Raw genomic sequence first — 143180 nt, forward strand, 5'->3', positions numbered from 1 at the left:
AAAGAAAGAAAGAAAGAAAGAAAGAAAGAAAGAAAGAAAGAAAGAAAAAGAAAGAAAGAAAAAAGAAAAGAAAGAGAAAAGAAGGAGGGAAGGGAGAAAAAAGGAAGGAAGGAAGAAAGGAAGGGAGAAAACAAACCATGTTAGAAAAGAAAGGGGCGAGCATGTATCATAGAAAAGGTACTTTGGTAAGGACAGACCGTGTTCTGTCATGAATTTTGATACCTATCTTAAGATAGGTTAAATGGCCAGTCAGAATAAAATTAGATGATTGCTCTATCATACCTATTTTTAGATTGTTTTTATCAGAATGAAGAATATTTTAGTAACTATAACCTCTGTGACTTTGAAAAAAGAATGGGATTGTCGGTTTGAAAGGCAGCTTGTGTCCAATGAAATACAGCGTTCATCCTTGGAATGTGCTTTTGGAGGGAGACAGACCTTCTGATCCTAATTGGAGCGAAGCAGGAAACTTCCTGCATTAAGTATTCTCCAGGCATCCCTGCGGTGTGCACTCCAGGCTGCTGATCTGTAGAGCATTTCCTAAGAGACTTGTTTGGTCACTTGCTGAGTTTCAGCCTAGAACTGGCAGCTCTGGGAACTGTCTGTACCTCTGGAAGGTCGGTCTTTGGCACATTCAGAGACAGTGTTTTGAAACCTGCCCTTGGACCTTATGTTCCTGCTTGAGGTGCTCCCAGCGTGCTGCGGATGCCGGCCGGGCTCCCTCGAAGTTCTGTTAGGTGTGCTTTGTTTTTGTCGCTTCCCCACCCCTGCCGGTGGATTCGGTACCACCGCTTCCTCCTGTGTGACTGTGATGGCCAGCTGCTGAAGCCAGGGGTTGAGGACTGCATGCCCGCATCTGTCCTTGAGACGTTTGCCAGCTCCCCAGAGGGGCGACCATCCCCTACTTCCTTCCGTAACACACCTCAAGTTCTTGCGGAAATCGAGGGAACTTCGAGATGGTTTTCTTTCTGATTGAGTTACTAGTTGTAGGTTAAAGAGGTGCGCCAGTATAATCCAAACATTTGAAAACTTTTCAGTCACAATTAATTTAAAATTCGAGTCTACCAAAGCCAAGGTAGCTCTTTCTTAAAGTGACTACAGAATCGGAGCCCATCATTAAATCATTCCTATCCAATCTCTAGTGATGTACCCTCAGCCAGAAAGGGAAAGTCTTTAAAATAGTAATGGGGAAAGGTCAGTATTGACCTTTAAACAACATTCGATACACATTAAAGAATCAAAACTGGTGGCAGCGTAAATACGGAGTTAGCAAGAAGAGGTCTCTGTGTTTACCTCCAGATACATGCTGATATGTTCTGGGAAAATTATGTTTAATATATTCTTATTCTGGGGAATTAGACAGTTTGGGCTTCTTAACATGGGATGAAAAATCATTTTAGGTCATATGCAGTGATATATTTAATAAATTTTCTTTAATTCTCCTTAATAACAAGTAGAGAATATCCTACTGGTTCAGGTTTGTCGGTTTTCTTAGAACAGCTTAGAAAGTCCTCTCCCCCTGTGCCCCCGTTTACATTTGTCTCAGCCCTCCCCACCTCAATAAGCGAGAAGGTCTGACAAACATAGAAGATGGGGGGCCCTGTTTTTGAGACCCTGTTTTGGAGAACCTTTGCTGCCTTATTTATCAGGGTCATAAAATGGCATTTAAAAAAAAAAATCGTAAGACTTTTTTTTAGCGGCGTCAAGAAGGAATCCAAGAGTGTGGGACTTGTTTAATGACATTCCAGTTGGATGCAGTTTCCACACACCCTGAAAGGCGTCGGCGTGGTGTTAGAGACCGCAATCCGGTTCCTCCCGGCTGCTCGGGCCACTGCTGGACGACACGCTTTTCCCCGAGGGAGCACACATAGAAGGAGGCTTTCTGCAGTCAGATTTATGCCCAAACCCTGCCTCTTCGTCTGCCTCTGCTTTCCAGTCATTTCCAGTGGTTTTCCTTTGGGGTATTTGGAAATGTGTCATGACTTGCGGGGGCAGGGGGGAGGTCTGGGGTTACTGAACAGCATGCAGTGCATGGAACAGTCTGGACGATGAAGAATGGTCCCGCCCAAAATGTCAGTAGTGTTTCTTGTGTCCCTTCTTCCCCCCCTCATTGCGTCATAGTGAAAAAGTCACCAGGGCAGGGTCCTCTCCTTCCCAGACCGCCTGCGCGCCTTGCCATTTGCCACCTCCGCTTGGCGGGGGAGCGATCTTCCTCCTGCTTTTCTTCTCAGCTCTTCAGTGTTTTCTGCACCGCTGTCACACAGGCAGCCAACAGTCTGGGCGTGCTTCTGTTTGACACCCCAATAGCTGTAGCCCAGACCAAGCAGAACGTGTGAGGGAGAGTATCCGTGCCGCGAGCCGCCTTTTCATTCTACGCTGTCATTTCTAGACGTGAACGAGCTCTTGTAGCTGACTTTCTCCAGCTGCGAGATGGTCACCTGTTGTGTTCTCATGGCTGATCTTTGCCCTTGAGAAGAAAGGTAGGAGGGAGTGGAGTTCACTTGCAATTTGTTCACCCCCATTGGGATGCCATCAGCAATGTTTCATTTCGGAGAAATGACACATTTGTTTTTAAAAATCAGACGTTTCCCTCTGTTTGCCCTGGCTTGGTAAAGGGTGTCTTGCTCACGTTACGTAAAAACTGCGGAGTGCTGCTTTTTAAGAATATTCTCTTGTGTCTTTTCATTGTCCATTGATTAAGAAACTACCACTTAACCTGGAAACTTCCTCTGTTTCCAAGCTTAATTTGTACCGTTAAGTCTTTGTGTCCTCACATGGACTATTTCCAAACATTTTGTAACCTAATGCCAGCAGCCACTACCGTCTGAAAGTGACAGGGGCCGACTTGAGAGCTGGAGGATTACGTGGTTGTCTAGTAAGGATGAGTAGAGACAGAGTGTGCTAATAAGTAAACCCACGCTCGTCTCTTCCGGTGCTGGTTTTAATGGTTCTGTAGGTATGTAGGTGAGTCTCACTCTTACCAGGTACATTCCTCCCTTAATAACCTGGGTGTACAAGATAAATTTTACCGAATGGAAAAATTTTTAAAACTTCATAGCAACAGAAACTATCAGCAAAGCAAAATGCAAATTATAACCTGGGAGAAGGTATTTCTAGAAGTTATTTCCAAGTCCTTAATAGACTATCCACAGAGAAGAAAAAATATATATACCAATGGCCCTTAAATATATGAAAAGATGCTCAACTTTATTCCTAATAAGAAACATACAAATTAAAATTACACTAAGAATCTGCTTCTCAACTGTCAGATCAATAAAAATTGAGAGCTTGAAAACATGCTCTTGCAGATCTGAGGAAACCAGTAACTCGTGCAGTACTCACAGAGCACTCCCTGGAGGAGGGGATTGGGCAGTAGTTCACGAAAGTGCACGTATATTTACCTTTTTACTCAGCAGTTCCACTACTAATGATTTACCTGGACGTGTCCATCCATACCTGTGACCATAGCAAAATTCTGGAGAGAATAAATTTGGGAATATGTGCACAATGGGATAGTCTAGCAGTAAACTAGAATGAGGGCTGTCTCTGTGAACGGATGTGGAGTGATAGGGGATGGGTAGGTGAACAATGCCAGGGTAAAGGTGTGTGCGGTCTGCTTCTGCACTTGCTTATTTTACAGAAACAACAGCCACGCAGAATAATCCAAGATCTAAAGAACATGATTAGTAAAAGGAGTCATAGGAGGTAGATGGAAAGATGGAGAGAAGCGGGATGGGTGAGACTTCAGTGAATATACCAATATTATATAGTTTCAAGTTCGGAATCACGTAAATGTTGTGCGTACTCAGAAAATACAAGTGACCCTTGAACAGCATGGGGCTTAGGGCTGTCGGCCCCTCATGCAGTTGAAAATCCAAGTATAATTTTTCACTCCCCAGAAACTTTCCTGATAGCCTGCTGTTGCCAGAATCCTTATCAATGACCTAAATAGTCGATTAACACATGCTTTGTATGTTATATGTGTTATATGTGTATTCTTACAATAAAGCAAGCTAAAGAAAGGAAATTAATGTTATTAAGAAAATCATAGGAGATTTTCGTGAAATCATAATTTTGTCAACTCATGAGAGGAAATACATTGGCAGTATGGTGCTGTATTTATTGAAAAAAATTCACCTGTAAGTGGACCCGTGTAGTTCAAACCCATGCTGTTCAAAGGTCAACCACAAAATGAAAACAAGGGTGGAAGAAAAAGCAAACTCTAGAACACAAACCATATGACAAATTGGTAAGAATAGTTCAAATAACTGAAAGCCAGAACTCTCCCGGTGCACCTTAGTGGTTCATGCTGGGGACAAAGAGCCGCAAAGGAATTTGCCCTGGGTGGTGGCACCAGTCCACTCGTTGACAGTGGCACTAGTCATTCTGAAACTGTTTTGTGCATATTATCAGCTGGAACAGGCCAGTAAATGCAATTTAGGGGAACCAGGGTTCCTATTGAGGGAAAAGGGAGATACAGACACGGAATGAGGGGTGCGGAGGAAGAACCCTCCAGGAGTGGATCTGCATTGGAGATACCAGTATAAATTCGTGACTTTTTTCCTTTTTTAATGTGATTTCCTTAATTTTAATGTTATTTCCTTATTTCCTCATATCCTGGTTCTGTATACTGATCTCACACCTAGAAGCAATGACATTTAGATGGCAGTGAACGTTCCTGGCACCCAGATTTGGTTTATAAATTCCATTTCCCAACTAAAAAGAACCAGGGCTCCTTGGACAGTTTATTCCAGGACAGAGGCAAGAAAGTTACAAGATGAGTCTGGGACATTGTGTGTTGCCAGAAACTAAGGAAGGAATTGAAAGACGAATGGGAACCTGTCATAAAGATATAAAAACTAGCATTTAGGGGCTTCCACTACCAAATCTGGGGCCATCTGAACATTGCAAAGAATAACAGCTATATTGATTTTTTTTTTAATCCGTTATTTCCTAGTAATATTCAAAGAGAAAGAGGAACGGGTGTGGGCAAGAAGAGAAGGCTTCTATTTGTAGAAGAATGCTGGTTGATAAATGTAAACAGAATGATGGAACTAGAAAATCACCAATTCCCCTTCCTGATGTATAGTTGGTTCAAGCCAGGGTCATCAGTGGGTGTCAGACCACTGGGTGGAAGGGAATGGGAAATTCGGTCTCACAGTATCTCCCCATGCTGCACCCCACCCGCCATGTTACCTACTAATTGTAAAGAAGAAACTGTGCCTTGACTACGACAGAGCCCATGAGTTCCCCTTAACTAGATGATCAGATTCATTGTTAACAGGAGGCCAGCCGACATGCTCCCTCCAATGGAATGTGGTGGGAAGTATACAACATCCCTTGTATCCCGTTCTTGCCGAAAATGTTTGACCAGAGTTTGAGGCTCAGAAAACACACAAATCACAATGGAGACCAGTTCCTAAGACAGTGAATGGGCCACGACTTTTCCAAAATGAAAACATTGTGTAAGACCAAAAACAAAAAGGTGAGAAGACTGTTCTAGATTAGGGGAGACTCAGGAGACATGAGAAGCCAGTGCAGGCAGGAGCCTTGGATGGATGCTGGGCTTCCGACAAGGAATATACCTGTCAGGATAAGGAAGTAACAGAGGTCCTCTGAATATGGACTGCAGTTTAAGTGATTTTAATGAGTCAATATTAAAACTCTTGGGTTTGAAAAAAAGTAGTATTACAAATATTTCTGACCAGAGGCTCCTGGGTGGCTCAGTTGGTTAAGTGTCCGACTCTTGACTTCGGCTCAGGTCGTGATCTCACAGTTGTGAATCTGAGCCCCGCGTGGGGCTCTACGCAAACAGCATGGAGCCTGCTTGGGATTCTGTCTCCCTCTCCCGTTTGCTCTTTATCTCTCTCTCAAAATAAATAAAAATAAACTTAAAAAAATTTTTATAAAGAAATATTTCTGACCATGTTCTGACTTTGAAAAGTCCACACAAGATATTTTATCTTTGATTTAATTCTTAGCTAACAACATAGAATGAAGTTTTCTAAAGCAGTACTAGTAGAAATGTAATGTGAGCCACATATGTTAGTTTACATTTTCTGGTACCCACTTTAACGAAAGTAAAAAGAAACAGATAAAATTAATTTTAATAAAAATTTTATTTAACCTAGCATATCCAAAATTTTTTCAGCATATAGTCCGTATTAAAAATTACTGATGAGGGGCGCCTGGGTGGCTCGGTCGGTTAAGCGTCCGACTTCGGCTCAGGTCATGATCTCGCGGTCCTTGAGTTCTAGCCCCGCGTCGGGCTCTGTGCTGACCGCTCAGAGCCTGGAGCCTGTTTCCGATTCTGTGTCTCCCTCTCTCTCTGCCCCTCCCCTCTTCATGCTCTGTCTCTCTCTGTCTCAAAAATAAATAAATGTTAAAAAAAAAAAAATTAAAAAAAAAATTACTGATGAGATATTTCACATTTTTGAGTGCTCAGTTTTCAAAATCCAGTATGTATTTTACATTAGAACTTATCTTAATTCAGAGGACAAATTTTCAGCAGAAATACTTAAGCTGTTTTTAGATTCTATAAAATTTACAACTGAAGAAGTGGCCACGAAGCTATTCATCTTCTTCCTAATAGATTTAAAAGTTATCCGATGACCGAATCAAGTATTAGTTTTTAAATTTAAGTTAGTTGAAATTAATTAAGGTTAATTCATTAAAGTTGAAATGAAGTCCCGAAGAACTGTATTCGCTCGAGTGTCCGACCCAGCAGGCTGTGTAAGTTAGCTGCCGCACAGCTGCGTAGACACCGGGCCCTGGGGCTTCTGCTTCTTTAGGCTAGAACGTGCTGAACAACAGGCAAATCTCTGTTGTGTGCTAAGTAAGCCAGCTGTTGCCCGTAGGGGATGCTAGGGCCCGTGGTCTAGGAAGATGATCCTTCTGTTCAAGGGCTGCTCTTACAAGTGAGACCTGAAAATGCCTTTGATCCGAGGTGGCTTTTAGTGACAGGCTCAAGGTTGATGGGCCATGTTGTCTAATAGTCTCAGAAGAGCAAAGATGGCAAATGGTATCTAGATGACACAGGTAAGTACTGTTTTTAGTATTTCAAAATAATGAGGTTTCTTAATGTCGGTTGAGTTTTGTTACATTGAATCTTTTATTCACTTAAGATCAGTGTTTTCATACCATACAAGGACAGTTCCATTTTAAAAGGGGGAAAAAGAGAGATTAATCATTTGAATGAAGAGAATCTCCCGACTCCTAGCCTGCTTGTCTTTAGGCAGTGATTACACTGAGTACCCTCTCTCAGCTGCCACCACGTTTCTACTTTGTTCTCTGTTGACTTCTCTGTAAACTGCTGTAGCTGAAGCTTCGTAGCAGAACTACAAAATTTTATTGAAAGAAATTTTATTATTTTATTTATTGTTATTTATTTTTAATTTTAATTTTTTTTTTTTTTTTTTTTTTTTTTTTGTCTAGAGCCTGTGTGGTGCCCCTATCTCCTTATTCCCAGGGCCTCTCTTGCCTTGAAAGCTTTCTTATTACACCAGCCGTGGAACGGACAGTATTCTCTGGACATTTCTCATGTGTAAGTTTTTACCACGTGCTGTTTTCCTTTCTTAATTTCCTTGGGGTTGAAGGGCACCCTGAAAATCAGTACAGCGGGAGCCTGTAAAGACAAGCTGAGGCAGACACATTGGAACAGTCCCTGATGTGCCTCTCGTCCCCGCCCTCCGGGGGCGTGGGGGGTGCTGGCTACACGAGCAGCTCTCTGGTTGTGGTCCAAATGTGGAGTGTGGGATGTATGAGGAGTGTGAAGATGGCCAATTAGGCCAAGAGGAATTTGAAGCCAGGCTTCAAATCCACTCTAAAAGCAGCAAGAATGGGCTTACTGCAGAGGTATTGTATGTTTTATGAATGTCCCCGCCTGCCTCACTCCAAAAACATACGGTAACTAGTAGTATGGTTATTAGTTAAATCTGCGAGTGTTATTGGACTTCTGCCATGTCGAGTGCACAGGTAGGCAGGGGTTAGGGGAATAAAAAAAAAAAGAACATAATGTGATGGGTATCTATTCTCCAAGAAGTATCTCCTTGGAGAAATGAATGTCCATTTTGCAGAGCAGAAGGAACAAATTCCTTTAGTCATTGCTAGGTTCCTTATTAACATGAATCTAAAATGACTGTTTTTAGAGCCAACTGATAAATTTTCTGGTTTCTTGAAAGCCAATGAGACTTTCTTTACTCATTTTCGTTTGTTTGTTTGTTCTGTTTTAACTAAAACTAAAAGCAGTCACGAAAGGTGGCTGATAGGTTCTTGAGTAGTTGCTGTTTGGTCTGAAACCAGCTTTTTAAACCAGCTACTGCAAAGGGTATTTATTGGCACACCTTTTTTTCTGGTGAAGAAATACATGGTTGTATTACATGTGTAACTGCATGAGCTGACTCACAATCTTTTCTGTACAGTGATTATCCAGAAAATGAAGAAATAAAGAATCTCCTTCAAGAACAGCTGAATTCATTGTCAAAGTAAGCACTCCGGCTACGTTTTATGAAAAGATAAGACTAGGAGAAGGAAAATATTATAATTTCGGCTTTTTGAAGTTAAAGTAAGTTGTGTTTAGAAAATAGTAGCCCCAAGGCGAGACCGTTCTGTTCACAGAGGTTTATCTCCCTTGAGGATCTTTGTTTTGCAGAAACATAGTCAGTAGTTACAGGGACAACATCTACCTTCGCCAAGTCTATAAGTATCAGGTTGCTGTGGTCTCAGGTCAGGGCAGGGTGGAGGCTGCGGCTTGAGCACCTCTGTGGCTCCGCCCACCTCCACCTGCAGTGCCCTGCGAAGCCTCGTGCTAGAGGCCACGCACAGGGTGGTTCTTGTGTGGCAGCTGCCTTTTCTAAAATAAGTTCTCTGTGTCCAGTGCTGCGCGTGTACAACTCTGAGAAACTAATGTGCTCCCTGGAGGGAGGGCATTTAGAAGTACCCTCTAATTGGCATTGGGAATAACATTGCAAAGGAAGTGGAACGGTATGGGTCCGCCAGGAGTTCTTGGTAAAACATGATACATTTTTGCAATCTTAGAATCTATCACATGTAATAAATTTACCATGTTTTATTGACGCCAGATTCAAAGTAATTACTGTTTTCTGCATCCAAAAGTTAACATTTGTGTTTCAGTGGAAAAGATTAGATTTAAAGAACCTCTTTTCCTCCCCTGATTTATGAATATTCTATGTATGGCTATTTTAGAAAAACCAACTTACAAAAACCTGGCTTTTTTTCCTTATGTATTTTTTGGGAACAGTTTCTGAATGTATCTTTCCTAAAGTGTATACTGTTTCTGATGATTAGCAAACCATTTTATCAACAGTGACCTCGTTCCTATTGTTAGACATCTGTTCTTGTTTTCAAAACCATGAGTTGACCTGTTGCCAGGGTGTAAGCCAGAGTCAGAGATCACGCCCTTGTGGTTGACAGGTTCTAGTTCTCTAAGCCCAGACACGCTCTGTGCCTTCTAAAGCATCTGTAACTTCAGTGTCCTGGCAAAGCAACTTCCTTCTAGGCATACTACCTAGTTCAAAAAGAACAAATAATTTAAGGAATAACAAAACTTTAAGTAGATTAACAGTACTGAGTGTATTTCCCCTTTCAAGAGTATAGCGATTTATCTCCTTTATTGTTTGATTCAAAAATTTTACCTTGCCTTTGTCTGGATTTTTGTTTGCAGTGACATAAAGAAACTCTTGCTCGATCCGGAATTCACTCTATTGCAGAGATGCCTGCTTGTTTCAAGGTAACACTGAAACGCTCTGTGTAAGAGACAAGAGTATTTCAGATTAACTCATTTCTCTTATTAAGGGTTTTTATTTCAGACCAAACCTTTTCAGACTATAAAACGGCATATCAGTTCATCCTTTAGATTTGATTTACAATTACCTTTGAAACAAGTAATACAAATAGGAAAAACAATTACATTTTTAACATGAGATCTAGGCCTTCTCTACTGAAAAGATTGCCTCCTATGGACAGCTTTTTAAAATACATGTTTTAGGGGCGCCTGGGTGGCTCGCTCGGTTAAGCGTCCGGCTTTGGCTCAGGTCATGATCTTGTGGTTCACGAGTTCGAGCGCCGTGTCTGAGCTGTCAGCACAGAGCCTGGAGCCTGCTTTCAGATTCTGTGTCTCCCTCTCTCTCTGCCCCTCCCCTGCTCGCGTGCTGTCTCTCTTTCTCAAAAATAAATAAAAAACATGAAAAAAATTTTAAAAAATACATGTTTTAAAGTATCAGGCACAAAGGGTATGTCCTCAAATACGCTGATAAATTGTATTTAGAAGCAGTAACCTGTAACTTCCTTACTGTACCAGAGTTGTCACTTGCACAAAAATACCCTTCCGTCCATTCCCCAGAGAATAAATTGCAACTATTTCCATACCTTATTTAGCCAGTTTTCCCAGAGGAATTTCTTTAATTTCTTTAATGTGAAGCTCTGGTCCAGATTAAAACGTGTGCTAATGGCAAACCGGGTGAACCATTGCCCAGGCTTCGGAACCATGGCGCCGATCTTCCCGCGGCACAGCGGGAGGTTGGGGCACGGAGGGGCCGTGTGTGCAGGCACCTGCGTTGTGGGAGGCCCAGTGACAGGGCTGGACACGGCGCCGCTCCCTCTTTCTCCCCGCCCGGCCCAGGCTGGTGTCCCAGATGGTTTTCCACGTGACGGCGCCAGGCTCCTGGCTCGTCAGGCTACTGGGGGAGCCCCTGGCCACACCCACGTCTGCCGTGTGGGCTCAGCGCGGCTTCGGTGTCCCCCTTCTCAGGCTGTACGGCGACGAGTCGGAGCTGCACTTCTGGACCGTCGCCGCACACTACCTGCACAGCTCGTCCCCGCGCAGCCCAGCCGTTGGAGAGGCCTCCCCTCGGGACAAAGTGAACAACCCGCTGGATATATGTTATGACATACTCTGTGAAAATGCCTATTTCCAGGTATTCTGTTTCGTGTGTTAAACTCTGTGACGCTCTCATCTTGATCGCTTATGTCTTTGCGAGTATCTTGAACTCGAGAAACGTGCCAGCTAAGTTGAAATCGTGTAACAGAAATGTGTCCGTTGGCACCCCTGCCTAAAAAAGGCCTGACTCCGGCCTGGAAAAGCTCATAAATGCTTACAGAGTCTTTAAATACACATTAGAATTTTATAATTAAGCCTTTGTTTTCTTAAAATTGTTCACTTAGAAGACTCTTTTTAATTTCTCTCATTTTATTTTCTATAAATAACAAATATTTCTTTCGCTTGGCTTGAATTTGCCGTGTTGTGTATAAAAAGGTGGTTTCATGATGTTTTCACTGCAGTAGAGTACTTTGGTACTCAGTACTTCAGTACTCAGTACTTCAGAGGGCTTTCACCTAGCTCCACCCGACGCCCGGTTTCTGTAAATGGGCAAACTTGCATACAAATGAGAATTCATGTCAACAATTTTCCTAATCAAATTCTTATTAAATGGTTGGATTTCTATGAAGTTGATTATCTAATAACGTCAGAAGTCAAAATAGGGTTTATAAAATGATTTTTTTTTAAGTACAGTAAAATTTAATTCAAGTCTTATAATCCAGGCTCAATTTTCTTTCTTTTTTTTTTTCTACTCTAGAAATTTCAGCTGGAAAGGGTTAATCTCCAGGAAGTAAAGCGGTCAACTTATGATCATACAAGGAAATGTACAGACCAGCTACTTCTCTTGGGTCAGGTACGTCAACTTTTATAACTCGTTCGTGTTTCAAGGAGCTGCTCTTTGATTAGTATTTCAGAGTATTACGTTAGATCACACGCACACACACAAATGGGTAGATAGATCAGAGTATTTCTCTGAAAGTATACGTGTAAATTTAGGCTGTCTTTCAAAATAAGACCAACAAAACCTGTGAGAAAGCAAAAATCTGTAGTTGACCAGCTTGGAATGTTGACTTCTATAAATGTCCGATGAGACCTAACTGTTTGGGTGTGGTCTGGTTTTGTGTCTCAGAATTGACAGATGCAAAGCTAAAGTAAGCAGTTTCTTGAGCGTTTGCATAAGCCAGACTGTGGTTTTGCCTTTATTTCAAAGAAGCAGTGGGAGACTTTGTTGTTTTTGTGCATAAACACAGCATTGACCAGCCAGTTTTGAAAATAAAAGTCTTCTTTAAGCTGTAAACTTTAGTGTTCCAGATTATAAATTCGGTAAGATGATGTTGGAAGAAAACAGCCTCATAGTTACAAGAACGGTTTCTCTCATTAGACAGACAGAGCTGTGCAGTTGCTATTGGAGACAAGTGCGGATAACCAGCACTATTACTGTGACTCACTGAAAGCCTGTTTGGTCACAACTGTCACCTCGTCAGGCCCCTCCCAGAGCACCATTAAGCTGGTGGCGACCAACATGATTGCCAACGGCAAGTTGGCAGGTAAGGCACACCGTGGGGGTGTGGTGGTCAGTTCCCGAAAATCCAGCCTGTTCCCAGCAGAGCATTGGATTCTGAAGGCAGTTCTTGCTTTTTGATATATGCTGGAGAAAAATAGGCAGTGATTGCTAGCTCTTTATACGATGACCGTGTCTCATAATCATCTGAACCGGAACACGTCTCAGGTGGGAAAGGGGCACCGCTAACACTTCCCGGGACAGCGGTCCGGCCGCCACAGGGGAGGCGAGGGCGGGAGCCCCGCGCTCTCCCCGTTTGCTTCCTGCACTGTGTTGGCACTGGCCGCCCCCCCCCCCCCATCCTCGCGTGGTAACGTTGTAAAACTCCCCGCTAGCATTTTGCATTGAAATGTGAGTGAAGAACGTCTGCAGTGGTATAAAATGCGTGAGACCAGATGAGGTCCAGTGGTGGCTTGTCGGGGACGGGCCGCCGGCTCACCGGGGCGGCTGCCGTTCTGTCTTCCAGAGGGCGTGCAGCTGCTCTGCCTGATCGACAAGGCCGCGGACGCCTGCCGCTACCTGCAGACATACGGCGAGTGGAACCGGGCCGCCTGGCTTGCAAAAGTAGGTCACCCCAGGAGGTGCATTGAGTGTTTGGGATAGAAAGTTCGGCCTTGTCATTTAGAAGCGGTTTTTGGCTGCAGAGCTGCTGTGCGAATGTTTTCTTGCAACTCCCGTGCTCCTATTTAGGAGTATGAATTCCGTGGCTTCTTAATGAAAAATGGATCGCTGTGGTAGCAGTTAAGCGAAAGCAGCTGGCCCCTTTCCCCGCCGGGGTGCGAGCCCAGCCCCCGGCCCCGGGGCCTTGCCGGGCCCTCTGCTCCTCAGGCTGGGCTTCCCACCGCTGTCGATGGCGAGCGGCAGCGTCAGGGCAGCGTGCTGGCAGAGCCGGGCCTCGAGTTTGCTTCCTAGGAACAGATCCCCTTTTGATCACGTGACAGTTTTCTCTACGTAGCGCAGGATGTCTTTGTTTTTCACGTGGGCCTCTTTCTCAGGTCCGTTTAAATTCCGAAGAGTGTGCCGATGTTTTAAAGAGGTGGGTGGACCACCTTTGCTCTCCACAAGTCAACCAGAAGTCAAAGGCCCTCCTGGTCCTCCTCTCCCTGGGCTGCTTCTACAGCGTGGCCGAGACCCTTCACAGGTACACCCAGAGTGCTTTGTGGCAAGTCGGGGTGACCGATTGCTTCGTGCTCTTTTGAGGCTCTGCGGTGTGGGTGGAGCACTCGCCGTGCGGGGTGAAAGGAGAAGCTTACGGGTTAGGTTTATGAACCCCTGCAGGAATGGAACAGTCCATGCTTACCCGTCTTCACTGGGCCTGGGAGCTCTGGGCTCCCGCCAGTATAGTAGCCAGACCTAACAGGTACCATGTAGTTAAAAACAATATAAAAGGGGCGCCTGGGTGGCTCAGTCCGTTAAGCGTCCAACTCCTGATTTCAGCTCAGGTCATGATCTCACGATTCGTGGGTTCGAGTCCCAAGTCGGGCTTTGTGCTGACAGAGCGGAGCCTGCTTGGGATTCAGTCTCTCCTTTCTCTCTGCCGCCACCCACTCATGCATGCAGGCGCTTTCTCTCTCAAAATAAATAAATAAACCGAAAAAAAAAAAAGTAGAACAACATAAAAGAAGTCTTCAGAGAATTCAGCTTTGAATAGTGTAACTAAAATGAAGGGCAGAGAGCAGCAGGAAGGGTGTCAGCGTTGTGGGTGGGAGATGTCCCAAAATAATATCCGAAAATAATATGTATCCCTTCCAGGACATTTAAAATTAAGGGAGGCTGAGGCAAATATGGCCAAAAATTCCTTGTTAAATCTGGTCAGTGGATACGCGGATGCTTGTCTTATCTCTGTAGATTCGTGTGTATTTCAACTATTTCACAGTTTTTGTAAACGTTAATTAAAAAGAGCCTGGGGGTGGGGACACGAGTATTGTCCCCTGCTTTCCTCTATGAGCCAGAGATTGGAAGGTGCTAGTATAACCTACTGGCACTTAGGTTTCCAGGGAGAACAGGCACAACAAGTCTTTGTACGGAAATACACCCTTGGGTGGGTCTGCCCCCAACTGCCCTAAATCCCAAAGCTTGAACTCACTTTGTTCTCTTGAGCAGCATGAGATACTTTGATAGAGCTGCCCTGTTTGTGGAAGCCTGTCTCAAGTATGGTGTGATCCAAGTCACCGAGGACACGGATATCCTTCACTGGGTGGATTATGCTGAGGGGAGGCAAGTGGCTGAGTGGGCTTCTCGAAGGTCCGTACTCAGATCCACCGAAGTCAGGAAGGAGGGAGGATGGGAGGGAAGGGTCAGGAAGAAGGTGGTTGCGTCGCTGGCATCAGCTGTCAGATGGACGGGGAGGCAGGAAGGACTGGAAAGGGACAGGACTCCACATTCTGTGAAGGCTTGTTTGAACTTAAAGGAAATACTTGAGGACAGGTCCAGGAGCCGTGGTGCTACTTTAAAGTAGTGCTGTTGAAAAGAGTGCACTCCATGGAATAAAACGTGTATATTTACCTGGGAATATATATTCTGGAATAGGTAAAAAAGATATTGTTACCCAAGGCGACAGTCTAATGGGAAACCATGATGGCACTTCAGAGATGTGCGTCACGCAGGCAAGTCACGGTGGCCCACGTATTAGCAGGAACTTTTACTTCTGACCTCACACGAGTCACTTGTTTTTCTTTGAAGAGATTGGGCTTGAGCTCGTGTTGGCTGAGCCGTGCTTGCTCTCATCACACCTCCTCTTGAGTTACTACATTGTGGCCTCATTTCTGCCAGATACTTGGTCTTCTGTGTATATATATATGTATATGTTTTTTTTTACAGACAATGAAACTGAACTTGAACTTATTCACTTATCCTATCTCCAGGCACTGGTGAACTTGGCTCTAGTTGGAAGGGGCCATTTGGAATGTCAGAGCGCAATGAAACAGGGCCGTCTGAACGCCCCCCCTCCTCCCGCCCACCCCCTGCCCCAGGTAGCCAGAGCTCCTGCCTCAGGGCGGGCTTTATCATCAGAACCTCTCTCCTAAGCTGGATCTGCCCCCAAACCACCCACCTCTGGGCCTTTCAGATGCCACAGGGTGTACACTTACATCTTACCTTTCTTCTTCTAGTCTTTGGCTGCGTCAGGCTTTGAGGGAGTCTAGGAGGATTTAGTTGGATCTTCCTTAGAAGGAATAGCTTTGTACCCAGACTTCGCCTCCCCCAGGCAGGTGTCTGCACTTGCGCCCTCCTGAGGGCACCCTCGTCCCTTCTGAGCAGCCCCCCATGGAGCTGGTCTTTCTTTCCTGCCCATGGGAGCTTGGTGGAACATAATCACAGCCTTTTCTGCCCTTCTTTTCCTTAACTGTGGTTTACAGAAACTCATCGCTGCTATATATGCAGATTATGCCCGAAGTTTGAAGAACCTCGGTTTCAAACAGGGAGCGGTTCTTTTTGCTTCAAAAGCTGGAGCAGCTGGCAGCGATTTACTGAAGGAGCTGGAATCCCCCAAGCTAGAACGGACTGAAGAGTGACAAGTCCATCTGTGCTGGGGAACCTGACCTCGTAAGCAGGGCGGGGCAGGAGGTTGGTCTGGCCGTGCTCACGGTCACGATCCAGACTGCGGAGGACCCCGTCCCTGCCAGGGTCCCCGGGAGCTGCTCACGTGCACAGCAGCAAATGAGCATGTGTGTTGTTAGGGGCCACTTCCACGTCCCATGTTGATCTCAGAAAAAGATGTGAACGCTTCAGATTTTGAAAGGGTATATAACATTTTATACTTTTGGAGACAGCCTTAAGTATTCCCTGGAAATACTTTTAATTTTTTTAAACTTAAAATTCAAGTGACTGAATTGCTTTTCTCATTGACTAAATGTAAAGATGTCTGGAAAATCTAACAGTGAGAGAAGTTTGTGAGACTTAATTCTCAAATATGTGCTGTGCCTGTGTTTATACACAGTCATTCAAGGGACAGAGCGGAAATATTTAAACAGTAAAGATGACTTTACCAAAGCATTCCTTGTTTCTTACCTTGAGAACATAGAACGGTTGATTCTCTGCTTTAGGCAGTTGCTAAATTTTGTAATTTTAGGCTAATAGGCTCACAGGGAAATTTTAAGCTTTATGTTTTATTCTAGGATGTGGAATCTTGGGTATTTTGAATTTTAACTCCTTCTCTGATGCATGACACTAACCTCCTTTTTGAAGTATCTGTGCTTGAATTTTCTGTCTTTGTGTTTGTCCAATAACTGACATACGTGAGATGTGACAATTATAAATTATTGCTGTCTGTGACTTACAGAAATGATAAATAAAAAAGAGATTGCAGCCAGGCGTTTCCCCGAGCTGCGGTGCACGAGGCCAGGGGCTGTGCTGGGTTCTCGGGCATCAGTCCAGGTGCTTACCCTGCAGAGTCCAGGCTGCGGGCCGAGTCCAGAGAAACTGGAGTAGGAAATCTGGGAGTGTGGTGCAGGGTTGGACCAAGCCCTTGCCCCCTGGGCAGATCTGCTCTGATTTCCGGAGGGAGCAGGGCTCGGCGTGCAGCTCTCGGTGAGGTGAGGAGAGGGGGTGGCATTCCTGTCATCCCTCCTGGATGTCCACATATGGTTTTTAGATAGAATCATGGCCTCTGCCCTCAGAGGTCAACCTGAGCCCCTCCGACAAGGAACTGGAATCCATGGGGAGGACGGGCCTGTCAAAAGGAATGCTTGTTCCGAGACTGGCAGTTTGGCTGAAGGTTCTAGAGGAAATACAGGATCCATCCATTTGTCCTGTAGGCAGGTTACATCTGAATACCTAAAGGCCATGGGCAAACACCACTCTCTGTATATTATTAGTTAAATGATTGCCCCCATATATTGTGTTTATTTGGCCATCAGCTAGCTAAAGGGAAAAAGAATGCTGGCCTTACTAAGCCAAGAGGAAAAATAAGAAATCGTACTCCAGAGTGGGGCATTTTGAAAATTAAATATGCTTTGGATTTGAGGCCAGTGACTAAGTAATGGGGCGCTGCCGGCCTGTGGGGATGGAGGAGAGGACGGCCAGGCACAGCAGCGCAGGGAGAACCCGTTAATCAGGGACGGCCGAGGGCCCGAGGTCTGTCACAGTCCAGCTGGGTAGAATGGCAGTCGTTACTCCTCACAAGACGGAGACCAGGTCTGTCAAGATCCACCTGAAAGTCCCATTCCAGACAGAACCTGGGCTCCCCTTTCCCTGGTGACCCTGTGGGCTGGAAGCTGGCCCTTAGCTACACTCACCTCTGCTGTGCGTTCAGGGTCAAGAGCTGATGAGGAGGAATCACCTTCATCGTCAGCCTGCACTACCGCTTATCTTTTCACGAAGGATCTTCAGGAGCATGGTGTTACTGGGGCCTTACGAGGGAGGCTTCCCAGGATGAAACCCGCAGCCGGAATTGGGACGAGAGCGACAGTGGCTTCGGGGCTGCAGGCGCCTCCCTTTCCCGGGCCCACAGGAGCACTGTCTGGGCCTTGGCCCTCCCCTCGGCCGCCAGGCCGGCGGAGGCGGGAGGAAGGCCCCTGGGTGACCCCTTCCTCCCGGCTGGCCCCTGCAGGGCCCTTGCCTGCCGCTCACCCTTCCCTTCTTCCTGCTCCGTGGCTGATGTTCTGCCGACCGTGGCATGCTGTAGGCCTCCCCGCAGCCTTGCTGCAGGTACGTCCATTGCTTTGCAAGTGGTAGCAGGACATTTCGCTCTTCTGAAATCGACACCAGAGTGGCGTCTGTACGAGCCTCCCGTCCCTCACTGCCGTTCCTGGTCAGAAATCCACAGAATAGACGCTGGTATGAAACCAGTTCCCCTCCCGGCTGGTTACTGCCCGGAAACGCCACCTCTCGTGAGGACAGTGTCCTGTTTCGGGGACTCCTGGGCTCTGTGGTCATCCATGATAGCTCGTTCTTCTCAGTGGCGGTACGTGACCCACGTCAGGCTGAGGCGCGAACTTGTCACCGTGCAGCAGAAGGGGTCCTGCAGGGCAGAGGCACGGCCAGGAGAGGCCTCCAGCCAGCAGGGCTCTGGGTCACATTCTTGTAACTGATTTGATGGACTCCAGACGGTTTGTGAGTGAAAGAACTCTCCAGTAAAATGAAACGGCACTTGAGATTGAGGACCCTTGAAGGTGTTACTGTTTGTTTCTTTTAATGTTTACTTTTGAGAGAGAGACAGAGACAGAACGTGAGCAGAGGAGAGGCAGAGAGAGAGGGGGGAGACACAGAATCCGAACAAAGCAGGCTCCAGGCTCTGACCTGTCAACACGGAGCCTGACGCGGGGCTCAAACTCACGAGCCGTGAGATCATGACCTGAGCTGAAGTCGGCCACTTAACCGACTGAGCCACCCGGACGCCCCGAGGTGTTGCTGTTTTAAAAGAAGGGGAGCGAAGAAGCTGAGTCTTGGGAACGTGCTTCTGGGAGCTGCTGGCAGCTAAGTAGCCAGGCAGGTCTGGAGGACACGTTGGGGAGCAGATTGTCCGCTGTCTTTCCTGTCCTTAGAGGGTCCTTCGGTTTGCTTGCTTTTCATCCATGCAGGACCCACTGAAAATAACCCCATGAAAGCCTCACTTCTGTCTCACTCAGGATTTCCAGTGGTTCTGAAGCTCTCACAGGAGTCCCTTCGGGCACTTTGAAGCATTTACCTTCAGCATTTGGCTCTCTCGCCTGAAAAGGCCAAATAAACACCACCGCAGCCCCCTTCTTTTTTTTAAGGGATATTGAGAAATAAAGACCTAGTCAGACAGGTAAGATAACGGTTCTAAATGTCAGGGAAGGAAAGACATTCTGCATTTTTCAGGTAATTTGGGTTGATTTTTAGCTTTCCCGGCTTCCATATTTATATTTAGCACAGCCAAGTGCAGTTAGGGAAGAGGGCTCTTCAAAACCCTGTGATGTACTGCTTCAGAAAGACGGGCTTCAACTGATAGTGGAGAATTAAGATCGGACAAAAAGACCTTCCTCAGTCACTACCTTCAAAATGTAGCTCAGGTCAGTTTTCTCTTTGCAGTTAACGGTATTCTTAACCCTGCAGGAAAGTGGGCTGATGGTGGAGGCTGGGGGAGGAGGCAGGGTCATCCGGAAGGGGCCTCTCCCTGGAACTGTTCCTCTAGGTTAGGGGTCTGCAGACCAGCCTGCTCACTGCCTGCTTTGTAAATAAAGTTTTATCGGAACACAGTCCTGCCCATCTGTTGTCTGTGGCTGTTTTCATTCAGTGGAGTTGAGTAGATGCTACAGAGACCATATGGCCTGAAAAGCCTAAAATATTTAAATATCTGGCACTTCATGGGCAAAAGTTTGCCCATGCCTACTCAAGGACCCAAGTGCTTCCTTGTGATGAAATTTCAGGTGTCCCACTGCCTTGTTGGGCACGGATCAGTATGAAGCCCTTTGCGATTTTTCTGTGACCGGGTGCACGAGAACCAACCTCTTTACAGAAAGCTGTTTGGGCTCCCTCCCATCTGGCTCCTCTACGGGCCCAGATCTCCATGGTGGCGGATCTGGGAAACTACATACGACATGTACCACCTGGGGTGACCTTAGTTTTACTCCTGACAATTCTGAGACTAAAGGAATCTGTAGATATAAAAGTTTAAATCCAAGAGCCGTTTCCTATCAGCATTTTATTTTTTTTATTTTTATTTTTTTTTTTTAATGTCTATTTATTTTTGAGACAGAGACAGAGCATGAATGGGGGAGGGTCAGAGAGAAGGAGACACAGAATCTGAAACAGGCTCCAGGCTCCGAGCTATCAGCACAGAGCCCAATGCAGGGCTGGAACTCACGGACGGCGAGATCATGACCTGAGCCGAAGTAGGCCGCTTAACTGACTGAGCCACCCAGGCGCCCTGACCTATCAGCATTTCAAAGCAAATCGCAGTTTTACTCCAGATACCTCCCAACGTGTCCTTCCCTAGGAAGACCCTCACTTCACTATAGTCTTTTGACGTTCACCATCATTTTTTAGCCAGAATACTTGAGGCAGGGTAGGAGATGAAAAATACTTCTGTCCTAAGCCAGTGGTAGGTACTGCTGTTGCTGATGTGAATTCATAGGGTGCACACATTTATGAAGATCGTCCTGGGGAGAGAGTCCTGGGTCAGGGGAGTCGCAGTGACTGATGGCTAGGGCTTGCCATCCACGTGGATGAACCGGGAAGTGGGACAGTAACCAGAGTGGAAAATGGACGAGTCTGCAATATAATCAAGTGGAAAGCTCAGGAGGGAATCGGCAAATCGGAATTTGCACAGACACGTTATGGAAGGGAGGGAGGCCCAAGAAATGAGATTTCTCAGGCTGATTTGTGGGGAATGACGGAGAGTTTTCTTGGTAACTACCTGTCCAACAACAACATTCAGTTCTACAGACCGTTTGCTTCCTAGCGGTCTTCCAGCGTGCATGTCAGTGGGGAATTTAATCGAACAACAGGCCCTTTCTCGTCTTAAGTGGCCGGTCTTTGCCAAGAGCAGGCCAAGGACAATGGACTGGGTCCTGTCAAGCAGCTAGGAAGCCGTCCCAGAGGGTAATGTTCTAGCAAGACTCCGAAGTAGGTTAGTTCAGGTGATGGTAAGAATCTAAGTTTGTGCTTTGAGAAATGCCGACACGTTTCAGAGGGCCTGCTGGAGCCACACTCCGGCCGGCAGAGGAACTCTGCCGAACCTCTTTACCTCTGAACCCGCTCGGTGATCGTGCCCAGCACCTGAATGTGGGGGCAAAGGGGGCAGTGGAGCTTGGGACAGCGTGTTCTGCCGGGTAGCTGCCTGAGCTCGCTGAGGATGGATGGCGTGGCTCGCTCTCCCTCACCGTCCAGAGCCCCGCTGCCTGGGCGGGAGCTGGGATTCAGACGGAAAGAAGGAAGGCTGGATTCCCGACTTCGCTCTGCCTTTACCCGCTCTGGCGTTGTGGAAAACTCGTGGGAAGAACTTCGTGTGGCGCCCGCTGGGTTGCCTTCTGTCTCTTGAGGCATCTCTAGAAACCTCTGCCAGCTTCTAGCAGTTGTGAAAATCCACACGCAACAGGTCTGCCTGAGACTCCAAAGCCTCTTCCTACGTCCCCATCCTCTGTTGCTGGCCCTGCCCTGTCCCTCCCCGTGGGAACCGCCACCCTCTGAGTACTGGCACAGCCACCACCGGATACTTCTGGAAAACTAGGTAGGCTGGGCTGGAGGGGGCAGAGAGGTGAAGGGCAGCACTGGGCAGCAGGGCAAGTTCACCCTCACCGGGGAGGGGCTGGACAGAATCCACGGGGAGTGACCATGAAAGGGCACGATGCCGCAACGGAAGACAGAGCAGGGGAGGTGCGCTGCGGGTGCAGAGGGCCCAGGGGTGACGGGGAGCAGGCCGACTCCCTGGAAGCTCCCATGAGGTGGTATCAGCACGGCCCTGAACGGTGGGCAGAATTAGGACCAGCAAGCACGAGCCGGGAGTGCCCAGGCACATAGAACAGCACAGGAAAAGGTGTGGTCGTGAAAATGGCCCTGGAACCAGCACAAGCGGCTGGTTCCATTTTTCAGGAGTGCTGGAATGGGTCCCCCAGGCTGGGTGGGCAGAGTCGGGGCCCAGGGAGCACTGCGGGCATCACTAGCCAGGGACAGAGGGAAAGACGGGCCAGGAGGAAGGGGCAGGACCTCCTGAACCTGCTGGGGTCCTCAGACCGTGGTAGTGGGACCCAGCCAACTGCATGTGAGAAAGAAGTTCAGGTGTGGAGGCGGGAGGCTCAGCAGCCTTGCCAGCTCCCTGCTTCACCGGTAGCCCTGCTTTCTGTTCACAAAGCAGCTAGTGACCCTCTGGACACGTATTCTCAGCATATGCGGCCCTGGCCACATCTCTCCAGGGGCTTCCGCTACCCTTGGGGTGAAATCCAAAGTCCTCACCAGGGCCTGACTCTAAAAGGCGCTGCCTGATCTAGCCCCTGGCTTCCTACCTCTCTGTCCACATCTCTGACCTTGACCGTGCCAATCGGGAATCATGGCCCCGCCTCATCAATTTTGTGCCTTTGTGGTTGCTGTGCCCTTGGCCCAGAGCTGTCTTCCCCAGGCATTTGCATGGCTCTCTGTCTCCTCCTTCCTCTCTCTACTCAAATCACCTCATCATGAGAAAGGCCGACCCTGAGCCAGGTCCTGTAACTAGCACCCCATCTCTCTCTATTCCCTGACGTGCTTCATTTATCTCCAGAAACCCCAGCGTTGTGTGCGTTTGACCCGGCTTGCTCACTGGATCGCAGGCTGAATGAGGGCAAGGCTGGGTTACTCTTGTTCTTTCCTGAGTCCTCAATTCCCAGAAGAGGGTCTAGCACACAGAGAACCATCGATAAATAAATGTTGAATGAATGGATGCATAGTACAGGGAGCCTGGCAGGGAGGTAGAGGAAAAGGAGGTGCTCCTTCGTCCCAGCAGGAGCTGACAGCGCGTGTCTTCTCCTTCCTGTCTAAGGTGCTCTTTGGGTGCCTGCCCTGTGTCCCCTACTCAGGATCCTGTGCTTAGTGGCACCGCATGCCGGGGTCGTAGGGCCTCAGACCAGGAGGGGGCCATGTGAGGTCCATGATCTGTCTCCGCCCATCTGAGTGGGAGCCCTGCCCCCCTTCCTGGGCACGAGGCACTCAGGACCAGGACTGGCCTGCCCTGTCCTGCTCCAGATGAAACCAGGCAGAGGAGCAGGGCCCAGGAGTGGGGGACTGCCACCCCTTGTCGGGATTCTGCCCCTTCTCCAAGCGCTCACTCCGACACTCTTTCTCAGGTGAGTGAGCCTTTAATGAGCATGACAGTATGCTGGGGCCCCACATCCGTCATCCCAGAGAGGACAGATGCAGAGGCTTCCTGGCCCAAGTGCCCTGCGAGCCCGCAAGGGGGACAGGAAGTTCCGAACGCCTGAGGGGATGAGCCCAGGAGCTGCTCTTACATCACGGCAGCAACAGGGAGTTGATCTGGAGGGCTCATTTCCAGCAGTCCCTGACTCGGGGCAGGGCCAAGCCATGGGCTGCTGACAGATGTCACTCCATATCACTCTCAGGTGCTGCTGGGCACCGCAGGCCCACTCACCCTGCCTTTGTCTAGTGACCGCAGGCCCACGTCACCCCGCCTGTGACGTCATCCAGCTGCCCTGGGAGAAGACACATGAAACAGAGATTTTTCTCAGAAATGCCACAGCCTGTGCAATCGGCCCTGACCCCATGACCTCACGAATCTAAAATTAGGAAATCCACTGTATGCTCCATGTGACTGGCTTTTTGGGAAAAGCCAGAGAGGGGACGGCATTGAAGTCCAAGCTGGTGCCAGGCAGAGACAGCCCATGTGATGGGGGGACAGACACACACTAGTCTAGGGGGCAGCCCCCTAGACTCTGCAGAATGTTCGAGAAGGGTTACCGGCAGGTGTGGAGTAATCACATTCCGGAACTTTCCATGTTTCCCGGCACATGCAGCAGGGCTCCTTTTTCTCATCACATTTCATGTCCTTTAGCAAATGCACATGGTGTTTTAATTAAATGCAATTCCCTGAAAACTGACTAACTGGAGTGTTTAGTCTGACGACATCCTCTGGTCAATGAATACAAAACAGAAGCGCTTTCGAGAAAGGAAAATGATGTGTCATTGTTTTGTATTTTCTGAAATCTGTAGGTACCAAGAGGCCACCTCTGTCCTGAAAAGCCAATATTTCAGTTTCTACGGGAATGGGGGGACAGCCTGAACTCTCACCCGCCACCTGGGTCTGCCCTGCCCCCTCTCGGCAGCACCCGCCCTACTCGCCCCCAAGCCCACCCCAGCTCTGAATCCCAGCTCTGCCGTTAGCCAGTCGTGTGACCCCTAAACATGTTAATCTAGCCTTCCTGTGCCTCAGTTTCGTCATCAGCGCAGTGAGCACCGTGACAGCACTTCCCTTGTTGGCACAGAGCTCGGCACGGCGAATGTTGGGTCTCGTTATTGGGTCACATGGGTCGGGGATGGTAAATGTCTGGGCAGCCCTGATGGGTCTGCTTTGGAGAATGAGCGCCTTCCCAGGAGCCCCTGCCTCTCAGCTTCCGGAAGCCAAGTTCCCACCTGCACGCGTGAGCCGAGCCATGCTCCGTCTGAGTCTACGGCTTCACGGTAGACAGTCTCGTCCCATTTCACCGAAGGGCAAACTATGAATCAGAGATGTTGAGGACAACTGGGGTGGCCCTCTGTCTTGGACTGTTCCCCAGTGGGGAATTTTCTGAGACACTGGATTTTGGATGCTAAAGCCAGCATGGTGCAGAATGGGACAGTTTGGTGACCCGACTAGTGAGTGACAGAGCTGGGATGTAAGACACAGGCCTATCTGCTGCCTCAGGCTGCACTGCGTGCACTGGGCCAGCCGAGTGAATGAGGGGATCTTAGAGGGTTCCATCCACAGCTGGGCTGGAATCCTGTACGCTCTCCTCATCTGGGGTCAGGCTGGGTTCAGTTAGCAAACCTGGCAGAGACAGTGCGAGCCAGGGAGGGGCAGAGAGAGAGAGGGAGGGAGAGAGAATCCCAAGCAGTCCCCACACCGTTAGCACAGAGCCCCACACGGGACTTGATCACATGATCTGTAAGATACGACCTGAGCTGAAACCAAGAGTCAGACGCTTAACCGAGCCCCCCAGGCGCCCCTGTGCTAACTCGATTGTAATACAGTGGTTGGGATGGAGGGAAATGGAGGGGCCACGTTTGGGAGGTGAGCAGCCCGTGGCTCTTTGCAAAGTAGTTGCCATGCCTGGAGCCTGGGCAGCCGGCCCCTGGACTCCCGGACCTTCAGACTGTGATTGAACCCAATGGATCCCAGCAGAGAGAGAGCCTGCGGCCATCCTCCCACGCCCGAGCCACACACCAGCCTGCTGGTGGGACCGCCAGCCCTCCTGCAGAGGCTCAATGGTGTCTCCCAAAATTCATGCCTACCTGGAACCTCAGAATGTATCCTTTTTTGGGAACAGGGTCTTTGTAGTCCTTGGTGATTAGATCATCACTCCATGACTGGTGTCTCTGGGAGGGGAGGGGAGGGGAGGGGAGGAGAGGACACAGAAACACAGAGACAGAGACGATGGCCCTGGGAAGAGACTGGACAGACGCAGCTGCCAGTGGAGGGACACCAAGGAGTGCCGGAAGCCACCAGAAGCCAGGGAGCCTCCAGAACTGTGAGAAAACACAATTCTGCTTTCAGCCACCAAGCGTGTGGTGACTTGTTACAGTGGCCCTAGGACATGACTACACTGCCTTCGACCAAGACCGAGGACCCAGAATTCCTCAGGGACTTCACGTCACAGGGCCGGCACACCCTCCTCCCTAGAAAAGTAGGAATTCTGACTCGAGTCTCCTGGCGGAGGGCCTAAAGCTTGCGTGTTTCTCTCGGCGTCTGCTTTCTAAAAAGAAAAGCAATGGCTTTCAGTTGCACCCCTGGACCTAGAAATTTTGTTTTCAGCCAGATCTGCACGGCCAGGCCCTCTGCCTTCTGCGTCCGCCCCCTTGTTTGCAGCAGCTCCCGCCACATGTTGCTGGCTTTTTCTGCTGCCCGCTGCTGATCACAAGGATATGGGCACCAGCGATTCCAAAACCCACAGCCCAGGAAAGTCTGCTTGGCAGTCAAAGCCATCCAGACCCGCGATTATGGCTTGGGGAAGATTCCAGAGGTAGGAATCTCTGTGGTTTTAGCTTTCCAGGCTTCTGGAGTCAAGATTTTTTTTTTTTTTTTTTTTGGTCAATGTATCCCAGTCTGTGTTTTTTTGGAACTGTAATGTCCTGCAAAATATTAATAAACATTTTTAAAAGCATCAGAATGAAGTAAGTTTGGGAAATGCCAAAATGAATATGGTTAAATAAGTTCTTTTTATTGCAGACCTTCTCAGGATCTTCAATATGCCAGCTACAAGTTGTGCTCGTCTAGGCAAAGGATCTGAACTTTGGGATTCCGAATCCTATTTGATCACAGGTTCTTTCCGTGTTCTGCCTGCTGCTAGCTGATTGTGCTCTCCTGCATTTCAGCAGTGAGGACATCCCTCCCTTCCTTCTTTCCTGCCAGGGCTTTCTCTTCCAATTTAAAAAAAAAAACAAAAAAAAAAACACTCTGCCCCTCTTGTCTTCCCCTTAAATCAGTGTTCTATGCTGATTTCCAGCCCAGAACCCTTCACCGGGTCTCTCTCCACAGACTGGTCACTTTCAGATGACATGAAAGGTCCTCCCTAACCCAGGGCCAGGCCACCTCTCCTCTCCAGGGCAGGACCACTCGGCACCTGCCACCTGCACCCGATGACACATTCAACCAGCCTGACGTACTGGTGGCTTCTGACCGTGCAATGCCATCATGGTGTTGCTCTTGCTGTCTCACACGCCTTTCCTGCCTCGCCCGTCTACCTGTCCTGACAGCCAAGGAGGGCCCCCTGCCCCATCTCACACCTCTGAGCTCACCACAAGGCCTGCCACTCTCCCCCGTAACACCCCATTCCTCAGTCTGTCTCCTCCACTGGGCCGTAGGCCCTGGGAAGGCGGGACGGGTCTCCCCCACTCCAGCATCTCCGGCATTTTCTTCAGCGCCAGGCATGTCCAGGTTTCCATACGCCTGCTTCTTCATGATGAATCAGGGCCTGGGACAGGCACAAACCACGTTTCACTAGAGGGTGAGGTTACCGCCATGACAGGCTGTCGGGTGCCTAGCCACTGGGTCTTTGCTCGCCGCTTCTTGCCTCACGGTCCTCCGGGCTTGCTGTTGGCACATCTACGTTGTTTTTCCTTCCCTGGGCCTGTACTGTTTGGTGTTTAGCCTTCTGTGCCTCTACATACACCAGGCATCCCTTCTGAGTACCATGGAGTTGGGTTTTGTTTTCTTTTTTTAAATGTTTATTTATTCTTGAGAGAGAGAATGAGAGAGAGAGAGCGTACGTGCGCACATGAGTGGAGGAGGGGCAGAGAGAGAGGGAGACACGGAATCTGAAGCAGGCTCCAGGCTCTGAGCCGTCAGCCCAGAGCCCGACGCGGGGCTCGAACTCACGAACTGCGAGATCGTGACCTGAGCCGAAGTCAATGCTTAACTAACGGAGCCACCCAGGTGCCCTGGGCTTTGGTTTTTATTTATTCCTTCAGTTGGAGTGTTAGACCACTTACATATCACCCGTTCCTTAATGCAATGCAGTTTAAATCTGTTATCTTGACTCTCTGTTTCCTCTTTTCCCCTACTTGTTTTATATCCCTTCCCCCTCATCCCTGCTCTTTCGGATTAGTATTTTTTTAATATTCCATTTCCCTAGTTCCTTATATATTCTCTTCTTCTCATTTCATTATTATCCGGGGGATTACAGCATTCATCGTGACTCATTATTAAAGTCTAACATAAATGAATGCTTTTACCACCTTCCAGACAGTGAAAAGGACCTTAGAACATTCTAATTCCGTTTATCCCTCTTCCGGCTCGTGAGCTATTGTTATCATGTAGTTTAATTCTATGTATATTTCAAACCTCCTCACGACATAATTATTATTTTATGTGGTCAATATCCATTCAGACTTGCCCACATCGTTATTGCTCCTTCTGAATTGCCAGCTGCCATCTGGGATCCTTTTCACTCTGCCTGAAGAACACTTTCCACTCTTTTCTTTAGTATGTGTCTAATGGTAAGGCAGTCTCTCAGCTTTTGTTTATCTCCATTGTCTTTCATTTTGCTTCCATTTCTTTTCTGGAGAATGTCAAGCCTCCAGAAGTAGAGAAAACAATGAAATAAACCTCTGTGTACCCATAACCCAGCTTAAACAATCATTGCTCAGCTCCATCATTTTAAGGATATTTTTGCCGCAGAGTCTAGCCTGGCAATGATTTTCTGTCAACACTTTGAACATACTCTATCGTCTTCCAGCATCCACTATTTCTACAGAGGAGCCAGTCGTCAGTCTTACTGATGCTCCTTTGAATATACCTGATCATTTTTGGATAGTTTTTTCTTAAAGTTTATTTACTTATTTTGAGAGAGAGGGAGAGAGAGAGCAGGGGAGGGTCAGAGAGAGAGAGAGAGAGAGAGAGAGAGAATCCCAACCAGGCTCTGCGATGACAGCACAGAGCCTGACGCAGGGCTCAAACTCACAAACCGTGAGATCATGACGTGAGCCAAAATCAAGAGTTGGACGCTTAACCCACTGAGCCATCCAGGCGCCCCTGCCTGATAATTTTTGATTGTCGGACATTGTATATAAAAAAACTTCGGTATAACTTGGAGCTGTGGATGGGGCTGTCTTCCTCCGGGGGTTGGTTACTTTTTGCTTTTTTGCAGGCAGTCAGGTGAGACATGCCAGCCAGATTACCTGAACTTAATCCAGTTGGGAAATGAGGTGACCCCAAATTGGGCTTTGAACCTTGGGAGGGCAAGTCTCCTTCTGGTTGACTCTTATTTTTAGGGTGTAGTGAGCCTTTCAGGACCCCCAGCCTGTCCACTGAAACCTCCACTTGGGTTCACAGCCTCTCTGTCACCCCTTTTAAACACAGAAAAAAATTCATTTTGGCCACTTCTTGGAAAAGACGGTGAGACTCCAGTGGCCCTGGTGCCTCCACGGACTGGGCTGCAGGCCACCACGAGCTTGGGCGTAACTGCCAGATAAGGCGCCTTCCTCCTCATTCAGCAAAGAAGCCACGTCCTGGTCAGATCTCCCCTCCGTTCCGTCAATGCTCACCTTCCGCTCCTGAGCAAAGGGACAGGTACGGTGTCTAACGGGGCGCTCGGAAATGACCAATAGTGTTGCGATCCACAACTTTTTCCCTAGAGTTGCTTGTGGTTATCGTATTTGCAAGATGAAAACGTATAGCGTCGCTGACTCAGGGGCTAGAATCAGATGCACAAAGAACCCCTGAACAACTTGATTTATGTTGCTTGATTTTAATACGGAGGAAGTCCAGAGGCACCAAAACATTTTTATTTTACGGGTGACGGGGACCCACAGGCTCTAGAACAAGTCAGAAAGTCAAACGCTGCCCAGGCGGGGCGGTCATGAGTGCGAGGAAGACAGACGGGGTGCAGCGCACGAGCCCACCCTGTGTGCGGGGGGTGCCGGGGCCGCAGGCTCCGGAAAGAAAATCAGTAGCAGCCACTGACGCCAGCTGACTGTTGGTGCAGAAGAACCCCAGCCCTGAGCGTCAGATCTGATCTTTCAGAAGAAGCTGAAAGGCCAAACACTTCATAGAATATCCAGATTTTTAAGTGTTGGCTTGATTTAAAAAAAAAAAAAAAAAAAAAAAAAATCCAAGCCAGACAAAATACGACCCCGGGCCAAAATCAACTCTTGTGCCGACAGTTTTTGACTTTTGTAATCATAAAACCGAGAAAGAACCAGCACCGTGCTTTATTTGGTAGTTTCGCTATGTTCGTAAGCAAAGACGCTCAACTCTTGGGACCACCTTGGTCTCACTGCACGACCTGTGGCCCCACCTGGGCACACGTGGGCCGCCAGCATGCGCCCCAGGTGTTTCTGCCTCATTCCTGGTCGCCTGAAGTGTACGAGCAAGTTGAAAACTAGGCACCAACACACAGAGTCGTGCAGCTGGAGGACCGAGGGGGGGCGCCTGAGCACGTGAGCTGTGCCCAGAGCCCCCAGCCATTTATTTCCCTGTGCGGTCGGGATCGAGCTTACTTTCCTTATCCGTCTCCTATCCCTCCGTTGGAGTGACGGTGGCTGAGAGCCGATGCGCCTGTGACGGCCCCTCCGCACCCCAGCGGCCCTGATGGCCGAGAACGGGCCATCTTGCCACCGTAGGGGTGCGTCCGTCCCTCCACGGCCTTCTCGGCCCGTTCTCCAGACCCATCCCAGGGACAGGGCAAGAGCATGAGATGTGGCATCAGGCGCCCCGAGCGGTGTCCTTCTTGCCCCGCGTTGCCCAGATCCTGCAATTTGCCCCGAGATCTGCATCTCCCCGCGTTCACCGGGCCGGGGAGGCTGCTGCTGGCGACATGCGAATTTCCACAAGCAGCTGGTAGGCCGCGGAGTGAGGTGCACACCCCCAGGCGGGCCTTCTGAGTTTCCTCCTGCCCCCAGGCCTTTCTGTATGTCCTTGCTCTGGCTCCCCAGCAAATGCTCCCACGCGGCTTCCTACAGGCCCTCCCTCGCTCCTGCCCTGCTGTCACCAGAGCCTTGGGGGGAGGCCGTGTCTGGGCCAGGGCACAGGGCTGGCACGTGGCTTCACTGATGACGGGCACAGCCTGCAGAAAGGAGGTTTTGGTCCTTATTCCCAATGACGCCTTAAATGCCCCTCACGGAGGCGACTGGGCCTTGAACGCCGAAACCACCTCTCGGCTCCCCTCCCAGGCTCCAGGCAGCTCTGGTTCTCCCAGTGTGACGCCATCTCCCTGTCCCTCCTCGCCTGGTCTCTGCCCTCCTAGGTCCCAAGTCTGCACTCTCCTGGCCCTCGGGGCATCGTTATCTCTGAAAGTTACCTCTGAAAGTTAAGGATCACGTTCACACAAAAGCCCCAGAACAGGGCCACCGTCTTCTTAAAGTGACTTTTCAGTAAGAAAAGTCCCTTCAGTTTAGGGTATGCTTGGGAGCCGTGGGAGGACGACCTGACAGGTGTCACAGTGAAATGAGCCTTGGAGGCACCTTGCCTGGCCATGTGCTACAGCGTGGTAGTCACAGGTGGACGGAGGGCAGAAAGGAAGAACACCAGGCCACACTGGCCATTTGAAAAGCGAATTACTGGGGCGCCTGGTGGCTCAGCTGGTTACGCGTCCGACTTCGGCCCAGGTCATGATCTCACAGTTCGTGGGGTTCGAGCCCCAAGTTGGGCTCTGAGCTAACAGTGCGGAGCCTGCTTGGGGTTTTCTCTCTCTCCCTCTCTCTCTCTGCCCCTCCCCCCTCACACTTTCCTCCTCCCTCAAAAAATTAAAAAAAAAAAAAGTGAAGTACCAAACAATATATAGCATGATGGCTAGTATAATTAATATAATGCAGTGTAACGTCACATATGTTTACATAAAGTCAAGCTGGGGCACATGGGTGGCTCAGTGGGTTAAGCATCCGGCTTTGGCTCAGGTCACGATTCCAGTTTGTGGGATCGAGCCCCGCAACGGGCTCTGCACTGACAGTGTGGAGCCTCCTTAGGATTCTCTTGTCTTTCTGGCCCTCCTCCACTGGCTCTCTCTCTCTCTCTCTCTCTCTCAAAATAAATAAATAAACTTTAAAAAAAGCCTCTACAACAAACTCTTATCAGTGGTTATGTCTGCATGATGGGATCATTGGTGGTTTAAAATGTTCACCTTCTCAGGGTGCCTGGGTGGCTCAGTCCGTTGAGCGACCGACTTTGGCTCAGGTCATGATCTCATGGTCCATGAGTTTGGGCCCCGTGTCGGGCTCTGTGCTGACAGCTCGGAGCCTGGAGCCTGCTTCAGATTCTGTGTCTCCCCCTCTCTGACCCTCCCCCGTTCATGCTCTGTCTCTGTCTCAAAAATAAACATTGAAAAAAAATAAATAAAATGTTCACCTTCTCTGTATGATCCACATTTTCTAAAGTTTTTAAACAATACAAATTGTCCCATAATGACTAATTAATTCTGATGGGGTAGAAAGATTGAGGCCACCAACCCCCAGCCTCGGCGACGTCTTTTCTCGGGGCACCCCCTGCAGCCCACAGAGGGAAAGGTGGAGGCTGAGGTGTCCTGCGTTCCCTCATAGCGCTGGGGCCACCTCCCTCTGAAAATGTGACATCCCACTGCCTTATAATTCTCCCTGTCACTAGGCGGCGCCCTCGGACTGTCTCCATCACAGTGCTTCGTATAGCTGTGACCAATTAATTTCAGCGACTTCATTCTTCTGTGCTAGTTCTGGTCTTCCCCATGGGACTGCGTCAACAAGGGCAGGAATCAATGCCACACGGCTGGCTCGGTCTTTAGAATCCATGGTTAGTGCTCAATAGTCACTAAACGAGGGAATGAATGCATTCAAATCAGGACTGTCTCTGAAAGTCCATATCCCTGTCGCTGATGATGTCGGGCATCAGATGGGTCTTGCTGAGACCCAGAAATCCTGCTGGACAGCAGAGGCTTTCTGTCACTCACTGCAGTGGCACATGCATCACCCAGATTAGAGAAAACTTCCTACATGCTTGTCCCCCAGGAGTCTCATTCTCTGCAAAAGCTCAGACCGAGCCCGCCTGTGTGATGTGGGGATCCTAATGTTCTCACAGCACTGACCTACCCAAATACAAAATAAAAACAAACTAGTCAAACTACATTTTCATGTCTCATTTTAATTTTGAAGATGCACGATATGAGTACAAAATACACCCAAATACAAAATAAAAACAAACTAGTCAAACTACATTTTCATGTCTCATTTTAATTTTGAAGATGCACGATATGAATACAAAATACATGTAAATATAAATAAATTCATATATACATATACACCCATTCTCCTTTGGGCTTCTGTTTCCAAAGAGAAGCGAAGCTTCTCCTTTAGCGTGTGCATCAGAATCACCTGGAGGAATTTACCAGAATGCTGAGTGCTGAGTCCCGTCCACAGTTTCTGATACACAGGGTCTCGGGGGACACCTGAAAAGCGTTTCTAGCCAGTTCCCAGGTGGTGCTGCAGCCACTGCTGGTCCCGGCACCACCTGCGAAGCCTCCGTGAGCCAGAGGACTCTGCCCGGCTGATGGGGAGGCAGCAGCCCTGGAGGACACCGCTGTCCCTTCCAAGAACCCCTTGGAATGCGGGCTGCCTTGTCAGCATGTCCTAGCCAGCACTGGACAGCAGAGGGCGGCAGAGATCCGGAAATGGCGTTATTTGGGCGGCTCATCCCCTCCACAGAACTCTGAAGTGCCTTCTGTTTGATCAGATCTGTCTGGCCCCTCAGCCCTCCAAAAGCCATTGGCCAAAGAAACCAAAAATGTCCCAATCTATGTGTGCTCTCTTTCGTGACTAGGACCGGGTAAATTGATGCCTTACATGGAAGTTTATTTATTCAAGTCAGATGATATCAAACTGCCTTTATAGTCTTGCACGCAGGGAAACTGAGGCCTGGAGAGGGAGAAAGGGCCACACATTGTGGCAGGCTCAGGATAACGCACAGGCCTATCACTCCATCCCATTGTGAGTTTTACATTCCCTCCTAGAAAAGAACCAGGCCAGGTGGCCTGAGGGCCGGCTTCCTGTCACGGGTCTCTGGGGGGTCCCCAAACATCTATTCGAGACAGCAGATGATCCCAGTCTGGGATCAGACCCCTCCGGCTGGTCTTCAGAGAGCCCCATGCTCCTTTTCCAAGTGTGCATCTGCCGGTGTGGGCCCATGAGGGGCGGTGGCTCTCCCATCCCCAGAGACTTTGAGTCACCAGACCCCATTCCTCCATCGGGCGCGGGCCGACCGCCCCCCCCCCCCGCCAGGTGGCCCTGGAATCTGCATGTTAAACAGGCCCCCACGAGACTCAGGCTGGTCTTCCCCAGCCACACCGGGAGAACCGCTGCGGTGAAACCAGGGTTCAGAGAAGAAAAGAGGCCTGACCAACACTGGCAGTTTCCTGTCTCTGTTCTCAGAATCGCCCAGCCTCCATGAGGAGCATTCCTTGGTTCTGGCAACTTCCTCCAACTGTCTCTGAGCTCCCTGACGTTTGAGATGCCCAGGACAAGAGCAAAAGTGGAGGCCCCGTGCCCTGTGCCTATTACTGACAGGTTATTAAAATAAGCTGTTAGATAAGACATGTGTTAGTCGTCTACCTTGATAAATGAATCTTCCTCCTCATCTGGAAGGCCAGGTTTGACTTTAGGAATCTAAAGGCCCCCCAGGTGGCTCAGTCGGTTAAGCTTCCAACTTCGGCTCAGGTCATGGTCTCGTGGTTCGTGAGTTCGAGCCCCACGTCGGGCTCTGTGCTGACAGCTCGGAGCCTGGAGCCTGCTTCGGATTCTCCCTCTCTCTGCCCCTCCCCTGCTCATGCTCTGTGTCTCTCTGTCAAAAATAAATAAATGTGAAAAAAAAATTTTAAAAAGAATAAACATTTAAAAAATTAAAAAAAAAAAAATCTCAAGAGTTGCCTATCAGAACATGCAGGGCAGAGAGCTGGGCTTCAGCCCAGCCCCAGCTCTTTGTCTCATGTGTGAGATGCACGTCCCACATGTCCAAGCCCTGTCCGTGCCCGCATCCCCACCCCTACACATCCTGGCTCTGTTACCCACGGGAGAACGAACCCAGGGAGAGAGGGCCACACAGACCCGGGGTTGGCTCAGGGCACCAGGTACCCAAGATGAACTCTGGAAGGTCAGGACGAAGGTCCCATCTTGGCCCCAGGGCTCCTTGTCCAGTAGACAGGGGCCTGGCTCCAGAGCAGGTCCCAGCCGCAAACCCCCCGCCCCCGCCCTGGGGCCTCAGGCCAAGACAGCCTCAGGGGTGGCAATGCGGGCTCCTCCTCTCTGGAGGACCCAGTGCTCGGCGCTGATCACCACACCCCACTCCTCAAAGGCCCGGCCTCTCTCCTGCACTCCCAAGGGCCCCCCAGCGTGGCCATGTCCTCATCAGGCCCTGGGCTCCCATGTGCTACCGAAGCTCATTCCCACAGGTGGGATCCTCAGCTCTTTCTGAGAAAAAAATTGATGTGGGGCCCAGGAGGCTCCTCTGGGGGCTTTAGGGCGTCTCTAGGAGGGGTGACAGTTGGGCAGGACAATTGAGTGGCCATCCAGCTCTGCCCCCCACCCTAGGAGGCTTTCAGAGGCCCCTTAAAGAGGCCAGATCTGCTATGAGCCTTGGGTGTGCTCAGGGGTCTTGGCCTCGCTAACAGTGGGACACGGGCCTCACCCCAGGCCGGGCCTGGGTGCCGTGGGCAGGGTGGGAGGTGAAGGCCCTGGGTTATCAAAAGCTTCCGGGACAGGCCTGCTGAAGCTACACTGGTTGGTTTGGGGCACCCACAGCCGTGCAAGGGCTCTCGAATCTCAGGGAGCCTGACGGGACAGAGATGGCAGCAATCCAGGGCTGAGCAGGGGAGGGGGCCGAGGAGGGACTGCAGCTCAGGCCGAAGGCGTGGGCTGTGCCATGGCCACCGGCTGGGCGGGGAGCAGAGCCTCTGGGCAGGCCGGGACCTGCGGCAGCCCGCATCCATCTCCCCAGCCGGAGTGCACAGGACAGGAGGGCCGTTGAGGTGCAGCTTCCTGGGCTCCACACCACCGTTTCTGAATCGGTGGGGCTGGAAATCTGAATTTTAGCAAGTCTTCCAGAAGATTCAAATGTACGCTAAAAGTGTGAGAAGCACAATTTGGAAATATTTTTTCATTCATCCAACCGTCAGGTATTGATTGACAAAGCGTAAATAGGAGACTCTTGTCTCCTGTGGCTGAAAAACAACCAGCTCTCCCCAGGCAGATTCCCTCCCTCCTGGAGCCTCCACTGCAATTTCACCTCCTCATGGGTGCCCTTCCCAAAATGGCTGCCACCTCCAAGCCCTCTCCACCGCATCCCGTCATTTAGCTCCTTCTTGGCCTTTACCACAGGCAGCAACTAGCTCACTTGTGTATTTTACTCATTGCTGTATCTCCCTCTCAGGAATATAAGACCCCCACCCCCAAGGCGAGGGCCTGATGTATCAAGATCACCCCTCTCTCCCCAGTGATGCTGGCATTTAACGGGTTCGATGAATATTTGTGGAATGATGAATGAGGCCACCACGACTCGGTGATTCATTGTCACTTCCCGTAATGAGACAATGGGACGGGTGCCCGCTGGAGAAAGACGGCATTTGAAACGAGGAGAGGTGGAGATGGCAGAAGCCTCGCGTCCTCAAGACCCAGCATGGCTGGCTGCCGGAGCCGCTCTCTGGGGACACGCGGTCATGAAAGGCAGAGAGGAAGAGAGACCGAGAGAGCTCACAAACAGGGCGTCCCCCCTCGCGAGGAAGGATTCAGGGCTCAACACGCTTCCTGGGGTCGGGTCTGTACAGGTAGGAGGAAGAGGCCCCAGTTGGCTCCCAGGCTGGGCCAGCCCAAGGCCTGGCAGGAACCTTCCCTTCAGAGCCTGCCTGTATGTACTTGCTCCTCTGGCACGCCTTGAATTATTTTTTGGCTGCCTTGTTAGAAGATTAAGCTTTCTTTTAAAAAGGCGGAAAACAAGAGAGAGAGAGAGAAGAAAAAACCTCCAGCAAAGGCTTGACTAGAGCTGACCCCTGAGGAGGGGGCGGCAGTAACTGATGGGCGCTACATTTGTCTAATTAATCTTCTTGTCATCAAAGTTGTTCTTTGCTGGTGCCAGCCCCTGACATCACCCCGCAAGCCTGCCACACTGGTTCGTAACCAACTACAAAGGCCGCCTCTGACCTGGCCCCAAGCTCACCAACCACTCCCCAAGACACCGTCTGGCCTGGACCCTGAGGATGAGAACAGAGGTTCCGTACCCGCGAGCTGAGGGGGTTTAAGAATCACAAACCCGGAAGGCTCGGGGGACCTCCAGGCCTTAAGGAGCCTGGTTCCCAAATACAACTCAGATCCTGAGCTTTATCTTCAAGGTTCAGTTCTGAGGGGTTCAATTCCACAGGGCAGATCACTGTTGTCTCACGGCTGGGTTGCCCCGGGGGACAAAGTTGCAAAATCAAGTGCCTTCAGGGCCCAGGCTGGGGTGCGAGTATGACCAGGCTTTAGGAACTGGGGGGCGGGGGTGCAGTGCACTGTGGGCAAAGGTTGGAGACCAGTCCTGCAGGCAAGAGTCAAGTTTGCGGACTGTGTGGGTTATGGGTTAAAGTGCGCCCCCTGGTGGCCATCTCCTGCCACTGTAAGAGCCTCTTCACAGATGTCTTCTCATCTGGGCCTTCCGGGACCATTGCATGTGACATGCACCTACTCCCCCCACCTCAATTTTGTGGCCAGAACCCCCCTCTTGATCTCCTGCAAAGCATTCAGCACCATCCACACCCTGTTTATTTACCTATTATCTGCTCACCCGCCAGCTTCTTAACCAAGCCGCACATGGGTAAAATCCAGGGGCTCCGGGAACTCGGATGAGGAAGCATTTACATCTTTGTTTTCAACTTAACATTTCTTCAATTATGAATACAAGCAATACGTCCCAGCGTATTAGCAGTGCTGGTGACTTTGTCACTAACGGGAATCACAGCTATTTTCTCATCACGTTACAGTTGGTGCAACTGACTTGAAATGTCACTTGTGCTCCTCACTATATGAAATGACGGCCGTTAGCACTCTGGTCTGTAGACCTTGTTACATCATATATTAACAAAGAACACGACTATTTCACAATTAAAAAAAAATACTTTGGTGACTGTGTTTTAGGATAATTGGTTGCTTTGTGATTCTGTGTATCTTTTTTTTTTTTTTCAACGTTTATTTATTTTTGGGACAGAGAGAGACAGAGCATGAACGGGGGAGGGGCAGAGAGAGAGGGAGACACAGAATCGGAAACAGGCTCCAGGCTCTGAGCCATCAGCCCAGAGCCCGATGCGGGGCTCGAACCCACGGACCGCGAGATCGTGACCTGGCTGAAGTCGGACGCTCAACCGACTGCGCCACCCAGGCGCCCCTCTGTGTATCTTTCCTTATGTGTTCTCAAATGTTTTGAGAAGGAGCCCAGGGGCCTCCGCTGGCCGGTAAAGGGCCCGCCACATTCTAAGCCAACCCTGGGGTCCTCTTTTGTACCATCGGCATGCACCTTGGGTCCTGGCACATGGGAAGTGCTCACTTCATTTTTGCTGGCTGACTTAATGAACCGTAAAATGAAGGAATGAATAGTGGTGTGGGCCTTAATATGACCTTGCCCGTTTCGAAAAGCCACATATCCTTGAAAGAGCAGAAGGTTCTCAGGAGCCGTTGCTATCCATGCTCCTTTTTTCAAGAGGAAGAAATCCATTGCCCCACTAGGAGAGGTGGGGGTGACTTGCTCCCCCCACTGAAGGCTTTGGGACCGACCACAGCGTCTCCGCTGAGCAAGACCCCACGGGGCCGTTCCCCCTGCTGTTACAGCCACACAAGCCGCCAGAGCCCACAGCTGCAGACTAGGGGAGGTTCCCAAAAGGATGAAGTGGTCCTTCCCCATCCTGAATCGCCGGACTAACTCATCCTGGTCCTGGAGGTTTGAGCGGGAGGTTCTAGCTGCGCTACCCACTCTGGCCACGCGATGGCGCTGTGCGCCCGGCCGCGGAACATCCGTGCTTCAAGGTCCCGGAGCGTGCTTGCTGCGGACTCCAGACCAAGGATTCCAGGGTAGGGCTTCACGGTTAGGTGTCCGCCTCCGAGCAGCCAAGCCCGTAGACCTCCGGGTCTGGAAAGGGTGCTCGCGAAACCCCTGCTGAGGTTAATCAGCAGCCGGTCAGTTATGCATCAGTTACCCATCAGTTGCTCATCAGATCAGTTACCATCAGTTCCGTGGGGCTGGAGGTCATCCCCAGAGGGTAGGAGGCGTGGGAACTCAGGGCAGCACGCACTGGCCTGGCAGGAGGGGCGAGAGGGGCCTGGTTCTCACTGCCCTCGGGGGTGAAGCCCCAGGAGCTGGGCTTAGAGAGCCTCTAAGTTGCTGTGCACACCCCGGGTCCTCAGAGAGGACCGTCTCGTAGAGGCCTTGGCCCGGTCGTGGGAGCCGGGTGGACTTGAGTTCCAGTTCAGTCCCCCCTCCCCTTTGTCTCCCCTTTCTCTTTTGCAAAGTGAGGGTAATGAGGTCCCCACCAGTTGGTAGGATGTGGGAGGCAATGCTAGGAAAGGCTTACTGGGCAGAGTGCCCTGTGCTGGAGTACAAGGGGGACTGATACCATCATCCCTTTGTGGCCTCGATGTCATCATTCCAAAGAGGTAGAGCCTCCCTGGGTTGTCGAACTGAGTGAAATGCGTGCGGAGAGCTCGCACAGTGGTAATAGGACAGTTAACCCTTACGTTGTTCAAGAAAGAGTACCGTGCGTGGATACGCGGACGTCAAGGCGGCCAAGATGCCTCCTCTGATGAGACAGTCCCCAGGGGCTTAGAAGTCTATGCCAGGGGGATGGGTGCCAGACTGCACCAGGCTCCCCGACTTCTAGCGAGTGCGGGGGCAGTGAGAAAGGAAAACTCAAGAGGGTGGTGACCGTTCATTCCCCAGATCTTTATCAACAGGGAGATTTGTTCTTGGAAAACTGGTTTCTAGCGAGAGGCTCAGCGCAAACCCGAGGTGTTTCAGGAAAGTAGTGAGACAGCCTTGCCCTTGTGGCCGGGACCGGTCCTGAGGCCCGTTTCCCTGGGCCGTGTCCCCAGCACACAAGTCCTCTGGGTCTGTCCCTGTGTGTGTAGTCACTGGGGCGTGCAGGCTTGAGCCCGGCCCTCTCTGAGTCAGCCGGGGCCCAGGGTGTCCATAATTAAGAGACACACGTCAAGAATGTAAATTCCTGTGGTTCCCAGCCTTGAAAGGGTTCATTTGGTGCCTCAGGACAATTACAGGCTGAGAGGGTCTGAAAGAGCCAGTGTTACTGTTTAAAGTGTTATCAGTTTAATGAACTGCTTATGAAGTGTTAATGCACGCAAGCGTAAACACAGCATCTGGGCTTGTATTTTATTTGTAGACTTCAAACCTGGTGCTTGGTGTTTTGAAAATGCCAATTAATGGTGTAGAATCGGAATTTCTAACAGGGAGGAAGGAGATTCTTTTGTGATATCTCCCGAAACGATCTCAAAATCTATGTCACACACAACACACACTCAGCCACTCACACCCAAGCAGTACGGACCCAAAGAACAAAAAGGTTCCTTTTTTTGTGTAACTGAAGAAGCGGGCATTTGCCACTCTGTCGCACGTTGTCGCAGGATTTGGTGCAGTCTTGCTGGAGGAAAGAGTGAAGCATTTTATAAATTTTTTTTTTCAATGTTTTTTATTTATTTTTGGGACAGAGAGAGACAGAGCATGAACGGGGGAGGGGCAGAGAGAGAGGGAGACACAGAATCGGAAACAGGCTCCAGGCTCCGAGCCATCAGCCCAGAGCCTGACGCGGGGCTCGAACTCACGGACCGCGAGATCGTGACCTGGCTGAAGTCGGACGCTTAACCGACTGCGCCACCCAGGCGCCCCGAGCAAAGCATTTTAAAATCAGAAGTACCAGCGGGGCGCCTGGGTGGCTTAGGCGGTGAAGCATCGACTTCGGCTCAGGTCACGATCTCACAGTCTGCGAGTTCGAGCCCTGCGTTAGGCTCTGTGCCGACAGCTCGGAGCCTGTTTCGGGTTCTGTGTCTCCCTCCCTCTCTGGCCCTCCCCCGTTCGCGTCTCTCTCGTCTCAAAAAAATAAATAAACGTTAAAAAAAAGTTTTTTAAATCTAAAGTACCATCAACACAAATTTCCCAGAAGTTGTTCTAGGAAATCTGTCATTTCTACCCCTTTCTTCCAGGCCAGAAAATAAGACAGTCTGCAGTAATATTTACTGCACTTTCATGAGAAGAATTTCCAAACTACCCCTTGAAGCAATGAAGCTGGATTCGGAGCAAATGGAAACATTTTGAAATTGCTTATTTTCTTCCAAAATTTGTATTTTGCTTCCTTATTTCCTGTGAAATCAGTGCCACTCATTAGCCACCATATTTTTACATTCTGCACCGAGCAGAATTTTCTGTCCATGACTGTATTCCAAATTAAACTTGTACGTTTCCAGGAAAAGTGTAACAAATGTTTGAGTCGGTCAGAAGTTACCCTAATGAGAGCGAGAGGGAGAAAACATACGCCCAACTTTCTTCTTCTCCGGCATAGCTGTTGCTTTTTATCTGCTTCCTGCTTTGGGGGCGCTTTTACCCCTTGGGTCTTGAAAGGGCCCGTTCACAAAGTCAGAAGGCTCAGGAAAAACGTGAAGATGTCCGAACTCAGAGCTTGCGGAACGTCCTGACGGATGCGGGCTTCAGGGAAACAAAGGCGGCGAGGTTTGGATGCAGTCGCCTCCAACCGGTTGCACCGCGTTAGAGCTGGAAGGGAGTCCAGTTTGGAACCCTCGTGTTACAGATGGTGGGGCCGAATTCCAGAGCGTGGCAGCGGCGTGCCCAAGATAATTTAGTGACAGAGATGCAGGTGGAACCCGTGCTTCAAAGTATTATATTGTTGAGGGGAAAGAAGAGAACCAAAGATATTCTAAAGCTTCCATGGCCAAATCAAACCATCGGCAGATGGATGGGGATAACAGAGCGTCTCACACGCAGACCCGGATAGAGACACTTGTAGATAAAAAAATCAGCACATGGTTAAGATCCGTGGGGAAAGGGAGGTTCGCCACAAATGATGTTCGGACCAACCATGTGGAAAAAATGAGAGATGATCCCTAGCTCTCCCCATATTTCATTAAAGTAATCTTTTCGTGTTTGTTTTTGAGAGACAGAGAGACAGCATGAGCAGGGAGGGGCAGAGAGAGAGGGAGACACAGAATGCGAAGCAGACTCTGGGCTCCCGGTTTTCAGCACGGAGCCTGATGCGGGGCTCAAACCCACGAACCGTGAGATCATGACCTGAGCCGAAGTCGGATGCCCAACCGACTGAGCCACTCAGGCGCCCCTCTCCCTATATTTCAAAATAAAGTCCACATGCCTTCAAGAGTTATATGCAAGGACAACGTAAGCCTGGAAGACGTAGGTACACTTTGGATCTTGAGGGAGGGACTTTGGAGATACAAAAGCTGAGATGGAAGTTAAAAGTAGGAGATGATTGTGTTTGACCACAGAAACACGAACTCGTGTGGCTCTAAGTAACCCAGTGCAGAGGTGTGTGCTAAATGTCACACCGGATTGTACTTTTACGTGAAAGGCTATTGCAAAACATGACCCAAGCGTTAAGAGGAAAAAGAACACCCGTAAACGGCAAAAATACACACGGTCGACAATCATGCCAAGTGTCTCCAAGCGGTCATCAAAAATGGAAATGAAGCCAATAATGCAAATTCATGCAAACAATGCCACGTGTTCAGCGGGGAGAGTGGGGGACCGGGCACCATGTTAATGTTCTCCTTTCGTGTGTTTTTTTCCCCCAAAATACAAGAGATTAATTTAAGATCGAAAACAAGTTGTTGAAAATAGCAAGACCTTCCCTGTCTGACCCCCTCACTCTGGTGTTGGCTGGGGGGGGGGTGGGTATTTTCCCAGGTAGGGGTGGGGGGCCGTGTTCTCACAAAGCAGGCCCAGCCCCCTCACAGGTTGTTCCTCGCTAGCCACATCCTTCAGGGTGGATTTTCCCAGCCCCCCTAGGGGGGCAGGGCCTTCAAAACCCCAAACAGCGGGTGGCCTAACCCCCCCACAGCCATCTGCATATCTACCCTGGGATCTGATCGGCACCGCATTCTTCTGTCTCAGGGGAAAGATACTGTCACATTAGGGGTCCATTTGGGCTGCTCAGAGGTTTCCGTTATGTTTGTCCACCGTGAACCCAGAGGCTCTCATTCTCCATCTTGGCCAGAGGCAAGTGCAGACAAAGCTCCACAAATGTCAGTCTTCCTGGTTCTGGCTCCCATCCCATAAACGGGAAGGAACTTTAAACACCTTTGGGGCGTCTGCGTGGCTCAGTCCGTTAAGCATCTGACTCTTGATTTCCGCTCGGGTCGTGATCTCACGGTGTGTGGGTTCGAGCCCCGCGTCCGGCTCTGCACTGGAAACATGGAGCCTGCTTGGGATTCTCTCTCTCTCTCTCTTCCTTTCTCTCTGCCCCTCTCTCACTCGCACTCTCTCTCGAAATAAATACACTTTGAAAAAATTTTAAAAATCAATAAAAATGAAACCCATTCAGCAGCACCTGTTGGCCCTGCAGAGCTGACCTGATTCAGGGTTTGCTCCAGCTCTATGGTCAGCACGCCCGCGGTGGGCATCTCTTTTCAACTCTGTATTATTCACTTTGGTAGCTTAAGGTTGGCCATTCTGGGACTATTGACACCACAGAAACGGTCGAGCGCTTACATGGCGATTCCGGGCTCCCGCGAGGGTGTTCGACTCAACGTGGCAGAGCCGAAGTGCCTTCTATGGCCTCACGCTGACGTCAGAGAGTATCACGTGTCTGCATTCTGTTGGTTACAAGTGAGTCAAAAACTCATCTGGTTTTTAGGGGGACAGAGAGTAGACTCCACCTCCTGGTGGGTGAGTAAATCTCTTGAAAGGTATACAGAATGAGAAATGGGATGAGAGATATTGCTTTTGGGAAAATGTAACTCGCCATAGAGTTTTAAAACATTAATTTTTCAATGTTTATTTATTTTTGAGAGGGAGAGAGCGTGAGAGCGAGCAAGCATGAGCAGGGGAGGGGCAGAGAGAGAGGGAGACACAGAATCCAAAGCAGGCTCCGGGCTCTGAGCTGTCGGCACAGAGCCCGACGTGGGACTCGAACTCATGAACTGTGAGATCGTGACCTGAGCCGAAGTCAGATGCTTAACTGACTGAGCCACCCAGGCGCCCCTGCCATGGAGTTTTAAAATGTGACTAGGGATTTGCCTGCAGAGGCTACAGCACATTTTTCTAGATATTCTATTGGCACGGTTACCCTTCCTCTGTTGAGCCACATATTTGATTTCTGAGGATACACAAAAGGTATTGAAAGCCGACTCTAGTAAACTACCTAGTAGATAAGTCTGCTGGATAACAATAGTACCAGAAAAGGAGACGTTACAGTGGTAATGGGGTCAGCTTTCATATGCGTCCTTCCCCGGGGCCTGAAGACAGTTCCGAAAGAGGACACCATGACCTGCTCTCAGTTGTAGGCGTGCAAACTTCTAAAAGGACTCATGTGAAGGGCGAGTTCTTCTGGGCTATTTGTACACATTACAAAAGTGGCATTTTTACTACAAAACCCGTCTTATTGCCTTGTAGCACACCCTACTTTCCTTTTGCAACCATCAAAATATTAGTAGGCATTGTACCAGACCCATGGTAGGGTCAAAGTAAATATCTGGTTGATTCGTGATCCAGAGCCAAACAAGCCCGCCCCTGGTTCAGCTAGGGCCTCAGGTACCAGCTGTAGTGAGCCAACCATAAAAAAGAGAAGCTGACCATTCCTCTTCAGACCTCTAAATATCATTTAATGTGTTTGGGGCGCCTGGGTGGCTCAGTCAGTGAAGCATCTGACTTTGGCTCATGTCATGACCTCCTGATTCATGGGTTCGAGCCCCGCATCGGGTTCTGTGCTGAAAGCTCAGAGCCTGGAACCTGCTTTGGATTCTGTGTCTCCCTCTCTGCCCCTCCCCTGCTCACGCTCTGTCTCTCTCTCTCTCTCTCTCAAAAATAAATAAAACTTAAAAAAAAAATCTAATGTGTTTAGTCCTGGAGAACTCAGGATATAAATAATAACGTACGTTTCTCTTGCTCCATATTCTTGATTTATCTCTTTCCGAAGTCCATAAATCTGTGTCTGTATTTCTTCCCATCCTTACTGGAGGACCATAGTGGGTAGAAGAGTGGGTGAGCACCACAGGTGGTGCTCCAGGTTTCCTCATGGCCTGTAAGACAGAGCCAGATGGACCAATTGACTTATCTCTCCTCAGGCCACGAAGTATCCTGTTTTAATTCTCAGGCACCACTTGTCAATTGCTCTTTAACCATCAGATATTAAAATCCTGACGTATTCTGTCACTAAGGCAGAGAAGCCCATGGAAGTCCTTACGCATCTGCACTTTCTCATTATTTGGAGCTTAGCATGTTTCACCTGTGCCCACCAAAGACTAAGGAAAGAACTCAGAATATGTTTTTAGTAGGACTCAGGATTGTAGACATGTTGATGCTTACATGGGATGGCAGAGACCTTTCCAGCGCCTCATGTATCTATCATGTTCCCTCCTCCAGCCCGTTGTACAGAGGTCAGGTCACGTGACTAGTTCTGCCCAATGGGTTGTGAGAGGAAGTGGCCTGTTACTTCTGGGTTGGAGCATGAAACTGAGGGGGCCGGATTTCCAAGTGGTCTCTTCCCCTTCCATGGTAATCGTGGAGGTCAGATGTTCCAGAGAGTATAGCTGTAGGATACAGGGGGCCACCATTAGCCTGGGTCTTTACATGACTATGTGGAGTACTACCACCCTTGAATATTTCCTGGTCTCTCGCCACCCCACACTGGGAACAGACTAAACCTTTGTTACATTAAGGCGCTCAACTTTTAGGGTTAATTAATTGTCATAGTATAGCCTAACCTAACGAATAGGACTGGGAGCTAGCCACGTTCTCATGAAAGGTTAGCTGAGTGGTCCTTTCTAAGCAGAGGACCACATGGCGTGGGGACAGGGGTACAAGACTGCTCTGCTGGTGGGAAGAATGCCACCTAACTTTTGATTTAGGGAAAATCAGCATGGGACTGCCAGTGGCCTCTAAAGGATGTTTCCTTTGGACACAATAGAAGTACAGCAAATATAGTTTATACTCGACCAGGATATATTTCTGGGCTCAGGATCATGATAAGTGTGTAGAGAGTCTAAAAGCCAATGTCTGATGAGCTAGGTGGACACCTGGCTTTTCACCCTGCAATGGGTATGTATTCTCAGTAGTGCTTGCATGTGCGTGTGTGTGTGTGTGTGTGTGCACGTGTGCCTATACACCTGTAAGTTCACAGGAGAGTTGAGAATATAATCATTAGAGGTATCATTTCTTCATGTTGTAGCTGGCAACCTAGTGGCTCTACTCCAGAAGCTAGTATCAAATAGTAACAGATATTTGTAAACAGTAAATGAAGGAAGTTGGAAAACCAACCCCAAAAGGAAGAAGGCCAGTCATTGATTGAACTATTGGGGAGCCAAGTAGAGTTGCTAAAGCACCAGATTTGAACTCTGACTGCCTGGGCTCGGATTTTCATTTCCTCCCTCATCCAGCATATGGCCTGGGGTTAGTTATATAATCTCTATCTGCCTCAATTGAAAAATGGTGATGTCGTACTGTTGTCATAAGGATTACAAGTAATGGCTCTTAGATGTCTGTATTAGGATTGTGTTGAACTGTAACAGAAAATGGTGGCTTAAAACAAAAGAAAGATCGTTATTTCCTTCCATAGGGGCTGGCACAGGGGGCGGCATGGGCGCCCTGGGAAGCGAGGCAGACCAGGCTGGCATATTGCCCAGTGTCAGGGACACAGGTCCTTCTAACTTGTCGCTCTACCTTCTTCAAAAAGTGGCTTCCACTCCACAACCCGAGATGGTCCACTGGTGCTTCAGAGCCTCACTGCAGCGAGCAGGAAGGAGGAAGAGAGGCAAAGGGCACACTCTGTGCATCTCATGAACCAAAACTTAGTCCTGTGGCCACCCCCAGATGCAAGGGAGGCTTGCAGATATTGTCTCTAAACTGGGAAGCCTTGTGCCTCACTTAAAACCATGGCTTCTAGAATTAAAGGAAAGGGGAAGAGCAGTGTCAAGATGTACAGCCTGCGGTCTCGAGTGTCTCCAGGGCTCCAACCAGTTCCATGGTGCTTCGTGAGCGGACGGGAAATGCAGACTAATACTCTTACCAGAGTGCCACCATATTGGAAGAAGCTGGTCATGCTTTAAGCACATGATAGATCGCACCTTCGTGCTCGGAACCCTTTTGTGCTCAGGTTCAGTATAGGGACTATTCTGTTTTCACAGAGGAGTGACAACAGTTTAAAAGGGAGAAAAGCAAAAGCAAGCATGGGAAAAGACCGAATCTCGTGTTCCTCGTGAGAGGAAATAGCTGCACCCAAAGGGTGTCGAAGGCGCTGGCACAGTGGGTGGTGTGGGTGCCCTGGGAAGTGATTTGAGGTGCAGGCTCCAGGGAAGTGATTCCTCCAGCTAACAGAAGGGTCTCAGACAGACACGTCTGTGGGAAATGCAAATGAGAACTGCCCCGGTCCTTCCCAATGCCACCCAGGGTGACACTGCACCTCACTTCTCTTCCCGCAGCTCCTGGAGAGGGTAGAGGAAGGAGAGGGAGTGGGAAGGAAGACAGAGGAGGCTCGTGGAAGGCGGGGGCCACGGGAGGAGGAACTGCCATCTCTGAAGCCACCCCTCCTTCTCCCATGGCTTTGGCTGCTGGACTGTAAGTAAGCGGCTGGTCGTCTCCCAGCTTTGCAGGATGGAAAGGGGATGGGTTGTCCTAACCTTTTCCGTGTCTGAGACTCTGGTTATCTTTCTGGAAGCGGGGGCAAAGGGGTCCTCTTTGCTCCAGGTCAGTCAGTCCTCTCCTAGAGGCTTCACCCTGCGACTATTATCATATATATGCCCTTGTGTTTCTAAACCAGCAGTTCTCAAAGTGTGGCCTGGGAACCCCTGGGGTTCCCCAAGAAACATTCCGAGGATCCACTATGTCAAAACTATTTTCATAGTAATGCTAAGATGCTATTTGTCTTTTTCGCCCTCATGGTGGAGTTTTCCAGAGGCTATGTGTAATATTGCAATGGAGTGAACACAGAAGCAATGATGAGACTCTACCTGTCTTCTCTTAACCCAGATTTTAAAGAGATTTGCCAATACGTAAAAACTCTGCCACTCTTCTCAGCAGACATTTTTGTTTTGAAAAACATAGTTGTTTGTTCATAAAAATGTTAAGCATGTTAATATGTAATGGGGTTATGGTATTATTGTGAGTTAATGAATTTTTTTAATGTTTCATAGGTTTACTTTCAAATATGGCAAATATTAACACATACAACCCACATTCATCCAAACTTCTTTTAGGTCTTCAGTGATTTTCAAGATTAAAAAGGGTTCTGAGGCCAAGTAATTGGAGAGCAAATCAACCAAAGAGTTTTTGCACCACTGGTGACTGGGTACACACACATATAGACTTCAAAGTACGTTGTGACCAAATATCCTTTCTTACCTGCAGGCCAGAAGTTAGGAAACTTTCCTGTAAGGGCCAGAGAGTAAATATTTTAGCAACTACTCCACTCCGCCGTAATATACCAGAATCTGCCATAGATGATGGGTAACAAATGGGCGTGGCTACGTTCCAATAAAATTATTTATGGACACTGAAATTTGAACTCTGTATAATCTTCATGTGTCACAAAATATTATTCTTCTGCAAATGTTTTTCTTCTTCCACATAGATTTATAAGTCAGAAAACATCCTTGTTTCCCACTCTTTCTTTGGGAAAATATGATTATCCGTGCTACATCACCACTTTTTTCAAGGCCATTGGTGGCCTTCAAATTTAATGAGTGGTGAAAGATCAGGGGTGAGATCTGGAGTTTGCTTTTTTGTGAGGGATGCTTGTGCCTCAGAGAAGTGCCTGTTAAGAACCAGCTAAAGGCAGGACAGGGAGAGAGACTGGTTAAAAAAAAGAAGAAATAGAAAATACAGTGTCCTGGGGCACCTGGATGACTCAGTTAAGCGTCCAACTTCGGCTTCGGTCATGATCTCACAGTTTGTGAGTTCGAGCCCCGCGTTGGGCTCTGTGCTGACAGCTCAGAGCCTGGAGCCTGCTTCAGACCCTGTGTCTCCCTCTCTCTGCCCCTACTCACACTCTGTCCCTCTATCTCTCAAAAATAAATACATGTTAAAAGAGAGGAAAGAAGAAAGAAAGAAAGAAAAAAGAAAGAGAGAAAGAAAGAAAATACAGTATCCTGACCTGGGGTCCAAATTGTATAACAGCCTCTGACTTTTTTCCCACTCATTCAACACGCACTGTCTTTAGAGAGTGTTTGCAATGTACGAGGGGTATTGCAAGTTAAAAGATAAAAAACAATTGAATTGTATTTTCTGTAGAGACTTTCTGGAACAATTCTTGTGAAGTCGCAAACATGGAATCCATGAATAGTGAGGATGGACGCATGTCGATGTATTGGCGACGCCTGAAAAGATGTTAGGAAGAAAACTGGTGTCTCATTCTGGAGGGGAGTCCCACGTGTCCCTAAAATCTTTAACTCTGAGAGTTCATCTTCTGGGAATTATCTAGAGAAAATCATCAGGCAGGTGGGGGGAGGATGCAAGGATGCTTATCGGAGAGCTGTTGTGGTGTAACAGAATACCCTGCAGATGTGAAGAATAATGAATTAGGCGACTACTGTTACTATGAAAAGAAGTTCATGAAATGCCGTAAAGTGAAAGCACAGTCAAACAACACATAGGCCACGGCCCCACTTGTGTGAATAGATATATCCCATTTATGATGTGTGAGATCGACATAACCAGTTTATATTATAGACATACTGGGTTTATGGGTAGAAAAAATTCTGGAAGGATATAGATATATATCCACCAGGTGCCATGTCTGAGAGTTTGGGTTATAGATGCATTTAATTATGTTCTTTGTTCTCGGCGTTTTACAAATTTGTTTATTTGCTAATTCAGAGCTACCCTTATAACCAGAAAGGTATTATTTTTATAATGACTATTTTGGGGGTGCTTCCTCTATGCCAGGCACCAGGCTGAGTTCCTCAACTCTTAAACTTTTATTAAAATTTTATGAAGAAAGCAGTTGTTTGTATTTTATGATTTGTAATAAAAATAGAAAAAAAGTCTCAAGATTCCCTAGCTTCGTTCCACACGTTTGGAAGGCTCTGGAGGCCCGGCTGCCGCTGATAGGCCTTGCTGCCACTCTGGGAACCAGAATCATGGGAGGAGACCCCGGGCCAAGTCCCCACCGCTCGGAAAAGTGCTGAGGCCTGAGTCTTCCCGGCCACAGCAGAATTTCTGGGGCTTGGCCGCAGGGGCAGGGTGAACGGATTCAAGGAGGAATTTTGCCTGTCTCCCTCTTTGTTTTTATTTTATTTTATTTTTTTATTTTTTATTTTTTTTTATTTAAAAAAAATTTTTTTTTCAACGTTTATTTATTTTTGGGACAGGGAGAGACAGAGCATGAACGGGGGAGGGGCAGAGAGAGAGGGAGACACAGAATCGGAAACAGGCTCCAGGCTCTGAGCCATCAGCCCAGAGCCTGACGCGGGGCTCGAACTCACGGACCGCGAGATCGCGACCTGGCTGAAGTCGGACGCTTAACCGACTGCGCCACCCAGGCGCCCCTCCCTCTTTGTTTTTAAAAGAAATGGCCACGGCCTAAACTGGATTGAGCCCAGTATTATCTGGTTTTCTTCAAAGGCTGAGCACGGACGAGCTGCTGCTAGTTAGTTATGTGGGACTGTCTGGGGAACGAGGTTTCTGGGAGAGGGTGTGCTCGGCCCAGACCCAAGTCCATTGTCAGCTGGGCCCATCGACCCACGGGGATGTGCTTAACAGATGCAAGCTCGTGGGCGTGAGCGTTTCTGCTTGTAATTTATCCTTTGGAGCGAGGCTACGTCCCCAACCTGGATTTTTCTAACAGTCAACAAATCAAGAGATGACCAAAGGTGATAATGCGAACCGAGTTTGGGCTCCAGTTTTGTGCGTGGCACCCCTGCTCAGTACCGGCCTCTGGAATAGGACGCTTGACGAGTCCTCAGCTTTTTTTTCTTTTTCCTCCATTTCTTATGAACTGCAGCGTCTGTTAGATCCGAAGCCAGACTTGGATGCAAGTCCTACTCTGCCACATTCTGCCTATGTGACCTACAGTGAAGTCCCCGGTTCTTTCTGGCCCTCAGTTTGCCCACTTGAAAAATTAGATCTAAATACTAGGTCATGTTTTGGTCTGTTGACTGTTTTAAAAAAGTATAGGTTGGGGATATAGCGATGAGGTCCCGTCTTCCCTTCCTACTGAGGTACAGCCTCCAATAAGGCAAGCACAATGTTTGGATTTTTTTTTTTTTTTTTTTTTTGCCCATGTTGAAAGCACCAGAATTAAAGAGCTACGCGATTTTCAGCACCAGTGCATTTAGCTGGGGTATTTCCGCAGGCAGGAGCAAGGGAGGGGGGCTTCCGAAATCATATGACACAGGGGTCCCCCGACCTACATAAAACAAGTCAGTACCCCCTGGGGCCAGCCAATTGGAGCTCCTCAGATCACGTGGCAGAATTAGGCACGGTTTATGGTTCTTTTCAGGGAGCAGATTCTCCAAGAACGGTGTAAATGTCAGTTTCGTGAAAATCCATTCTAAAAGCCCCGATGAACTTCTCAATCATCTGCTCTCCGTCCCCCCGCCCCCCCCCCCAGCTCTCCCAGAGCGCCCGAGGCGCTTCTGAGATCAGAGAGCATAATTACAAATGCACTGGGGCTCTGGGGATGGTTTACAGCTTAATTAGCTCCCGTCCCTGCACCGTCTCTGATTCTCGGCCTCACGCTTGGTGCAGGAGTCCCGACTGCCAAAGAATTCAGAGCAGGAGCCTCCTGGCTGGTTAACACGCTCTCCCCGGTCCCTCCTGACGCTCACATCCAGGTTGCAATTAGGCCCAGCCTAGAGGAGAGGGAGAGGCCTCTGTCTGGGCATCCGGAGCTGAGGGTGGGGGGAGCAGCTTGTCTGAGCCAGCCCGGAGGTGAGGCACCGTGGAATGTGGAGCGGCGCAGGCTGCAGGAACATGCACCTGCCCGGCCCAGCCCAGGTCAGGAGGCTGCAGGCTGCAGGTGTGTTTCCTGGGGCGCCTGGCAGGGGCCGGGCATTGAAGACACCTGGGGTTAGAGGGGCTCCTACCCTTGGGGCGAGGTGGGGGAGGGGCGGCCCCTGAGCGTGAGCACCCTGGACAGCACAGGCCTCTGGAAAGGGCTTCTGGCTTTGCGACACCAAGAAGCCTCTGTACCATCACCTCCGGAGAGCCCCTCTCAAAGCAAAGTGCACACCGTAAGTTGAATTTCTTGGTCCTCATGGCTTCCCGGTGGCCGTCACCGAATTCCTGGCTTCAACTACATTACCTTAAAGAGACCTTCTCTTCCCTCCCAGAGAGGAGGGAGCTTGGAGGAAGAATCCAGCTTGGAGGCAGAAAAGACATTAGCTGGGCCCTGATGCTTGTCCAAGACGACAGAAGAAAATAGTGTTGCCTCCCTGCCCGCCCCCCCCCCCCCAACCCGCGGGCCCCTCAGCCGGGCGTGTCTGCAGAGGCTCTCTTGGCATGGGGCTTACTTAGGACCCAGACCCTCTGAAAGGGTTTAAGCCACACCCCTCCTTCAAAGAGAGGGAGTGAAATACAAAACTGAAATGAATACATCTTGAATTTAATGCCTACGAAGCATCCTGTCACGTCTAGAATTCACCATCCCTCTACTTCGGTATTTATGTACATACATGTTCGAGTATCGGCAGAGATGTGTTTAACCTGTTTGATATTACAGGTGAGGGTCTGACCTCGCCTCTGGGGATACACCTCATGGTCAAGGGATCCTCTGAGCTCACAGGTGTCCGCCCACCTGCCAGGTATGCCGGGCCTGTGCCGCAGACTTGGGACTTTCTCTTTGAGGAAAAGGGGACTTAGGGAGAGTGTTGGGGTGACCGAAAGAGCTCTATACCCATTTCCTCTCCTCTCAGGGCAGTGAATTCTCCGCCCTGCTTGCTCCCCTGGACTGAGAATGCCCTTTGTGTGTCCTCCAGTGCCGAGCCGGGCTGCACTTCCCTATCTGGTGAGGGAAAGAGGTCTCCGCACAGCCGGAAGCCAGAGTGACTAGATGCTCGCACTGTTTATAAACAGGCATTGACTGCCTGCCGGCCATATGCCTGGCGGGTGCTACTTCTGAGGTGCTCAGAGGCTGGCAGGGGAGACAGCTGCAGCACCCCAAGGAAAGCTCCAGAGCGGGCGGGCGTACGAAGTGTCCCAGAGCCTGGAGAACGATTCTGGCCGAAAGTGGGGAGACCACACAGGGGAGGTGACTGCCGCTGGGGCTCGAGGATGACGGCGTGTCCCTGGGCTCGGGCCTGAGTGAGAGTGGACTGTGGGCCAGGGGCTGAGGCCGGAGAGGTGGACTGTGACCTCCCTCAGGGCGGGGGGGTGGGGGCCTGCATGTCGCTCCAGCAACTGGGAGGGGATCGTTTGTGCACAGGAGCTACAGACGGAGCCAACAAGGGAACGGTGTTTGGTGACCAGGCTGCAGAGTGGAGGCTGGAAGGGAGGGGAGGGTGAAGGGAGGGTCACCTCCACTGACCACTTGGCAGCAACATCATGGAGACCTGTCGGCCACAGCTATGAGTGGTCACACCGCTGTGCATCCTTCCACCGAGCCCTTGGGCTCCCTTTCTTTGTACCTTTCTGCCTATAAAATAGAGATCTTCCCACAGAAGCTCTAGCTGGGTTTGGACCTAGACCCAGAGCCAGCTGGAACCCAGCCCCCCTGAACTTGCTACCCGAGGCGTGGTCCAGGAGTCAGCAGTATCAGCATCCCCAGAGAGCTTGTTAGAAACGCAGAACCTCGGGCCTGCCCCACACCCACCGCATCGGATTTCTCTGGCTCACCTGAGCCATGTGACTTCCCGAGGGGTTTCTGGGCCAACAGTGGCCACTGCCTGGGGGCAATGTGACCTCGAGGACAGACCCTCCCACTCCCAAGCTCAGGCCACGCAGGGCAGGGGCCAAACCCCGCATTCTCTCCAGGTGCTAAGCAAGGCTGCAGCTTAGGTTTTCCAATACTCCAGGCAGGAGGCCAGCCGGAAAAAGGGGGCTCGGTCACTCCCAGGCACACGGCGTCAGGCGCCCAGTCAAGACACACAACACCCTGGGAATGCAGGTGAGCTCATGCCGCCGTAGAGCAGCAGGACTTCGTGCTGTAACAAGTTATGTGCGTTTCACCGGGGAGGCGGCCTGTACAGGTGGAGTCATGCGCCCGTACCTGTCAGCGCTCACATTATCCACGATTATCTGGATTTTCTTTCCATTTGGCCCCAGAGGAGGAGCCACCACACAACGAGTTTAGCAGAGTGAAGTCACTGACTTCGCACTGGATAGAACAGTATCCGCGGATGCAAAGAATAAGCAGTCGAGTGTGTATGTGCACGGGGGCTTGTGCGTGTGTGCAAGGGGGCGGGGCTGCCGACACAGGACGCACCTTGTTGCAGAGGAACGCTGCTTTTCTGCAGGTCACGGCACGAGAGAAGCTTCTCACCACTTTTAGGGCCTTGGGCACTTGAAAATAAGAAAAAGGAAAAGTTTTTGAATTAAAATTTATGGTTGAGCCTGCCCGTCTGGGAGGAGCAGGCTGCAGAGGCTGGGAGAAATTGGAGCCCAGCGTCCCTGTGAATGAGAGAGACGACTCTCCCGCAGACCGTGAGGTGGCCCCTCTTGGCCAGCCGCTCCCAGCTCTAGCTGCGGATTGGATGCTCCTGGGGGAGTGTTTCAAAAATGCTGATGGCAGGGCCACACCACAGACCAAGCTCCGAGTTACAGCTTCGCCAGGCGATTTTCATGTGGCAACAGGGTTGAGAACCACTGGCTGAGGCCAAGGTCCCCAGAGCGGGAGGAGAGGGGACAGGCTCCTTGTTTTTGACCCGTGACCTTCCCCTCTGCCAGGAGCGATGGCACATGCCTCCGTGGGAACAGGAGGGGAGATTTTGAACACCTAGGTCTTTGAGAGTTTTATCCACCCATAGAGGGACCCAAATAGGTCGGGTGGGTGGGTCTGACAGATTCCCCTGCAGGGATGTGATATCAAGTCGGCCGCCGTCCACACCCCTCCTGACCTCTGAGCACTTCCGATTTCCATCTAGAGAGCATTTCCCAAAGGACTTGGACATCCATGATCTTTTAACCCGTGTATTAGTTTTCTATTCATCATGCAGCAAATCACCACAAATGTCGTGGCCTGACCCAACACCAACCCATCTTACAGTTCTGTGGGTGAGAAGTCCAACACGGCCATCTTGGGCTAAACTCAAGGTGTTGCAGGGTGGCGCTTCTTCTGGAAGCTCCAGGGGAGAACGCGTGGAGGCCTCAGTTCTTCCTTCCGCCCGCCACACCCCTGAAGGAGAGGGCTGTTTTGTTATGAATGGAGCCCTCACCCAGGGCTCAGAAAATTCTACCTTCCCGTCACTTCCCAGGAGAACGTAGGTCCCTCCCTCTGTCTTCATCCGTAGGTCCGAAGATGCCCAATTCAATCGTTAGGCTATCCTAGCAAAACGAAAACAAGCAATTACTCTCTTTCCTGCTTTTGCTCATGTATTTTTGGATTTTCAGATCAAATAATAGCGTGCCAAGCCAAATCTTTGGATGTGTGTTGGAATGGTCTGAGCCCTGTTGGCTGCTACTACGGGCCAACTGGAGCCAACGGACAGGAAGAAGCCCACACATGGAGGGGTTCCGGCTCTTCCGGAGGCCGTCACCACCATCACTGGTGTTGGGGGGAGGTTTTCTGGCTGGTCTCTGTTTACCTCTGAGGCGGTGGGTAGGGGTAGGATCGCCATCATCTGCAGAGAGTTTGAAATACAGGAACAAGACTTGCTTCTTTCCTCAGAACCTTGGAAGTTTATTTACAAAGCCCTCCAGTTCCTAGGTCAAAGGCACTCACCGCAAGACCTAAGGTGTCCTCAAAACGATCCAGGCCCCAGTCAACATTTATAACCCGGGGCTTTGGCGCAAGTGGCTTCACGAGTCTGCTTGAGCTCCACTTAACTTCTGGATGTTGATCATCCGCGGGAGACCTTTTGCCCGCTGGCCCCTCTCTATTATACTGCGCAATGGGGAATACACTTGACTTTCAAAGGCTCAACTTGTGCCATTCAAAGGAAAAATGCCCACCTCATTTTTAAGCCCTATCTTGTTCCTCGTCAGTCTGAATAAACATTACTCAACAGCCCAAGTTACTTAAGCATCAATCATTTCCACTTCAAGGAGAAGGTAAAGGGAACAAAGATGTGACAGCACAAAAAAGATTGAAATTTAACCACCGCTGGGTGCTTTCCAAGCTTGTTCAGATTAGTTCTTCAAAAAGAAGGCCCAGAGAACGGGGCTACCTCAAGTTCACTGAAATTCTCTTTCAAGGTTTACGCGTGGGTTCACATCCTGGAAACCCCAGGCAGGTAGCAAACTCGACCAGGGTGTATTTGTGCTCTCTCTCCTCCGGAGAAATTGCCACACACCTTTGACATCCCTTTGCCCTTTGCCGTGCCCTCCCTTGGATGCATCTCTGACATGCCTTCCACTGCCTCTCCCTCCAACACGTGACCCAGTCCATGAGCTTCTATGTCTCTTTCTCCTTCCCCTCTACCCATCCACTCGCTCAGACGTCGTTGACTAATGCCCACGTTTAGCTCTGGGACGCAGAAGTCCGACCAGTAGTGCCCAATGGTAGCAGGATTGCTGACGTCACAACCTTTACACAATCCAGGAAGTGGGTCCGGGAATCCATATGCTTTAACAAGCTCTCCATGTGATCCTTCCACCCGATGAAGCTGGGGATCCTCTTTGACTGAGGGGGAGTGTGGCTGTGAAGTCAGAAAAACCCAGGCTGGCTTCTGTGCTCTGCCCTTGACCGGTGGCATGATTTTTTTTTTTTAACAGCTTTCTTGAGATATAATATGCATATCATGCAATTAATTTGCCCGTATACTTTGTACCTACAATTCATTGGATTTCAATATATTCACAGAGTTGTGCAGTCACCATAACAATCAATCTGAGAACATTTTTCTTACCCCAAGTAAAAAAAAAAACAAACCTGTGTCCATTGGCAGTCATTCTCCATTTCCTGACCCTTAACCCCCGACCCCTAACAGCCGCTAATCTGTCTTCTGTCTCTATGGATTTGTCTGTGCTAGGTATTTCTTATTGGAGGGCCATTCATGTCTGGGTTCTTTCACTTAGCATAACATTTTCAAGGTTTATCTGTGCTGTAGTGTGTCGGGACCTCATTGTTTTTCATGGCCGAGTAATATTCCATCGTGTGGACATACTATCTTTTATTTATCCATTTATTTGTTGATGGGCATTTGGGTGGTTTCCAGTTTTTTGGCTGTTATGAATAAGGGTGCTGAAGACATTTGTGCACCACGTTTTTGCATGGACGTGTGCTTACGTATCTCTTGGCTACGCACCTGGGAGTAGACTCGCTGGGTCGTGTGGTAACTCTCCACATACACCATTCGGAGAAACTGCCAGATTGTGGCAGCCCCCCCGTTCACATTCCCAGCAATCGTGCAGTTTCTCTACATCTCTCCCAGTACACGTTTTGTCCACCTTTTTTTTTTTTTTTAATCGTTATTGAAACCATCCTACTTGGTGTGAAGAGTCCTCTCACTGGCTTCGATTTGCCTATCTCTAAAGGACAATGACACTGAGCATCTTCTCAGGCACTTGTTGGCCATTTGTGTGTCTTCTGTGCAATAGCTGCGTGATCTGGAAAGGCAGGAAATCAAACCAGAGGTCTGGTTTCCTTGCCGGCAAAACAGACACAGTCACAAGGTGACTAAATGAGGTCAAGGAGATGGGGTCCATGACATACATATTAACCTAGCTAGGCTGAACCGTGCTTCCCAGAATTCCCTTCCCTGTACAGCCCTAGGTTCAGACTGACCGCAGGAGACCTCTGTGGGAAATCTGGAAGGCATAAGCGGTGCGTGGCCATTTTATCCTCTTCAAGGTCGGTACAGGGCACTTTGTTGGCCTGGGACAGCTTCTTCAGTGCCCCCTGGATCTCCTCCTTCGCTGTCTCCGTGTCCCGGCCTAGGTGCCTGTGACTTCTGTGGCTCAGGGCACAGTTCCTGTGGTAGGTCACTCATGCTGTCAAAGTTGCATGGGGGACAGGTTTGGGGACCCCTGCTGTCCCGCACTTCACGTCAGCTTTCCTTCCTCACTGCCGGCCTGGCGTTCTAATCAGTGTCAGACTCAACACTAGAGGCAACAGCCTTCCAGCGAATTTTCCACCAGCTTCCAGGATTGTGTAGGGCCCATTTCCTATAATGAACCCCCAATTCTCTATCCTTCAGAGGACATCTATTTTCTGAGCGAATCCTGTGAGCTACAATCACCAAGAGCACTTATGGTGCCCCTACCCCCCCCCCCTAGGAAGCAGGGGCCAGGACTCATGAAATGCGGTCTTCCCAGAGAGACTAAATGTGTCACCTGGAGTGTTTCCAGCACTGGTTACCTCAGGTCCTCCCCAGAGGGGAACACCACCTGTCTTTCCTGTGTTGGTTTGTTATTACTGCTATAAGAACTTACTACAAACTAAATGGTTTAAATCAACACAAATTTATTATCTTACAGTTCTAGAGGTCAGAAGTCCAGAGTGGGTCTCATCGGGTTAAAATTATGGAGTCCTCAGGGCCACGTTCTTTCTAGAGGCTCTCGGGGAGAATCTGTTTCCTTGCCTTTTTTAGCTTCTAGAGGCCACCCACATTCTATGTTTCATGGTGTTCTTCTCCATCTAAAAAGCAGTAGCATCTTCAAACTCTCACAATGACCTTCTTGCCTCCCCCTTGTAAGGACTTTTGTGATTATATTACGCCAACCTGTATAATCCAGGATAATCTGCCCATCTCAAGATCCTTGACCACATCTGCAATGTATTCATAGGTTCTGAGGATTAGGACCAGCAGATATTTGGGGGCTATTATCCTGCTGACCACACCCCCAGATTTACACTCCTCACTTCCTCTAAGCTGTTCAGTGCCCCGGGGGAGACTGACCCATAGGGATCGCATCTAGTCACTCCCTTGTCCTCTCGCTTCTGGTGGGATCAATGAATGGAGGCATCAGCAAAGATCAGAAAACAGAGATCCCCCAGTTTTTCCCCGTGGTGGGCTGGCACCTGCTAGTCAGTCCCTTCCCCCCTCCACACAGCTGCAAACTCCACTCAGCCTGTTCCTCTCTCTCTCTTCTGCCCCCAGGCTTAGGAATGGTTACAGCACCCCTGCCTGCCTCGCCCCAAAGTCCTGCACCATTTCTTGTTGGTGTCCTTTAACTCTGCACACACCTCTTGAAAAAGTTCCTGTCAGTCATAAATACAACTGCTAAAATTATAAAACTCTTAGAACATAACATAAGGGTAAGTCTTCATGACCTTGGATGTATCAATAGATTCTTAGATATGATCCCCCCCCCAAAAAAAAGTACAATCAACAAAAGAAAAGAATTGATAAATTGGATTTCATCAAAATTAAAAACTTTGGTCCATATCAACACTCGCAGGAAAGTGAAAAGACAACTCAGGGAGCCGGAGACAGCGTGTGCAAATCAGATATCTGATAAGAGCCTAAAATCCAGAATATACCAAGAGCTGTTACGATGCAATAATAAAAAGACAAAGGACCCAATTAATAAATGGGCAAAAGATCTGAGTAGGCGTATCTCCAAAGAAACTACCCAAATGGCCAGCAGGCACGTGAAACGATGCTTCACATCTTGACCGCCTCCTTTGATGTGAATCAAAACACGGTGTGATACCACATCACACACACTAGGATGGCTGTCACAGAAACAAAAGAAAAATGCCAAGTATGGGTGAGGATGGAGAGAGAGTGGAGCCCTCATCCCTTGCTGGTGGGGATGTCAAATGGAAGAGCCACTGTGCAGAACGCTTTAGTGGTTCCTGAAAAAATTAAACACAGATTTGCCATATGACCCAGCAATTCTATTCCTAGGTCTATGCCGAGAAGAATGAAAAACATGCAAATAAAACTTGTATGAAATGTTCACCGGTAGCATTATCCACAGTAACCAAAAGGTAGAAGCAACTCAAATGTCCCCCCATGGATAAATGGACGGATACAATGAGGTATATCTATACAAGGGATATTATTCGGCACTAAAAAGGCATGAAGTCTGGATACATGCTGTAGCATAGATGAATCCCTGGAAAAGGACACTAAGTAGAAGAAGCCAGACAGAAGCCGCCATATGTTATCGTATGACTCCACCTAAATAAATGTCCAGAATAGGCAAATCCGTAAGACAGAAAACAGATCAGTGGTTTTCAGGGACTGGGGCAGAGATGAAAATGAGAATGATTGCTTAATGGATACATGGTTCCCTTTTGGGGGGATGAAAATGTTCTGGAACTAGATAGTGGTGATGGTTGCACAACTCTGTGAACGTACTAAGTAACAATGAATCATAGCTTTAAAATCGTTTAAATGGTAGTTTTATGGTATGTGTGCAAAAATTCCTTTTAAAATGACTTTAAATGCACCATCGATTCCTGCCAAGACTAAGTCCCCCGACTCCGGAGACCCCACCAAGGTGACATCACTTCTACGGCTGGACCTTATACCTCAGCGGGTCCTACCCATTATGGGAGCGACTGCTGTTTACTTCTGGGAGATCCTTCCTGTAAAAGCACATCTTCTGCTGGAAATGTAAATAAATCCCCTGCAGAGGAGGGTCAGTTCATCTCGGCAGCCTCTGCTGATCAGAGCATGGCATGGAGACCGGAGCAGCTGGTTTGAGCACAGATTGCAGAAACTTCTTAACGTTGGGAACATATTTGAGGCCACCCTGGGCACTTCTGACACGTCCACTGGGGAGATGAGGACAGCCTGTTCTGTATTCTCTTTTGGGGTCAGGGGTGAGTAACCAAATGATCTCACACTCTTCCAGATAATCTGCCCGGAGGAAAGACTGTTTTGCTAGAGATGTGGCCTGGGAAGAAAGTTAGAGGGCCGCCACCGGCCCAGAGGCCAGCTTAATGGAAGCTCTTGTCTTCTACGTCATGTGGGATTCCTTAGCCAGTCAGCCTTCCCTTCCCTCCTTCTCTACCCCTCAAGGACACCAGGCTCTTTCTGCCTGGTTATTCAGGTGGGGGCTCTAGCCTGGCATGGCTCCTTGGGCAACGTCTTCTCAGTCACCTCTCTCTCCTGATTCATATACTCAGAATCTCCAGAAATATGCCCTCTCCTCCAAGGCTCAAGTTAGGCCAATCTTTCTCAGTTCATAACATCGCCCCCTGCCCTTCACCCCATCCTGGCCCCCATTTTTCTCCCTCACTGTCATTTCTGACCTTAGTCAACTGTATCTCTATTTCCTTGTGTCCTGGGTAGGAGGCCAACCCCTCTGTTCATTACCCATGGATCCTTTCAACCAGTTCCACCATGGGAGCAGAAAACACCTGCTTTTAGATGCTCTCACAGTCGATAATGCCGGTATATTGCAAAAGAGCTGAGGCACAGAGCCTAGGGAGTGGGCGGCGGGGAGCTGTTCATTGTCGGGGACTGTTTATCACAATGTGACACACAGTTCAAGGTTTCTGCCAGCCGGGCTACTTCCCAGTGTGCTGGAGGGAGGTACACTTCACCGACTACAGAGACCTCCAATTTGTGGGGGGTTAAGATCAAAACAACATCAGAGAGAAACTGGCTGATCCACTGTGAATCGAAACTGATCTCAGCTAAAATAGATAGAGAAGAGGGGGTCGCAGAAAAGGGAGTAGTGTCTGATGTTCCATCCCCCCAAAATAGGCAACCTCCTGGGCTCTGATCTTGGCTTTCTCTCTGCATTATCTCTCTTGGAGCTCACCATGCAGACGTGTCTACGCTAAATTTCTACCTGATGCCTGCAAATCCTCTATTCAGGAGCATAACACGTTTCAAATGTAGCATATCCCTGATTGAATTCACTCATCCATCCATCCATCCATCCATCCATCCATCCATTGTGCTTTGTTCATCTCCATCATTTCCAGACTTCTCTGCATCCTGACCTCCCCATCCTTTCCATTTCCTACCTCCAGCAGACCACACTCCCCAGCTGCCAGCCAATGCCAGCGCATCTCTGCGTCCTGGTTCCCCCAGCTCCAGTCTACCTTACACCCGAAGGCCACAGCCTTTCCACGGCCTTTCCAAAGTCCACACCCTTTCCCTGCCATAAGCCTTCATTCAGTTCATTACCATGAGAAGTCCATTTCATTCATTCTGCATCTGGTATTTCTTAAATATCGATTACACGTTGGGCATCGTGTTAGGAGCTAGGATTAGAACAGTGAACGGGACTCTGGGAGCTCATGATCCAGGAGGGGAGACAGATATGAAGCTGTGCTACAGGGTGAAGAGTATTAGGGAGGGAGGGAGAGGCTATGCTGGGGCCACAAAGAAGGACACTGACCCCAGACTCCGCGGGTCAGGATAGACCCCAGTACTTGCAGGACTTAGTCCAGTTTCCTCGGTGAGCATGCAAGGTTGTCCACACCTGACCTGGGTTCCCTTTCCTAACCTCTAGACTCCTCATGTGTTCCATGAAGCATCCGCAAAGAACTCCTGCCTCTTTCCAAGCAGGCCAAGCTTCCTATTTCCAAACATTTTTGTTGTTGTTCATTTTTCTTTCTCCCTGGATTATCCTTACTCCTCACCTCTACATATCAAGTCCCTACCGAGTCTTCCAGAGCCATAGAAACACCACCTGCTCCCTGAAGCCTTCCCTGGTTTCTGGATTCACATTCTCTCTCTTTCCTGCCCTTACCAATTTCTTTGTGGTATAGTGGAGTGCTCTGTATACTCCTTTGTGCCATTGAACTCAGGCCAGGACCATATTTTGTTCACTTTTGAGAGCCCCAAAGGACCTACCTACCATCATCCCCCGTGCTAAGGTGAAGGTCAAGACAAATTAAGGAAGCAGCCCAATAGGATTTCTGTCCCAGCTGCACTGAAATACGGACGGGCCACACATGATCGATCTGTACTGTGCTGTGTGCTCTGCTTGCTTGGGTAGAAACCCTCTGCCAAATCATCTGCTCCAGCACTGGTCCGGGAAAAAGCCAGGGGCAACATGCATCCGTGTGTCCGGGGGCCTCTGCCTGCGCTTTGCAGGCCCACAGTAAACCTTTCCTGACCGGGACTAACAGCAGATACTTCTAAGTCTGTCTCTTGACCATCCGCGATCTCCAATGTGCTCACGCTGAGACAGAAAGCTTTAGTAAACATAAGCCCACCTATCTCTCTCACACTTTTGGCGAAGGAGGGCTTGCTTTTATTCTGGGCTCAATGCTCTCTGTCATCCTTTTTAACCGGTCCTTCTCTGCTTCTCGACGCACTGGCAAACCTTCCCTCCTAACCCAGTTGGAACAGAACTAGCCAACTGCCCAGTCCCCGGGACCTTCCTTCCCTCTTGCACGTGGGCCCCCCACCTTGGCTTTGCTTAGGAGAAATTTGAAAAGGCTACTTTCCTCCATCCCCTTTAATTATATTTGCTGATTTTGATCAGCACTTTTATTTTGCATTAAGCATTCTGCCTTGAATTCAGACTTTTTGGGGGAGGGGAGTGAGCTGAAATGAGGACTGTTGGTGATGGCCATATTTCACCATGCGTCATGGCCATGGGTTAAACATGCAGTTCATCAAGCTGGGCCTGGGGGAGGGAGCGGGGGGGGGAGGGGGAGAAGGACATGAAATACCGTAAAGTCACAGTGCAAAATATTTTTCAAGGACACATCAAAGCCTTTTTCCATGGTGCCTTGCCTTGACCCCATTTCACACTGGCAAAACACAAACTCAAGTTAAAATAAAAATACCAGGCCGGCTCCATTTAGCCAGTTGGGCTGTTGGGCTAAGTGACCGATTTTATTAAAGTCACCAAATGCAAACATTCCAAGATTTATTTTCCTTGCTTATAATTTTTCTGCCTTTCCACCGGTGGGCTGTTTATTTCTAATAATTTGGCGGGGAAAAAAAAACATGCGCTCATACCATTGGAGGTCTCATATGCCAAGCTGCAAACCAGAGCACATTTTATTATGGAATAAAACCCTTGGAAAACAGGCTCCAGGGGGGCCTGCTGACGGCAAGTTTACAAGCATAGTACAATCGATGCCATTATAATTAGTTCCCCCCAAAAGTCTTATTTTTTAGGGCAGAGTTCTGAATCTTTCTCTTTGCACATGAATACTCCGGACTAGAGCAAAAACATTAAAGAGAGTGAGTCATAGACCAGCTTTGGGCTTTAAAGACTAACGCAGATCCTATAAATCTAACCCACATTCTTTTACTGGGAATGACTGACTTTTATGAAAACCGAGGATTGTAAATCAGAAACCTAAATAGCTTACTTTGCAGCAGATAAACACAGATTTATGTAGTGGCTGAGTCCGAGCTTAACCCTTTCGTGGCGCCACAGCTGACCCGGGGTACACGGGTAGGGGCAGTTGCTTATGCCTCGCACTGGTATTTCCTCCTAAAAGCTGGAGTATGGGGACGGGATGTCTCGTCTGTCTGTTTCCAAAAGCTGCAGGTGGGTACCACAAAGGGCACGTCTTTCTGGGGCCAGGTGTGGTTTTGCCTCACCCATGTCAGCTGGGTGTGCCCAGAGGCACCAGGAGTTGGTCTCTGGTTGTCCCAAAGGACGGTCCCCAACTCGATGTGGCCCATGCACCCAGAAGCTAACCTAGAAGCGTATCTGCGTGGGTGCTTGTTTGCCAGACTGTCCCGGCCTGGGCTTCGGATCGCTTCACATGTGACCTCTGGCAAGGCACCAACCCTCCCTGAACCTCAACTCTGGCATCCACAAAATGGTGTAGATGGCCTGTTGCAAAGATTAAGCAGAATAATTACACAAAGCGCTTCGATGGAGGCTGACTCATGACAAGCACTCAATGCCCGTTACCCGGTTTTGTTGCCATTATAACCAGAACCACCGGTTACGTAGGTGGACAAGGCTTCGCAGACTGTAGTGGGCACCGGAGTCAATTGGCAATCTAATTGAAGCCCAGATTCCGATTCAGCGCGCCGGAGATGCCGCATTTCTCAGGAGCACGCGGGTGTGGCCAGTGCTTCTAAGGCCTGGACCCCGCTCTGGGTGGTGTAGGGGCAGAATTCGGAATTCACCAGCCGTGCCTACACGTTTCTCATTCAATTCTCATTACAGCGCGTTGCCATGTGGGCAGAGCAAGCTTTGTTCCAGCGGTTGAGGTTGCCATTACCGCCCACAACAACGTGATCCTTGGCGGAGAGGCAGGTCCCGCCCTGAGCTGGCGCAGCGCAGGTGGGGGGGCGCTGGTGGCTGGCCCGGTTCCCGCGTCCGCCCCGCCCCTCCAGGCCGGGTCCCCGCAGCCACCGAGCGCGTTGGTCCCCCCGCCCCCCTCCCTCCCCCGCGCTTCCGTGTTTAAGCTGGACTCGCCGGACTCAAACTTTAAAGGGAAAGAGGGCCTGCCGATCCGGGGAAGGAGGAAGAGAGCATCTATCATTTTTATGTGGCGTTTCAAAGGAGGAGGCTCCTGGGCGGCCTGGGGACAAAGGCTGGCGGCGGGGTTAATGGAGAACCCCGGATTTAATCATTAACGCTTAATACTAAAGCAGCCCCAGGAGGGCGACCCAAGTGGGGGCGGAGGGTGCCCGGGATGCCCTGGCTCAGCGTTTGGGCGGGGGAGGGGGTGGCTTCCGCGGCTCCCACGGTGTGGATGGGGCGTCCTGCTGACGCCAAGGGTGGGCACCTGCGGCCTATTGAGGTTTCAATCGTTTGCGAATCTAAGGCGAGTGGGGGGCACCTAGGTGGCCCTTCCACCGGCCCGCGCAGCCCTGGGAAGGTGGAGGCATTAGCCCACTTTTTAGGCCACACTTGAGATGCGGTGTGTAAGCAGCCCAAAACCACAGACGCTGGCCGCTCTGAAAGGCCAGGGGCAGCAGGGAGGCCCCAACCTTGGGCAGCCCCGCCCCCCCGCCCCGCTATGCCCCGCCCCGCTCCGCTATGCCCCGCCCCGCCCCGCTCTTTCCAGCTCCTCCCCCCACCCCGCTGGCCCTCAGCACAGGGCTTCAGCTCTGCTTTCTGCTGCCCCCGCACACCCCCATCCTCCCACCCACACCCTGTCCACCTGCCTCCTGCTGCGCACCCTCAGTGGCCCCTGCTCTGCACCCTGACCCACCGCATTGCAGCCTTTTACCTGGAGCTGGGGGTGGGCTGCCTCCTTCTGTGTTTTCCCCAAGTGCCCGTGAGAAGGCCCCGTCCTTTCTAGTTCTCCTGCAAACCTTCGGAGCAAACCAAAGGAGCAGCCTTTGACGCCTCTTGGGCCCTTCCTATGCCCTCTTCCTACCACGGGGCGCGGCCCTCGGGCTCAGGGCCCTTGCAACCACATGGCCGATGCCTAGAAGTTAATACGCACCCTCTCTGGTTCACTGTTTCCACTTCTTGTAACTTTTTTTTTTTTTCTTTTTAACGTTTAAGTTCAGCACCCTAAGTGGTGTGCAACTGGGCAACTGGGCGAATTATCTGTCGCAAACTGAGCAACCTGTGAATCCAGCAGTCAGATAATGCTGAATTCACAAAACAGAATTTTCTGGGCTCCTGGGAGCCCCTCCCCTCCCTTGCCAGTCACTATCTCCCTCCCCAAAGGGCGACCACCCACTCTCCTCTTAACAGCATAGGTTAGATCTGCCTGTTTTTCACATCATTCATACAAATGGAATCCCCCGGGGCCCAGCTTCTTTCCTGAAGCTTTCTGTTTGTGAAATTCATCCGCATTACTGTGTTTATATGTAGGTTGATCATTCTCGTTGCTGACGAGTATTCATCGTATTTATTTTTACGGTGATAAAATATGTACATGTATAAAATATGGTGAGAGAGTATGCATAGTACATGGGTACTGGTACCGGCTTTCCACTGACCTCTGTTGATACTTAAAAAAAAAAAATTACTAACGGGGCGCCTGGGTGGCTCAGTCGGTTGAGCGTCCGACTTCGGCTCAGGTCATGATCTCGCGGTCACGATCTCGCGGTCCGTGAGTTCGAGCCCCGCGTCAGGCTCTGGGCTGATGGCTCAGAGCCTGGAGCCTGCTTCCGATTCTGTGTCTCCCCCTCTCTCGCTCTGCCCCTCCGCCGTTCATGCTGTGTCTCTCTTTGTCTCAAAAATAAATAAACGTTTAAAAAAAAAGTTAAAAAAATTACTAAGGGATAAAATAATGGACTTAAAAATGGAAACAACAGCACTTGGTGGAACGCAGATGTGGCAAAAATAGTGACTGTGGTGCATGAATTGTGAAGAGCTGGCATTTCTGACCTACTGATTCAGGGTGAGGGAGTTTCTCATCGTGCACCCATGTTCAGGTTTGAGCCCATTTTAAACCTTGTCAAACGAGAGCTTGATAAAACCTGACAATGGGGGGCGCCTGGCTGGCTCAGCCGGTTGAGCGTCTGACTTCAGCTCAGGTCATGATCTCGTGGTTCGTGGGTTGGAGCCCCGTCAGGCTTTGCACCGGCAGTGTGCAGCCTGCTTCAGCATCTCTGTCTCCCTCTCTCTCTGCCCCCCACCCTCTCAAACATTAAAAAAAAAAAATTCTATAAAAAAATAAAACCTAACAGTGATTTTCAGCTGTCTTGTAGGCCAGGAACCATGTTAATGCCCCGCACTCAGAGCTCCCTCGTATGTCTTAGAAGGACACAGGGGCCCCCGGAGTACAGGTGTGTAGGCTCTGGGACCTCTGTCATAGCCCCTCTGCAGCAGAATGGGGCTGAGCCTGCCCGCAAGGCTCCCAGGACACACAGCTGACCTTTCCCACCTCCCTGTGGGAAAGTTCAGCAGGAGGAGATAAGATCAGTGTGGTTAGGGCCTTTCAGAGGGCCTCCTGCCTGGGGAGCAAGATTGAGGGAAACAGTTCAGATCTGGCTTAAGCCAAGTGCCCCCAGGGCGTCTCTCTCCATCTGGAGTTCCCGTCAATCTGTTCTAGTTTCCCTGCTGACGGGGGACCCTACTGAGAATAGCACTGGGCCAGGACCCCCCAGGGGGTTGGAAGCAAGGCCGCCCCAGGAGAAACCTGAGCCCCTGCCTTGGGCTCAATTAGGTATGGATTTCCACCTTTCTCTCCCAAGAGAGGAAAAGTCACTCGAAGACCGACCTGACCTGCAGATCCTAAACGGGAGGTGATACTGACTTGTTTACCTTCAGATAATGCTTTAAGAGTCCTGGTGACTCATTAATCTTGGGGACCCGATCACCCAGTGGTTGATGGCTCAACACTTAGGAGACTGAGAAGAAAGGCCCCCGTTCTCTCCCTGCAGACCCAAATCGGAATCCCAGCTCTCCTGTCCTTTCTGCTGCGGGACCTTTTGCTAGTCCCTTAACCCCTCCCAACCTTAATTTCCTGGTCTGCAAGTGGATAGTAATACACTCATCACAGGGTGGTGGTGAGAATTACATGCACCAGTGCCAGCCAGGCATTTAGCAGAGAAATCCAGTAAGCCAGTAAGCCGTGTGGGTCTCCATCCGGGGAAAGGGGGATGGGGGAAATGTCTAACTGCAAAGCCTGTGGCTTTTTTTTTTTTTTTTTAATTGAGGTACAACTGACATACAACATTACATTAGTTTCAGGGGTTGAACGTAACCATTCGATATTTCTATATATTGTGAAACGATCACAATAAATCCAGTTAATATCCATCACCACACATAAAGAGTTGTTTTTTTTCTTGAGCTGAAAACGTTCAAGATTTACTCTATTAGCAACTTTCAAATATGCAATGCTGTAATTTTTTTAATGTTTATTTATTTTGAGAGAGAGAGAGGACGGATGGGTATATGTGAGAATGGGGGAGGGACACAGAGAGATGGAAAGAGAGAATCCCCGCTCCCCAATGTGGGGCTCCGTTTCATGAACCCATGAGACATGACCTGAGCTGAAGTCAAGAGTTGGACGCTGAACCCACTGAGCCACCTAGGTGCCCCAATACTGTATTATTAACTATAGTCACCATGCTGTATAGCACATCCTCATGATTTACTAGTTTTAAAACTGGCCCCTTTCACCCATTTCACCCATTTAACCCTTTTCACCCATTTCCCCAACCCCCAACCCCCACCTCTGGAAATCACCAATCTATTCCCTTTTTCTATGAGCTTATATATTTTTTTAACTTTGGTTTTTAGATTCCACATAAACTGAGATCATTCATATATGTCTTTACCTTATTTCAGGTAGCATAATGCCCCCAGGTTTCATCCATATCTTTGCAAATGGCAAAATTTTCACTCTTTTTTATGGTTGAATACTATTTGTGTGCGTGTGCGTGTGTGTGCGTGTGTGTGTGTGTATGTGTGTGTGTATCACATCTCCTTTATCCATTCACCCATCCATGGACACTTAGATTGTTTCATATATATCTTGGCTCTTGTAAATAATGCTGCGATAAACATAGGAGTGCATATATCTTTTTGAATTAGTGTTTTCATTTTCTTTGGGTCAATACCCAGAAGTGGAATTTCTGGATTCTATGGTAGCCCTCTGTTTAATTTTTTGAGGAACCTTCACTCTATTGTCCATAGTTGTACCAATTTACATTCCCACCGACAGTGCACAAGGGCTCCCTTTTCTCCTCATCCTTGCCAGCACTTGTTATTTCTTGTCTTTTTGATATTAGCCATTCTAACAGGTGTGTGGCAATATCCCATTGTGGTTTTGATTTGCATTTCCCTGATGATGAGTGATGCTAAGCATCTTTTCATGTGTCTGTTGGCCATCTGGATGTCTTCTTTGGAAAAGAAACCAGTTGCTTTATTTTTCACCCCAGTTCTGGGCATTTCTTCACTCAGATTCAGTTTTCCCTTTGAACAGAAGAGAGGAATGAAAGAGGTATAGCTCCGCCGGTCATGCCAAGGGTGACTCTGCTAGGTTTGGGAGCTCAGGCTCTCCCCACAGCAGGATCGTCTATGGGCTTATTTCTTTCCAATGCAGTGTCTCCCAGAGGAGCTGGGGTGCTTCCAAAGGGCTGCCTTAGCATCCTCAGCAAAGGCCCCGAAGCAAGAATCTAGCAAAGGCTTGCTGAAGGATAGAGCCTCTGCTACTGAGGAAACCCTACTCTCTACTCACTAAGGGTCTCCCGTTGTACTCTTTGACTTGTGAACAAACATTATGTAACACTTCAAATGTTTTTTTTTTTTTAATTACACCTGTGTTGATGCATGTTGATGGCAGCATTATTCCTAAGAACCAAGAAGTGGAAGGCCTCCCAAGTGTCTACTGACAGATGAAAGGACAAACGACCAGGGGTGTAGCCCTACAATGGGGTATTATCCAGCCTTCAAAAGGAATGTTCTTTCTTTTTAATGTTGATTTATTGTTTTTGACGGAGAGACGGAGCGCAAGCAGGGGAGGTGCAGAGAGAGAGGGAGACACAGAATCTGAAGCAGGCTCCAGGCTCAGAGCTGTCAGCACAGAGCCCGATACGGGACTCGAGCCCATGAACCATGAGATCACGACCTGAGCCCAAATCTCATGCTTAACCGACGGGGCCACCCAGGCGCCCCAGGAATGAAGTTCTGACACATGCACATGACACGCTGTTAAAACTTGAAAGCATTATGCTAAGTCACAAAAAGACAAATACTATATAATTCCATTAGTATGGAATAGTAGTCAAATTCAGTAGACAGAAATAGAATGGCGGTTACCAGGGGCGGGGTAGGGGGAGTTGTTTTCGTTTTAAAACTGGAAGTTCACATCCTGGAAACCTCCCCCAGCCCGAGGATTGGTCACCCAGGCAAAATTGCTTTAGCCTATTCTAATCTGGTTATTTCCCGCCTCCCCCTAATTAACAAGTATGTTATTGAGGAGCGGTTGTGCTAAGCACACATTCTACACGATTTCCCTTGATTTCTCCAAACGATCCTAGGAGGTAAGTATTACTATTATGGAAACCAACATACTTTACTGTTCCTGTGCTAATTAATACTGGGGCAAAACATGTTTTCTGGGGGTTGTGCTAAAACTGGACTATGCTAAATTAGCTGCATGTTCCAGAAAATACTTGCTGCTGGCAGCAGGCTACAGACTGATTTTCTGATCCAGACCACAGGCTTGCTCATGGATACTGTCTTCAAGTTTATTTTTGAGAGAGAGAGAGAGAGAGAGAGAGCAAGTGGGGGAAGGGCAGGGAGAGAGAAAGAGAGGCAGAGAATCCCAAGCAGGCCCTGCACTGCCAGCACAGAGCTTGATGCAAGGCTCGAACTCACAAACTGTGAGATCATGACCTGAGCCGAAGTCGGATGCTTAACTCACTGAACCACCCAGGTGCCTCATGGATACTCACTCCAAGACCCTCACTTCACTGTGCTCCCCAGTCAAGAACTATTATGTCATCAATCCTGCCCAGTCCCAACCAGTCTTTCCAGAACTGCCTTAAAATCACCCTAGACTTCAAACCCTGTCACTCTATTCTCCCGGCTTCCCCTTCTGGAGACGTTACTAGGATTGTCAAGATGGTGTGCTCCGTGATAAAGTCTCCTGATGTTTGTTCTGAGAAATTCGACAGCTGGCATTATTTTTCCTGTTGTAGAGATGACGCATCTGACGCTCAGAGAGATGAACTTTCCCTTCTTTTTTTTTTTTCTTAATTTTTTTAACGTTTATTTATTTTTGAGAGAGGGAGAGAGAGCGTGAGCGGGGGAGGGACAGAGAGAGAGGGAGACAGAATCGGAAGCAGGCTCCGGGCTCTGAGCTGTCAGCTCAGAGCCCGATGCAGGGCTCAAACTCACGAACTGCGAGTAAAGCCAGTTGGGGATATCTTCAGATATCGCCAGTGGCTCCCTAGTGCACCAGAACATAGCTCTCGTTCCTTCCTTGGGCGTCGAAGCTGTCCTCGGCCAATCCTCTTTGTAGCAGGATCTCCCTCCCCTTCCCTTCACCTCTAACACCCCCCTCCCCTCCACTGACACCAGCCACTAGCCCTTCTCCTGGGAGCCAGCCTGCTCCCACCTGAAATGCCCACCAGCCTCCCTCAGCCCGCCTGACTGCAAGGCACTTGACCCCTTCCACCACCCAGAACCTTCCTATTTTCCAGGTCCCGTTCATTCCAGCCGGTTGCTCTGCATTCCCCTTTTCATATGCTCAGGGCTGATTTTCCCAAAAAAGCCGAGTTTCCGGAGGCTTCTTCTCTCTGACCACCTTTGTCTCATCCACACCCCAGTGCCCCAGGGGTGGTTCACTGGGGAGCCATGAACCTTGGTCAGTCGGTCAGTCCCTTCTGAGCCTCGGTCTCAACTGTGAGGCGAGGATGATAATTATCACCTCACGAATCCGTTGTGAGACTCTGCCAGGTGGTATGTGTGAAAATACTTTAAAAAATTTTTTAATTTTTCATTTCTTTTGAGAGAGAGGGAGAGAGGCCGACAGAATCACAAACAGGCTCCACACTGTTAGCGCAGAGCCCGACACGAGGCTCGATCTCACAAACCGTGAGCTCATGTATGACCTGAGCCAAAATAAAGAGTCAGATGCTTGCCCGACTGAGCCACCCCGGCCCCCCAAATACTTTCAAGTTTGACAGACGTTTTGATGAGGTTTCTCTCTCACAGCAAAACCCCTCAAGGATGGGACAACCCTACACCTTGTCTACACTCACCAGCTCCTCAGAGAAAACTCTGATCCCTCCAGGTAGGGCTCTCTCTCGAACTCCTGTGTGGCCGGCCCCCGTGTGAGGTAGGGGGGGAAAAGCTAGGTCTATGACATGTCGTCTAAGAGGGGCTGGGAGATCCCGAGCACCTGGCTATCACCTGGGGGCTTGTCGTTATTTTTATTCTGTGTTTTTGATGGCTTGACAGCCTGCGGCCTTGCTGACCCAGGAGGGACTCCCTCCCAGGGCTCGCCAATTCCTAGAGATGGCAACAACTGGCCCCGGAGGATGTGTTTCATAGGCAACGCATTTCAAAGTCCACACTCCCAAGCACCTCCTTTATTGAGCTCAACCAGGCCACCTTCCCCCGCCCTCATCACCCAGGCCCCCTACCTTACATCCAGCACAGCCCCTGTAACCCAGAGCCCGCTGAAATGACTCCAACCAGCCAGTCCTAATCTGCTTACCTCTCGTCACCTGTTCATTTGCACGGAAACCGCAGGAAAAGCTCAGGCCCCAGAGCCACTCACACCTTTCGTGACACTGCCGGGCTCAGCGGGACTGGACTGAGGCCGAGTGGGGTCTTCAGGGAAGACCTTTCCTGCAAAAGCAAGCGCTCCAGGGGCTCTGGAAGCTGGCTTCCTTCCTGCCCAAGTGCACCAAGGCCAAAACTGACGAACACTGTTCAACTCTGCACCCACCTGATGAGCACCGAGCACGGCTTTGGGCCCAGCACCCCTGATTCGGTCCCTCCCTCAGGGGATTGCCAGTCAAAGGGAAGCCTTTTCTTCCTTCTTTCCCTCCCTCCCTCTCCCTTCCCTTCTCTACCTTTCTTCCTCCCTCCCTCTCTCCCTCCCTTCCTCCCTTCCTTCCTGCCTGCCTTCTTTCTCTCTTCCTTCCCTCCCTTTCTTTCTCTTTTTAGTCATTCTAATAGGTGTATATGGCCTCGTAACTTAAGATTAGGGTGCTGGGGGCACCTGGGTGGCTCAGTCAGTTAAGCATCTGACTCTTGATTTCAGCTCAGGTCATGACTTCACGGTTTCACGAGTTGGAGCCCCGCATTGAGCTCTGTGCTGACATCATGGAGCCTGCTTGGGGTTCTCTCTATCCCTCTCTGTCTGCCCCCCCCTTGCACTCTTTCTATGTCTCTCTCAAAAACGAGTAAACTTTAAAAAAAATATTGGGGTGCTGTATTAGTTCACTGGGGCGGCCATAACAAAATACCACAGGCTGAGTGGTTTAAACACCAGATTTATTTTCTCATAGTCCTGGAGGCTGGGAGTCTGAAATCAGGGCGTCAAGAAGTGTATTTCTTCTTGGCTTGTAAATGGCCACGTTCTCACTGCATCTTCATACAAGGGATTCTCCGCATGTGCACATTTCTGGTATCACTCCAGGTGTCCAAGTCTCTTCTCTTTAGGACACGGTCATGTTGGAGTAAGGCCCACCCTAAATACCTTATTTTAATGCAATCACTTCTTTTCTCCAAATACGTTACATTCTGAAGTACTGAGCATTAGGGCTTCAATATGGGGATTTGAGGGGGCGCAACTCAGCCCATAACAAGCGGCCTAGAGCCATCTCAGCCCAAGCATGCAGGATGGGAACACTGGTGAGCAAGGGGCCTTTACGTGGGACAGGTAGAGAAAGTTCCCTGAGCCCGTGGGGCTCAGAGTGGGATCCACCACCTTGGGACCAAACGCCGGAAGCCTCCTTCCATTGAGAGTGTGGGAAAAAGCACAGGCTGTAGAATCAGAACCCAGCTCTGGCCCCAACTCTGCTGTCTCCTGCCCACACTGACCCACTCCTGGCCTTGAGTGGGTCCCCTCCTCTTAGGCCCACTTTCCGCATCTGTAACAGAAGGGAGACGCGGCCTGGTAGCGAGCAGTTAAGAGGATAACTCCTGCATAGCCGCTGAGCTGCGGGGGAACTACAGTTTCCTTTATTATTATTTTTCTGATTCATTTTTGCTTCTCTTTAGCTGAGCTGTAGGGAAACTTTTGGCATTTTCCCTACCTCCCGGGGTCTGTGCTAAGGTCCAAGCGCTTAGGAAATGTCAGCAGTTAGATTTAAAGATTTGGTAAAATTGGCCTACTGGGGACTCACGATGTCCTCGTACATTTGCACATGCTCAGGAAACAGTCAAGTGCTCTAGAAAGTTTAGCCACTGGGGGGCGCCTGGCTGGCTCAGTCAGTTAAGCATCTGACTCTTGATATCAGCTTAGGTCATGATCTCATGTTGCTGGGATGGAGCCCCGCATCGGGCTCCACGCTGAGCATGGAACATGCTTAAGATTCTCTCTCTCCCTCTCTTCCCGCCCCCATTAAATAAATAAACTTTAAGAAAAGAAAAAAAAAAAGAAAGTTAGCCACTGGGATTATTTGCCACACGTCTAAGATGTCTCCACCTCCCTGACTCTTTCCGTGGCCTACTTAAATAAATTCCCTTCTCTGCCCGCGTTTCTCAAGGAAATATGCATATGCTTTGTAAAATGCACGAGATCCACTGGGCGGAGGGAGGGAGGGCGGAGGAGGGGGGAGTTGCGTCGGCCAGGGGAGAGGATGGGCCGAACAATAAGCAGGTGCCGGGATAGACCATGCCGGCCTCTCCCCCGCCTTCTGAGCAGGGACGGGCCACTGCAGAAAGGAGGCCCTTCCTCTGCCCCCTCAGTGTCGCTGCTGCTGTCCAAGCTTGGACGACTGGGCTCCAGCTCCAGGATTCGCCAGCACGAACCAGCTGAGGAGACGGCTTCCCCATGATGAGACCGAAGTTTCCGTCTGTTCTCCAAGCCAAATCAGAGCGTGTTTTCTTTTTCAAGGCCTTAAGATCAAGGAGCGTGGAATTAAAACCACACTATCGGATTGTCTTTGCTCCCTGACTATGCACAGTCCCTGCCAGGACTGTCTCCTGAGCCCTCAGAGTTATCAGCCCGAAGTGGCATAATTTGCACGTACGATTCTGCACCCAAGAGCCGCCTGGAGCATTTGGGTCCAGATGCTATTTGAAGAAATGAGGGAGACGCCACTTTCCCCAAAGTTCCTGCGATGGTAGCATCCGTGGCCAAGAGGACCAGGATGGGGCCACCCCACTTCTCCAGGGCCACCTGCCACTTGCTCCTGTAGGGACTCTTAGCTCCAAGAAAAACAGGCTGTCACCACCCTCAAGCCCGGCCTGCTCCCTCCTTCGTGGCTCTGCTCACCCCTTCCCCTGATGGCAGGGCACAGGCGCTGTGAGAGAGCAGCGCGCAACCCAGCCTAGAGGGGGAGGCAATCAGGGGAGGCCTCCTGTAGGAGGAGAGTTCTGAGCAGAATAGGAGGTTGGGCAAAGAGAGGGAATCGAAGGCATTGTAGGCAGAGTAGGGGATGAGGGAGGGTTTGGCTTTCTCTGCCTCAAGGAGACCATTCTGCCCTGGATCTTCTTACCCCTCTGTGCAACCCAAATCTCTCTTACTATCCACGGCTCTGGGTAGCAATGTGTTCATCTAGTGTGTGTGTGTGTGTGTGTGTGTGTGTGTCGGAGAAAGATCTGTAGACCCCTTTCCAGCCTCCGTGCCACCTTCATCAAAGCTGGCTAAGCCGTGTCTGCAGCATACCCCTCGAAGCCTCACACCCCAGCCGGACGGGCTCGCCCCCACCTAGCTGTGTTTCTTCAACCGTAACACGGATGATCACGGTCTCTCCCCTCTCAGGGTCACGGCCGGCTGGCCGCTGGCACTGCCTCCCGCTTACCTGCCCGGCATCCCCACAAAACCTGCACGGCCGTCCTCCAAGAGAGGCTGCGGCAGGTGGTCCCCCGGGAGGCCCACGCCCCTGGGACCAGGCAAGCCAAGTCCACACCCCAGCACCGCCCTTCCTGGTCGTGAGACCGCAGGCAAGTCAGTCCTAAAGACCCCGTGGGTAACGTCGGGAAAACAGGGCTGGCGAGTGTGAGAATCACAGGGTGCTTGTTCGGAGCCGTGTCTGGCCCGTGGCAGGGAGCAATGACCGTTTCCTTAAAAAGGGTGCGTGATTAGACCAAAGCCACCACCCAAGTGCCAGGAGCAAAGAGTCCTCAAGACGGGTCGCCTCCTGAATCAGAACTCGTAACTGTCCTTGCGGCTTCGCTTGGGGACCTGGGAAGGTAGGGGACGTGACTAGAGCAGAGATGTGAGCTGGGTCTGCAGAAGGGGAGACACGCTCTTTTACCTGAACGACAAGGCTGGGGGCCAAGCCTGTCCGTGGGAAGCTCGGGGACTCCTGGCCAGAAGCCAGAGTCGTATCGGAGGAGCTGTCGGATGATTCCACGGACCTACTGCGTTCCTGCACTCGGTGTCGCCGGGGAGATGGGACAAAGGCAGGCCCTGCGTTTGTCACCTAGGCAGGGAGTTGGGGACACGAGTGCCGAGGACAGTGTTGGCCACACCCTCTGAGCGCCAGGCAGTGGGGGAGCCCCTAGTCCCCCAGCCCGGGAAACAAGGCTGAGAGAGTGAGGGGACCTGTGGGCTGCCAGCCTGGGAGTCAAGGGGTGTAGACGCAGGTGTGCTCAGACCAGCCTTAGCCCCAAGAGGGCTGCTGCTTTCCCCTTTGCTGGGATTTCTGTGGGTAGAGACCCCGGCCATCTGGACCTGAAGGCCAGAAAAGAGCAAGGAAAGTGTCACCGTGAGGCAGGAGGAAAGGAAGCCTCAGGACGCAGGGCCACTCAGGGTCTCAGGGCTTAACTCCTCGGGGGTCCCACCCACCCAACCCCCGGGGAACCCAGGACCGCAGGGGAACGACAGCTGGCCAGGGCTCCGGGGATCTAACATCCCGAGCCTTGCCGATTTGCTTCTGCCACACACAGAGTCCTGAGAGGTGTGAAGTGTTTTGGCGAGACGAAGAGGCAGAGGCGAGGCCTGGGGAGTTGGGGAGCTTTAGGAAGGAGAGGGTCTTTGCCCTCTCACGCTTGGGGTCGCTGCCGAGACTCCACTCCCTGAGGGCAGGGCTGCCGAGTTATTCTGCGTTGTATCCCCAGACGCGCCACCGGAGGATGAGGAGGACAGCAGGACCTGAAACCTGTGTGGCGCTGGGGAGAGGTGACTTCCACGGACACGGTCACGTTCTGTGACCTTGAACTGGCCGAGAGCAGGGGAAATTTGGAGACAAGCTCTTGGGTCAGTGGGGTCTCTGATGTAGGGCATTCTTGGAGAGTAGGCATGACCAATCAGCGAGACAAAACGTGAGAATCGTCTAGACCATAGGTCCTAACATGGAAGCATGTGCTTGTGGGTGGCGAGGAGGGGTGGAGGGTCAGGTGGGTGGGGGAGGGGCTGCACGGGTTCCTGTTCATTGGCTGGCTAATGCCAGGAGGGCAGGGGGCTGGGTGGACCGCGTGGAGGTCCACAGTCAGGATAAGGAGGCGTGTGCTTTAAGCTCCCATAATTCTTTTTTGTTTTTCCAAAAATTTTTAACGTTTATTCATTTTTTGAGAGACAGAGAGAGACAGAGCACGAGCGGGGGAGGGGCAGAGAGAGAGGGAGACACAGAGTCGGAAGCAGGCTCCAGGCTCTGAGCTGTCCACACAGAGCCCGACGCGGGGCTCAAACCCGTGAACCGTGAGATCATGACCGGAGCTCAAGTCAGACGCTTAGCCAACTGAGCCACCCAGGAGCCCCTATAATTCTTTTTTGTTGTTGTTTAATGTTTATTTATTTATTTTGAGAGAGAAAGAGAGTATGCGCACGTGTGCGAGCAGGGGAGGGGCCGAGAGAGGGAGAGACGGAATCCCAACCAGGCTCCACGCAGTCAGCACAGAGATCATGAGATCATGACCTGAGCCAAAATCAAGAGTCAGATGCCTACCCGACCGAGCCACCCAGGCGCCCTTAAGCTCCTTGAACTTTAGAAAGAATCGGGGACCCAGATTTTCACCAGTGGGTTTCACCCTGTGACTCTGGGGTTCCATTGCTTCCAAATTCACGGGTTTCTCCCAGGCCTTCCTGAAATCCCGAAGCAGGAGGAGAGGTGAGGGACGGCTCACCAAATGCCCTTCTTGGCCTTGGGGGGCCCGGCTAACTTCCCCTCCTGTGGTTCCGCGTTGGCTGTCGGCACAGCCCACGGCTCCCGCGGTCGTGAAGCCACAGAAGTCCCTGCAAACGCCACCCAAAGCTGAAAGTTGTTTAAGAACCAGCGCCTTTAGCAAAATCGGGGTGGCTGAGCCCTCCTGTCCTCCCTGTGCCGGTCCCTGCTGCTGCTGCTGGAGTCAAAGGCCCTGGCCCTGCCCCCAAGGGACTGAGCGTGATGAGAATCCAGGGAAAGGAGGGGAAGGGGAGGAGGGAGACCGGCCGGGCGTTGCCCGCAGTCACCGAATCCACTCGGAGAGGAGAGCCCACAGTCCTCAGGCCAGCCCCTCTCTGGATTTTTAGCGCAGCTCCCCCCACTGTGAGCAGCAGCCCCTGCCCAGAACCCGATCGGGGTGGAACCACACGTCGCTGCTTAGCCAATGCCACGCTCCGTGCTTCGCAGCCTTGCCCACTTGTTCCTAGTGAAATGCCAAGGAGCTGGGTCTTAAACAAACCCTCCTTGTCCTCCATGGCCCCTGGCACTTCCCAGCCCTGCGTGAGCATCTCGGGCCTGTCTGTGGGCCACCAGCTCTGGATCAGAGGCCTCCCGACGCCTCACCCCTCCCTGTCTCTCCCTCCCATTCCGCTGAAAATGCAAACCTTCTGTGTTTAGCGCAGGCCTGTCAGTCAAAGTGTAACGCCAGACAAAAGAATCATCTCAGTGGGTGGCTTTGGGACTGTGTGGCTGCCAGAGCTGCCTGGGTCGACCCAGACTGTGGACTTTGGCTCGGCGAGGGGCAGGCTGCTGCCTGGGCTCCTGTTCTGGAACAGTGGGTGGGGGAGCAAGGAACATTCACGGAGCGCCTATGCTGCGCCTGTCTTCGCGGCAGGCTTTTGAAATGTCACCTATTTCATCCATTCCTCGCCGCAGTCCCGAGGGGTGGGCTTTGCTCCACTTTACAGATGAGCAAACAGAGGCACAGGGCTTTTCCGACTCCACCCTCCTCACCAGGGCCACAGCCCGGGGCTCGAACTCGATTCTCACCCCGGGCGTCTCCGCCCTTTCCCCAAGCCTTTGGCGGGGGTGTTTTTTGCCTCACGGGAGGTGCTCCGTCAATGGTACCAGTGACTCACGTCACCACTAGGAAAGGGCACAGGGTTCGAAACCAGGACAGACCCGGAGAATGGCATTGTCAGGATGCCGCCTGCAGGGTCGGTGCCGGTCCTGACACTCCCCTGTGACTGCTGAAGGAACTGGCGCCTCCAGGGTGGGGCGGATTTCACCCGCAGACTCAGGCGGTGTCCGCTCCCTTCTGCCCAGCGGGGACACTGCTATCTGGCCTCTCCGTCACCACCGCGGCTCGGCCATGCCACCATTGCTGCGTAGCTTCGATCCTTCCCCTCCGGGCTCCTAGCTAAGCACACGGGCTTTTCGGTTCTACTTCCTCGACAAGCCAAGTCTCCATCTCGGGCATCTGTCATTGCTGCCAAGAGGCTTCTCAGAGGCTGCAAGGAGCCAGGGCAGGTGCTCTGGCCTCAGGAACCTGTTTGCGGCGCTGTCTGCTGAGCCTCCGCAGGTTCGGATTCTGTAAAACGACACCAGAGCCCAGGAATTTGCATGTTAACAGGCTCCCCGGGTGACTGATGCGGGCACTGCCCCTGGAGAAGCTCTGAAGGACACCAGTGCAAGCTTCCCAAACGGCTTAACGCTCGAGAAGAGAAAAACGCTTTGGAAAAAGAGGTGTGCGAAACATTTAGAGATACGTTGGAGGTGGGTGGGCGTGTGGAGTGTGCTAGGATCCGACACACTTGCCCCCCGCCTCCAACTCGGAGCTGGCGGTTTTAGATATGTCGTCACCTTTGGACCCCACAAGAGCCCCGCAAGATCAACCGGGTTGTTAGCGCTTCTCGCAAAGAAGGGACGCTGAGGCTCAGGAAGGTTAAGGACACGCAGGAGTTTTCATAGCTCCCGGTAAAGACCCAGAATTGGACGCCACGTCTGGCTGATTCCGGAAGGCTTATTTACAAATATTGCTGTCAGTGACTGAGGGGGTATCAGGGCCAGGCACAGAGTCGGTGTCAAAAGCGTGCCTGTTCAGTGACGGAAGGGTGCACGAACACGCGCGTGAACGAATGAATGAGTAAACGAGAGAACAAAACTGCTCTGAGATGAAGGAAACCCGCCCAAAAGGTTCCCTCTATGACTCATGCCCCAACAACCCCTCCCGCCGTTCCTTTAATCTGAAAGGTGACCCGGCTAAGTTTGCCCAGTTGATAAGCCCATGCCACTCACCTGCACCTTTAATCTGCAACCTGAACCCAAACAGGAAGCTGGGGCCAGAGATAAGGCTGAGGAAGGCGATGCCTGGAATCATTACCAGCCCGGAATTAGCCATTTAACTTGACGTCTCCACTCGGAGGTGGTCGGGCACCTCCTAGGTGCCACGCGGTGCCGTAGGCACCAACGATGAAGCAAGAAAGCAGACAGTGCCTGCCCTCCGGAGGCTTGTGGCCTACTGGGAATCTAGGGGTCAGAGAGGTACGCGCGCAGGGCCCGAGTGATCTGGAGGGGGAGGGCCATGGAGGCGCGGGCTTCAGGCTGGGGCCTTAGAGGGGAGAAGCATCCAGGTGGGAGTTAGCAATGCCAAGGATGCAATCCTTCTGAGCCCAACCGTGTAAGGCAAATTGGTGCTCGCTGTGTTTGCTTTTCCTGTTCTCGGTCAAGATGGCCTTCACCAAGCCCTCATCCATCACCACCACTTAGCGCGCACTCTGCACCTGCCCCCCCCCCCCCAGCTTTGTCTCAGCTTTGTCCCCGGGAGCAGCTGCCCAGCCGGACCTTTTCCCTCGGGCTTCTCCCCTGCCTTCCCACGCCCTCCGGCAGTGTGTGCCGAGGCCCCCTCATCCTGGACCACTAGCTAGTTTTCAAGGATCTGGCGCCTGAGTGGCTCCATCGGTTGAGCATCTGACTCTTGGTTTTGGCTCAGGTCATGATCTCACGGTTTCATGGGTTTGAGCCCCGTGTCGGGCTGTACTGTCAATGCAGAGCCTGCTTGGGATTCCCTCTCTCTCCCTCTCTCTCCCTCTCTCTCCCTCTCACCTGCTCACACTGTCTCTCCCTCAAAATAAATAAACGAAACCTAAAACCAAATTTTTTCTAAAGGTCACATGAAAAAATTAAGGTATATGTAAAATGTATTCTATTCTGTTTTTGTAGTCAAAGGTAAGAAATACTCAAAACTCAGTACTTCCTAGCTATTTTACATCTTCGTCATCTACTATTATATATTTGCTTTTATTATGTATAAACGTATTATTTAATATTATTTACATTTACATCCATTGCATCTGTAGGGTAGAAATACAACGGAATGGCAGGACCGGGTGTCTTCTTCCAACTCTGTGTTCAGCGACGTCACCTTCGTAGTCCGAAATGGCCACGATAGGAGCATTTACACCACAGGAATCAGTGTGAGCTGTTCTTTTGCTTATTGTCTTGATTTAAAAACATGATTGAGAAAATGTTAGTGATACAGTTAAACGTAAGTGTGTTGTATATCGTACTTGCATTGCGAATAGTATAAAAACTCGAGAAAATACTCTTGCAGCATTAGAAAACTGTTGTCTGATTCAGCAGAGAGGTCGGTCCCATGAGTGACCAACGAGTGAAGTGCCAATATACATCTTCATTGTGTCACATCTGTCTTATGAAAATACCAAGCAGCACGTGTTACTTGTACATTCATTCGAAGTAGGCTCATTGTCAACGATATGACCGACTCTGCTGACCCAAATTTTCTTCAAGCATTTATTCATAGTCTGATTTTGTGACACTGTTGACTAGTAAATTATAAAGACTATGGATTTTGCAAGAAATAGAAGGTCACGTTGAAGTTCAAGGTGTAAGGAATCTATAATAAAGATTATTGAATATTGTTTTTTGTAAATTAAAAAAAAATTTTTAATGTTTATTTATTTTTGAGAGAGAGAGAGACAGAGCACGGGCAGGGGAATGGCAGAGAGAGAGGGAGACACAGAATCCGAAGCAGGTTCCAGGCTCTGAGCTGTCAGCACAGAGCCCGACGCGGGGCTCGAACTCACAGACCATGAGATCATGACCTGAGCTGAAGCCGGACGCTTAACCGACTGAGCCACCCAGGGCAGCCCTGTTTTTTCTAAATTCTATGCTGTAATCCTTTATAACAGTTCGATTTATAATACACTTATGCACATATATATGCACATTTTTTGGAGAGCTGTGTTGCCTCTCTGTGTGTTTGGCAAATTTGGAGAGTTCCAAATTCCATTTCTCTTCCTCAAACCTATACTTCTCTACCAGGCGGTTCTCAAACGCTTTCCAATCTTTCCCTTCATGGATTCACAAAACGAGTTTTCACGTTAAAGCTAAGCTCCCTCTCCCCTCACTCACAACATTTGAAAGAAAAGAAACAAAAGTATAAATAAAACCTTCTGGAGAATCCCCATCACACGAGGCCTTTGGGACAGAGCTGTTGCACCTGAGCAAGCCTCAAGTGCCCTGGACACAGACCTTTCACAGCCGCCCTGTCCCGGACCCTAAGACATGCTGGCCTGTGACCCAGACCCCTTGCCTGGGCCTTCACACACTCCATCTTGTTACAGACTCTCATCAGGAAAGAGGAGGCGGCCATTCTTCTGCCGTGTTTGCCCAACACGCTGTTTACTTCCTCGGGAGTTTCTCGACTGTCTAGAAAAGACGCAGAGGGTTCGCTCTGCTGGGGCTCAGGTACACCATCATGGGGCTGAACTTGAGTGAGGCATCACTCTGGTCACCATTTTTGTATCCTGGACATCCCAGGCTTTTCCCATTGTGATGTTAGATTATATAATCAGGCCTCTACAGAAATCGTCACAAGTGGCCTAAGTCTTTTGTAGATAAGGAGTCCTTAGGGGCTAAGGTAAGGCTTATAGCTCTTCATTCAGTGACTCAGAGACCCAGCAGTGGACAGCTCTGAGCCACTAGGCACCTGGCACTTTGCTAAGACATTGAATGCATTCCGTCTTAATCCTCGCTGAAACCCCACGAGATGTCCTATTGTTATCCCTTGTAAACGGATGAGGACAATGGGGCTCAGAGACACTACCCACTTGCTGGGCTCCCACAGCCAATAAGTAGAGACTCGGGATATAAACCTGCTGGCTATCCCAGTCCTGATAACTTGCTGCCAGCTGGCCTCACCCTCCGGCCTCTTACTCCTCCCACCGTGGCCCCAAGTGCAATTCTGGAGGTATGGGGCCCACGCGGGGCATACTGCTTGAAAGGAGTCACTCTGCCGGCTGTTAAAAAACATGATTGAAACACAAACAAATGAAAGCAAATTAATCAACTTCTCTGACTCAGTTTTTCTGTCTATAAAATAGGTTATGAAGAAGGCTTAATGAGAAAAATCTGTGAAAAGTGCCCGGAACCCAGAAAGAGCTTGGTAGGGTCAACTCTAATTAATAACACACAAGATGACTCACGTAAACCACCCAGAAGAGAGGCTGGCACATACGGTGTGTTCAGTAAATGATATTCCTTATCATGACTAATATTTTCTGTCCCTCATTAGAGCTACAGCAAGCGTCCTGCTTCCAGAAAACCATTTGCAGTGACAATTCCACTATCTGTCCTGGTTTTCCCAGGACACAGCGGGTAACAAGCAGGCATCCAGGGACCAGTTTAGGGTCCCACCTACAATCTTTAATATGATTTCTGGGAGAGGGGACATGTGTTCTGAGTTCCAAGTAACTGACTTATACGTTGTTTGAAAACCAGGGTCCATTTATAGCGATGGATGGGCTTCTCGTGGTTTTCAAACACTTTTTTTTTTTTTAAGCTCCAGCAACCTTTGTTCAAACGTTGATCTGAAACAGACTTTACCACCAACAAGTGCAATTGAGATCGAGGGGAGGGAGGTGGCCTAGAGCCCGCCCCCCGTAGCAGGTTCTGCCAAGCATGGTCTAAAACCCCAGCTTATACTGTTGTCAGCAGTTTAGGGACTTCTAAAGACCAGCTGGATTATTTGGTTTATTGAGAATGGTTTTGTGTCCACCACAGGGGGCTGTTTAGGGCGCATGAGATGCCTTTGGTTGAAGGCTTCTGTCTTGTCTTAAATATGCCTCTGTTTCAGCACAAGTAATCGCTTCACTGTGATGTCAGGTTAATGGGGTCCTCTGCCGAACCCTGAGATATTGCCGATATTGCTTTTCCACGGATCAAACGAGGCAGATCAAAGTCAAGATTTTCAAAATTCTCCTGTAGAAGGAAGTGCCTCCAGGCAAAACTTTGAGGTTTGCAATAAGCTTGAAAACTAGCCTTGACTTTCTTTTGGCAGCAGAAAGGATCCTTTGATTGGTGCCAAGCAGGAATAGATTTCTTCTCAGAAACTATTTTATAGATTACGTGTCGTTTCCTACTTTCCTTTTCATTCTCATAGCAATTATCTTCCTTTCAGAGAACGTCTGCGCAGCATACAGTAGGCATGTTTCAGCAGATAAGCACTGGAAGCCAACCCAGCTGGGAGCGCCATTGTTTCTGTAACCCTTCTAAATCCCGGGGCCCACGTGGGCAGCTTCGCATTCAAAGAACCATAGTCCTGGGGCCAAAAAAGTAATTAAAAAAAGAATTCCAAACCGTATCCGGGCTTCTCAAAACTGTGAAGAAGATCCAAATTTAGAGTCTACAGCAACAGTATCTACTGGAATGTCTCTCCCCAGCCCCCCACGTCCACGCTACCAGGTGTCTGGAGCCTCTTGCTCTCCACTGGGTCTCTCAAGCCTTTCTCCACACCAGCTCTTGTGCTGGGGTGGCCGTTACGGGACTATCGTGGGTGGGCAGGGGCGAGGCGGTGGGGAGGGAAAAATGTGGGTACTCTCTTTTCATCTTCGTGACTTTGGGTTTGAGGTTTGCTGTGCTCCAAATTATATTCTTGCTATTGTCTGATTTTGTGTGGAGTACAAATAAATCTTTCAACCTGCTGCACGGTGGCACATGAGCCGACGGGCGCAGTAGAGCCATATTTACGAGTTTTAGAAGTTTCTTCTCTTACTTCGCGTGTTTCTAGTAGCCCGTAGGACCAAGAAAATCTCGCCCCTATATCAATAACAGGATTCTTATGGCCACTTTTTCTCGTAGGACAAATGAGAGTATCCACGTATATTTCTATTTGCACCTGGTTAATCTATTGTAATGAAGGTTAAATAACGTAGAGGAAGTTATTACTCTGAAAAATCCATTGAAAGGCAGGGGCTTGATGGTAAAATTAGAAGTCCCTCCCTTGGCTCTGATGGTAAGAAGTTAGTGAAACTGTGGGCAGCTGACAATGATTGGAGTGAGAAATATCTCCTGAATTCATTAAAGAGAAACCCTTACAAATCGACAGACCCTTAAAAATCAGTTTTCAGAAAACAATTCAACGGAAAAGGAAACCCTTAGGAACAGGTACGAGACCCCCACCTCGGGTGCTTCTTGGCAATCATGCTCTCGTTCACTTTAAAACGAGACTTTATCTGTGGCAGCACCGGAGATACAAACAGTTGATGACATAATTAATGAAACTGATGAAATCCCTGTCTTCAAGAAGTGTCTGCTCCAGAGGGAGTCATGATCAATGACGAGCACTGACCGGATGCAGCAGTCTAAGTGGGGCTAGACTGTTACTGGTCTAGAAACTCACATTGTGGAAGCACAAAGTAAGGGTGCCCAAGCCTCTCTGTGGGTACAAGGGCCAGGGAAAGCCACACCAAGCAGAAGGGATCAGGAAGCAGGTTCCAGACTGAGGGAACAGCATGTGCAAAGGATCTAATGCACGAGTATCCACGGTGGGTTTAGGAAACAGAGTCCTCCCATGAGGCTGGAATGTGGAAAGCAGAGAAATAAGCCCACGGATGGAGGTGAGGATTTACTAGGTGTCTGTGGAGGACCGGAGCAGAGAGACGTGGCTGGAAGAAGAGGCTGAGGTTGAACCAACACGGACAGTTTATCCTGTGTCACAAAGACACCCAGTTGGTAGATTGGACTCGGCCATCACAACGTGAAGCCTTCACTTCCAGCTCTGCAAGTGGGCCTCCACCTTCACCAAGCCCTTCCTCCTTTGGAATTTACGAGAGGGCTCAGATATCAGGAACTTTAGCAGAGGCCCCAGGTTTCTAGGAAACACAAACCAGCACCTTCTCATCAAAGACTGGAAAGCTCTGGGGAAGACCGTGTGGGACTGTGGTAACTGCATGATTTCCTGGAAGGGGCGCAGGGCTGCATGTGCGGTTCAGGCCAAAGCAGGGGGAGAGGCAACGGAGCAAGAGGAATGATTAAAGAGAGAAGCCCATGAGGAGCCCAACCTCCTTAGATAGATATATAGATAGATGATGATAGATCAATCGATCGATCGATCCATGTTATTTGTATCATCTACTCGTCTCTTCAAATCTGACTCCAGGAATCTCCCATATTGCTTTTCTACTGTACAGTTAAGAACAAAAGCGTGCCCATCCGAGCAAACGCTTTCTTCTCTGGTTCCTTCCAATGTGGTGCTAGGTCCAATGATCCCATTCATAGCAGAATGGCTTTCATCTGTGAATAACGGACCACTCTCAACCCCCCAGCCCCTCATAACACTCCAGATTAAAAAAAAAAAAAAAACGGGAAGGCAATGATCATAAATTCTCTTAAGGGTTCCAAACAACAGCGCCTCCAAGCCAGGGATCCTCAGACCCTGGAGGAGTATTCCATTTCCGAGTGGCGAGAAAGGCCATAAACAGTCCAAATTCTTCCCTCAGATTGAATTTCCTCATGTTTGTAAAGGTTCAGCTATCCTTTAACAAACGTTAAAGTTTGAAGAAAAAATAACTACTCAAGTCTCTATGTACATAGAATATCCTTTCCAACAGTAGAACAATAATCTCCATAAGACATTTTACAAGGAACTGAGGTCATACAGAGTACTGTCTATTAAAAATTGCCCCCAACCTTTTTACTAACTGAATTGTTTTCTTCTTCATATCCGATTACCTTTTATTCCACTGCGTTATTCAAAGACAGATTAGAGTAAGTGCAATGAAATCAACCACGTATAACAATGTTTGAGTACGTTAAGAGCCTGGATTTTTGTTCTGGCTTTGCCACCAACTGGTGTTTGACCTTGGGAAAAGCTTTTGACATCACTGAGTTTTTATTTCTCTATCTGGAAATCGATGAAGGTGATCTCTAAGGTCTTTTCTGATGAAATATCCAATGGATTTATACATCTTTGTATCCCCTTTGATTAGCATTGTGCTTGACACAGAGCAGGTGCTTAGTAAGTATCTCGAGTGGATGAGTGTGGAGTGATTCTCTGCTTTGCTTCACAAAGATAATGTTGTATGGTTTGTTTTGCTCCCACTGATGTTGGTACGTGGTGTTTTTTTTTTTTTTTTAATTTTTTTTTCAACGTTTATTTATTTTTGGGACAGAGAGAGACAGAGCATGAACGGGGGAGGGGCAGAGAGAGAGGGAGACACAGAATCGGAAACAGGCTCCAGGCTCCGAGCCATCGGCCCAGAGCCTGACGCGGGGCTCAAACTCACGGACCGCGAGATCGTGACCTGGCTGAAGTCGGACGCTCAACCGACTGTGCCACCCAGGCGCCCTGGTACGTGGTGGTTTGAGCGAGCACATGCCTACTGTTGTCTTGCTGGCACTTGAGGCTGATTTTCCAGCAACCAATTAAAATGCTTCTAAAAATACCATGCGGGCCGAACAAAATGTTTCTATGACCTGTATTCAGTCGACAGAACAAAACTGTCCTGCAAGACGCGTGGTTATTTGACCTGTGCGTTAGATGTTCAATATGTGACTTGAATTTGGAATTGGGGACACGGATGTAGCCCACGCTATCCTACTTTACACAGATTCATGTGTGTACATATGGACTCTTACCTGATGTGCATCCAAATCAACAGTTACAAGATGGGCAGTGATAATTTCCTGTGAGGCCCCTAGGAGGCTGGCAGAAATGATCCATGTAATGGTTATTATATAACACACCAGCAGAACATTCCGGTGCAAAGGCTCACAGTTAAAGAAAGCACCCTGTTGGTGAGATAGCTCCCCTCAAGCTCATATAGGCCCGCCTCTTGGAGACTAAAGTCCTAACAGAAGAAACTGGCCGTGTCCGTTTGAGGTGGGAACTAGAATAGCAAAGCCACAGATAGGGGCAAATTATAGCAATTCAGAGATTTGACACAGGAACTCAGGAACCAAGAAGAGGGATGGTAAGACCACCAGGTTGTAGAAGATGTACAGCGGGACTTATAAAAAATGTTAGAACTTATTATATCTTAAATGTATGGAAGAGCAGAATAAGCACAGAGCTAATTCTTCAGAGGAGTCTAAGCATTTTTATGAAGTTTTATAAACTTTAAGAGAAGTCACAGAATATGATGCCATGAGTCCTTTCAATATGAACACCTGTGTCTTTCTCAAGGTCTGGGAAATGCAAAATAGCAACTCTGACTCTTTTTCTTCCCTCTGGTTTCTTTTCTTTTCTTTTTTACATTTTATTTTTGAAAGACAGAGAGAAACACAGTGTGAACAGGGGAGGGGCAGAGAGAGAGGGAGACACAGAATCCGAAGCAGGCTCCAGGCTCCGAGCTGTCAGCACAGAGCCCGACGTGGGGCTCGAACCCACAAACTGTGAGATCATGACCGGAACCATGACTGACTGAGCCACCCACGTGCCCCTCTTCTCACTGGTTTGTTTTCCTTTTTGTGAACCTCTGACCAGAAAGGGTTGAAATGTTAGAATCACTCCTCTAAGACTCTTCCCTTCCATAGCTTCCTCTTTGTGTCCTGGGGAGAAGAAGTCCTTGGGTCTGATCCTCTAGCTCAACCGTTCAACCTTAGGGTGGGCTTGTCAGCTGCCCCTTTTTAATTGTGATTATCACAGTTTAATTCCAAGATCCCTGTTTCATTATACCGGCACGTTCTTGTTGTAGAGCTGTGAGGGCCTCTCTTTAAGCCTCTGAAGATTATACATTTTTTTTTTTTTTTTAAGTCTTGTGCCTCGCTATTAACTCAATTTACTTGGATTTTAGCCTTTTCTGTTGTTGAGTCTGTGGTCTTTCTTGCCTGGCGTTGGTTTTCTTCCACTGTTACGGGTGGCTTGGTTGCAGAGGTTCTGGGCAGCAAAGTGGCCGGCAGCTAAGCCCTCCTTGGGGAGCGGCACCAGGAGCAGGCTGGGGTCTCTCTCCCCTGCTCTCCGCCCAGAGGGGAGAGGCGGAAACCAGCAGGCGTCGCCGCCACCACTGGGGGTGGGCGTGTGGAGGAGGCAGGGAGGCTCCTGGCCAGCGAGGAAGTCTGCTCCCGGACCCACAGGCCAGGTGCACTGGGCCACTGTCCACGACTCCAAAGCAGGGTGCCGATGGGGGTCCTAAGGGTGGCACTGGGTGCTGGGGAGGAGGGCAGTGCAACATGATGGGAAAAATATGTCCCTGGAAGCTTTGAGCTTGAAGGCGAGGTTTGAAAGCTGCGGACTTCCTGCAGAATGGTCAGGTCTTTCCTCTTGGGCCATTCTGCTTGTCTAGAGAAGGGCCTTCCACCCCCCACCTGGCGGGTGTCATCCTGTCGGCCACAGTTCTGGGGACTGATTACATGGGGCCTTCAGTCAGGTGAATGATCACTCACCCCTCTTCCCCCTGCCCTGAATGGCGTCCCCGTCCTCTGCAATCCCTGGTGCTCCTGAACTTTCCATCCCTCGGGCTGGGGCCTTGCATTTCTGCCTGGATGCTAGTGGTGGTGGTAGCCGAGTCTGGGGAACCGGCTTCTTAAACACCCATTTCTTTTGGTTTGGTTTTTGCACTACCTTCATTGCTACTGCAGAGGCATCTGACGCCCCCTCTTGGGAGTCTTGCGGTGTAGAGCAGGTGGCTTCTTGGCTACCCCCCACCCCCACCCTGTGGGGGTGGGGGGTAGCCAGCTTTCTCCCGTCAGTTTCCGCCGGTCCACCTGTTTCCTAGCATCCCGGACTTCGTTACAGCTGTCGGGTTTCCCAGTCTGTTTGTCCTTGTGGGTTTATGAGTCAAGAAAAATCAAAATCTCTGATTTTAGAGGGGTTTTGGAAGGGAGAATAAGAAAACACTGGTGTCCGAGCCACTGTCATACTGAGAGTTTGTTCTCTCTCCTCTCTGGGGTCAGTAGCTACCTGCACACTGCCCTGTTCTCTGGACTCAGTGCCCACTCACTGCTTTTTGTCAGGATGTCGGTACTTGGAGGCAGGCCCTCAACTAACCACACATTCGCAGTAACTCCAACCCGCTCTCCCTTCCTCTTCCCACAATCAGTCCCTGGGGGTTCCCAGCAGCCACCAACCTCTCCCTCTTCTACGGAAGTTTCTCCTGCAAATGTCTGAGGCATGGGTTTCCTATCGCCCCTTTCTTCTCTTTTCTCTATGTTGATCGGATCCATTTGGCTTTTTAAAGGAGCTTTTCAAAAGTTCTTGTCTGCCAATGGCACTCTTTCTTATTATCCAAACCAGTTATCATTTTATTATTAAAGTATATATATATAACATATATATTTCTACACTTCATGAAAATTTGGGCGGAACCGGGAATAATTACAAGTGCTCAATTAACCATCTCATCAAATCCTGGCTTTGAAAATATCCAGGCCATCTTCTCTTCCCCCTTTTGGTGGTTAGGGGGTGAGCTGGAAGGTTGTATCGAACTTGGAATGGTTTTCGTCACACCAAGATTATTCATCCATGTTTTACGGTAGTACTTTTGTGTTACATTTTCGTATTTAAATCCTTGGTTCATTTGAATTTATGTTTGGTGTAAGATGTAGAAAGGTGTCTAGATTTTTTTCAAATGTTCAACCATTTGTTCAAACATTAGTTATTGACTAGTTTCCTGATTTGAAATATATACTCTTTTAATTCATGTAGCTTCATAATGTGTTTTATTATCTCATGGGTGAAGTTCTCCTTAATAATTCCCCTTGTTTTGTAATGAGCACTTTTAACATCTACTCTCTTGGCAATTTTCAAATATGCAATACGGTATTAGTAACTATAGTCACCGTGCTTGTCCATGACATCCCCAGGACTTATTTATTTCCTAACTGGAATTTGTGCCTTCCGACCCCCTTCACGTATTTTGCCCATCCCACAACCCCTGGCTCTGGCAATCACCAATCTGTTCTCTATACCCATAAGCTTGTTATTTTTTTCAATTAAAAAATTCACATATGAGTGAAATCATGTGGTATTTGTCTTCCTCTGATTTATTTCACTTAGCATGATGCCCTCAAGGTCCATTCATGTTGTCATAAATGGCAAGATTTCATTCCTTTTTATAGCTGAATAATATTCCCTTGTATGTGTGGGTGTATATATCTTCTTTATCCATTCATCCATCGATGGACACTTAGGTTGTTTCTATATCTTGCCTTTGTGAATAATGCTGTCATGAACATGGGATGCATATATCTTTCTGAATTAGTGTTTTCATTTTCTTTGGATACTCAGAAGTGGGATTGCTGGATCATATAGTAGTTTTATTTTTCATTTTTTAAGGAACTTCCATACAGTTTTCCCTAGAGGCTACACCAGTTTACATCTCCATCTACAGTGCAGAAGGGTTCCCTTCTCTGCACATTCTTGCCAACACTTGTTATTTCTTAGCTTTTTGATACTAGCCATTTTAACAGGTGCAAAGCGATGTCTCATTATGGCTTTGATTTGCATCTCCCTGATGATTCGTGATGTTGAGCATCTTTTCATGCACCTGCAGGCCATCTGTATGTCTTCCTTAAAAAAATGTCTATTCAGATCCTCTGGCCATTTTTAACTTAACCAAAAAATTGGACAACCTGGATGAAATGGATAAATCCCTAGAAATACACAACCTTCCAGCCTCAGTTATGAAGAAATGGAAAATCTGAAGAGACTTATTGATAGTAAGCAGATTGAATCAGTAATCAAAAACCTCTCAATGAACAAAAGTCCAGCAGCAAATAGCTTCACTGGTGAATTCTGCCAACATTCAAAGAAGAATTAACACCAATCCTCTCAAAATCTTCTAAAAACTAGAAGAGAAGGAAGTACATTCAAAGTCATTTCACAAGGCCAGCATTATTCTGATACTAAAACCAGATAGACACCACAAAAACAAAAATCATAGGTCAATACCCATGATGAACATAGATGCAAAAATCCTCACAAAATATTGGCAAACCAATACGTTAAAAGGGTCATATGCCATGATGAAGTGGGGATTTATTCCAGGGATGCAAGAAAGTTTCAATATTTGCAAATCAATCAACATGATACATGACATCAATAAACTCAAGGAGGAATAATAATAATAATAATTAATAATATTAGTATATTATTATAATATTATTATATTTTTATATTATAATTTATTTTATAATTTTTATAATTATATTATAATTTATTATTTATAATAATTATTATAATATTAATAATATTATATAACAATATATAATAATAATAATAATTATCAGATGATAATTTCAGTAGATGCAGAAAAAAAGTTTGTTAAAATTCAACATTCATTTATGATAAAAACTCTCAACAAAGTGGGTGGAGAGGGAACGTGCTTCAACATAATAAAGGCCATATATGACAAACCCACAACTAACATCACACTCAATGGTAAAAAAGTGAATGCTTTTCTTCTAAGATCAGGAACAAGACAGAGATGCCCACTCTTGTCACTTTTATTCAACATAGTATTGGAAGTCCTAGCCAGAGCAATTAGGCAAGAAAAAGAATAAAGGCATCCAAATTAGAAAGAAAAGGGTAAAACTGCCAATATTTGCAGATTACATGATAGTATATACAGAAAGCCCTAAAGACACCACCCAACACTATTCGAATTAATAAACAAATTCAGTAACGTTGCCGGATATGGAATCAATACCGAAAAATCTGTTGTGTTTCTACACATTAATAATGATCGGAGGTGTCTGGGTGACTCAGTCGGTTGAGCGCCTGACTTCGGCTCTGGTCATGATCTCATAGTTCTTGAATTTGAGCTTTCATTGGGCTCACTGCTATCAGTGAGGAGCACCCTTTGGATCCTCTGTCCCCCCCTCCCCCACCCCTCCTCTGCTCATTCTCTCTCTCTCAAAAATAAAAATTCACATTAAAAACTATGATCAAAAAGAGAAATTATGAAAACAATTCTATTTACAATTGCATCAAAAAGAATCAAATAACTAGAAAAAATATAACCAAGCAGGTGAAAGACCCGTACACTGAAAATTATAAAACACTGATGAAAGAAATGGAAGAAGACACAGAGAAGTGGAAAAATATGCTGTGCTCATGGGTTGAAAGAATTAATATTGTTAAAATATACACACTTCCCAAAGCAATCTACAGATTCAATGCAATCCCTATCCAAATTCCAATGGCACTTTTCACAGAAATAGAATAATCTTAAAATGTGTATGAAATCACAAAAGACCCTAAATAAACAAAATGATCTTGAGAAAGAAGAACGAAGCTGAAGGCATCATGCTCCCTGATCTCAAACTATCGTGCAAAGCTATGGTCATCAAAATGTGTTATTGGCATAAAAACGAACACAGAGATCAATAAAATAGAATATAGATCCCAGATATAAACCCATGGTCAAGTAATTTACAGCAAAGGAGACAAGTATATACAACGGGGAAATAAATGCTCTTGGGAAAACTGGACAGCCACACACAAAAGAATGAAACTGGACCACTGTCTTACACCACACGCAAAAATTAACTCAAAATGGATTAAAGGCTCAATTGTAAGACCTGAAAGCATAAAACTCCTAGAAGAAAATAGAGGTGAGATGCTCCTTGACATTGGTCTTGGTGATGATTTTTAAAATCTGACTCCAAAAGCAAAGGCAATAAAAGAAAAAAAAAATAGACCAGTAGGACTACCTCAAACTAAAAAACTTCGGCACAGCAAAGGAAATCAACAAAATGGAAATGCAACCCACTGGATGGGAGGAAATATTTGCAGATTCTATATCTGATAAGGGGTTATCATCCAAAATATATAAAGAACTCCTACAACTCCATAGCAAAGAAACCAAACAATGTAACAGTTCTTTTTAGCTCTTTCCTTGGCAATTTGTCTAAGTTTATTCTACTAAATACATTTTTAATAATTTGGGCAAGTTAGAGAATCCCATTAGAATTTGGGAGGGCTTGGATTTATTTTTACGGATTCTTTTAGGGAACGTTGGCATTTTAATAATTATAAGCCATATTTCAGCCTCTTGGATGAATTTACATTATCCAGCCAGCTGAAGTAATCGTTTACTTTAAGATGTAATAAAATTGTCTCAACATCCCATCTCACACCTGATAGAAGTCCCAACACGCTTCTCAGTCTCTCTGGGGTTTCATGGCAGTGGAAGGGGTTCGGTGTTTATTTTTTCCTGAGCCAGTTCCATTTTTCTGCTTCCATGGAATTTTTGATCTCTGCTCTGGCTCTGACCCCTGCACGTCTGTCCTTTCTCCAGTCCACAACACCCCACTGGAGACCATCTGATCTTTTTGCTGGCATGAACTCAAGGCCACGAGCACACGACATGGGCAACTTCAGGATAAGTCTGAGCCCTGGAGTCAGAATGTCTAGGTCAACAGTTAGACTCCACTGGCAAGCTGTGCGCTTGGTCAAGTTACTTAACTTCTCTCTGCCTGAGTTCCTCATCTATTATGGGAAATAGATTTTTTTTGACTATTAAATGATAAACACAGTTTAAATGCTTAGTGTATTGCCTAGAAAGTAGGTACACAATAAACACGAACTGTTATCACCACGACCACAACCACAATCTTCATCACCGAAGATTTGGAGGCTCCGCGAATGGCTTACATTAAAACGAACAGAACAAATGACTTTCAACTGAATATTGGAATGTTTACGTATTTGCTCTCAAAAGCCTCTACTTGTCCTCTTACAGGAAGAAGGTCCTCACTTTCCGATTAAGCTTCAGTTGCACCCCCGGGATCTCTTGCCTTCTTCTTCCTGGTTCACTCTCCTCCAACCCGATCTATTTTAATTCTTGTCCTCCACAGCAAGGAATAGGCACTATCTTGCCAAAATTAAACCAGCCCATCAAGGTGTTGGCTTAACAAAAACACTTTTCTCTCCCAGGAGAAATTCTGTAGCCAAATCTTACAGCTCAGAAACTAATAATTGCTTTTTCCCTGCTTCACAATCTACCAGGTCGGCCTCTCCCATCTCCTCTATTGTCCATCTAGAGAGTTTTGTTGTTTTCTCTATAGAGCATGCATCATATTCCTTAATGATATCTATAAATTGTTATTATGAATGGAATTGTTTATCCGTTATACTTTCTGACTAGTTAGTATGAAAGCGATTACTTTTTTTGTCTATTTGTTTTGGAACTCGAATTGTATTATCACTGGTTTTAATGGCTTTCCATCCATGCTGTTGGGTTTTCTCTGTATATCATCATTTTTTCTTCAAGTAAAGATAATTTTGCTTGCTATTCTCTAATACTTACGTCTTCTGTTTTGGCTTATCATGCTGGCTTGGACAGACGTCATGGGTCAGTAATGACACTGGCCTGCTGGTACTGATGGATCCTACCTGCTAATATTTTGTTTAGGATTTACAAGTGAAATGAGGTCTGCAGCTTTCTTTTTAGTGTGTCTTTGATAGGTTTTGTTGCAGTGTTTTTCTGGCTTTGTAAACACAGTAGAGCATTGAGAAGCACTCCTTCTTTCTTTGAGTTCTGGAACAATTTAAGTAATTTCTGTATTCTCTCTTCTTTGATGGTTGGAGCCACGTAAGCTGTGTGGACCCGGCTTCTTTAGGGAGAGATTCCTTCACAATCATCTCCTAGCTTATTTTAGGTTTCCCATTTCTTCTTCATGGGGGACATTTATTTATCTCAGAATAATTGTCCCTATCAGTTTTTGAGTTTATTTCCACAGGTTTACAAAGTATCTTTTAAGACTTTTGAGAGCTTTCCCCTGCCTCGGTGGTTATCGGCCTTTTCTTTTGTCGGGTTTTGGATATTTGCATTTTCTTACTCTTTCTGCTTCTTGGATTAAGGGAGATTATGACTTGCTTTTCTTGAGTTTTTCTATCTCTTTCATTAATGAATCAACTCCCCTGCTTTTAGGTTTTCTGGTTTCCGCAAAGCTTCATGCTTTTTTGTGTTTATTTCCTTCTCCTTTAGGTTTGATATTCTTTTCCTAAATTTTTGAGTTTCATAATTAGTTCATGTCACTCTTCTTTGCTAGCAATGGGAGAACTTGCAGCTCGAGAACATTTTGACTTCAACATATGCATTTTGGTGCCCAAGGTCTCATTATTGTTGTGTTAGCAAATATGTATTGAGAGAGAGAGTGGTATATTTCCCAAGTGGCTGGGATGCTATCATTGGATTGTTCCCACTTGTTTATTTCCAGATTTATTGCATTTTAGACAGAAACTGTGATCCATCCTCTTTCTGCTATTAAAAATATGTTGAGGTTGGCTTTATGGTAAAATGTGGACCTTATTCCTGGTATATAATTAAGGTCTGTAATCATTTCATACACACTTGAAAAAAAATACATTCTGGAATATAATTATGTGACACATAAATTTCTATATGTATATATATATATACACTTACATTATTAATTATACTATTAAGACCATCTACATCCATGCATTTTACATTCTTAACCTGTTAAGGACCGAGAGAGATTTATTTTTTCATCCACGCTTCTTTTTTTCCTAGAGTTTGTTGTACGAGGGATTGTTTCTCAAGGTGTGATCCCCAGACCAGCAGCATCAGCATCATCTGAAACCATGGCAGAAATGAAATGCTGAGCCTTGTGGCCTCCTGAACTAGAAATGGCCTGGCACGTATCAATATGTCTTTTAAGAAGTCCTCTGAGGGCTCTGGATGTACACTCATGCTTGAAGACCACTGGAGGAGGTATGACGTGTGAATCTCACTTTGCCCCGAGAAATTATTCTTTTTGTCCAATGGTTTGTGATGCTACCTTTAAAAAAAGTTTATTTATTTTAACACAGAGAGAGAGACAGAGCATGTGGGAGGTGCAGAGAGAGAGAGAGAGAGGGAGAGAGAGAACCTCAAGCAGGCTCTGTACTGTCAGCATGGAGCCCGTTGTGGGGCTCAGACTCATGAACCATGAGATCATGGCCTGAACTGAAATCAAGAGTCGGATGCTTAGCCGACTGAGCCACCCAGGCGCCCACTGATACTACCTTTTTCAAGAACTTAATTCTGTTTCTGAAATATTTATTCCGTACCATTAACATGTAACATACTGTTTTAATTTTTATAGTTAATGAAGACAGGCAATCAGAAGTAGGCATTATGTGTTTTTCATTAAATTTGCAAAGATTTAAAGACTCAATACCTTTTAGTGTTAACGAGAATGGAATGAACTAGACACTCTAACACATTGGTGGTGAGTATGTGAAGTGATACATTTTTGTTTTTCCTGAAAAGAAATGATCATAACATGTCTACAACATCTTAACCTTTGTTTCAGTAACTCTGCTCCTACGAATTCATCGGAAGAAAATAATCAGAACTGGTGAACAATTTATATTTATGTGGCTTTTTGTTTGTTCATTTAGACTGTTAACTAATTTTCATGAATAGAATATTTTATGAAAAAGTTTTAGATTTTCAGAAAAATTGAGCAGAAAGTACAGAAAATTCCAATATACCCTTCTTCTCCAGTTTCTTTTATTATTAATAGCTTGCACTGGGTGGGGTATATCTGTTACAATTGATGACACAACAATGGTGTTAAGACATCATTATTAACTAAAATACATAGATTACATTAGGGTTCACTCTTTTTTTGTGGTATATTTTTGGGTTTTGACAAATGCATGACAAGTACCCACCATTACCATATCATATAGAATAATTTCCCTTGCCAGGATGCCTGGGTGGCTTAGTCAGTTAAGCATCTGACTTTGGCTCAGGTCATGATCTCATTGTTCGTGAATTCGAGCCCCGCGTCGGGCTCTGTGCTGACAGCTCAGAGCCTGGAGCCTGCTTCAGATTCTGTGTCTTCCTCTATCTCTGCCCCTCCCCTGCTAACACTCTGTCTCAGAAATTAACATTAAAATTTTTTTTAAAGAATAATTTCACTTGCCTAAAATCTCCTAGCTCCACCTATTTGTTTTTTTTTTTTAAAGGAAAGGATACAAAAAATTAGAAAAGAATATGGATCACATAAAGGTCCAACAATAAAAGAACGTTTAAATAAACAAATTCTGATATATTCAATTCAAATGAAATAGTATGCAGCCATTAAAAATAGTGTTCCTGTAAAATACTTAAAGACTTGGGGAAATGTCCGTAATACATTACTAAGTTTAAAAAAGTATCTAAACTATATGTATAACATCACTCCAACTTTGCAGAAGAATAATTATCTATGCTCATGAGAAAAAACTACTCCAAAGGGAGGAAGAGACTGAAGGTTCTCCACTGAAATGCCTAGAAGCCTGTGAGAGGCCGAAAGTAGGTTGTAGGGTTAGGAAAATAGCCTTGGACATCAGCCAGCTGCAGTAAGAATCATGGCTCAGCCACCTGAGATCTGCGTGGTCTTGGGAAAGTTGCTTTCTTTTATTTCATGTTTGCGAAATTGCCGAAAATAAGTACGTAATGCTTTTAAAATGAGAAAACAAGTAAAAAGAGGAAGTGATAAGGAGCAAGAGTAGAGACACTGGGGCAATAAAGGGCTGCAGGTGGCAAAATTCCCCACCTGAAGCGGCTGGGGCAGAAAAGGGAGGTTGGTGACTCACAGAATTACAAAGTCCGTAGAAGGGCTGGCTTGGGCAGGGCTCAGATGATGACCCCCAGACCCAGTTCTCTCCTTGGCTCTTCCCGGGCCCCAGGCTTCCTCTTTCAGTAGCCCTAGACCTCACATGGCATTCCCAACCCTCTCATTTCACAGCCAGTGAGAGTTTCCCAGAACTCCCTCATAAAATCTCATTGGCTCTGTGTGAGTCACATGCCTATCTCTCGACCAATCAGTGGTCAGGGAAAATAGGTACTGCTTGTAATCCTGGGTCATTCAACCTCCTGGATCAGGTACGGATTCAAATTCCACAGAACCATAAGGACCGGCAGCAAGTGAGGGGGTGATTCTCTAATGGGAAAGACTCCAGGTGGCAAAAAAACCCAAAAGATGCTCTTTTTCTTGAAGGGAGGTGGCTCTACAACTCTCCCAGCTGTTTCAGGTGCACCTCTTTAACGTCTGTGCCCTTCTCGGGGTATCGTTTTGGGGGCCATTGTTTTTATGTCCACAGTAGAGATGGTTGTATTGGTTTGTCCTGAACCAAGACTGAGCCAGGTGGTCAATGACTGGTTCTCAGGACACTGGACCACGGTTTGTGCTAGTATCCTTCAGTTTATGCGTTCGGCATGTCGCATCAAAAGGATTTCATTAAATGCCCTTTTTACACAGTCCAAGACTATTGTTTGCCCGAGTGTTATTGGGAGTCGTAGGGAAGGCACCCCGGAGGCGTGGATCAGGGGAGGGGGATCTGCGTTTTATTGAAACTCAAACACAGCATCTTGGATGCCTTTTATGACCTCTCCAAGAAGACAAAAGACTGGTATAACAATACTCTTGCCAATTTGCGGCGAAGTTTATCATCCTTAGTTTCCCAGCTGGAGCTCCTCACCCCAGTTCAATATCCTTGAGCTAAACAGAGTCCTCGTTTTATGGCTGTTATGAAATTGTATTCTTGGAACAAGGACAAACCCTGACTCCTCTACAATCATGGTCAGTTGAACCCACTGGTGTCATTGGGGTTGGCAATAAGAGCAGGTTGGATATTAAGCAGATGCACCTGCTTCTCAAGCATCGCTCAGGTGCCAAAAGATAGACTGATTGCGTGGACCGCGCTCTGTGCGCTGGAAGGAAAGGAGCGGGGTGGAATTCCCTTGGGAAGTTGGGGCCTCGGGGGGAGTAAGGCTCAAATAAACTCCCCTCTGAGCAGGCTGCGCCTCCATCTGACAGTGAAATAATCCAGTTTTCTCGGACTATGAATATGGAGGGACCTTTAGCCCCACCTTAGTCAACACATGAACACATGGCAGGAGCCCATAAAGAAGGTACTAGACCAGGCCATATGCACCTTGTCATTTCCTTCATAAAATGGGATTTCATTACCTTGGCCCTGTCGTCATTTTTATCTTGCCTGCTGCCTCTTTCTCTGTTTCCTGGACTCGGTAGTGAGTTGCCCAGTTACTTGAAGAGAGACAGTTTTTCAAAGCGAAATACTACATTACCATTACTAATGTCACATTTTACACCCTATCTTTGCTGCGGGAGTCAGCTTTCTATACACTACCTCAAATCCTCACAAGAACTGTCTGTAGAAGGTTCCATAATTACCATTGTAAACAGGAGGAAATGAAGGCTCTGTCTCGCTAGTAACTTGCCCAAAGCCATCCAGCTCTCTGTTGATGAAACCGGAGTTTTGAAATGAGACCTGCCAAAGCGAAATACCGTATTCCTTCCCTCATTATCAATAGCTAACAAAAATGCATTTCTTTCAAATTGATTGCGGCAGGCTTTAGCCTGATTCCATTTTTCATTTCTTGTTTCTAAATCTAGTAGCCGCGGTGGTGTTACAAGCCTAACCCATAGGGTGACTGATCGTCTGAGGGAATCCAGTCTTCCCAATGCATAGCTATGCCACAGCAACCTTCCAGAACCTTCCATGGGTGTGTGTGTGGGGGCAGTGGGGGGGGGGGGGGCAAGGAGACTTCCTTGCCCTGAGGTTTTGGCAAAACCACCTAAGAAAAAACTCTCCGCTTCCTTCCGTCAGAAAACATTTCCACCCCACCTTTGTGTGACCTCTCTTTGGCTCAAAAGTGATGATGAGCAGAATTAAGACATGTCTGTGGCTTGACCCCATTGTTTGCACTTATTCGATGTGAAATGCTGATAATCACTTTGCAATTTTACGTCTTGATGCCAGTACAAGGTTGGAAGCAGCTGTTTGGAAAACAAATAGCTTTAAACCCCCTTGTGAAGCGATGACCTCATGCAGGAAGCTGGTTGGGTCCCTGCCCTTGGAGGGGATGGCGGTGGGTTCCCGTCAGACAAGCTGCTCCTTGTAAGCCATGCAGTGGCTGGCTTTGAGACAGCGGCTGCGGATGGTCCGTGAGAGCCACATCTGTTTGTAAATCTTCAAGAGGCATGGGGTTGGGTTTTCCAGTCTTCAACTGTAGAGGAAAAACAAAACAAAACAAAACAAAACAAAACAAAACAAAAAGAAACCACTTCCTGTCAGTGAAGTCCTATGTTTCTAGCTTTAACTTCTCTCTCTCAAATGCTACTCTCTCAAATGCTTTTCAAGAACCATTCCAAAGAGGCTGTTCTCAGGACTTGGAATTGGTGTTTGAAAATGTCACCTCCTGGGAAAAACTCATAAAGCCACCAGTTATTTTGTGGACTCTTTTTGGCTCTGTCCCTTTATATATTGGGCATGTTCTCACACCCTTGAGCCCTTCAGCGGCTCAGGACAGGTCCTTTTTGCCCCTCCGTTTCCATCCTGCAAGAGGTGAAGTGTGGACTCTGGTCTATCACCTCAATTTAAACTCCTTGAAAAAAATTTTTGATCAAAAATGATCATTTTCCCCTAGTGGGTGCATTTTCCAAACTCATTCAGTAACTAGTTCAGTCAACCTAACCACTTTTGGGGTCCCTACTACGTGCCAAATACTGCCACGGGTTCTGGGGATGTGACGATACAAGACCCATTATATTCAAGCCCACAGCCCAGTGGAGGAGGAGTCAGAGAAGGAAGGAACTTGAGGACTCTACGGTAAGGTATATACTACTTGGGACGGTGGGGAGCCGGCATGGGTTGGTGGGCACGGGCAGGTGAAAGAAAGGATGACCAAAGTTGACTTCTGGAAGGATAATCCCAATCTGAACTTCGAAGAACACAGAGGAGTTGGCAAAACTGTTTAAGACAGAAGCAGCCTTATGAAGAAGGTGCAAGAGTGAGAAGGGAAATGTATGCTGGGGCCGCAGCATCGCATGGAAGGGGACAGAGGGAGGAGAGAAGATTGCAAAATGAGGCAGAGGCCAGGTCACCATGCTGGCTTTCTGCCATCACTGCCCCTGTGAGAAGTCCCTCCTCTATGGCCCACAAGAGCATCTCAGCCCTGAGGGGCATCTGTGTATGGGTCTCCTTGCAGCACGTAGCCCATCTGGAGATATCTTCATGGGCACAGAGATTCTTGCCTTCAATGTTGATTTTACCAGTTATATCATATTTCCCAAAGAAACATGAAAGAGAAGTTTCAGACAGGTCATTATTCAATGTCTATAGCAACCCTTCGAAACCTATAATATTGGTTGGGGGTGGGGGTTTGGACTAAATCAGACATTGAGCCCTCTGGCCTACTGTCTTGCCTCTATTCAGGGAGAAGGTTCTCACCAACCAGAGCTTCAGGATTTCCTCTTGGAGGCCTTCCCATGGCTGGTAGGGAGTGTCTGTTAGACACCTCTCCTCTGTCTCTTCCAGAACACCTGCTCTTCTCCAACAGTGTCCCCACTTCCCTTGTTATTCTAGCCACTCTCCACCGCACACCCCAACTCCCCATAAAAGTCAGCAAATTGCTTGACCTGTTGGTCCTCATAGCCTCCTTGGAACAGAGTGAGTGAAAGCCCTTCTCTCCTCAGCCAAGTGAAGACAGCGGGAAGCCTAGGGTCTAGAAGCTGGGTGGGGGCTACTGGGGATGATCAGCTTCTCCCAGTTCTACTTTTCTTAATTTTTCCTTTGGTGATCTCCATTTACGTTTTCAAAAAACTTCAGACATCCTACACCAGTAACAGGAGATTCCTGCCAAAAGGCCCTGTGGTCTCTGCTAATGAGAGTCAGAATCCTCTCTGAACTTATTAAGCCACGAGTGGATTTATCCTTCTACTCACCTTCATCTTCTTTATGAAGTTCCCTTCCATTCATTTCACACTAACAGAAGTGTGCAGTTACTCTTTCCTAATTCCTCCTGATCACGAAGTGGAAGGAATGACCTGTTACCAAACAATATCGATAGCGCAACAGGTTCCATGCATTAATATCTATTGGGTTTCCCTGCCGGGCTCAACTTAAAAATTTTTTTTTAACGTTTTTATTTATTTTTGAGACAAAGAGAGACAGAGCATGAACAGGGGAGGGTCAGAGAGAGGGAGACACAGAATCTGAAACAGGCTCCAGGCTCTGAGCTGTCAGCACAGAGCCCGACGCGGGGCTCGAACTCACGGACCGCGAGATTGTGACCTGAGCCGAAGTCGGCCGCTTAACCGACTGAGCCACCCAGGCGCCCCACCGGGCTCAACTTTGTACATACAAACACAGTGCCAGGCACCTACGCATGGCTCGCTGTTTCTTCAATAAGTGAATAAATGAATCCGCGATCCCAAACATTCACAATTAACCTGTACGTTTGGTAAGATTATTTCCAATTTATAAATGAAAAGGCGAAGGCTCAGAAAGGTTGAGTTGCCCATGGTCTTCCGGGGATAAGTGGTGAATTTGGGTTTTTAACACAAGTCTTCCTGGCCCCACAGGGCATGTTCTTCCAGAAAACCAGGAATTGCCCACCTGCCGACCTACTCAATAATAGCTCATGTCAATAATGGACAACCCTCTGCGTGGACACCTTTTGTGATAGTCTTAGTGCTGGGTAATGAGGCTGTGGATTTGGGTAATTCTTCACGACCCAGTTTATCACTTCTTAAGTTGCCTCCCTCCCTAGAGTTGTCTCCTTTGTCCACACGTAATGCAGAATTTCATTACTCGATTAACTCATTCATTCATGCATTCCACAAACATTCTGAAAGTGTCTGCTACATGCTAGATGCTGCAGATACAAAGACAACCCCAATGACTCCTGCCTTCAAGTGTCCTAGAATTCATCACAGTGTATTAGCCATTTATGTGACTATCTCAAGAACAAAGACAAAGTCTTATGGGTATTTTTGTTTCCAGCTCCTGACAAAAGACTTGGCCGATGAGAGGCCCTCAGCAAATTTGGTTGAGTTGATATGGTGTCTGTAACAATGGGTGCTATATATAAATCTGTGTTCCACGGGCTGCAGCCGTGCTTTTGGGGGCATGAGTACTAATTAATTCCTTCAGATCATTGAACTATCATTTAATAAATGGCGCAATTGCTTTACTACGGAGAGCTGCTTGAGGGGTTAGATTCATTTTCTTCCCTCACATTAAGAAGCAATTGTGGTCATTCTTTATGCAATGAACCAGTGAGAACTCATTTTTCCCCCATCATTTTTTTTAAACTAGATTTCATAAAATATGGCACAAAATTCTAAAATCACAAAAGGTGTAAAATTAAAAGTAAATCTCTGACCTTTGGCTCCAGCCACCTCGCTGTCATCCCTAGAACGAGCAGTGGTCTCCAGTTTCCTTGAGGGTCTGTCCAGAGATATTCTGCACATACACAAGCATATACATGTAGGCTTTTATGTATACCTGCATCCACCTGCATCCCCCAAAGTGTGTACCATACACAGCGTTCTACACTTTGCTTTGCTTATTTAATGTCAAATCCTGTTTTTCAGAGAGAGAGAGAGAGAGAGAGAGAGCATGCGAATGAGAAGGGGAGGGGCAGAGAGAGAATCTTAAGCAGGCTCTGCATTCAGCACACAGCCCGACATGGGGCTCAATCCCACGACCCTGGGATCATGACCTGAGCCAAATGCTTAACCAACTGAGCCACCCAGGCACCCCTTTAATGTTAAAGCCTAAAGACCTTTTAGCGTTATCCCATAGATAATATTCTCATTTTTATTTTTGTTTATTTTAATGTTTATTTATTGTTGAGAGAGAGAGAGACAGAGCGCAAGCAGGGGAGGGGCAGAGAGAGAGGGAAACACAGAATCTGAAACAGGCTCCAGTCTCTGAGCTGTCAGCACAGCGCCCGACGTGGGGCTTGAACTCACAGACCTCGAGATCATGACCTGAGCAGAAGCCAGCTCAACCGACTGAGCCACCCAGGCACCTGATAATATTCTCATTTTTATATGGTTGCTCATTGTTACATTAAATGGATTATACCGTATTTTAAACAGTTCCCCCTTAAGGCACATTTGGGCAGTTTCCAAACATTTATCACTCACAGAACCACAGTGAATATCCTTATACATATATCTTTTTGCATATCTAGAAAGATAAATTCCTAAATGTGAAATTTAAATACATTTATTTCAGCTTTTAAATTTTGGTGTAAAATTGGTTAATTTTAATAAATGAAATTAATTAAAATAAATTCCTAGAAGCCCTGGACCAAGGGACATACACGTTTTGAGGAGACATTGTCGGATTGTCACTTGCTGTACAAGTCATCCCGATTAGCACTCCTACTGTCAAGATGGGTCATCCAAATTTTGATCTGTCCTAAACTCATTGTAATGTTGGGTTTTTTTGTTTGTTTTTTTAAATATTTTTTAATGTTTATTTTTGAAAGAGAGAGACAGAGACAGAGACAGACAGAGCACGAGAGGGGGAGGGGCAGAGAGAGAAGGAGACACAGAATCTGAAGGAGGCTCTAGGCTCTGAGCTGTCAGCACAGAGCCCGATGTGGGTCTCAAACTCATGGACTGTGACATTATGACCTGAGCCAAAGTCGGACGGTTAACTAACTGAGCCACCCAAGTGCCCCTAAACTCACTGTAATTTTAATGTTCATTTCCCTTATTATGAGATCTTATTTATTTTTTTAAAAATCCAGTTTAATGTGAAACCACAATGTTCATGATACCAAAGTTACTACAACCACAAATTTTGTATTCTTCCCCAACTGCTGGCCAACTTTGATTCATTATGAGTTTGTATCACTGTTCATCCCCAAATGAATTTGAAGCAGTTTAGTAAAAGAAAAAATACACAACGAAAGAGAGAGGGAGAGTTTTTTCTTTTTAAATCAAGAGAAAGGAAAAGAGGCAAACGGCGGGGTGAAAAAGGAGGGAAGTTTCCTATAACAACATGCATCTTTTCAGGACCAACCATTTACTAATATTGGGCCAGAATTTTGGCCCTGAGCTTCCTGGAGGTCAAGGTAAAAAGGGAAATCTATTCAGTTAACAAATGTGCATTATTCATAAGGGAAAATAGTACTTAAGAAAATCAAAGCCTTTGGATTTTAGATCTAAGAGAAATGCACATGGCTTATCACAAAGAGACTCCAGGTAGCATAGGGATAATGTCCTCAACAAGATCCCTAAAAACAGAACAAGTAAACTTGGGGGATTACAGAGCTGTTCTCCTATTAGTCCAGAATGCTTTCCTTGGGCCCTCTGGTAAGAGCGCCCCCTTTTCTCTGCCTCTCCGGGGTCCTGGTGGGCCTCAGGCAGCATGCCCCATCTTCCACTGTGAAGACCGCCAGGCAACAATCCAAGGCAGAAATGCAGAGGCGTAAGCGCGTTGCGTTAGCTCGCTGGTCTGCAGGTTGATGATTTAGACTGGGCTCAGCTGAGCAGTGCTTCCGGTCTTGGCTGGTCCTCTCCCCAGCCAAGGGGGGCCGCCTGGCTGTCGCAGGGGCCACTGGGGCATCTGGGCTCCGCTCCACGGGTCTCTCGGCCTCCAGGATGCCAGCCCAGCAAGTTCTGGAGGCACAGCAGAGCCCCAGGAACGGAGGCCCAGGCACGGGAGTTCTTTGTCCAACCTCAGCACATGTCATCCCATTGGCCAGAGCAGTCACACGGCCACACTCAGCCCTGAGCAACCGAGACGTGGGTTCGTTGTGGAGAGAACTGCAAAGTCACATGGAAAAGGGCACAGATACAGGGAAGGGAGCAGAACTGGAGCCATTACGGTGCTATCACCTTCTACAGGAGCCAGTGACCTAGGCTTGGCCAGATCATGGGCAAACTCACGTGCTCCCCACCGCGCCCAGCAAGGCCTCGGTACAGAAATCCCGGGAGGAAGAAGCTCACGGCTCCCCTGGGGTGCTCGGCTGAGACTGCAAGCAGCCACGCTCCCCAGAGCTTACAGAGGACCTTCTTGCCGCAGGAGGGAAGGAGACCAGCTTTCAGAGAGAAGCGGGGACAAGAGCAGATAGGACGCGTGCAGAAGGGAGAAAGAGCTCTGACTCCAGTAGCCTCGCCGGTTCCCCTGCGCTGATCCATTTCCCCACGGGCTGCACCAGCTCGGTCACCGAAGAACTCTGTGGCTGCAAGCCCAGTTGCTTCATTTCTTCGTGCCTTGGATTCTTTATCTCTAAAAGGGGCATCTGATAGCCTCGCGACACTGAGCTGTTATTGCAGGTCGAGGACGTTATTGCAGGAGCGAATTAGAACGGCGCCCGGCACGGAGATGTGTGATAGCCATTTTTCGTTGAAGTTAGCCCTCTTTGTGTTTCTGTCATTTGCCCTGGAAAGATTGCCGGCCGCAGAGTTAACTTCCGTGAGGGGTGTCTCAGTTGCATTTGGCGGAAAGACGAGGCCACCTCGCTTGGCGGCAGAGACTCTCCACCTTCGCCCAAAGCCATCCACCTGCCTCCCGGATGTCAAATCTACCAAGAAAAAAAACGAACGGACCGCTTTACCTCGGATTAGCCGAATCCTCCACAGGCCCAGTGAGTGCGTCATCTGTAGTCACGACACTCGGAGGACTTGATACATGAAGGCAGTGTTCGTGGGCATCAGTGCCCCCATCCGCGTGAGTGAGGTTCGCCTGGGCGGGGACTCGGTGGGCGGGGACCCCGTGGGCGGGGCCTCGGTGGGTGTGGCCTCGGTGGATGGGGACCCGGTGGGCGGGGCCTTGGTGGATGGGAACCCAGTGGGCGGGGCCTCGGTGGGCGGGGCCTCGGTGGATGGGGACCCAGTGGGCGGGGACTCGGTGGGCAGGGCCGGATTGCTGTCTGAGCTTATGGACCAGACTGTGGGTGACAGGCTTTTAAGATTCTTTCTGTGCAGCAGCCACCGAGCCGCACCCAGCCAATCCTGGGCCCCTGAAAGGAAACACAAGGCCGCTGATGGCCTGGACTGGCCCCCATCGGGGCTGCGCGCAGCCCGGCTGGAGTCTCCTCTCCCTGCAGGCCTGCCATCAGAGAGCAACGGTGCACAGGTTGGCTGGCTACAGCCTGCCTCCACATGGGGAATAAAGCCCAGCATTGTGCTGTACTTGCAACATCTTTCCCTTCCCAGGGTTCCTGATGTGTTTGTTGCCCTGGATCTGGTCTGAATGTTCTCTTTGTCACGGACGGACCCTCGGGTGCCGAGGTGCGTTTGCCTTCTCCGCGGCAGTCCTGGGTTAAGTAAATACATTAAGGCAACATACACCGCTTGACACTGGAGCCAGCCTCAATCACTCACATAACTCATGTGGCAAAAGACGGAGCTGCTGCGGTTTTGAGTTCGTTTCAAGATGGATTTCTTTGTTCAGTTCTTTTGCGGTGGGGCGACAGGCACCGGGATGGGGGCAGCCGTGCTCTGATTCAGCTGGCCATTTTTCTCTCGCAAGGCTGTTCGAGAGTTTCTAAATCCTGTGCAGATGAACACAGAACATGACCTTTAGCCATCCGCAGGATACCGTGCTGACATCACCACATAAATATACACTCCAAAGAAAGCCGTGAGTAAGCTTAGCGCTGATTTTTATCACTTTCCCAGCACACTGGCAGGCTGCTTATTCGTCATGCACCTTTACAAAACCCATAATATTTAGAAATGTGCTGTGTTAGTCCCAGAGGCTTAAATAAACTAAAGCCAGTGAATGTTTTAATGTAATGAATTACCTTCACATGTGAAATTATTACCCTGTATGATACTCAGTACTGCCAGCTCTGTGTATACTCTGCTCTTTGGGGGCCGTAGGTTCCTTTCTCCTTCTGAAATATCTGCTTCAGAGAGTCTTTTAAGGGCCGAAGCATTTCTATTTCAATGCTGCTACAAATGTCCAAGGCGCTGAAGAATGGATGAAACTGTGCATTAAAAAAAAAAAACAAAAACAAAAACAAAAAAATCCAGCATCTCTCCTCCAGGAATGTGTGGTCTAAGGCCAGTGGAAAGATGTGTGGGAAGCATAAATGGGAGAGAGTGGGAGGGTCACTGTAATCTATAAAATCAGTAAATGTTCTTTTCCTTTGAAAGTAGAAACAAACGGTTTGCTTTCTAAGCATAGCAGAGATTCTCAAGCAGGGGCAATTTTGCTCCCTCTGGGGACAATTAACAATGTCTAGAGATATATTTTTCAAGTTTATGTATTTATTTTGAAAGAGAGAGAGATAGCACGCAAGCAGAGAGGGAGAGAGTCCCCTGCAGGCTCAGCACCGTCAGCACAGAGCCCAATGCAGGGCTTGAACTCACGAGCTGTGAGATCATGACATCAAGAGGTGAAATCAAGAGTCGGGCGCTTAACCAACTGAGCCACCCAGGTGCCCCTAGAGACATTTTTAGTTGTCACAACTTGTTGGGGGGGGGGGGGGGAGCGGGATTCAGGGTGCTACTGGCATCTAGTGGGTAGAAATCACGATGTCACTAAACATCTATCATGCAGGACAGCCCCTTCAGGAAAGAATTGTCCATTCCAGAATGCCATCAGTGCCACAGCTAACTAAGACCCGTGGGAGCACAGAACACCTAGGAACTGAACCGCATCTCTAGTGTGTACTAACAGAGTTGGGTGATCATAAACTTCTCAAGATGCTTTTGTAAGCACTAAGCTGAACCTCCCACAAATTTACTGGCTGCGAAACATTGTTGCAAAATTCCCATTCCTTGCTTATCCTGAGCTATAAGAGGCCCACTGATAAGGGTTGCCTAGCTCCTAGGTGAAGTGCCCTTCACCCGGCTTCCCCCCATGACATCTTGCCTGACAATAGCACAATATGAACACCAGAAAATGGACATTGGTACGATACTAGCTACCGACTGACAATCTTATTTGGATTTTACCAGTTTGCTCAAGTTTCAACTAATTAAACATTAAAGAATGTATCCCTCCTCCCCCAAATAATCAACTTTATCCCTCTAGAAGTGCTTTCTATGGAAAGCAAGACAATAATCTTTCTGAGGCTAAATGATGCTAATTGCCAAGGACGCCAGGAAAGGAGGTTACTGGTAAAAAAAAAACAAACAAACAAACAAAAAAAAAAACAACAAAAAGACAACACCAAAAAACAAAAAACTGGCTTTTAGTTTTATTAACGAACCTCTTCAAAACCGAGACCTAAATGATACCTTCTGGCTTGTAGTCCCTTCTTATTGTTTTTCAATTTGTCAGTTTGCAAGTCCCCCCCAATTCACGTATTAAACCTCATGGCAAAAGGTAACTGCTTTCTCAATCCCATGCCCCTGGCAAAGTGTGAGCGCTTGTAACCACCTGCAAACGCTCTGTAGGGCCTTTCAGCCAACACACACACACACACACACACACACACACACCTTCAAGAATCTTCTACAAATAAAAATAAAAGGGAAAACTCTGCCCCAGACCTATTTGAGGAAAGGCACTCTCTTCACCTCTTTCGCTTTCCAACTACTGTGACCTACGGATGCAGGAAGTGATGAGCAGAGTACTGGATGCTGCCTTCACCCTCCGCCTCCTTCAAGAGCGACAGCCAAGAGGCTGTCAAGTTGTTCTAGCCATAAAATGAAAACTAGAAGGCCAAAGGATGGCCAGAAAAGGCCCTGGCAGACAGGGCTCTAGCACAGACTTCTAGAACGCCATCCCAGAAGGCCAAAGTCCAGTGGAAGAGAAAGCCTCAGACCATGAGTCAGAAGAACTGAGTTCACACGTGTTGGCCTTAGGAGGCGGGGCCTTTGGGAGGTGACTGGCTCACAGGTTGGAGCCCTGGCGTAGGGGATGTGTGCTCTTATAAAAGAGACCCCAGGGAGCTTTCTTCTGGTCTCTGCCATGTGAGGACAACAGGGAGGAACGAAACCTGACCGTGCTGGTGCCCCGATCTCAGACTCCCAGCGTCCAGAATTGTGATATATAACTGTCTGCTGTTTATTAGCCACACAGTATGGATGGTGTCATTATAGCAGCCCAAACTAAGACAGAGGCCTCGGGGACAGCGTTGAACTGATCTTCAGACTCTTTATCAGGAAAATGAAAACATCGGTACCAATCCTGCTCCACACTGAAGGTGGTTGGTTGTGAAGGCCATCGGCGTGCTTGCTGGGAAGATGTCCCTCATAGGAGGAGAAACTTATAACGAGTGCATACTCATCCAATGAAAGCGAATAAGGCTACGGCCACACACACCAACACGGATGAATCCCACAACTGCATCCCTGAGCGCAGGACGTTGCAAAAGAACAAGGAGGACGCAGTATACCTTTCGCGCAGACAGGTCGAGTTATGCCGTCTACGTTGCTTAAGGACACACACTGATGTAGTCAGTGTGTAAAGCAGACACATGGCAGTGCAGAGTGTCTAGTTCAGGGCAGGAAGTACCCTGTGGGTGAAGGAGCAGGGCAGGCATTGGGGTCTAACAGGACCAGCAATATTATATTTCTCAACCTTGGTGGGAGGCTGCGTGAGTATTCCTGCCACTCATTATTCATGATACATTTTTGCGTGTTTTTAACACTTCAAAAGGGTCAAGTTTTTTTTTTTTAAAGCTTTCTATCCTCACCGAAAGAGGGCTTAAGTGTGGAAGACATCGTGCTGGTCGAGTCCCTGGGGCCTGTGGGAATGGGGCTCCGGTGTTTGTGACCCTGTGCAATTTGCTTAACTGCTCGGCTGCTCTGGGCTTTCGGGTCCCGTCTGTCAGGAGCACCTCCGTCATAACACCTGGGAGGCTTAAAGGAGATAATGTTTGAAGCCCACTTACTCCCATACTTGACACATAATCACCTCTCCGTGAAGGTTAGACAGAAGCTACTGCACAAAATGCATGGGGTGGATGGTCACCGGGATGGCTCATCGATTGAGAGCGGAGCAGCACTGTATGCCAATAAAATAGATGTTTCCATCTCCCGGCCACTGCAACGTAATATTCAGGACGCAGAGTAATGTTAGTATCCCAACCCCAGATTTATGGGCCGATCTTCCTTGGATAACTGGGGCCGCTCCACTGGAACATCTTGTGGAGATACAGTTGAGTCTTTGTTTGGATTCTTGCCAATAGCCATAAAAATTCTTCACCACTCAGTAAGGTTATGTATTATGGCCATGTAGGCATTTTGGCTATCAGAACTTTCGCTGTTTGGGCTGTGCCAGATAAACTTGAACACGAGACACCTTCAACAGTTTCAAGATTTATGGCAACAAATTCCAACCTCCTGGCCCCAGGCCCAGGCAAGTCATGTTCCTTGCCACCGTATAATGTTACCTCGTGTGGCCAACTCACAAAGCAAGGTGCCTAGAACAATGGTAGGCTTCACTGCCAAAACTACCAGCAAATGGAGCCCACTTCAATGGCCATGAGCCCCAGTTCTGGTTCTCCGTTGTCCCGCATTTGAGTCAACGTGGAGAGAAGCGTTTGAGTCAACGTGGAGAAGTGTTTCTTTGCGTGGTGCCCTCGCGTGACTGTGTTACAACTTAACAGAGACTTGCTATCTTAAAACAGTCCAGTCCTCTTGAGTTGGGCAGCGGGCTGCTGGGATTTCTTACTTCACAAAGAGGGCAGAAGTGGATGGATCCCCGCTCGAAGCCTCAAGTGGCCTAACAGAGGTGAGACTGCCCTCCACCTGCCATCCGCCGGCCTGCCCGTCCTGTGTTTCACTCCGTTTTCAGAATGAAAGTACCTCTCTATCCTGAAACAGCACAATCCTCTCAGCCTTTTCTTGGGTCTATAAATTCGCTTTCTACATGTAGGTCTGTGAAGCACAGCCTTGTTGATCCGACATCTGGAACTACTCAGGTGGTTTGTCTCTGCTGACTTTATGAACAATAAAAGCAAACCACTGGGTGATTCCTGGATATTTAAACTTGGGGTCTGGGCATCGTGGCCTCGCTGCTGACAAACACAAGATTTTCATTTTCCCTGCTGGATCCAAATGCCACAAATGTGGTTGTGTTCGCCTTGAAAATGGGCCGCTTGTGTCTAAGATATAATTTTAGGGCGGTGGGGGCACATACCTCAGAATTTCCAGCGTCCTTGCAAATCGGAGGTCTGTCCCCAAACCCAGGGCTAGTCTCACTGTAAAGAAACAGACTAAAGTTGATGGCTGGCTAACTATAGTTTCTGTCCAAACTGAGAAGAAACCTATCAAACTACTGGGGAAAGCCCAGAGTCCACCCCACTCCTGGGACTACTTAATCGGTAGCATTTTTTATTCCACAGAAAAACACTTCTCTGAAGTGATCCTGAGCTGTTTGCAGCCAGTATGCAAATTTATAAATATCCTGAGACATGTCATCAGAATCAAAGAGAATAAGTCCTTACGGCCCGAAGTGAGAAAGAAAACAACTACGTAGATTAAATTGGGAAATGTAGAAAAATGTGTGATTCTGCTGTGAAAATATCACCTAATGGCCACAATGGATTAGAAGCTGATATAAATAATGCTGTGCCAGATATCTTCAGATGGTAACATACGTGGCTGGTTAAGAGTCTCAAACGATGCACCAACAGAACGTTAAACATGGACCACCAGGAACGATGCTAGCCTGTTCCATGGAGGCTTGAAAATGCAGACCCAAACAAAGATATTGTGGTCCTTCTAGCAACTCACTGAGTCATAAATAATCCCTCATCTGTACACAGACGGTATTCAGACAGGCAACTTGGCAAAACAGTAGTTTGGAGGTGGAGTCCCCTCCATTTCGTTCTATGATCTTTTCAAAATCACGGATACCGTGGATACTTTCAAAGGCTTACGTTTGCCCCTTTTGACAAGGCAGCAAGGCTTCTCCAGAACCTTCCTCCTGCCTAATCTGCAGGTGTTCCTGCATCTCCCCCGTCTTCACCATGCTCCAGGTAGGTCTGTGAAGTACGGAAGTACTTGTCTCCATTATGTCCTTTTAAAAGGTCAACTGTGTCTTATCACAGGGTCTTTCTATTTGGACCTCCCTATGTTCCTTCCCACTTCTCCGCATGGTCAACTTCAACACATTCTAACATGATGTCACTTCCTCAGAGAGGCCTCTGATCATTCAGTCTAAAGGAGTCCTGGCCACCCCACCACATGATCCTCAGTATCTTATCACCCTGTTTATTTCCTTCATAGAGCTGCAGGGGGTGGGGTCAGGGAAAGAATCGGTGTGGGAAACATGGCTGACCAAGTATTTGGTGTGGGCCAAGTTTCCCAAGGCCTTCGGAGTCTGCAAAGGCATTTGGATGGTAGCTGGGGAGTAATCTAGCGTCAGAGTGGGATCACGTCGCATTGTGGACAGGAGGTGATGCTGAGGAGCCTGGAGGCAGGGAGCTCTTCAAGAAGTCACTGTAGTAGTCCAGTCAGAGAGGTGATGATCCGTACATAATGCAGCAGAGACGTGTTGAAGGAGAGGAGAGGAGATAAAGACGGGTAACTCAATTCCGGATCCCAAGGCACTTATCCAGTAGGGGGTAAAATCTAATACTGAAATAATTGCACTACAGAGCCTCATAAGGAAGAAGGCCAAGAGAGACGCCTCAAAGGAGGGGGGTTCCCCATGAATGGGCCTACTTAACTGATGCCATTTCCGCCCTCCTGCTAGTAAAGCAGCCCTCTCGTTCATTCCTCCTTTGAGCCTCGTGACTTGTCTTTTCAATTTCAGTAAAGTTTGATTTGATCTTTTTTTTTTTTTTTTCGGTTTTCCTTTTGAAATGAGATCTGTCCTCCAGATTATTCAACAAGATGCCAAAGCGTAGCTTATGGAGGGCTAAGCTCTGGGTCTCTTAAAGATCGAGCACAAATGCGAAAAGGTCTACATTAAAAATAAATAAATAAATAAATAAATAAATAAATAAATAAAAGCATGCTGATTTTCAGTTGCTAAATCCGACATGAAAATTAAAAAGGAAAACAAGTAGTTATCTGCCGTAAGTGCCCTTTCTTTTACGAGATAAAGACGTGAACATAACTTGCTCTACAGATTAAGTCAATGCATACCCAGATGGCAAAGAGAAAGCTAAAAAGGCCACAGAATACAAATCACCGTAGATAGTGATTATATATGCACATGCGGCAAATGGCCAATTGGTACTATTACAGCATCAGGTTGAATATTTGCCAAAAAAAAAAAATTATTTTAGACCCAGCACTTAACTCTCATTATCGGTGATATAGCTTGAGAACGCCTCACTAAGTAATCACAGGATAATCTTATTAATTGAAGCTGTGTTAGGTTCAACTGCTAATTGCTTTTCACTCCATGACAATTACATTGCTGACGGCAATGCAGATCGAGACCATTGTAAATAAATTTCAGCTAACAAAGGAGGTGATAAGACCCAAGGTGACAGATCGGGCCGGCTTCCTTCTGATCTCTGATCTTCTACTTATGAGCCACGTGACTCTGGACCAGTTACTAGCCCTCTCTGAGCCTCAGTTTCCTTATCTGTAAGATGGCGTTTATAATAATATTTACTTTCTAGAAATGTCGGAGAGATTAAAGGAAATTTGTACGATGTGACTTTTGTATATTAAACTTCTCAGTAGATGAGAGTTTTCTTTCTCTTCAGGACCTCAACGAACTGGTGATACCCGGTGCCTCAGTTCCCCCCTGTGAAGCTGGCCACAAGCACATAGTCACTGCGGCATGGGGAGAAGTGTGATGCTGAGTGAGATGAAAACCAGGCCATAGTTTCTTTCCTACCCCTCTCTTAGTGAATATTGTTAATTGCCAAAAAATTTGCTGGCTGTCATTTTAAGGGCCATATAATTTCTATGTTTTTCAAAAACTAAGGGCAAGTCAGATGAGTTCATGAGGCTTTAAACATTTATTGCTTATTACTTCGGCAGAGCATGAAAAAAACAAATAGATGATATAATAATTAATTCAAAATTTTGGTTTAATTAACGCTACCTGGCACGAACAGAGACAGTTGTGGGGCTGGAGAAATGTTTCTTGTGTCTAATAAATAAGCCAAAGAGACTTTATGGCTACACAAATCATTTATACTGAACACCGGTTTAATAGGTTGGCAACTGCCTTTTAATAAGTAGAAAGTATGAAATGTAATGGAGAGCTTTAAAAAAAACGTGTGAGTCTATACACCTACCAAGGAATGTCTCCCTTTTTATAGTCTTTCGTAGATTCTAGAGCACCTCCCTTTGCATGATCTCATTGAAGCCCCATTATGGCCCTTTCAACCCATTTAATGGATGAGAGCACTGAGGTGCAAGAGGTTAAACAACTTGGCAGCTGCTAAATAACAGAACCTGGGCCTCAGATCACGTCTTCCAAAGCCGAGTCTTAGGATTTTCTTGCTGCCACAGAGTTACTTCTGCGTGATCTCGAATACCAACATCAGAAGATAAGAGCTAGTAATAATATGGGCTGAGTTGTGTCCCCCCGAGAAATCATGAAATTCAAAAGTCCCACTCCCCAGTACCTCAGAATATGACGGTCTTTGCAGATAGGGCCTTTCAAGAGGCGATTAAGTGAAAATGAGGCTGTTAGGGCGGGCCCGAATCCAATCTGACGGATGCTCTCATAAGAGGAAGAAATGTGGCCACATAAAGAGACACCAGGAATGTGCTCACACAGAGGAAAGGCCGTGTGAAGACACAGCAAGATGGCGGCCATCTGCAAGCCCAGAAGAGGGTTTTTGGAAGAAGCCAACCGTGCCGACACCCAGATCTCGTGCTTCTGGCCTCCAGAACTGTGAGAAATAAATTTCTGTTATTTAAGCCCTCAGTCTGGAGTATTCTTTCATGGAAGCTCTAGTAAGCCAATACATAGCCATACCAGACCAAAGAGAGTTACACCAAAACCACCATTAAAAAATGAACAATGGATGTAACCATATTTGTTTCAGGTTAACGCATCTCTCTCCCTCTCTCCTTCCTTCTCTCTCCCCTCTTTCTCTCTCTCTCTCTCTCTCTCTCTCTCTCCATAAGTATATATACATTTTCACCCTGGGATATGTATCACTCGAGGTCCAATCAGGATAAGGAAACTACAGTAATTTGAACCAGAAAAGTTTACTATAAAGAGTTATTCACTACCAGATAGTATTGGAATAATGGGGGATTGGCTGCTAATGGATAAATAGAACTCTGAGGAATATAGGAGTAGCAAGTATAAGAAGTATAAGGAGGAGCCACTGTCCCTGGGGCTGGTGTAGACAACCCAAGGAAGAGCCCCCATCTACCCAGCCCACCATCAGGGCTGAGATCCATTTTGTTGGAGAGACCACTGTCTCGGCTCACTGGACGGCAGGCAAGTGGCTGTGGTGCCACACCTGAGGAACTTGCCAGTAATCTGCCTTTTAGGGTGCCTTTACCGTACCTCACATAGCAACGTCTCACTGGAGGTATTCCATCCCAAAACTGCCCTGGCCTCTGAGCAGAGTAAGCTCAGGCTACTGGGATCTGGCTACTGGGTGCTGCTGGCCACATACATGGCAGGAGCTGTGCATTGGGCAAGCCACGGGCACCCCTGGAACCGGGTGCTTGAAAAGTCCCGTGGGGTGCAAGAGCCAGAACCAGAAAGCAAAACACCTTCCTCCTGCAGTGTCTCTCTGGCGCCCTCTCTGCACGGAGCTTGCTATTACGCTAGCTGGCCAAGGAGAACATTTTTAAGGGCTCTTGCGTTTCCCCAGAGCAGGCGGTTAAGGGCGAATTTGGAGCTGGGAGGCAATACATTGAAAACCGGCACAGGATGAGTCCCAGTTGTGCCTCACGGAGCGAGGTTTTTGTCATACTCGGGTAGCGATACAGAGTCTTGAAAGAGGAAAGGAAGGAACAAAAATAGCGGTACACCATCTGAGGGAACAGGTTAGCGCTGCTCAAAGCCGAGTATCCTTAGCTGTAATCTCTTGTCCCAAACAAGAGATACGTGCTCACGAGGTTGCACCCTCTATAACACGAGCCAACTGCAGCATGGTGTTCCTGGATTTTAATCTCAATTTCCTTGTTCGTAGAGTTATGTTTGTCTGAATCACAATATTTACAAGTTAAATATTTAAAGCCTTAGTCATCTCAGAATGAGCAAGTACTTAGGGCCAATATGTTTCCTTCTTAATTAACTCCAAACTAGTTCCACCATTAACTTTAAATGGTAATTATCTCTAAAGATTTTTAATTATTGAGAGGAAGAGCTAGACCAAAAACTTCTCCAAACTGAGTCTTAGATAACATGATGTCAGGATCCTTTTCTTCTAGCCTCCCTGGAAGGTCCTGGTTCTGCAAACAAGTACGACACATCTCCGAGAAACTTAGCAAACACTTACCGACAATGAGTCATCGCCGTATGATGGGGGAGCTGAATGAGACGTTGGAGACCATTCAGGGATTTTTACCTTTCCTTTCACAGATGGGGAAACCGAGTCCCAGGGATCTTTGCCCCAAATCGCGTGACTACTGACTGGCCACACTGGAACCAAATCCAAGGTCTTACAATTTTCTCTGAATTTTCTACATGGCCAGCTCAAAAAGACACTATGCCGCACCCTGCGATTTCTGGAGTAAAGCAGAGAATGTGGGGAAGGAAGAAGAGGGGAAAGAATCAAGTAAAGCTTGCTTCTTGCTGAGATTGTCTTGGGTGCCCTGCTGGAATTTCCCTTGGAAGAGGTAAGCTGGAGAGAAACCAGTTTTCCTGTTCCTCTTTCTCCCCAGGGGCCAGCGGCTGCAGTGATCATACACAAAACACTTGAAATGTCTGAATTCTAAAAGGAGACATCTGAAGGCATAATTTTGTCTTCGTGTGATGTAAGAGGCAAGAATGTGGATCGTTGGCTTTTCTCCGTTTTGCTTTCTGGTTGTTTACTTATTAATTTATTTTTGTCTTTGGTTGTGGGAGTCTTTTGGACATGTAGAAAGCTGTCTGGCTTGGGGGAGACAGTTGTTCACGCCTATGTAAAGAACATGCTGATGGTGAGAATTATGAACTAGCTGTAAGAATATGATTTTCGCATCTCTCAGACTTACCCAAGAATTTGGATGCAACAAGGATGCTCATTGACTATTCGTATTTTTAAACCATCGTAAATTTTTTTTTTATAGAATCGTGAGTTTCGATTTAGCCTTTTAAAGATCAGTTGAAGTATATAATTCATAAATACAGATGTGCTAGAACATTAGGCTATTCTAAAAAATATACATAAGCCTTAACTTTCGAAGGGGGAAAAACAAAAAAAGAATTTTCATCCGTAGACCTGGAGGAAGGGGAAGATGCCATTTTTGAGATTGTCCCAGCTCTGTTACTTTATTAATGAGGAAATTAAGACCTAGTCTGGGCCACCTGACTTTTATGCTGTCATCCAGGCATTTAGAGGTCGGACAGTCGTTCAACTGAAAGGTGTGTGTTGATGGTGGGCACTCTTTCAATCATCAGCACGGCACCGCCACCCCCCACCCCCCACCCCTGACCACAGACTTGTAACTTCACATTTGGGACATTTAGGGTGGGAAGAATCAGAGTAGCTTGTCACCATTCAATGTTAAGGCTCCAGTGTTCTCCAGGGAACTGTCAACATCTGTTTGTTTTGGGTTTCTTAGAGAAATAGACTGGGCACAGTAATCTTACTTAAGGAAAGAAGTTATTTGGGTCATAAATGCCCTCATTATAAACTAGGGATAAGAAGAGCCAAACTTGCCCACACTCAATATAAAAATTAATAACTGGCTGTGCTGAGGGGCATGGGGTAGGGGGTTGGAAACAAGATTTATAGCCTGTTCCCTTTGAGATATCATTCCTATGACTTCAGTGACACCCCTTAGACGTGGGAATCTTGTGAGAGTCAGTTTAGGAAGTGTAATCATTTTGTAAAAGTGTTAAACTTTATTTTTACTTTTTTAGAGAGAGAGAGGGAGCATGAGTGGGGGAGAGGGGCAGAGAGAGAGAATCCCAAGCAGGCTCCACACTTAGCGTGGAACCCAATGCATGCATGGCTTTACCCCCACAGCCCTGGGATCATGACCTGAGCTGAAATCAAGAGTCGGACGCTCAACCGACTGAGTCACCCGGGCGCCCTAAAAGTGTTAAAGATTTAAGATTAGATGTAAGAAGGAAATCATTGAGTTTTCCACCATCCTCTGTCTTGTGTGTGTGTATACATATACACACATATATATGCCACCGTGGTCTTTTCTCCACCCTCACTTTTCCATTGGAGATATTTGTACAGGACTGCCATCTACAGAAAAAGAAACTTTTCTCCTGGTACCCAGTGACATCTAAGTCTCCGACTGCTCGAATAAATACATGTCTCCTTGCATCCAGCTGTCTCAACAGGCCGGGGCGCTGGTGGACTGCAGAATCTTTCCTTCTCCTCCTGGAGAACTGGGCATAGGACCCAGCAGGAAAATGGACCCAAAACCTTGCCCATGCAGCAGCCAATGCTAGAAGCACCAACTAAATCTAAAAACCACAGATTCAATTAACTAATCCCTCTCCTAGGATTGCCAAGAAGAAATAATCTTGTCAACCACCCCCTTTGCCGTGAGCCCCGATCCAAAGCTCAATATGCTTTTGATTTTCCTAGAGCCTTCAAAAAAAAAAAAAAAAAAAAAAAAAAAGAAATGTTATTTCAAGGCCACTCCCTGTTTTCCACATTCTTGACAGAGGTATGTTTTTCATACTCTCCACAACACTTTACTGATGGGACCGTGTTTGTTTTTAATTTCTGTACAGTATTTTTGTTGGTCTCATCTATGTTTTTGTAATTAATTGAACACACAGACCCAGACTCGTCATAGAGGGCATTGTGGGTAATTACATCCCAGGAACTGTTTTCCTGCTGAAAATATGTAAGATTCATCTCCCTGTTCTTTTCTAGTCACCCGAGAACCACAGCAGCAGCGAAGATATGAAATGCCATCTTGTGAAAGAACATCGAAGACTAGTTAGTGACATCCCCCCCTGTCAACCACGATGGAGACGTGAGCTTTGTTACAAACTTTATTCCTCAATCATATGAGCAGGATCACAGCTTAAAGCACATGTAGACGGGATCTGCAAAGCGTTTTCCTCTCCATCATTTTCTCTCTTCTCTGTTTTCTCTGCACTTCGCCGGCACATGACAATTGGGTCATCGGCTGATTTACTACAGGGGCAACAGGGCACCGCTGGTCTCTACGATGGCTGCCTTCGGCTTTTATCAACAACAGCCAAGGACAGAAGAAAGTTCCTCGTTATGAAATTACCTTGAGCGTGATGAGAGTTTCATCGGTTAAAGAAAATTTAAGTGAGAAGACTGCACCCCAGGGTTACTACAAACACAAATTCTCTTCAGACGTTTCTGAGTATTAACTGATGTGGTGCTGACAGCAATTTTGAGGATTTAATTTAGGACGCTATTTTCTTTTTCTTTTTCTTAATGTTTATTTATTGAGAGAGAGAGAGAACACGCAAGTCAAGGGGAGGGGCAGAGAGAGAGGGAGAGAGAGAATCCCAAGGAGGCTCTGCACGGGCTCTGTGCTCCCCGATGTAGGGCTTGATCCCTCGAACCGCGAGATCGCGACCTGAGCTGAAACCAAGAGTAGACGCCCAACCCACTGAGGCATCCGGGGTGCTCTTTTCTTCAGTGAAAATGCTACTTATTTGGAGAGTGGCTCTGACTGCCTTGGAGGTTGAATGTGAAGAGAAAGACTGCAAGGACAGGGCCAATCAGGCACTGGTCATATACCTACATAACTCGCCTTAAAATCGGGAGCTGAGGGGCGCCTGGGTGGCTCAGTCTGTTAAGCGTCCGACTTCAGCCAGGTCACGATCTCGCGGTCCGTGAGTTCGAGCCCCGAGTCAGGCTCTGGGCTGATGGCTCAGAGCCTGGAGCCTGTTTCCGATTCTATGTCTCCCTCTCTCTCTGCCCCTGCCCCATTCATGCTCTGTCTCTCTCTGTCCCAAAAATAAATAAAAAAACGTTGAAAAAAAAAATTAAAAAAAAAAAAATCGGGAGCTGACCTACTGGCTTAATGACCCCTGACCTCTGGGCTGAGACTTCCAGAACGTCCTTTAGTGTGCTTGTCATGGTGGCAGCTTTTGTTCACCTTCAAGTAGGAAGTTTTGAGACCCTGTTGAGAAGTAATGCTGATTTGTATGGAAACTTTCAAGTTGAAATTGTCTGTGGGTCTTTTTTTTTTTTTTAATTTTTTATCTATTGTTGTTGTTGTTGCTGCTTATAGAAATCTGAGCTAAAAGCCGGGCCTCTGCTCCCCGCCGCTTGGGTTTAATAACAAAACACAAAGCAACCATATAAACAGACCCTTTTTATCAACTGTAGGCCCCAACTTCTCCCTCCTCGAAACATGAGTCACTGGGGCCTAGAACTTATACCATAAGCGGAAACCAGATACCCCTAGAATCAGAAGTATCTCCAGCACTAATTGGATTAGAAATCACGAAGCATACTCTCAAGCCGGAGCATTCAAATCAAATTAGCCCCCATCTTGTTTTTTAAAAATAAAGAATTAGTGAGAATTAGTGCCTTGTGTGTACGTTATCATCAGAAGCCAATGAGGGGGGTAGCATGACTGGGGCCCCTCACGTTACCGGAACCCCGATACCACAAGATGCCCCTTTCGTTTCTGCCGGGCAAACCTGAGCTGGGATCTTAAAGGGCCACCGCTTAATTCCCCACGGAGGCGTAATGACAGGAACTCCTCACTTTGCCAGGGGGCGAGTGGCAGTCCAAGAGAGGTGGTGACAGACAGGCCCAAGACCTCACAGGGGTCTGGCAGCGGCACCTATGGGTGTCCATACCTGCAGCGCTGGTGATCTGGGTACTGGCCTGGGTCAGCCAGAGCTCTGTGGTCGCCCTGGCCTCAAAATATCACCCGGGCCACTTGAGCGCCTCAACACAACCCACTGGTGAAGGAGAACAGAGAACAGAAGCAAAGCAACCCAGCAGGGGATTTCTCCCTCCGGTTAGAAGGTAGGAGAATGGAAAAGACCTTTGTTCTTGGGGGAACAGCGAGAGAAACTCGGCAAAAATAAAAGTGGCCTTTTCAATCAGGCTGCTTAAAAGCGGTGGGATGCAGGAAACTCCCGATGAAGTGGATTCCAGACAGAAGTGAGCTGGTGGGACGGTGGAATCTGGAAGCATCCCAACAAATCACCCAGCCGGTAGTATTCCCTCCCATGCTACCCCAGCTGAGGAGAAGAGCCAGAAAACAGGCCCCGTGGCGCTTGGACTCAGAAGCCCAGACAGATCTTACCCCAAAAGGAAACGCCAGCCTCTGGAATCCCAGCTTGACCCCTTCTTAGCTCAAATACTGGCAAGATCGGAAAGGTAGATCTGCGAAAAGAAATGACGATCACCTAAAAGTATAACTTTGGGAGTAAATATGAAAGACAGTGTTGATCAAAATTTATTTAAAGGGTGATTTTAAAGCAAAGATAATGGCAATGTGCTGTGGGGGGTTATAACATACCCAGAAGTAAGATATATGACATCGTAGCCCAAAAGACGGGGGCAGAAATGTGAACGGCCTGTTAAAACCTTACACGTAAAGTGGCGTAACGTTAATTTAGTGTATATTATATTCAGGATGCAAATTGTAGTCTTTGTGCAATCATTTAAAAAAAAAAAGAGTTGGTTAAGCATCCGACTCTTGATTTCAGCTCAGGTCATGATCTCACGGTCATGGGATCAAGCTCTACATCGGGCTCCATGCTAAGTGTGGAGCCTACTTGGGATTCTCTCTCCCTCTCTCTCTGCCCCTCCCCTACTGGCATGGGTGCTCTCTCTCTCTCTCTTTCAAGAGAAGGAAACATTAAAAAAGGAAAGAAAAGAATAGGATATTCTCTCTCTCTCTTGAGAAGCGAAGAGATGTGCCACCCAGATGTGCCTTCAGCATGCGGACACTCACCCCCTACCCCAGTTCTACAAGAGTTCACTACCACGGCTTCTTGCTGAATTTTTTTTTTTCTTTTTGGAGAATTGCCCTTGGCCCTGGAAAGCAGCCTCACCCAAGGTTACCTCCCTTTTCTGGGGGGCAGCCTGCATCCTAGAGGTCCAGCCTCTGTGCCTCGGCTGGGGAGACTCCAGCTCCAGAGTCCGTGGTCGGATTGGCTAAGGCCCTTTGTCGCAACAGGATCGGGTTCAACTTCTCCCCTCGGTCTGCTTCCGCTCCCCCCACCCCTTTCAGGTGTCGGTCCCGAGACTAGTCCCCAGAAAGCACCGCACGCAGTCTGTTTGCTGGGGAAACTGACCTATGGGCCCAGGTCACCTGCCAGCTGCTACGATGAAAACCTTGTCACCTGGGCTGAGTAGCTGTGCCCTTACCAAAATTTTCACTGGTGGTGAGCTAGGATGCCATACCTGGGAGCGGAACGCGCTGAGGGAATGCTCAGGTGTTTAGAATTTGGGGGAAATCGTAATTAGAAACACTATAGAATCAGAAGGTTGCTGCCAGAAAGGATCAGTGCACTGGAGAAAGGCAGTAATGGACCATTGGTTGTTAATCAACGTAAGGCAAAGTAGGAAAAGCAGAGGACATCTTTGGCAGTGTATGTGGAGACCCCCGTCTTCGGCAACTGGAGGGCAGAGACGGCTGCGAGGCAGGCCCCGGATTTGACTCTGGGAGAAGATGTGCCCAAAGGAGCAGGGGAGTCTCAATGCCAAGGTCAGGACTTTGTGGGGAAGGAGCGGGAAGGGGCTGGCTGGGCCGACATATTAAAACACTTAAAACCCCAGATCACCTGGAATTCTCTAGGCCTGAAGAAGCATCCTGCTCTTCTCCTTACAGGCTGCCAGCCTTTGCATGAAACACAGATGAGGCCCACTTTGTAAGACAACGTGTGACAACTCTCTCCCACGCCTCCCCTTGCTGCCTGCAAACCTCCCAGCTCCCCTCCTGCCTCCAGACCAAGAACGAAGGTCCAGTCACAACAGAATCTGGCCAGGGAGGTGTAGTCCTGCTGGTGGAGGAAAGGGAATATAGCCCTGATATAGCTGTGGGTCCCAGCCAACATGTGCCTGCAGGAGTCATGGGTTGTGTGTGGGAGTGGATGGTGAGGGCGCAGGGCATAGGAAGACTCAATGTGACGTTGGATAGGGAAGGTGTATGTAGATGGAAGTACTCTCCGTTGACACAGCATCTAACATTCTGGCAAGGGACCCAAGAGATGGAGCTGGTCCCCTACCAAGTTGGCTAAACCAAGTCAAGATGTCCTCATCTGTCATGGCAGATGGTGGGGGAAAGGATCCAAAGGCTTGGAAAAGTGGACAAGCTAGAGTGGTTACGCTACGTAAAGCCAGAGAACCTGACAGCTGATACGTTCCACAAGAAGGCCTGGAACAACGTTGCATTCGCCGAAGCAAAAGAATGCACTAAGAGGGCATCAAGAAGCTCCATGGGAGCTCTCCTCTGAAGGTCAAGGCTGTTGGTGGAGATCCTGATGCAGAACTGAGCTCCCTGGTAGCAACGAGGATGATAGAGGCCAGGGAGTAGCACTTACCATTAGACACAAGGTGAGTCAGTGTAATTATCGTGATGAGCACCAAGGTGGGGCGTGGCAGTTAGAGGGATGTGACCCGCAGAGAGCGATGGAAGTGGTTAAATGAAGTTTGCATTCTGAGGGGAAAGACAGACAGGCAGCCAACGAGGGTATTGCACAATCTATACGGCCACAATAAATCAAGGATGGATAATCGGGAGGCCAAGGGCAGCCCTCACAATGTAGTTAACAGTCCTTGTCCACTTTCTCACACTTGGAACAGACTGGAGGTGATGCTGGCTTTCCAGTTCTTCCTACAGCCATTTACTTGGCCATCTGGACTCTGCTCACATATTTGAGGATTTGTGGACATAGGTTGCTGCTGACATTGATATCTGAGGACCTGAAACATGATTATGCCTCCCATTAGGGGGTGAATATAAGGCCCAGATAATAAATAATGTCCTGGCTAAGGCCTGGTTCACCGTGGGTCCATTTGGGTCTACAGATCCACCCAGTAGTTATTTGCCCACTCTCTGAAGATACCATTGGAATTGGTAAGTGGCAACTCCCCCTACACCCGCCACATAACACACATGTTGGTTCCTTGGCCTGTGGGGTTATGGTTATCATAGTAAGGAAGGCCAAGCGGAAGCCCCCTGGAATCTCCCTCCTCCCAGCCCCCCGCCAAGACAGTAAACCCCCCAAAAATGTTCATCTCGGGGGGGAAGTTGTGGAGAACCAGAAACACGTGAAGAATGCCGGGGTGGTGGCCCCATCCTATTTTAACATAATTCACCGGTTTGGCCCCTGCAAAATCCAGACAGATCCTGGAGGATTAATGTGAACTCGGCAAGCAGGAACCCCAGTTGCAGCTGTGACGCTAGATGTGCTCTCTTTGCTCGAGCAGATTACGTGGCCTCGAGCACACGGAGTGGAGCCGTGGATCAAGAGAACGTACTCCTATCTGAAGGAGAACCAGAAGCAGTTGGTATTCACAGGAGATAAACCACCATATATATTTATGATCTTGACCCAGTGTTATCTTAGCCCTCCCACCCTTGGTCATAATGTGTTCTGAAGGGATCTGAGCTATCTGGCCATTGCACATACATCACATTTGTCTGTTACATCAATGACATCATCTTAGTCCAAACAGATAAGCAAGCAGTGGATATGGGAGGCTTTGGTCAAACACATGAACTCCTGAGGGTAGGAGATAAGCCCAGTAAAGATTTAGGGATCTACTACATCAGATCTGATTACCTGATGTCATGAGAAACTCTGGGGTGTGGCAAAGGCGGAGGGGAGTGGATTCACTGAAAAGAGGCCACATGGAACTTTCTGGGGAGATGGAAATACTCTATACTTTGGGGTGTGGATTACACTGGTGTATGTGTGTGTGTGTGTGTGTGTGTGTGTGTGTGTGTGTGTGTATACATACATATATTTGTCAATACTTATCAAACTGCATGCTTAAGGTTTGGGATTTTGCTGGATGTAAATACTTCCATTAACAAGGAAGAAGAAACAAAGCCAAAAATTTACTGCAGGATCTCCATGTTTGGAGGAATGTAAGACTAACATTTTAACACCTTTTCACTCCCCCCACCCCCACCCCAACGGATATACCTGTTTAAGGGAACGATCAACTAGGTTGTTTGGGTGGAAACCCCAAGGCTTGTGCTTCCCCAAAGGGAAGACTCTGAATGAGTCTCCAAGACTCATAAGGAGCTAAGGGACCCGCCGCCCTGTCCTGATCCTGGCGATATAGCAAGACCTTGATCTGTAGAGTGGTTGGCACAGAAATCAAAGGAAAAAAACAGGTACTTCCGGGAGTATGCGACCCAGGAAAAGTTCCATAAGGGCAATCACAGAGTCTAGATTTAGGACGGCAAGGCTCACCAGGTGCAGACAGAAGCATCGTTACATCTTCTGGCATTGAGATAGTGGTTGAAATCACAAACATTGAAACCAAACTGGGCTGTATTCCAGTCCCAGTCTTGTTGCCCAGTAACTGGAGATTCTTGGCAAGTGAACTTCCCTGAGTCTCAATGTCTTGATCTGTAAACAGGAAACACTACAAGCTTCCTCACAGAATTGTTTCTATGCAGAAACAGGAGATGGTAAACCCTGAGCATGGCGCTGGGCACTCCATGCACGGTTGTCTTTGTGACCGCTGTTTCTACAAAGAGGGCCCAATGGACACACCAGTTTGGGCGTTGGTGGGCCACACCAATTTGGGTGGCAGAAGCCAGTGCTGTTGCACGGTACTGACACCAAAGAGAGCACTTTGTAGAAAGTGGGAGACAGGAACTCAACAGGAGACAAATATAAAAATGCCACACGGACTTCTGGGAAGTGTCACCCCACACCACAATACATGTCAAAGATGGCAAAGAGTCTGCTTTAGTTTTGTCCAGGGCAAAGAGCTCATGGAAAGTTGAGATCAACTCTTTCTGTCCTTTCTTGCATCTGTTTTACTTGCTCAGAATGATCTTCGTCATGAAGAGGGAAGAATAGAACATGTAGGGGACTCATGACCTCTATAGTCAGAACAGGCTAAAAATATGAGTCGTCCTCAGGGGAATAGGGTTAACTCTGGGGATGATTGATTCTCTAATGCTTCAGTTATGCAGAACTCTGCTATCTAGCAACTTCTTGCATCCGGAATGTTCGAGAAAATTTAGAAGTAAGTTCAAAAAAGAGCTCAGGAGTTAAAAGAGAAGTATCAAAGTTGACTTAACGAGATGCAGGAGGGAATAGGCTTTTCTCTGGCCACCCGGCCAAGCTCACCTGTTCGTGCTTTACCCCAAGCTGTGTGATCTGCTTCCTCATCCCCACCGCATGGGGACCTCACAGAGGCAAACACAGCAGTCTCGGTGAGGGGTGTGAATAGCAGAAGGCAAAGGAGGCAAGAGAGAATCAGCAGAGAGCAGACATCAGAGGTCAAGGACGGCAGCCTGGAGCCATTCTGTGGGAGGCAACAGGCAGGTCCCTGATGGAAGCAGTCTGAGTTCCAGGAGACCCTTTCTAGGCCTAGAGCCCTGAAATGTTCACCGTCCAGCTGACAACTCAGCCTTGGTCCTGGGAAACCGATGCAGATGAGTTTTGGCCGGCCACCTCCACTGGTTTCAAATAGACCCAGCAAGGTCTGCGCTCATACAGATAAATTTCACATTGTTGCAACAAACAGAACAATAATGCATACAAAGTTCCAATGAGAAATTTTTGTCCCGAAGCAGGGCCCGCAGGTGGATTAACATTGTAGCTAAAGGCCAGAGAGAGAGAGAGAGAGAGAGAGAGGGTTGCCCATTCTAGATACTTCCAGCGGGGACTTACAATTGGATGTCATCACCACTGTGGTAGCCTGAATAACAGCCCCCAAAGATATCCAGGCCCTAATCCCTGAAACCTGTGTTCGTTACTTTTTATGGCAAAAGGGGCTTTGCTGATGTGATTGGGTTAAGGGCCTTAAAATGGGGAGATTATCCTGGATTACCTGGGTGGACCCTAAATGTAATCAAAAGGTCCTTATGAAACACTTGAGGGACACGTCAATCTTAGAGAGAGATTCAGCCCCAGAAGAGGAACCGGCGACGTGCCGACAGGAGCGGCGAGAGAGAGGGAGGCGGGTCAGAAAAGGCCAGGCTGCCTGCCGGCTTTGAACATGCAGCAAGGCGCCAAGAGCCAAGGAATATAGGTGGCTGCGAGAAGCTGGGGGGAAAAAAAAACAAAAACAAAAAACAAAAAACAAAACAAAGACAAGACAAGATGGTCTCCTGGATCCCCCTGAAGGACCCAACTCTGCATACACCTGACCTTCAGCCCAGTGAGACTGACATGGGACTTGGGACTTCAGAACTGAAAGGCAACCTGTGTTGCCACATTGCTAGGACACAAATACCACTACCTACTACTTCTTTCCAGAGAAAGATCATGAGAGGGGTGCAAACACCTCCCCTTCGAACCACACACCCAGTTGTAAACCCGATTCTGTGTCCGCTTCCCCAAATGTTGGCAGGGGCAAGGGGAGTCCAGTGCTGGTCAGATACGTGAAAATCGAACTCATGGTACGTGCAGACACCGATCCCATACAAGAAGCAGAGGGATAAACCCAGTGTAGCAAGATCTAGAAGATGCATACGTCAGTTTTCAAAATCATCAATGGCCTCCAGATCTCTCAGTGGCCCGAGTTTTCTACTTCCTGTGTTAGTTTTTCTGCTTTTTCCTTTAACAGGTTGATTGAGATAGAATTTGCATACCATGTAATTCACCTTATTAAAGTGGGCGGTAATAGTTTGTAGTGTTGACAAAATCGTGTCACCACGATCACTGTCGAATTCCAGAACATTCTCATCACCTTAAGAAGGAAGCTTGTATCTAGGAGCAGTTACTTTCCATCCCTACTCACCCTCCCTCAATGCCCAGACCTGGGCAACCACTAACCTACTTTCAGTTCCTACAGACGTCCCTGTTCCAGGCATTTCATGTACATGGAATCATACAACAGGTGGCCTTGTGTCTGGCTTCCTTCACTGAACATGATGCTTTCAACGTTCATCCATGTTTATCAGTATCGGGACCTCATTTCTTTTTTACAGCCGAATAATAGTCCCGTCTCTGGATATACCATGTTTTATTGATTCATTCATCAATTGATGGGCATTTGTGCTTTTTCTCCTTTTTTGGTGATTATGAATATGCGACCGTATGTATGCCACATACATGTTTTTGTGTGGACTCACATTTTCAGTTCTCTTGGGTACATACCTTAAGGATGGAATTCCTGGGTCACATGGTAATTTTGTGTTTCATTTTTTGAGGAGCCGTCAAACTGTTGTACAAAGTTGCCACACCATTTTACATTCCCACCAGCAGCACACAAGGCCTCCAGTGCCTCCAGATCCTCCCCAATACTTGGGATTGTCCGTCGTTTTGATTATAGCCATCCTCACGGGTGTGATGTGGTGGGCTCATTGTGGTTTTGGCTTGCATTTCCCTAATGACCAAAGATGTTGAACATCCTTTCGTGTGCTTAGTGGTCATTTGTGTGTCTTCTTTGAAGAAATATCTGCTCAGATCTTTTTGCCCATTTTTTAAAGTTTATTTATTTTGAGAGAGAGCACAGCAGGGGATGGGCAGACAGAGAGGGAGAGAGAGAGAGAGAGAGAATGCTAAGCCTGACATGGGGCTCAAACTCATGAACTGTGAGATCATGAACTGTGCTGAAACCAAGAATCGGTCACTTAAGTGAGCCACCCAGGTGACCCTTTTTTGCTTATTTTTAAAATCGGGTTGTTTGTTGTTGAGTTGTATGAGTTCTTTATATGTTCTGGACATAAGTTCCTTATCAGATACGTAATTTGCAAATATTTCCTCCAAATCTAAGGATTTTTTTTTTTTCTTTCTTAGTAGCGTCCTTAGAAGCACAAAAGTTTTGGGGCACCTGGGTGGCTCAGTTGGGTAAACATCCAACTTTGGCTCGGGTCATGATCCCGTGGTTTGTGAGTTCGAGCCCCAAATTAGGCTCTCTGCTGACAGCTCAGAGCCTGGATGGAGCCTGCTTTGGATTCTGTGTCTCCCTGTCTCTCTACCCCCCCCCCCAAATAAACAAGCATTAAAAAAAGAACCCCAAAAGTTTTCCATTTTGATGAAGTACAATTTGTCTATTTTATTGTTATTGCTTGTGCTTTAGGTGTCATAATTAAGAAGCCATTGCTTAACTTAAGGTCATGAAGATTTACTCATGTTTCCTTCTAAGACTTTTAGAGTTTTAGCTCATCTGTTTTGGCCTGTGATCCATTTTAAGTTAATTTTTTATGGATGGTGTAAGGTAGGGGCCCAACTTCATTTGCTTGCACCTGAGACACAGTTTTTTTCAGCGCTGTTTGTTGAAGACTAGTCTGTTTTCCCCATTGAATGATCTTGGCAGCCTTCCATGTTTGAACTCTCAATTCTGTCCCATTGGTCTGGCTCTCCCTATGCTGGTACCACACTGTCTTGATTACTGTGAGTTTGTAGTAAGTTTTGAAATCAGGAAGTTTGAGTCCTCCAACTTTATTCTTCCTTTTTCAAGATTGTCTTGGCTATTCTGGGTTCCTTGCATTTACATATAAATTTTGGAATTAGTTTGTCAATTTGGGGGCAAAAAAAAGGCGGTTGGAACTTTGATCATGATTTCATTGGGGGCGCCTGGGTGGCTCAGTCGGTGAAGCGTCCGACTTCGGCTCAGGTCATGATCTCATGGTTCGTGAGTTCAGGCTCCGTGTCGGGATCTGTGCTGACAGCTCAGAGGCTAGAGTCTCCTTCAGATTCTGTGTCTCCCTCTGTCTGCCTCTCCCCGCTTGTACTCTCTCTCTCTAAGATAAATAAATATTAAAAAAAAAAAGATTTCATTCAATCCATAGATCATTTGAGACAGTATTGTCATTTTAACAATGTTATCTTACAATCCATGAACAAAGATGTCTTTCCATTCATTTGCGTGGTCTTTAAATCATTTAATTTTCTTTAATCATGTTGTATAGCTTTCAGTGTAAATCTGGTACTACTTTGGTTAAGTTTATTTTGAAGCATATTTTCTTTTTAACACTATTATAAGTAGAATTGTCTTCTTTTTTTTTTTTAAATTTTTTTTTCAACGTTTATTTATTTTTGGGACAGAGAGAGACAGAGCATGAACGGGGGAGGGGCAGAGAGAGAGGGAGACACAGAATCGGAAACAGGCTCCAGGCTCTGAGCCATCAGCCCAGAGCCTGACGCGGGGCTCGAACCCACGGACCGCGAGATCGTGACCTGGCTGAAGTCGGACGCTTAACCGACTGCGCCACCCAGGCGCCCCTAGAATTGTCTTCTTAATTCATTTTTGGATTGTTCATTGCTAGTATAGAAATACAATTAATTTTGTATATGGATCTCGTATTCGGCAATCTTACTGATTTATTTCTTTTAATAGGCTTTTAATGTATTTCTTCGAATTTTCTATACATGAAAGCACATCATCTGCAAATAAATGTAGTTTTATGTCTTTCTCTGCAATCAGGATGCCTTTTATTTGTCGTTCTTGGCTAATTTTCCTGAATGAAGCCTCTACTACAATGTTGAATATGAATGGCAAGAACAAATATCCTCGTCTTATAGCTGATCTTAGGAGGAAAATAGTCTTTTACCATTTTGTTAGCTGTGGGCTTTTCATAGATGGCCTTTAGCAGGTTGAGGATGTTCCCTCTTATTCCCAGATTTTGAGTGTTCTCCAGTGAACTTCCTTAAAAAGAAAAATGACGCTCAGTCCAGAGCTGTGTGAACTTCTGATTTTGTCAAATATCCCGTACACTCCAGAAGGTATAGTTGTATTCGATGCTCACAATCACAACTCCGAGACAAAAAGATACATCATTGTTTTCTCCCATGGTTTACGAGGCACGGCACTATATGAAATACTCTGAAATATTTCTGTCCCAAATGGCTTCAGTGCAAAGCATAACTGCTCAAAAGGCCAACTCCTCTGCCTGACCCACTCCCCAAGCCGGGCCCCGATTCCTCTGCCTGACCCACTCCCCACCTGAGCCTCTAGGGGCCTCTCTCCCTGCTTACTCTCAGTTGTCAGTTAAAAGCAACATATTCATTCTATAATCTTTCTGTGCAAACACTGAAATCTCAAGTCTCCACCTGTATTTTTTTTTTTCCCAAAAGCTGCAGGGGTGAACCCACTCTGTGTCCCCACAAGGGTGGCTGGGTGCCTGCCGGACTACAGGGAAGAAGGACTCTGTCCTCAGGCCACTCCTGAAGGTGTGGTCTAGCACCTTCTGTCTGCCGTCGCTTTTCTGGGCCCCTGTGCCTTCTGGGCCACGTCACCCTCTTTCTCAGCGTCCTCTTGGCCGGAGTGTGGCTGCCTCAGCCGTGGCCAACGGCAGGGGCCCCCAATTCACTCCGCAGCCCCCCTAGATATCAGGCCAGAAACTCTGAACACGCTTCCCTGGGTTTTCTGTATCCTGATTCTTCGGATGACTGATCTCTCCGGAAGCCTGAACAATTCAGTTATCTCCAGCCCCCGGGCTTGGATTTGTGCATGAAGCAACCAGCTTCTCCTCAGAAGCCTCTGGGATCCTCTGACTGAAGTAGGTGCGTCCCTCCTAAATCAACACCCCCCACCTCCCCCCAGAGCTCTTGGAGCACAAGGGACCAACTCCCTGGAGTCAAGTGACGATTCTTTGCTCAACATAATCTCTTGAGTGTAGACTTTTGCTCCTGAACAGGCTCCTGCAAGTAGGACAGGCAAAGATCTCATTGTATTTAGAGTCTCCATGGAGGCCATTTTCTACAGTTTTCTCTGAGTGCCAATACACCCCTCTTCTGGTTGGAGCCCCAAGTCTCCTTTGAGTAACAACTAATCTCCTGTCTGAGCGTGTGACTCAGACTAGTCAGCATAATTTCAATCTCTGGTGACAGTGATTGCTTCAGGGACTGGCTCATATCCCGAGTCTGTCCTATCAGAATAAATCAGGTACTTATTCAGAAGCTAACAGGATGAGACGTGTTCTTTTCTCCACAGCCTCTACCTGGAAGGACCTTGGGCCCTGGAGCTGTGGGCCACCACCTTGATCTACGTACCACCTGCAGTCTGAGAATAAAGTCCACGTGAAGGAAGGAGAACAGAGCTGAAGATAAAGATATTGTATGACATTTTATGGGTTCCTGGATCATGCCATGACATCTCTGCTCCCAGCTCCCCAGTATACAGCTCTTAAAACCCTTGTATCCTCCTGACAGATATGGGTGCTAGGAGCATCTGTTTTTCTCATATTTGGTCTTTGATCATAGTTCCTGACCCAGAGGTCCTAAGTCTCTTAGAATTTCCTGAGTGACAGCAGAAACTTTTGCTCTAATGAGAGAACTCTTGGTGGGCTCCAGATATCTTCACAATGGGAGCTGATCACCGGGAAGACTAAGCCGTGTTTAGATGCCTGGAATTCTCAGCCTCACTCACCAGTTGGCCTCCAGGGAGAGGAGAGGGGCTGGAGATTGATCATGCCTCCATAAGAGTCCCTAAGCTACGGGCTTCAGAGAGTTCCCACGTTGGTGAACACATACACATGCTGGGAAGGTGCCACACTCCAACTCCATGGGGACATAAAGCGCCCAGACTTGGGAACTGCAGATCTTGCCCTGTGCCCCTCTTTATCTGGCTCCAGCTAAAGATGAAAGGCTGTTCCTCTATAGCCTTTATTCTACCCTTTCTAAGAAACAGGTGAATGTGTTTTTCCTAAGTTCTGAGGTGTTACAGCAAATTACCAAGCCCGAGGAAGAGGTTGTGAGAACCCCGACTTAGAGCCAGTCAAAAGTCCAGGTGACAGACAGCCTGGGACTTGTGACTGGCGTCTGAAGTGGTGGCAGTCTTGTGGGACTGAGTCCTTACCCTGTGGGGTCTGCGCTGACTCTGGGGAGGTAGTGACAGAACTCAACTGCAGGAAAATCATCTAGCGTCTGCAGAGTTGGAGAACTGTTCAGTGGGGGGAGAAGCCCTACACGTTCGGTGTCAGAAGTGTTGTGAGTAGAGAAACAGAGGGTTCCCTTCGCTTCCTCAAATGGTTGTGATCATAACCTGCAACCCTGAATCGAACCCATCCTTTAAATCTGTCCTTAGAGAGACCTCTTCGAGGTCTTCTTGACCCCAAGCCTCATAGCCTTCTTTAAGTGTAGGAACCACGGCCTGTCTCTCTTGGATCTGCACCCCCAGGAGGTCCCTAGAATTAGTTCTGAGGAGCTGCGGGCTTTGCGAAATCAGGAATCATACCATTTCGTACAGGATGGTTACCACGTGGAGGGACTGGGGACGGGCAATGAGCGGGACTTCTCAATTTTATTCACGTATTATTATATGAGTCTTTAATAATACGACTATTTGTTTTAAAACATTTATCTTGCCAAGAAAGCCGGCAATGTGAATAATTGAAGAGGGGTGGTGAGCTGGCCAACACTTCTGCACGGCTTTCCTACTCCCCTCGAACCCGCCATCTTCTGTGGGAACCCCACGCTCGCTGCTTCTAGGAGAAGACCAAAGCACCGAACCAGGGCCTTGACCTCGTGTGGGAAGAACTGAGCAGTGAGACGCAGGCACAGACAAACTGCCTCATGAACACTTTATCCCCCAGAAAATCCCCCGCCCCAGCATCCCGGGTGCTGCCCAGACTCTTCAAATACAAGGGCAAATAAAATAAATAAGAGTAAATATTGTCCTTCTAAGCAATAGAATGCCTAGCAACCAAGAACAAAGGAGGGTTGAAAGGAGAGGGTTGACTTTCTCAGGTTCCTTGTGTGTAAACGGCAATAAAAGTCTTTTCTGTGCGAATAATGCATTTTTGAGTGTCAAATCACAGAAGGTATACAGGACACCAAGGCCAACAACAGCCACCAGTTGATGTGCGTAGGCCCTACCCTAGAGGAGAGGTCAGGGGTTACCTTGGCCTGCCTGGCATTGGTGAGGGGAGGTCTCCCCAGTAGCTTGGGGACTGGGAGGTTGGGACCAGGGCTCTTAAATGACAGTGGTCCAACACAACCCCACATATGATTCAAAAGAAAATGCTAAATCACAGAATAAATGTAAGAGCTCTGATGCTTCTCTCTCATGACCGTTTCAACGCTTTCTTGGAAATAATGAGTAGAAAGCACGTGACCTTGTTCTTATTAAATTTCTTTGATACGAAACTGTTCTAACACGTTCCCTGACTGCCTCAAGGGGGTCATTTTCATTTGTTCTTTGTTCTCTTGTTTTAATGCCCCTTCTCCATCAGTGCCCTAGGCATGTGTTTAGATTGACTTTTGGAAATCTAGGATTATCTAGGATATATTGAAAGCAGGGGAGAGGCCAGAAAAAAAAAGGAAAAAAAAAAAAAAAACCCAGCAGTGGTATCTTTATAAGATCCATGAGAAATCTTGCGGGCCATTAGCTTTGCCCACACGGGACCCCCAGGTGGATGGGACAGGATGAAACTGACCCTCTGAGGAAACAGGCTTTTCCCTAGCATCTGACGTCCCTGGAGAGCTTCTAAAGATTTAAGGTGGGCGGTGGATAAAGGGTTGTTGTCATTGTCTGTCACCATGGCAACTCCAGCCAGGACTTGGCATTGCTAGGATTTTTCCAGCAAATTTTGAAGACTCCTAGCCCTGGGTCAGCATGCACGGGAATGCGGATTCACAGGTATACAGCTGCTCCCTGGCACGGATCCCTGCCTCCCCAAAGAAGAAGGAAAGGGGATCCTCAGAGCCAAAGCCAGCAACAAATGTGAAGGAACGGGAGAGGGGCCACTGACAACTCACTTGACTCAATAGGCTTCCCTGCCACGGCGGCCGCGGGACGCATCTCACTCCCGAGAACTGATGGGTCTAAGAACAAGAGTGAAAAGCATTCGTACTTTATGACCTGCAGCCCCACCTCCAGAAATTCCTCCTAAGAAAAAGCCAAAGTGTGCACAAAGATTTATTTTGTTGGAGGGTGTCCCCGCAGCATTATTTATAGCAATAAACAGGGCGGGGAGGATTACCTTAAAGTTCAACAATACAGGATGGGTTTAATAAAGTATAGCTCGGCCCTAGAGGGGAATACGAAGCATGCATTCAAAACATGTTGTGGAAAAATAGCCAAAGATATAGGAACTTTACGGATGGCCACAAAACACTAAGTGGGGGGGGGGGGGGGCCAAGAGGTTGTAACATTGGTATGTTGTCCATCTCATGTTTAAAGAAAAGAAAAGAAAGGGTGCCTGGGTGGCTCAGTTGGTTGAGCATCCGCCTCTTGGCTTCAGCTCAGGTCATGATCTCATGATTTGTAAGTTTCTCTCTCTCTCTCTCTCTCTCTTCCTGTGCATACTCTCTTTCTCTCAAAAATAAATAGGGGCGCCTGGGTGGCGCAGTCGGTTAAGCGTCTGACTTCAGCCAGGTCATGATCTCGCGGTCCGTGAGTTCGAGCCCCGCGTCGGGCTCTGGGCTGATGGCTCAAAGCCTGGAGCCTGTTTCCGATTCTGTGTCTCCCTCTCTCTCTGCCCCTCCCCCGTTCATGCTCTGTCTCTCTCTGTCTCAAAAATAAATAAACGTTAAAAAAAAAAATTAAAAAAAAATAAATAAACTTAAAGAAAAGAAAAGAAAAAGAAGGAAGGGAGAGAATGAGAATTCTACACATTAAAATGTTTTTTAGAATACATACATGTATAGTTTTCTCAACGAGGGATTGGATTTTTGCCTTTTTTCCCCCAAATTTCTTGCAATGAGCTTCCATCGATTTATGGAAAACAGAATTTCCGGAAACAGAACTCCAAGCAAGGAAACAGCAAGTGCAAAGGCACTGGGGCGGTGTGTTCCTGGCACAAACCAGATTTAGGCAGCGTTTCTCACCATTTAAAAAAAAATGATTATAAATTTCATCAGAAGAATGGTAAATATAACAGAGAGGCAGAGAAAAGGGGAAAGAATGGCATGGGGGCGGAGAGGACGAGAAGGCAATGGTCTCGAAAGAAACAGAGAAGGGAAGAGAAAGAAGGAGGACAGCTGATTGGGACTGGTGGGACGTGAAACCACTGTTTCAAGGTTCACTAGGGATAAACACGATTCTTGTATGAGAGAGGAAAAGGAAACAAAGACTTAGAGGGTCTAAGTAATTATCTACGAAGTTGCTGGCCTACACAGGTTGACTGAACAACTTCCGGTCCGAAATGTCTTCGGAGAGCGTGTGACTCCCTTCCTTGGTAAGACGAACTTAATAATGAACCCTGGCTTTTGAGGTTGTGAAGGATTATAAATCATTCATAATACGGTAGAAAGAAATTGGCGTAGTTGTACCGAAGGACCATGAATCAGTCCGAGCCCGGCCTCGAGTTTCCCAGAAGTTGATCAGCTCACAGGGGCCCGGCTCGGGGCTTCCTCTTGTTCGTTACAAACGTGACGACAAAGTTGAGCAGCGGGAAGTTTTCACGACAGTCAGGGAGTGGGCTCTGTGCTCAGCTTACAGAGGAAGACGTCCAGGTCCTGATGACAAGGACTGGCTGGCGAGGGGTGAACCTTAAAGGCCCACGTGTCTTGGGGGAAAGTTGGCCAGCGTGGTCTGTCAGCAGGGGCAGTGGGGACCTCCCGCCTGTAACCCCTGTCCCCAGTTCTGCGCTATTGCTGGGCTTCGTGGGTGGGGACGCAGGAGTGGGCCATTACCAGGGCAGGGGGGGTCTCCCAGACCCTTCCCGCAGCCCCTGTTGCCCACTCCCAGCACAGCCAATAGCGGGGGTGGGGGGGCGGGGCACAGGCATCGAGAACACGGCACCCAGCATCCATCACACCTTAGGCGACAGGACATACTCGGTTAATTCTCAATTGGCCAGGGCTGCTTGTGTTTTCAGAAATCTCTACCCGTCTTCCTCTCTCTGACCTCAGGTCACCTGTGCTGCCTGCCTTCCAGCATTTCCCCAGGTCACAGCTAGGGAGAACTTTGAAACAGGCACGAGGACGGGCCTTTCCGGTCACTGGTACACTAAGTTCCCATCCCACGCCTGCCCCGTCCCGGTGGTCGTGGAGCAACCACTGGCTGAGTGCCCGCTGTGCCCCAGAGCTCATTCTAGGCACTGGGGACAGAGCTGTGAACAAAACGGTTTACCTCCCAGGCAATAAACAAGAAAAATAAGTAAAATATAGCAAAATGCACGGTGTGCCAGATAGGCTCGGGCTACGGGGGACGAAAGTAGCAGACGGGGGGAACAGGAAATGTGAGACACCGCTATTTAGCTGTGTGGCTGGGGAACATGCCCCCAAGATGAGATTTGTGTAAAGAAGTGAAGGAGGGGAGGGAGTGAGCCAGGCAAGATTCTGAGCAAGGCAACCGCAACTGCAAAGGCCCTGGGGTGCTTTGTTCCTGGCATGCCTTAGGCAGTGTTTCTCAACATTTTTGTTTGTTTGTTTGTTTGAATTTTCACCCACCTAGGGAGCCGTTTTAGACTTTTTAAAAATTGCTCCCCTAGTGAAATTTTAAAACCACAGGTGTATTAGTGTTCTGTTTGTGTGCTGGGTGTATATATACACTTTGTAAATCAAAACAGTGACATCTTTTTTGCTCTCAAGAACCAATTTTTGTGCCTTTGGGGGAGGTATCGTCTCCACAGAGGGCGCGGGTGCTGCAAGGAGGCCAGTGGGTCTGGAGCAGAGGGAGGGAGAACATTCGAGAGGTGAGGGGCAAAGCCAGCTCAGGTCGGGCCTTGTCGGGAGACAGGGAGTCATTGGTGAGTTTTAACTGATGAGGTACATGGTCTGACTTCGGTTCTGTTAGGATTTCTCTGGCCGTGGTGGGGACATATTGTGGGAACGAATGACAACTGCCATGTGTTAATAAAAGCTACGGTAGCGGGGGAAAGGGTCCTCTCTTTCTCCTTTTTCCTTCCCTCCCTCCCTCCCTTCTTCTCCCATTCCTTCTGTAAATATTCGCTGAGCACCAGTTCTGGGCAGGGAATGAAGACACCTGTCAGTGGGAATAAGGGTGGATGCAGGTCGTTGCTGGAGCACAGAGAAAGGAGAACCTGCTCCGTGGGAAATGGAGGCTGGAGACGGGTTCCTAGGGAACAAGGCATCTGAAGCCAAGTCCTGAAGGAAGCTTAGGGCTTGTCCCAGAGAAGGACTCCAGGGAAAGAGAGCAGCCAGGCTGAATCCAGAGACGAGGTCAGGGGCAAAGGCGGGAAGTTCCAGGAGTTGTGCTTTGGCAGAGGGGGCACAGGGGGCAGGAAGGTGGCAGAGAAGCTTGACTGGATGCCAGGTGGGGGAAGATCTTGGGGGACCTTACTCCCCACATTCAAGATCTTGGACTTAGTCCCATAGCTGGGGATCATGGAAGGGTCTTGAGCCACACCGTCACATGAGCACTTCAGAGCACTTGCACGAGCAGCCCCATGTAGAAAGTGGATCTGGGGGGAGTCCAGATGGGGGCAAGTGGGGACCAGGAGGCACTAAAGAGTTCAGGCGAGAGATGCAAAGGGCCTGGGGTAGGACCCTCAGAGTTCCTATGCCCTATTCTCTCCATCACTGTCATTATTCATCTGACTCTCAGGCCACAGGTTGGAGTTGGCGACTGCCCAGTATCTGGAAAACCCAAATCTGTTCCAATATGGATATAACTGGATAGACAGTTGACACAGACCATCACTGTCTGCCACTCTTCTCCTTTCTACTGTGGACACTGTGTCCAAAATTCCCCTGTAGAGTTTGAATAATGATAGAACCAGCGAGAGGGAGGTCACAGACAGGACCCTCCCAGGGGCCTGGGCAGGCGGGTCAGGCCCAGTTCCCAGCGGATCCTTATGAAGGGTCCCTTGGCACAGGCATGCTTCTCTCTGAGAATGCAATGTTCTATGTAGCCCTGTAACCTCCAGGGCAGGCAGTTCAGGAGCCCAGCCTGAACGCCTCCCAGTCTGTCTGCCTCTCCGCTCTCCTCTCTTCCATTAACTTTAACTACACTTGGGCAGATCGGCAAGGATAAATTAAGAACAGAACAGACAAGGACCTGCGTCCAAAGCAAGGACTGACAGTCCTTCTGGGGCCAGGGCTCATGAGGAAAATTGCTCTGCTCATCATTTTTCATTTTCTAGCAGCCCTGTCTTCTCCAGTTTCTAAGTCCCAGGAGAAGCCAGTAGCAAGAATGTTCCAGGGTCCAAGTTTCAGTGTCGGAGGAAAACAGACCTAGTGGTCGACCCCTCCCCGCCTCATATTCCGTACCCACCACCTACTACCTGGGGTTAAGGACGAGGATGCAGAAAGTTGACCCTCTCTCCAAGGAGAATGGAGTTTAAGTTACCAGAGACTCAGATGGCTGCTTTCAGCAAAGCTGATCGTGGACGAGAAAGGGCTTTGCAGAGGCCTGGCTGCCTGGGGAGATTTCTTAACACTTGCAACCTAAGGTCTGCCTGGCCGGCTCCCGCCTGAGCACTCCTGTTCGGTCGTCTTACCCAGACAGAGGTTGTCTTACCCACGGCAGAGAGGATGGTTGGCTGGAGGCCACACTATTATTTGAGATGCCAACCTCAGAGACGGGGGAGAATGTTCAGACAGCCCCAAATCGTTGTTAATGCCCATCTCTTGCCCAATTCCTGTTGCCTTCCTGAGGGACTAACGCTATATATAGGAAAGGCAAACAATACTGTGGCCAAGGGGCCGGCTTTAGGGATAGATCGGTCCTGGGTCGTATCTTGGCCTCCTCTAATGTTATACTATACCACATTATACTGCACTGTACCATACGGTACTACGCTATACTCTATACACTATATTATGCCATACTAGACTATATTATACTACACTATACTATACTGTACTATACCACATTATACTATACTATGCTACACTGTACTGTACTATACTACATTAAGCTATACTAGGCTGTATATACTACACGATGTCATACTATACTACACTATACTATACTGCACAGTACTGTACTGTACTATGCTATATATACTATACTATGCCATACTATATGCCACATTATACTAGACTACACTATACTGTACTATACATTATACTGTACTATACTATACTGTATTATATATATTATGTCATACTAGACTACACTATACTGTATTGTACTCCATTGCACTATAATCCATTATACGACACTCTACTATGCTGTACGATACTACATTGTCCTATACTATAGTATACTATACTGCCCTACACTATACACTACACAACACTACACTGTACTACACTACACTATAAACTACAGTATACCGTACTATACTGTATTGTACTATACTATATTATACCATACTACACTATATACGTTACTATACTGCACTACACTGTATTATACTGGACTATACTACCCCCGTACTGTATTATACTATATTGTACTATGCTACACTCTACTGTATTGTATTATATTATTGTATTATACTGTATTGTATTATACAATATACTGTATTATAGTATATATATTGTATATACTACAATACTACTGTATTGTATTATACTGTATTGTATTGTGTTATACTCTACTATACTGCACTACGCTATACACTATACTACACAGTACTGTACTATACTATATTGTATTACAGCACAAATACTGTAGCATGCTATCCTATATGCTACGCTATGCTGTACTGCACTACACCATATACCACACTCTACTGTACTGTAGCATATACTACACTGTGCTCTACTCTACTGTACCACATACTATACTATGCTCTACTATACTGTACTATATACTACACTATACTCTACTATACCACATACTACATGATACTCTACTGTACCATATACTACACTGTGCTCTACTGTACTGTACCACATACTATACTGTGCTCTATTGTACCATACACTACACTATGCTCTACTCTGTACCATATACTACACTGTGCTCTACTCTATTGTACCATATACTACACTATGCTCTA

The 143180-nt window shown here is 48.1% G+C and overlaps 1 protein-coding gene and 1 long non-coding RNA gene across 3 annotated transcripts in view; both read left to right on the forward strand.

Annotated features, from left to right (window-relative positions):
* WDR11 (WD repeat domain 11) overlaps positions 1–16709 on the forward strand; it is a 67726-nt gene extending 51017 nt beyond the window's left edge. Inside the window, exons 20-29 of one of the 2 annotated variants that reach the window (XM_040486629.1) lie at positions 7435–7543; positions 8421–8483; positions 9683–9748; positions 10769–10934; positions 11595–11690; positions 12219–12384; positions 12865–12962; positions 13394–13539; positions 14502–14581; positions 15753–16709. In XM_040486629.1, the coding sequence (XP_040342563.1) occupies positions 7435–7543; positions 8421–8483; positions 9683–9748; positions 10769–10934; positions 11595–11690; positions 12219–12384; positions 12865–12962; positions 13394–13539; positions 14502–14581; positions 15753–15910 (1148 nt within the window). In that variant the 3' untranslated portion in view covers positions 15911–16709. Of the gene's footprint in view, positions 1–7434; positions 7544–8420; positions 8484–9682; positions 9749–10768; positions 10935–11594; positions 11691–12218; positions 12385–12864; positions 12963–13393; positions 13540–14501; positions 14582–15752 lie in introns of those variants that run through there. The other variant, XM_040486630.1, reaches the window with a different exon arrangement.
* A 43603-nt stretch (positions 16710–60312) lies between these two features.
* LOC121037310 (uncharacterized) lies at positions 60313–121334 on the forward strand. The gene is made up of 4 exons (XR_005793702.1): positions 60313–60508; positions 97037–97237; positions 118696–118952; positions 121160–121334. It is a non-coding gene; the product is annotated as an uncharacterized LOC121037310 (long non-coding RNA).
* Positions 121335–143180: the final 21846 nt, after the last annotated feature.

This window comes from Herpailurus yagouaroundi, unplaced genomic scaffold, assembly GCF_014898765.1.
Source record: "Herpailurus yagouaroundi ecotype Mexico unplaced genomic scaffold, PumYag 163, whole genome shotgun sequence".
Taxonomy (NCBI): Eukaryota; Metazoa; Chordata; class Mammalia; order Carnivora; family Felidae; genus Herpailurus; species Herpailurus yagouaroundi.